A 143,252-nucleotide genomic window follows, 5' to 3' on the forward strand; every position below is an offset into this window, starting at 1 on the left:
AGGTTATACTTCAAACACTGCAACCACTGCTTCTGAAAAGGCTACGAAAATGGGTGGCGTGTGTTTCGCCAATAGTGTTGGCAAAACACATGTGGACAGGGAGCATTCGCCAATGCATCTTGCGGAACCAATGGTGGATGGTGGATGGCAAGATGTCAAGATGCATGCATGAGACATGCATGCCACGCATGGAGTGTGTTTCACCAGTGGTGATGGCAAAACACATATGGCACAATGATTTTTTTTTTGTTGACATGAATAGTGATGGGACGCTGATGGGAATGGCGGTATAACATGTGTTTCACCAACAGGAATGACGAAACCCTTTAGAAAATCCACCCCCCAAAGAATATGTTTGAAAAGGGACCCCTTTTAAGAATAAGTTTCTAAAACAAACCCCTTCACGTCATTTTGCCGAAAAAGGATATTCTCATATTCCTTGAGAAGGTCCTTCTGCAATAGGATCAAATGAATAAAATTAATATTCTCTAAAGCATGTTGAATGCCCTTGAGGCAAGCCTCAGTCTACTTCTTCTTGAATATATTTCCAAAGACATCCCTATTAAATACAATAGATTCCTCCTTGACACTTTCTAAAACTTTAACCACATCTCTCTCCTCCTTATGCCACACTTGTTGTATTATCCTAGGATATTCAGTATTAGTACACCAAGCTGCTTGAAATCAAAATAGCTTCTCAGTCCTAGTGGCAATAACATGCTTGCATTTGACCAACAATGGATTATGATCAGATTATCCACGAATAAGATGATCCACTGTAGCCTCCGAAAAGGCAAAATACCCTCAGTGCACCTCTCCTACCACGCGAGTTTGTCACCAATAAAATAAAGATCAAGTAAGTTATAACCATTAAAGGCCTTCCACAAAAGATGTAGCTCGTAACTGTGAAAACACTCCCCTTGTTGCTCTAATGGCAAGAGAATATCATTGAAATCTCTACCAACATCCAAGAAAGATCCAAATGATCCTTAATCCCCTCCAAGTGCCTCTATAAACTCTTACTAATTGCAAAGTTCGAGTTGGTGCATGGTTTCCCCAATGCTCACCACAAAAGTCACTTTCTTGTCCATGAGAACCCAAAGCCCCTAGCCTTGGGTCTCCTCCGCTGCCACCAACTTGTACCATTATTTCTCCCAAAATCTGCTCGAGTTATTGAAAGGCATATGAGTCTCCTAAGCGAAGACTAGAGTAGGATGATGCTTAGACAAAAGTTCTCACATGACTATGACTTTGTTTGTTTCCAAAATCTCTCACACTCCAAGAAAGAACATAAAATTCTTCAAAACCACCACCTAAAATACCCATAAATCTTCAAAACCATCAATTTTATATTGTCCCTCAATCATAAATCACTATGTCTACACTTCCTAACAAAAAAAAATACTCATCACCTTCTTTACTAACACCCCAATGTCGGAGAAGCTCTGCTATGCCTACTTCATCGTCATGTCTAAAGGTTACAACAACAAAATTCTCGTAACAATAATAACAACAACCTTTGTAAATAGCGTGCCTCGTGACATGGGCACATCTAAACACATGATTACCATCGAATTTTACCCTTTGAACATCGGAACCCCAATCACCATCCCTGATCACCACCAATGACTTCCTACCCCCAATTGTCATGTGTATCTAATGACCTCAACACAACAACTACAATAAACAAAAGAGAAAAGGAAATTCCAAGCCAAATGACAACAATAGGTCAAAGCCCAATGATCTGAATGCGGCCATCTTGGTGCTCCTTTCCAACTACAACAATGGTGCTCTCCTTCTTCCTTGAGTGACAAGAATGCCCCTACAAGTCTGAGGCCTCTCGATCTTGCAACAAAGAGCTCTAGTGGCTCGTGATGCTTCCTACGATGGTAAAGCAACGATGAACGTAACACCTCATTTTTTGTAAAAAAAAATAAAAATAATTTTTTATTTAAAAATAAATAGAGTTTTAGAAAAATGATGAAATTTTTATAATTAAATAAATAAAGAGAAAGAAATTTATTAATTAAAATAATGGTTTGAAGGAAAATAAAAAATATATTTTATTTATTAATTTGATAGGAAATAAAATAAAGTTCATTTTTATAAAATAAGAAAACAGAGTAAATAATAAGTTAAGAGTATCCTAGCTATAAATAAAGACATATTAGTTCATTTTTTCAAACTGACAATACGTTTCTACGCTTCCTCTTTTTCTCAAATTTTTTCCCTTCTCCTGCTCTCAAAACCCTCTCTTTTTCCCGCATAAATCCAAACTTGTCCCATTAAAATGATGATTCCAGACTTTTTAACCGTTGGATCATTATGAAATTTGAACATCAGGTTAGTAATTCATCTTGTCACATACCCACCGTTGAGATTTACAAAATATTGTCTATGATGAGGGGAATGTCCCTTGCACATAACTCTTTGTTTTTCCCGCATACACCCAAACCTTTCCTAGTAAAACTATGATCCCAAACTTGTTAACCATTGGATCATCGTCAAATTTGGACACCAAGTTTCGAATAAATTTTTGCACATCCACACCATTGGGATTTGTGAAATAATGTTACAACTAAGATAAATTTGGCTCGCACGGAGATATTGGAATGAAGGCTTCAATCCCTTCCCATTCTCTCTAACACTTGAAAATCCTAGCAAAACAATTAGAGAAAAAGCTTGAGAAATCTCAGGGAACCGCTAGATATGTCACTATCACTACCAGAATATACACGTGACCCCGCTTAGAGGTAAGTGATGAGTTTATCACAAAATGAACATGTGTAGGGATCCTTGGAGGATTAAATTGGAATTTATTTTTGGATGTTTATTGAATTATAGTTTTTTCTTTATGATTATAAATATGATATTGTTGTGTTTGACAAATCAATTGATGTCTTGATGTGAATTGGTTGATAAAATTGAGTGCTCTTGGTGTTTTCATGTTTTTGACCCATGATTTTGATTCATTGGATTTTATATAATTGTGTTAAATTGTTTGAGGGGTTTTACTCCCCATGTTGTGAGAAACATTTTTACATAAATTGTTTGTACTTTGGACAAGATTTGCTAGATTGACATGATAAATTGTTATATTAAGATTATGAAATGGTGATTCAAATTGTGAGTAAGTGACAAATTAAACTTGTGATGAATGGTGAGATACATATGTGTTGAAATGTTTTATGTATTGAGTTGTGAGTTATGAACTATGCAACCACACAATGGTAAGACCTTTTAAAGACGACGGGTTTTTGCGCGACGAGTTAAAATGATTTTGAAAACAATTGAGTAATTGTGTGTATTGCATAGTTCATAGATAAAGTGTATATGATTCATGAGATGAGATAACATGTTACTTTGGGATTATACCATTGTGATTGAGACTGAGTGTATATGATAAATTGAATATGTATTGACTTGTAATGTATATGTGCATTGAGATGTTGTGTGCATTGAGTTGTGAGCTATGAATCGTACTATCACACAACTATAAGACCCTTTAAGGGCGACGAGTTAATGCATGACAAGTATTGTGATGGGAACCATTGTGGGGACCATATGAGTTTAATCACGAGCGCGACGAGATAAAATTATTTTGAAAGCAATTGAGGAGTCGTGTGTTTTGTATAATTCATAGATAGAGTCTGTGTGCTAAAATACTTTTCTGGGTTGGACCTGAATCAAGAGGGAGAGACCCTGATGGACTTTTCAAAGACTAGGCCTTGGGGGTAAATACACCAGGTTTGAGTGCTTTTTTAAACATGTATCGATCCTACATGGTTGGAGCATTCTTTCAAAACAGTGTGGCCCTGACTGGTCTCTCTATGATTTTACCTAGTGAGAGTGACTTGACTTACCAGTGTGTGATTTGTCTTGTCATGTACTCTTAGGTGCCTGATGAGGTTTTTCACTAACATGATACCACATTGCATATACGATTGAGTCTTAGTATATCTGTTGCATAACACTTGTGTATTGATCGGTATTGATTGGTTGAGAGATATTTTGTTTGATCCTTGATTACGTGAATGATGTGAAAATGGATGAGACGTGTTGTGTTGAGATGTGATGTTATACAACAAGTGATGAAATGACATGAGTTGTGTTTAATTTATATTTCATTTATATGATATGTATATCTATGTTGTCACGTTTCTCTCTATTAGTTAGAAATGTGATAACTCACTCTATGTGTGCTATTTGTGTTTGGATCCAATAATTATCTCAAATTTTATGTTCGTAAGAGCAGAGACTTAGGTGGATGACTATGGAGAGTCTAATGTTAAAAGACGCCGAAACACAATGCTCTGATAGGATGTGATATTGGGACATATGTTTCTATATTAATTGCATGAAGTCTTGGATGACTTTGTTTTGAGCTAAGATGATTTCATTATTTATTTGAACAAATTCTATTATGATGTTAGAAAAGTGATTGTGAGCCTTTTACCATTTGAAATTCTTTTATTTAAATGTGTTTTTAAACTTTTAATTAATTTTGCATTCTTAGTACATATATGTGTGGGGTAGAGGGTTTCACAATGACATCACGCTCAAAGCAACTTCGACATGGGCTCAGAAATGACATTGATGGGGAAGACTTGTTCCGGTAGCGAAGCTTCACTAAATAATTTGAAGGGGCCAAAAAGTAGAAAGTAATATTTACATTTTTAAAATTCAAAATTATAATATGATGAGGTAAAAATGTTGAAATTATATTATTTTCATTATCATCAAGAATTTTTTTAATGAGAAACTTCTCATACCTCGATAGTTGTATATATGTATTATAATACTAATAGTCGTTGGTCATTACAAATTTTAATGAGAGACCATACGTTTGAAATATATACATGCATATATCTATTATCCAAAATAAATTGGGGGAACCCCCTGTCCTTTAAAAGATCTTTCATTGCTTGACCCTAGCACAAGATTTATAAGAGTTGTTTTGACCAAGGATTCATGATTTGGGGGAAGAGGTTTTGCAAGCTGGAGGAAAGGATGATTTTGCTTTTGGGGATGAAATTTTGGAAAGAAAGGACGATGTAAGTTGGAGGAAAGGAAAAGGCTTTTGGGGTGTCGAGATATCTACTTTAAGAATATCTATTTCAGAATATAAAAATCATATTCCAAAATAACTACCATGAAATAATGATAAGTGATCCAAAAACCTATTCCAAAATATATATAAAAAATATATTTCAAAATAATTATTCTAGAATATGATACTCTTCCATAATAAGTAATAACCATCATGGAATAGGAGATGCTTGGGTAGGGGGGTATTTTTGGTCTTATGGAGTCTTTTTGGAGATGCAAGAAGGAAAAGAAGAAGGTGGACAAAGTAAAATCCTAAAATCTCAACTAGTGAGCCCACACAGATACACACCAGCGTCCAAGTTCGAATGTGAGTAAATTTTTAAAAAAATGTGGAAGGGCCACGTACAAAAGAGAAATGGTAAATATCAGTAAACACGTGCCGTTTCATTTGATCATCACATGAAAATGGTGTCCAAAGGCATTCTCCTGGGCATTGGTAACCCTCTCCTCGACATCTCCGCCGTCGTCGACCAAGACTTCTTTAAAAAGTACCATCTGACTCACTCACTCTCTTTTCCATGCCGTTTTGCTCCACTCTCCTCGTCGTTTCGTTTAACCTTGCACACCGTTCCATAGGTTTACTGGATGGATCAACGACGTCGTAAATCGCTTTGTTCGCTTCTGAATGATTTTTTTACTTGTTTTTGTGTTTGATAGATATGATATCACCTCAAACAATGCGATTCTTGCGGAGGACAAGCACAAGCCTATGTAAGATTATATGTCTCTGTTCACTGTTACGCGTTAGTGTGTTGTGCTGATACTCAACGATGTCGTTTTCTATAGTTGAGATTGATTTGTAAACTTTATGAAGGTTTGTCGTTCGTCATTTGATCATTGAGTTTTAATTTCACTTCAAGCACTTCGGTTTTAATTCTTTTACACTTTCGAGCGTCATGTAATCTGGTTTTCTGCTATGTTCTTTAAGAAATGTATTGAGTTTCATAAACCTGCTAGTTTTGTTGTGCTTCTTTGGTTTCATGGGTTTATTTTTAGGGCAAAGCTTGGATACTGTTCTATAGGTGCTTTTGGTACAATTCTCCATTTAGAATTTGGAGTTTCAACTCGGTAACACGCATGGTAAAGGCCTGCATCAAAGATTTATGCTACTATAATTGAAGTACCTGTATAATTGTATCCAAGTTTTCTCCTTATTTTTATATTCACTTTTACTTTTATGCTCTGCACCAGTCCTAAATAGCAATATGTTAACTATTGAAGGAATTCTTAGGTTTTGGGTATGCCTTTCACTAGATACCTAGTGTCAGCATGTATATTTTGCATGCTTGTAAAGTAATGACTCATTGCAATAGTGAATGGGATATTCAGTCTCCTATTTTGATAAGATTTTAGATCTTTCTTCTCCACACTTTAGTTACGGGTTATTTTTATGGTTACTTGTTAAATAAGATATCTTTTTGTGAGTTCATTTGATGTGATCAGCGCAATATTTTAGGTTTGAAGAATTGGTTGAGAAATATAATGTGGAGTACATTGCTGGAGGTACTGCACTAAATTTGGAGTATTGGATTTCAGATAATTGCTTTAATATTTAATATCATAAACAAACTTAATAAAACCAGCAGTGGAAGTGCATGTTTCATAATGACAGCTTCTACATTTTTTTTATTGTGTGATGGCAGGTGCCACTCAGAATTCAATCAAGGTTGCTCAAGTATGCATCTACCTTGTTAGTAATACTCTGAATCTGTAGTAGCTTTGGTCAAAGCAATTTACCCTTTACTTTTGCTTCTTGTAGTGGATGCTCCAAGTTCCTGGTGCAACAAGTTACATGGGTGGCATAGGAAAGGATAAGTTTGGGGAAGAGATGAAGAAGAACTCAAGGCTTGCTGGTGTAAATGTAGGTTCAATGTTATGATTTATCTTCTCCTTTCATTGTCATGTGCTTCTGTGTACTGGCTGTTTTAGAAAATTAACTTATTTACTCATCCATCAGGTTCACTATTATGAAGATGAAACTACACCTACTGGAACTTGTGCTGTTTGTATAGTTGGTGATGATAGGTAAGATGATCAAATTTTTGCGTGTTTTTTTGTCTGCCTGTGTGTCTGTTTTTATGCTGTTTCCAAATGAAGTATATGCCCTCCAGCCTGATCTTTACTTGATTGTAAAACAATTTTTTGAAGTCTTACATTTGATTGCATCCAAATGCAGGTCTCTTGTGGCGAACTTAGCAGCTGCAAATTGCTACAAATCTGATCATTTGAAGAGACCAGAAAATTGGGCACTAGGTACCCTGTCATTGGTCTATGCAGGCTCTCTTTTATTTCTGTCTCCACTTCATAGCTGACTAATTCAGTGGACTGACATTTTTTATTGTGCAATTTTTTCTCACGCAGTTGAAAAGGCCAAGTATATTTATATTGCTGGGTTTTTCCTCACTGTATCACCAGATTCCATCCAGCTAGTTGCTGAGCATGCTGCTGCAAATAACAAGGTTAAATATGATTGGAAAATTGCTGCTTCCTATTAAATGCTGTTTCTGATACTTTATTTTATTCCTGTATGCAGATCTTCTCAATGAACCTTTCTGCCCCTTTTATCTGCGAGTTTTTCAGGGATGTACAGGAGAAAGCTCTACCGTAAGGATTCATCTTAAAACGAATGAAATTTTACATATTGGTTCTTAAGGATGCACATTATGTGATTTAGGTATACGGACTTTGTTTTCGGATATGAGACTGAAGCAAGAACATTTTCTAAAGTTCATGGCTGGGAGGTAAGCCTTGTATATCAAATTTTTAGGCTTGCAGTTTTGGTTTTGAATGTTAAATTGTTAACCCCCCCCCCCCCCCTCTTCTTTCTAGACCGATAATGTTGAGGAGATAGCTCTAAAGATTTCCCAGTGGCCAAAGGCATCAGGAACACACAAAAGGATAACTGTCATCACACAGGGTGTGGATCCTGTTTGTGTTGCTGAGGATGGGAAGGTGAAAAAGTTCCCTGTGCAACTTTTGCCTAAAGAGAAACTAGTTGATGCAAATGGAACAGGTACTGTGCTCTACTGCTTTTAGGAGTTAAAATGTGGAACATGCGTGTATAATTATTATGTATTTGCTCCTTAAAGTTATTTTGTACTGGTCTTTCATGGTGGTAAGGGGATACTTGATTGGGGTAAAGTGGATTAGTAGGAAGATAGCCCCTATAGTTAGATAGAGGCACAAAATCATTAGGAAGGACTTGGATAAATAGGTTTTGGTTGGGCCATTTTAAAAAGCCCTTTAGACCTAATAAAGTCAGCTTATTTGAATAAATATAATAATAATATTATTATGTAGGCACTTATTATAATTATTATAAAATTGAAACTTCAATGTAATATTTTGAGATTATATATACTTATTGTTGTATTTAAAGTCTATTTACCAGTGAGTTTTTTTATCTATTTAAAAGACTTCATTAAAAAGTAGACTTTTAAATAAACTTGAAGGCTAGACTATGCTTTTAAAATAGGCTAAATAGATAAGACGTTAGGCTTAAATTTGAGATTTTGTTCAAGCTTAGACCTTGTAAAGCCTAGTGTAGTCATCCTATTTTCATCCTTAGTTGTTGTTGTTGGTCTTCAATTGTGATATTTGCTCTAAAATACATGCTTGCTGGCTATAATTCTCTCATATTATTGTCACACGACATTGAAACCAACATGGAAAGTCCATGAAATTATTTATGATTACTGAGGCACAGCCAGGATTTCGTAAATAGACATTGGTAGTGACAAGCAAGATGCCAATTTTGTTTCATGATTCATTCCTTATTGTTTTATGTTTGTAGGAGATGCATTTGTCGGAGGATTTCTTTCTCAATTGGTTCAGGAGAAGCCCATTGAAGAGTGCGTGAGAGCTGGCTGTTATGCAGCAAACGTTATCATCCAAAGGTCTGGCTGTACGTACCCAGAGAAGCCTGATTTTCATTGAGTGTTTCTCTCGGTTCTGTTTCCATTATGAAGTTTTGATTGTTAGGAAATCTTTTGTTGTATTTTGATAGTTGCAGTATAACAGCTGCATTTGGATTTTTCAATCCCGACTGGGGAAAACGAGGAAAGAGTTTCAGTGAAAGGAAACAAATAATTGATCTGTTATATTCTAGTACTATTATTAGAGGCTTAGAGCATCGTTTCATATTTTTGCTGAGTTTGTTATTGAGTCTTTTTTATTCGATATTAAACCATGTTATTATGCTTAGACTGATGTTTAACTTGCCACTTCGAGTATAGTTAACGGACCTATTGATTAAGCAAGCTTAAAAGCATTATGATTTTTTCCGAAGATATTACTAGTTTATGAGAAAAATAATAAAAACTGTTTCTTATGGCGAAAAATTGTTCAGTTTGTAGTCACAGATGGATCCTTGGAGACAAATTTTTCCAGTGCTTTTATTAAGATTGCCAAAACTCAATTTACTGGCTTAGTAATTTTAGAAATTGATTAGTATGCACCTTCAGAATATTTTGGTTCAATTATTCATTTTATCGTTATAATTATACAAATATTATTTTGTAGTCTCTATTCTCTATAATTAAAATGTATCCCTTTTAGTCCTTGTACATGTAACACGTTATTTTTAATTGTTTTTTTAGTACTTATGATTTTAGAGGATAGGGATTTAAAAAAAAAAAGATAATATGTAAAGGGACTAAGTAATAAAAATGGTATGTATCGAAATTAAGATCAATGATTATTAAGTATGGAGATTAAAAAGGTTTATACAAATGATATACTAAATGAGCAGTTAAACCAATATTTTTTTAATATAAACAGAATTTTATTAGCTTGTTTAAGCTGGTTGGCTTGTTATTCATTTCTTAAGTGTTACTATCTCCTTCGTATGAATATATGTTTATAAGTCATATTTTTTTATTGGCTAATATTAATTATTAATTATTTAATTTATTAGTTTTTTTAATGAAAAAAATATCATCAAATTAATCTTATAAGATATGACCCTGCGTAAGCCACATTGGCATTGTAGTCTCAATGTTGTCAATCAATTTAAATTCAGTTTCCCAAGTTAAGAACACACCTTCTTCGAAGCTTTTTGTCATGTTTATCAGCAGTTATCCATTCAAGCTAGTTATATTCAATTGAAAATAATTGATATTTATAATTCAAAGCAACTAGTGAAGAGTGTAAATATTATAGTTTCAAATTTTTATTTTGTCTATTTGATGTCATGCTTTTTATATGGACCTCTATTTATCGGGCAATAGTCGGACAAAAGCTCGCGAAGTATTTGATTAACACGTAACAAGAGATTATGCCTTTGCTTAAGACCAAATTACCAATTGATTGGGGGATTTTCTTCCTACACTATTCATAATTTTTCTGCACCAACATTTTTTAAAAAATTTCAAAGTTACCCTTATTTACTTCTTCTTCTTCGTTTATTCGGTTTTTTTTTCATACACCATTCATTCCTGTTTTCGTTTGGTTGAACTCCTCCTTTCATGTTGTGACTAATTTGGTTGAAATACATTGTTACGGTAGTTCGTTTGCAATTCGTGATTGCCATCGTGATGGGTGTTGCGGGGATTGTCAATCCATATCAGTGACATAGATTATAACTTAATTTTTTATATATTTTTAATGTTTTTTTTTTATAAATTTAGTTATATTTTTTAATATTTTGTATAAATATTATTACATTAACTAGTTTATTAAAGTGTATAAAATATGAAAATTTATATCAACTTTAATGTAATATATTAGTATATACACTAAAAAAATAATAAAATTGTGTCATGGTATATGTTAAAAAACATCTAGTATAAAAAAATTTAATAAATTTCAACATGGAATTTTTTTAAAATAAGTAGGCTTATTTACAAATAATTAGAATTAATCATGAGTGATAAAAATTCAGTATTTTATTAAGAGATAAACTATTGTTATATGTATATAGAGATATAAATTATTATATGTCAATCCGTATAGGCTATATGTATGAAATTTCATTAGTTGTCATTAGTTTGTCATTTAATTTTTTTAATATTTTTTTAAGATGGACGAAGATCAACGAATATATGAGAACATAATGTTTGAAGAAGTCAATATGAATGAAAACAATGGAGATGAATATGGTGTGCTTGAAAATATTGATTGTTCTGATACCTTCAATTATAATTTTGTATTTTGTTAAAATAAGTAAATGAATGTCCTAAGAAGGCTGAACATGTATTATTTCTTTTGTAGATGTTTGTTACCTGTGAGGACGTGTTGCAATGGACTTGTATTGTTGTGTATGATATTGGTTTTGTGGCTGTGATAATGAGGTCAGACACATATACTCAAAAGAGAGAAATGACCTCATTTATTTTAATTGGATTTGAAACGAGTGAAAAATGTAGAGCATACAAGAAAGACTTAGTACGAGCGATGACGGGTAGTAAAAAATGTAAGTGTCCCTTTAAGTTGCGAGCAAAACCAATCTTGGGAGGTAATGAGTGGATGGTGAAGTTAATATGTGTGACTCATAATCATGTATTGGCTAAGTCATTCGTTGGACATCCATATGTTTGTCGACTATCTGAGGATGAAAAAAACATTATTGATGATATGACAAAGTCAATGATCAAACCAAAAAATATTCTTCTAACTTTGAAGGAGCACAATGCTAACAATTGTACAACAACAAAGCAAGTATGTTATAATTAAACTAATAACTACCTCTTGTGTCCAAACTCTGACTGCCACATGATCAATATATGATGTCAACACTTATGTATCTTAGGGCCCTCCAGGAAAATCCTCAGCCATATCAACACCTACATGATCCGTAAATGGCTTGTGTGACTCCTCATAAACCTCATCAGCAACATGATCCACATGGTCAATATCCTTACAGCAGTTGTAGCTGCTTGTTATCTACGTGCGGATACTGTCAGCCTTCGATGCTAAAGGACTTCTTCCTCATCACCAATAACCTATCTACTCAAGGCTCTTTCTAAAACTCAACCTAAAGCCTGATACAATTTTCTAGTTCTAAGCATAATCTACAAATTTGCACATTAATATTAATTAATGTCATCGTTCAAATAATAGTTGTCTTTCATATTTCATAACAAAAATTTAAATTAACATTAAATGATTAATCTAGCAAGCTAAAATATATCATCAAAATCAAACCATAATTTTTTAAAAATATTTTTATAAATTACTATTTAATAATTCATAAATAAGTATTTAATTATTTTATAAATAACTATTATTTTTACTTTTATATATTCATAAATCAATGTAGAAATTTCTTTTTTAAAATTTGTATACTTCAAATAACTATTCATAGAAAACAAAAATATATGATAAAAAATAAAGTATAAATTTATTTTTATATTTTTTATACATCAAATCACTATTTATATAAATATTTAATAGTATTAATGTAATAATATTTATACAACTATATTAATAAAAAAATTAACATTTTTCTTATACAATATATTACCTTTTTAAATAAATTTTAAAATATATACATTATAAAAATCTCTATTTTTTTAATTAACTATTTTATAAATAACTATTTTAAATCTAGGAAACTATTAAATTAGTTATTTATAAAATAATTAAATAACAATAAAATTTATACATTGATTTTTAAATAAACAAACTTATCAAATAAATTATCTATTAAATATTTTTTAAAAAAATTAACAAAAATATAGATTAGAAATCCGTATAATCCACATGAATTGACAATCCGTTTGGATTATACAAGATTGAGAATCCGTATGGATCATACGGATACGGATTGCAAATCTATATAGTTATACAAAATTCTTTTTCACATGTATCAATCCGTATGAGTTTAACACAATACAAAAACAATAAATAGAAAATACTCATAGCGGGGAGGCGAGATGGGATAAAAGATAAATGCAGGAAGAATAATGGAGGGGGAGGGATGTCTATCGCAGCACAACAATAGGAAGGGAAAGGAGCTATCAATGGTGTCACAATACTGTAGGAGGGAAGGATGAAGGAGGAAAGGAGCATGACTGAATGGTGTGTGTGGAGGGATGGGTGTATGAAATTTTTAACTGAAGGGCAATTTCATCTTTTCAATTCACTTGTTAGACTTGTTAGGTGTAGAAAAATTTGTATGGGTACAAGAAGAATAACCCATTAATTGGTTGTCTCGGACCAGCTAAGTGCTAACATAGCTGGCTTGGAACACGGACAGCTTTATGCAGCTGGATCGCTATTAGCCTATAACACCCTTTATTGAATTTTGATACAATTCAACGTTAATTTCCCTTTATCATTAGTTGGAAAATGTCACTATTCCATGCTAATCTTCCACTTTTCGCCGATTAAGTTTAATATCAAAATTATTTAATTAGTCATTAAACTGTTTTATCAAGGAACATAAATACTTGCACTTATTTTTACCATCATAAATAAATATTATCACAACTCTTAATGGATATTTCATATTTTTTTAAAGAATGCTAATAGAAACTTACATAAAGTACTAGATTTTCTTTTCATTAAATTTTGAAACCATTATGAAAGAATGGGACTGTTTGATTAAACTATTTATACATACTTTTCATAATTCGCGATCCTTTTCTTTTTCTAGCAATGCTTTGGTCGTTACTTTTTATGTAAAAAGGGTTGTTCAATTAATCACCACAACACTCCAAACAAAATAACCGTACTAAAACTATTAGAAACAAATTAATTTTGTTTAGTTTGGAAAGAAAGGACAGTTGAGGGCGCGAGTTACTATTTTATGACCATTATTTTTATGGGTGTCACCGTTAAATTTAATTTGAAATCTAAACCAAACATAAATAAAGGAATATACATTTTGATTTGATTTGATTTAATTTAAATATAATATTAAACTCAAATGAAACCAAACCAATTTTATGAAAATTTAGTTTAAATCAATTATTTGATTTTCCATTTTATTTTATTTTTATATGATTTTTAAAAGTCTAATAAACAAAAAATACCATTGAAAAAGCTCATCTTAATTGCAAACATCCTTTAGTCCTTCTTAGTTGGGTCTTTTTTGGAGTTATTTGATATGCAACCTAGGACAATGATTTAGTTTCATGTTAATAAGTGATATAGTTAAAATAATATGTATAAGTAAAATACAATATTTATCTCACAAGTTGATTTATAAGATTGAATTATACTCAAATTTACGTTCTAAAAATACACTATCAACTTCAACAATTAGATATTATTATTCATCTGATTTTTAAAATAATTATTAACAAAAAAACATTACACATAATTAGTTTATAATTAGACAATAATGTACATTTTTTTACACACTAATTAACAATTATATTATTTATTTTTTATAATTTCTTTAGTAAACAATTTAATAAAACAAATGGGTACAACACAAAATGTAACAATCACTTATTTTTCACCGGTCCTTAAAAAATGCCATTAATCATATGTAATAATTATTGAATCTCTACAATCGAATTCTTGACCCACATGCAAGGTCGAAGGAAATAATTAAATTTTATATGCAACAAGTAGCCAAGCACAATAATGAAAAAGAAAAAACAATAACATAACTACATTAAAATTGTGATTTAGTTTTAACAATAAAAACCAAATATAAAGAAGTAGTTTTTTGGTCAAAATTGCTCAATCTCCAGTTTTCTTATACAAGTTAAATAATTCAAAACAGTTTAAGATTTATTTAGCAAATGATAGTTTTATACTTTTATTTTATTTTTTCCTGGTAATAATAAAGTAAAAGCCTTGTGCACTGATCAATTGATCCTGAACAAAATCTCAAATTCGAGTTAATGAATCCAGAAAATGGATGGATATTATTAATAACATAATTAAAATGTAAAGCCTTGTGTCATGGAAGAAAGCCCAAATCCACGATCCTGATCGGCCACGACTTATCTATTCAATCTTCATTTTCATTTTTATTTTTTTTCATCTCATTGTCTCACCTAGAGCGTTGAATGCACGGCCCTACACTAGCGCGTGAAACAACCTCCCACTCCCATAGAGCCAGCCACCTTCTTTCTTACCCTGTTCAAACAAACAAAGAAAAAATCCGCAAAAACAAGAAGGAACGAAGAAAGAAACAACCCTGAAACTAACGAACCCTTGAATCCGCCATGAGCGACCACCATCCTCGGTTGCACCACCTTCGTTCAACCTCTCACCTCTTGAAAGAATCATTCTCCTCTTTCTCCTCCAATTTCCTCACATTTTTGTTCCTTTCTCTTTTAACTCTTTCTTTTCGCACCCTCGTCGAAACCGGCACCGCCCATGTCACCTCCTTCATCGACCGCGACCCTTCCCTCCGCGCCCTCCTCTCCCGCCTCGACCTCGCCGGAAACTCCCACAATCACCACAACAGCAACAACGGCCACCACGACCTTCCTTCTCCGAACAACCTCCGCCACCGCCGCCGCCCCTTCCTCCACCTCACCCGCGTCGGAACCCTAGACGACGATTTCTTCTCCGGCGACGACGACGACGCCCGCTCCCTCTTCGGCTCCATCCCCAAACCCTCCTCCAACGCCACCCTCCTCGCCCTCTCTCCCTTCAAAACCACCTCCGCCTTCTCCGATCTCCTCGCCGACGACGGAATTAGGGTTTCCCAAGTCATCCGCTCTGGCACCACCTTCAACACTCAAGGATTATCCTCCTTATCGTCGCACCACGACGACGACGACGACGACGACGACAGCGAGGAGAAGGAAGAACCGAAGAAAGAGAAGGTTGATTTGCAATTCTTCGTGAAGGGGATCGAGGTGGGCCGCCGCGACGCTGCGGCTCTCTTCTTTCTGGTGAGTTTCCTCTCCGCCGCGTACGGATGGGTGATCCTCGTTTTCCTCGTGACGTATTCGTGGGTGTTGGGCGTCGTTTTCGTTTCCGTCGTGAACGATCTGTTGGGTAGGTTTAGTTCCGTCACCGTTTTGGTTTGGGAAGGTTCGAGATTAGGTCTGAAGAGGCTTTCGGGGTTTATTCTGATGCGTTGGGCTGTGAGGGACGCGTTGACTCAGCTTCTAGGGTTGTGGTACTTTGGAGAAATTGAGGATCAGTACTCGTTTTTCAAGCTCTTTGTTAGGTTAAAGTTGATGCCTTTCTCGATTATGTCCCCTTGGGTTAGGGGGTTTGAGAGGGAGATTTCTGGGTTTTTGTTTACTTGGTTTTTGGTGGATACTTTTGTGGCTTTTATATTCTCTGTGGATGCTTGGGTTGCCATTGTGGACTCGAGGAAGAGTGGGAGGGAGATTGTGAAGGAAGGGTGTTATTTGATATCCACTATGTTGAATCAGGCTATTCAGGTTAAGTGCTTGGAGGCTATACTTTGTGGGTCCTTTGTGAGGTGGGGTTTGAGCCGGGTTTGCGGGAGGTCGTTCGCCAAGATGTTTCAGTCCACCATGGAGGTTTACTTCATGGTGACTTGGCTTTTGTTTTACTTTGCGGCGCGGTGTAAGGACGCCAATCTTCATGGTAGGAGGTTCGGGCAGAGGGAGTTGGAGGGCTTGGTTGAAGGTCACAGATGATGCTTGATAGTGGTTGGCTTTGGATGGATGTGGTTTTATTTATTTTTTAATTGTGATGCACAAGTAGCAGCAGCAAATAGCAATGTTTCACTGGTTCTTTGTGTCTCCCACTTTTTGCAGTCAATGTTGACTGCCATTCTATAGTTTTTGTCACCAACGATGATGTCTTGAATATGTACTTCACCAGAAGGCTGATATAATTCTCGTGTATATTCTGAATGAGGGTAGTTCTTATGTATATTATTCATGGAATTGTTGAATTAGTTCCTCAATATGTGTTGGTGATATGATAGTCACAATTACAAGGTTTGAGAAATGAAGAATGGTAACGATTTTTCTCCATGCAACATGGGGGGGTTTTGTTGTGATGACAAAAGTTAACTGCGTAGCACTTCTGTTTGTTTGGTGTTATACTCTATCCTTTACGGGCATTTGGTGGCTTGACTTGGACATCATCTACAAACAATGAAAAACACTTTAATATGCAGAAAGAACAGCGAAAATTATTAGTGAGTTATGTATTGTTTTCCTCCCCTTTTAGAAATTCTCCAAGAAGGATGTTCAGGCTATATTAACTTTTTGTTTGTTTTGTATGATTATCTACAACTTTTTTCCAAACGAGCCTTTACATATGCTGTATGTATAGAATCATCTTGTAGAAAGTTCATAAAACTTGTTTTGAATCATGGAGTTACTTTGGCCAAGTTTGAATGAGGAAAAATTTAGGCTGATAAGTGATAACAAAATTAGGGCTGTATGAGAGGGGCTTTCCAAGTGTTGAAATTAATTGTTGAAGAGCTTTGTGTTTAGTTCTACAAAACGGATGTTTGTATAGTCAAAGTAAATACTTGATGTTTTCTGTTTGGTGGTTGCTATGTTTATTTTATGTTCATTTGGCTTCCTGAATTTACAACCTCTTCCTCCTGGTTGTCTGTGACTTAATAGATTCTAGTTTTTTTAACAGATAGATATAACATTTTTGGGCAGTATTGGCCTTGAAATCAGTAGAGGATATAATAAAATTGGGGATGCATGAGTTTCTATGATTAACTTGTTAAACTGTCTTTTGAGGGTGGTTTCCCTAAGCATGTTGAGGATTGATTACTATTGTAAAACAGAAGTTCTCTGAAGGGTTCCCCTTTTCTCCTATTGCTATTAACAATCCCATTAGTTTCAATACAGGTTATTTTTCATGCATTTCTTCTTGAAAATCAAGTGCAAGGCTAGGATTTCTGTTTTTATATGGTTTCACTTAATCAGCTTATGAGCTCGTCTTGGTTTTCTGGTCGATAGTCTACTTCATCCAGCCAGTGAGCCAGGAGACAAGTTAAGTTGTTTTTGCATATTAGCCAGTTTTAATGGTAGTGACCTAAATGCACTTACTAGATCTCTCACCACCATTTTGTAATGCTGCAAGAAAACCAGAGAGGAGAGGATTTTTGTAATGCTGTAAGAAAACTAGAGACGAAGAACTTTTGAAATTTAAATTGATGTAAAAATGGAAGGAGATAAATTTTAAAATTTTGCTTTTAGAAGGCAACTTTTGCCTTTCTTTTCGTTATATCAAATTCTATAACTAAATAAATTAAAAAATGCATCCTTGTATTTTTTTTCCCCTCACTTTTGAACATAACATAATAAACGTGCGTGTGGTGGTAGAAATCCTAAGGGATTACAGTTTCCATACATTAACCGGAATCTAAGAACATGAAATCAGGCTAAGGCTAAGAACTAAGCAATTAAGCATCATATTTACATCACACCCTAATAAAATTACGTGTCAATATAACAATTAAGTGAAATTATTGTAAAATTAATTTTGACTACACGTGATTTTAAATATTACCATTAATTAAATTTGTTAAAGGGAAAATATTTAATACTTGGATATCTGGATAAAATTTAATTAATCTAATTTAACACATTTTTTTATCTTGCACATTAATGCATAATTTAAAGGAAATTAAATTCACAATCTTAAATATTTGAATTATTTACATTTTACAAAAAATAAATATTGAGCATTTTTCAATTATAATATTATATATATATATATATATATATATATATATATATATATATATATACACTTAACCCACCATACAGTTAATCTATAAGAAAAAAATTAATAATGAATGTTACCTATGGAAAAAGTTAAAATTACTTGAATTTCATTAATAATTGGAGTTTAAAAAAAGCAATCAATAATAATTTTATTTTCACATTATAAGGATATTTTTATCTTATGTTTCATTAATATATATATATATATATATATATATATATATATATATATATTTTTTTTATAATAATAGCAACCTTAGAACTCGACTGACCCGCATGTGGGAGAATGAACCTCAAGTATCGAGATCAATTATGGACCTCAGTAATTGAGTTAGGAGGATATAAGTACTCTTAACCTTTTTTTATTGTTACATTCTCTCTCTTTTCATAGTACATACGCTTAAGCTTATTCAACTTATTTTTAATGGTCCCCATCTTAATTTTAAAAGATACTTAGACAAGAAAAACATCTTCAAAAGGGAATACATTACCATCTTTAATTACTAATTAGGTAGACTTAGTAAAATATATTTAAGAATTTTTGAACATGAAAATAATAACTAAAATTAAACTCTATATTAGTAGTATATAATTTCGTATTTCTTCATTATGAAATATAGAAACTCATGAGAATTAGTTGAATGGCAGTACTACAATTGCCTGATGATATAGTTAACATCTGAAACCAAAAAGTGTTTGAAGTTTTTCTTGACAAAATGGTTTTGATGGCTCCTAAGGATTATTGTGGAGAATCTACTAGTCAATCTATATCCAAATATCTCTAGGCCCAATGGTTCTTTTTTTACCAAAGGCCCAATGACTCTGCTGCCTACAAACTCGATTTGTGTGAGCCGTCATATATATGCTGATAGTAAGACAGAATTTGTTGGACTAGAAAATAGTAAAATTTTTGTCCATGGGTTCGAGTGCGACATGGTGTCACTTAGCATCACAAGTGGTAACTCTTAAGATTCTCTAAGATTTGTTTATCTCACTTAAACTGCATTTACACCATTTCAATGAAAAAACACACTTTTAAGAGAGTTGCTAATAGAAGTTTTATAAGACCATTTTTAACGCAAGTTTTTTCCCAGTTGCATAATTTTTATTTTTTTAAAAAAAGGTACCAGTACAAGTTACAAGACTTGCTTATAGAAGCAACGCAAAAAAGTGAGATGCTGTTTTTTTTTTCTTCATATAATGTAGCAGAAAGAACAAATAAGCAACGTATCACCATTAAAAGTACTCTAATGAATACAATCAGGAGTATTTGGGTAAGCGATGATTATTGTTGGATTTTAATGAAATAAGGACTTAAGTAATCAATTCTTATAATTTGAAGTTGCTAAAAAGAGGCTTTTCTTTTTGAAATTATAAATATTAAACTGTTTGACATTAGATCCATAATCCATTGTATGTTCGTTGACATTTGTGTATTTCATGCCTTTTAAACATGTCTGTCAGTCGTACAAGTATTTAGCGGTTGATATTATAAAAAGACTTAAAAAACAGTTCAAAACCACAAAACTATTCTAAATAAAAGGTTCATTAAATTAGGAAGGAGTTCTACGTAATTTTATAATTTCGAACAAATTTTAACTTATAACAGAGAATATATTAAAAAGTGTGTTGATAATATTATTTCATATATGTGTAATTATAAACAAATTGTTTTCATAATTTAAAATGTAATTGAAGAATTAGTTCATAATATTATAAGTATTATAGCTAAATTTTATATATATAAGTATTCATCCACAGCTTAAAATTTCTGAATTATTACTGCGCACATTTGATTTTCTTATCTATAACTCTAAAAGTGAGTTACGGAGAGAGATCCCCATCCTTAGAACCACGGATCAAGTAGGTTTAATTACAGAGAGTAATGAACTTCTTATTGTAATTAATTTGCTCAATTACTAACTCTGCATGTTCCCTGATAAGAGCAAAAATACAGAACAGGAACCTCTCCACACTTACACGCCTCAATCTACAACATAACATGGCTACACACGCGCGCGGACACACACACATATATATATCATTGTACGTAGTTGTTAGAGCTTAATTAATAATAATAATTAATGACTCAGACACACAAACACTCATTCGTTGTGTGGAGTAGTAGTGCTTGCACGGCGTAGGACAGTGAGGAAAAGATGCTCAGTGCAAGGAATATAGAGCTTTGAATCTGCAATGAAATCATACTCATCCTTAGCTTGATCCAGCAAAGTCTTGAAGAGTGGATGGTTGAGTAAGGTAATCTTGATCACATATCTCTTATGGTGCTCTCCCACATACACAACCAAGTGACCCTTTGGCACATCATTGGGGATAGAGTCCCCTTCATCTTCATGCATGGATGACCACTGTTCCCATTCACAGCAGTAACTGTAGGCAGCACAATGGATGACTCTACTTCCCATTTTCTTCCACTTGTTAAGGCACCCTCTTAGGAACTTTCCCTTCATAGTGAGAGAGAGAATGAGAAAGGGAGAAAAAGTACATGGAGTACAAGGAAAATGAAAAGGTTTATATAATAACGGCATGAGAAGTACAAATAAATGCTCTGCAGCATCATGTGTTTGCTTACTCGTTTTGAAGCCTATGCTTATTTTTTAATGTATGAGTTACGTGATTGTTGCAAGACAATTTTGTTTCATGACTCAATCTCAAAGCAACTGACTAAGTTAAGTGGTGTCAATTAATTCGTGCATTAATTAGTTAAAATGATGATACTTGAACACTCATATTTGTTAAATATCTAATTAACATTCAATATTTTCTCTCTCTTCGTATCACATCATAATACCTACAATATTTTATATTTTTCTCACTTTTATATCTTTTTCACTAGATGTCATTTGACATATTGAATGTTCATGAATAATTCTATTTTCTTGATGATATTTAGACACTTATAAGTTACTAATACTTTATTAATACTTTTAATTTCTCTATATCTCTTTATTTTATTTTATTATAATATCAATCAAATCAATCATATATCTATCTTTTCTTCTTATATCTCTCCAAGTATAAGCATCCAAGCGTGTTAAGATACATTTTCATTACTAATAAGCCAATGCTTATGTCATGAGAGAAAACATATGAAAGATTTTTTTATTTTTTATTTTTGTTACATTCCGTTAGGTTCTATTTGAACTAAACACCAAAGATACAGTAAATGGTTGACATGATACATCGTAGCTTTTGCCTATACAATTATCGCGGAAACATCAGTATCCAATATATATTATTCTAAGTGTGTCAGATACTTGGATACATCAAAATCCAATATATATTATTCTAAAGCTTGTCAGATACAATTAGCTGACCTTGCTTGTTAGTAGCTTCTTTATATAGCATCACACCTTGCGAAATAATACCAGCATGCAACGCAAGTAGGTTAGAAAATAATAGACAGGAAGAGCTAATTTCAGTTATGCATATAGTCAAAATTAACTTGAATTATGTTTTTATTTTTTACAATCTCACTTGATATGTATGTCATATAATGTGGGTATTGTCTTGCTAACATGTGTTTGGTTAGTTATAAATTTAATTTTAGAGTGTTTTGGTTTGATAAATATAATTTAAGTAAAAGTGCATTGAAATTAAGTTAACATATTTGAAAACCTATATATAAAAAATGGTCTTGATGATAAAATAAATAACATTAGAATAATGTTATTCAAAATTACTTTTGAATTATAGTATAACCAAACCAGTATGTCAGGTAGGCGAGTAGTTAAAAAGAGAAATCAAGTTTATACAATATAAAAATTTATGCAACGTACAGAGAGAGAAATGGAAAAAGAAGAGAAAGAAATATGTGATAAAGTAATTGATATGATTAATAGAGAATGAGACAAAAGAAAAAGTAACATTGTAAAAATTAAAATTATTGTATAGACTTTACATATCAGTTAAAAAAGTTTTGACATAAACAAACAAAAATGTCTATTGCGACTTTCTTACGACTTTCTTACTTCCATCCAAATCTCACTTTGAGGAAAAGACTCAACGGTTATTTACTTATTTGCCACAAATGCAAACTTTGCCAATCCTTTGCCACCAATTATATGTTTAGAGTACGTCTCAAACGCACAATTGCAGTTATCAATGTTAATAGTGTATAGAGCTTATTATGAGCATTAAAACTTATTTAAAGATTTGCTAGCTAGAAAAAGCCACTTGACTGTAATTCAATGTTCTAATTAAATTAATATCTTTCCCAGGAAGTAAGGGTAGTGTCTTTCTCTGTAATTCTCAAGGCCGGTGCTTGATGATTGACCTTTCAAAGTTTTTAAAGTTCAGACCCCACAACTTGGGGAGGAAAAGATAAGATATGAATGAGGAATGGGATAAAGTTTCTTGGGTGAAGTGCGATCCCACTTATTTCTCCTGAATTTCGATTTGTTTTCATTTTCTATATTTGTTACAAGAGAGAAAAATACTACACATGAGAAGCCACAAACATGTAACTAATAATAAATTCTAGTATAATTATTCCTATGTCTTTTACCCTTGTATCACAGAAAAATAAACATGAGAAGCCACAATCATGTGTCTTAGACAGTGTGATACCCACATTTTTTCTCTCTCTATATTATACTTATATGTAGAACTGATCAACCACATTCTATGTAGAACATTGGTGTCTTTGTCAATTGGAGCTGCTTTTTTCTAAGCATGTATTGATATGAATTTATTATTCTTATTTGGACTGATTTCAGCTTAATACTTGTTGAATAGCCTTGAATTTGTCATGCCGGCCAAATCTTGCATTTTGCATGGAGTAAGGAGGGTACTATATATCCGTACGAAAAAGTTACTGATTCAGTCCTCTAGGAAAGTGGGTTTGTGATGAGTTTTATTGTCCCTACGTAGCTCTCACACATTAAGGAATGAAAAATTCTATTTCCCTCATGTTTTTCTATAATTAGAAAATTGATGATAAAATGAATAATGTAATGGAATTAAAAAAGAAAAAAAAGTTATGAAAATTGTTATTATATTATAAGGATAAAATATCTCTCTAAGAAATGGGCTTATACATTGTATAAGGAATGGAAGAAAACATGTACAGTTGCAGACAGCAGAATGAGTGGTACAGTTCTTCACCCTGAAATCTTTGACCATCGATAGATGTGAAATGTTTGACTTGATTCCCGCAATCCGGTTCCTCATACTAAATTCACTGATCTTTAGAATTTAGATATTTTAACTAGGATATTGATTTTCAATGGTTTCGGATTCTGTTTTCAGCCCTTTATTGATTTTAATCTTAGCATTATATCACATGTTTTTTGTTTTCTTGAAATGAAGGTTAACATAATACATAAAGTGTAACCAAAAGTATAGACTGAAAAAAAAAATCAAAGAACCATACAATTTGTACCACTACAGTTCATTTTGCCACTTTGTTTTGGTTGAGAGAGGTTTAGAAAATGATGGGGTAGATTTTTAAATCTTACTTTTCATTGTATAATTAGAAATTATTAGGGAGTTGGAAACACTATTTTCTATGAAGAATAACTTTTAGCACTTACACTGAAATAATTGTTGACGATGGATGGGGTTTGAGATCCCCTTTCTCCTGGTCTGTGATGCTCAGAGACTCAGTATATACTGACCCTTTAAGACAAAAGTGGGTCGTGCTTAGTTGTTTGAAAGGAATAGCTAGCATGTCCAATTTGACACAACCTGCAACAGTTTTCCAGATATGAGAGGGACCATAGTGGCCAAGTATATGTTTTTGAAAAGCCCTTCTGAGGATCTTGTGAAATTAATTTTGTAATGGAACAACTATTTATTCAATATCACATTACTAACTAAATACAAGAAGATTAATTGAAGAATAAACACAAATAATTATTTCCATAAAAAATTGTCATGTTAAATCACAAAAATTAACAAATCAGTGAAAAAAAGATGAAGAATCACGAATTGCCACAAAAGAAGGTCAAACTTCAATTGTAAGAAACTTTGATCACATTATAATTAATGCTTCATGATCTCTGATTTAACTCTAATTTACTCTCCTCTTCTAACGACTGTTAACTTCTTTAATTTCAGTAAGATGGTCTTTTTTGTATTGAGTTCTAGAGAACAATACTGTAATTATACTCACTGCATACATAGCTATAGATATTATTGGATCATGTCTGTGCTGACGAAACAACACTCTACATAGTACACATACCCGAATCCAATGGCTACTTGTGCAACATAATTACAATGATAAGAGAGAGTCTTCAAGGATAGTTGAAGCAGTTATTCAATTCAAATTGAAATTTGATGAGGTTCATTGTGCTCCATAAGGCTCGCGGATGATATATATATATATATATATATATGTTATTACACCTCAAGGCACTCAATACTCATATACTTATAATCCACCATCCATTTTATACATCGAAATTATTTGATTTGACTTGCTTTGCTCCTATTCCACCTGCAATTCTCTGTTCACATGAGCTGGTGCTACTGGCAACTTTATCATTTTTTGTTCCAACTTCTTCCTAAGTGCCCCCACACACATCCCTCTATTAATTCCTCTCCATGCTTCCTTTTAGGGAGCAATGCCTCTCTGTACTCTTAATGTGGGGGGTTTGATTTGGTCAGGATCGTGTGAAATTTAAAATTTAGTGTCGGTTGAGTACGTGGAAACCTTGGTTTAGACAATTTATTGACTGAATCGATATTTAGGCTACAAAATAATATCTACTATTTCTTTGGGAGAAAAAAGGTCTTAGTATTTTGATGCCATTCCACATATAAGAGTTTTAAATAATGTTTTAGAGCTTGATTTTGTCAGATCTAAGGTTTGCAGAATGTCCTAAAACGGAAGACAGAATTATAGGCAACAGCAGATAGTATCTCATTTTGGACTTCAAATTACATAAGTAGATGTCATTTTAAAATGCAATCTTTACACACACACAATTCCAAGTTAAATATGGTGAAAATGAGACTCACAATATATTATTTTTCTTATTTTTTATTTATTTATTTATGATAAGAGTGTCTGAAAAGTGTTTAGCCAAAGATATTAGGTTACTCTCTTCATTTATATTTGTCTGAGTTGAAAAAAACATTTTTAATATAAAAATATTTTTTAATTAAAGAGTGTCAAACACATTTTCAAAAGACATGTTTGACAAGTGTATGTCCGAAAAGTATTTAAGACACCATGTCATTCACATTCCATAGGAGTGTTCGTGCTTTCTAAACCTAAATATTCTATAATAATCTTTAATACAAATTTTTATTACATAGATTATTGAAATTAAACTTTAAATTCAATTGAAAAACAACATAAAGAAACACATAATGCACTGCATTTAGGTTTTGTTTTTTATTTCATTGGTAAAGTAAAACTGGGGACAAGTGTCCTTCATCTTTCCCGAGCCCTCTCATCTAATCATGTCTAGTATGAAAATGTATGGAACAAAGAAATGGGTACTTTATTGTTAAAATGTGATGTGATGTGATGTGTTTAGTCATTGATAATGTTCCATTGTTTTAAAATTGAACAGAATTGCAGTCGTTAGAATTAATTTTGAATTGTTAAATGTAATTAAGAAGTGGTTCTATGGAAAATAAACTTGTTTCATTTATAGGTTTCTTACATTAAAATGTGTGCACTTTGTAAAAAGTTGGTTCTTGATGGAAAATAAACGGATCTTCAATCTTTTTCTCGCCTTTTACAGTATGCCAGTATTTTTAAGCAGAAAGATAATTGTAAATGGTGTTATATATATATATTTTTCAAGATAAAAGAAAAAAAATAAAAAATAAATATTTTATTTTTCATTTGAAATCGGTACGTACTTTTATGCTTTAATTTAATTTTTTATTTTATTTTTATCATTTTAACTAAACGCATCCTAACTCTTACATTTCTTGGAGAGATGTCAGAGATACAATAAGAGAGAATGAAAAATGTAATGATGATGTGTTGCGAAACTAAAAAAGAAATAGAGAATTATAAGAAAATTAAAGTTGTATATAATTAATCATGCATTGGCATCTACATATTGCGGAGATTTGATTATTCTGTCATGATACGTTTTTGTCTAATATTTTTTTAAAATTTAAAATGAGCGCATTAACCAACTCTTACAATAGCAATTCAGATACTTTAAGAGCATATTATAAAATAACAAAAAGAATACTTATGCTTTTTACTGCCTTTTTAGTTTTTAGAACAGCAAACAAAGAAAAACATTAAAATAATTCCATAGAACCGCAGAGGATAAGTCATGAGTTGTCAGAAGGATTTCATTAGCTGATATGACCCTCGTAGGAAAAATTCACATCAATGATCAAACAAGAGACCTTGTATAAAAATTTCACTCGTTAAAAGCAGTATTATATATACCATTATCCTACTCCATGCATATCGTTTAACAAGATTTGCTTAGATTGTCATTGCATGAGATTGAAAAATAAAATTATAGTGAAATTGCGCGAAAGCCCACCTTATCTTGTCACATATTAACAAGCCCACAACAATCATATAAAATAATTGGCATCCGTGTGGTACATAAAGCCTTCATTTGCGTTTTTATAGATATTAAGTAAGGAAGCTAAAGTGCTTGAAGAATAAAGATTAAACTACTAGCTTTTTTTATAGCATTTATAGTGGTCACGTCTCTCTTGGGAGAATCGAAGGCCTCAGGAATAGGTGGGATATATGGCCAACAACAGAGAAATCGCGTTGGAAGGGGAAAAGTGATGGGAAAAAGGCCAATATCAATAACCCAAAAAGCAGTGTTGAAAGTGCAAACTACCACCATTCCAAGCTTAAAGGAAACTACAACGATGTGGTAGGAACTTCTCAAGAAGATGGTGGGAATAGAAATTTAGATGGCAAGTTCAAACATAGGGTAGTCCATGCATGAGAGCTACATGCATAGGTTGAGTATGATGATATTATATATGGTTGCTCTAATAAAGGGGCTCTTTATTTGTGCTGGCAAGTAACTAAGCTCGATTACTTTTTTATAATATAGTCCAAGGTTTATGTTGGGCATAAGATGTGAGAATTACTGGCATGTATAATGGGGCTAGCTCCTGGTTTCGTTTGCTAAGTTGTAGATTCCAGTGGTGTGTTGTTCTTATGTGTATGTGTAACTGTCTTGAGAACTAGCTTGCGTTGGCCGTTTCTAACTTTTTGCTCTGGTGTCCTCACTTGACCTTTTTTTTGCTACATAATAGGACTTGACCTTATTCTTTTGTTTCATTCAACATTCGCTTTTGCAAAACTGACTTGTAGTCTTAAAAATAGCCACCACTTTGTTTCTTAATTTAAATATTATATAGTCATTCAATCATAATTTATCATATATAAAAAATTTATTAATTTTTAAATTAATTTAAGCAGTAGTTTAGTTTATAATTAAATAACAATGTAAAACTATTTGTACACACTGTAATCTTCTGACTGAATTCTCTCAACTGAGTGAAGTGTGTTGTGAAATACACACTGCAAATTAACAACTTCTGACTAGAATTCTTATTGATTTTATTTTAGACTATGAAACTATCATATCCTGACGTCATCGGAGCCGTTAGAATTCAGTCTTCGAATTCCCTTTAAATTCCTCAAAATTATAACACCCTATTAGATAACCTAATTTTTTTTATAAAATAATAATTTAACTTATTTAATTTTGAATACCTCACCTTCGTGCTTCTTGTTAAGAATAAATGAATTACCATCTTTATTCTCTATTTCTTTAATCTCTTAAACATTTATTTTGCAATAGGAAATTACAACTTCATTCAATTCCTTGTTAACCAAAGGGGTGAAATGTTTTAAAAAAACTTCAAATAGTCCACTGTGGATTGAATTGAAAATCCCCGTTCAACTCACCACAAAGCATTAATAACTTCAACGTACTATATTTTCCATTTGGAACATTGGAAATACAGGGTTCTCAGTTCTCAAGATGTTTGAGTCAGCACCACATACTGGCAATTGTACTTCCGTACTCATGAATCTTGCTTTCATCAACCAGTAGAAATAGAATTCCAGTTACAGCTAACAGCAAGCTGAGCCTATCAAAGTTTTTAAGGTCCATAGTTGTTGAGAAGCTAGTAAAGCTCCATGTACTGAAGGTCTCGCTTTCAGTCCACAGGTATCACAACTTAAGCTTAAGATTGTCCTTCGATTCCAGGTCCATAGTTTTTAAGTTTCCGACTGACTCACCATTGGGTGTCAAACCCCGAATCTTAACATCATAGTAAACTTCTTCTAGTTTTCTTAAGTCATACTTCATGCCTGACAAGCCAATGGTGGAAAGATATCATCCAAAAAGATGGTATGAGTGAATACAACTCCATGTAAACTGCCGCAAATACCTTTGGTACACACAGCTTGTATTAATTATTATAGTTTAGTAGACCAATATTGTTTTAAGATGACAAATATTTGTGAGAACACTGAGAATACAATATCAGTACTCAGCACCATTATCTGATGAAGGTAATGCAATGACAACAGGAAAGAAAAGAAATTATGCATAGACAAGGTACAAGTAATAACGCATCAAACTTCTTTCGCAAAAAATCATTGCGAAAATTAAGCATGCGGAATGCAGCATGGAGATCTGTTAAGAACTTTAAGACCTTCCTTAGACAATCATAGTCCCCACCCCAGCAGTCACTTGATTCACCACATACCTCGGCTGCAAAGTCAAATGAATGGCAAAATAAGGTGTAATTGTCATGATGTATTTTCCTTAAACATACAGAAGTTTGATAATCTGTTGTGTATATGTAGGTTCAAATATACAAACATTCATCCATCTCTAGTCTATATTCTTCTTGACAATATGGTTAAAAACATGTAGTGAAATATCTACTCTATTTTATACAAGTTGATATGTAACAATTAAGAGGAAACAAGTTCTTACCAATTCATTAGACATAAAACAGACACCTGCATGGTATAAATGTATCAACATCAGTATAAACAGCAAAACTCTGAAATCATAATCAGCTATGCAATGTGATTGGTAAAAACTAGACCTATGACTCAAATCAAAAGATGGAGTTGTGGGTTGGATGATTTTGGTTGACTTCTTTAATCAGAGTAAAAAACTTAAGAATCATCTGTACTAATGAGGAATGACTAAATATAACATTATAACATTACACATTTGGTTATTGAGCTCCTTTGCCTTGGAAACCCTGCTGATTCTGACTGCCATACCCATGTTCTTCAAAATGAAAATCATATTTAAATTAGTCACCACTTCCTGAAGGAAGCCCGCCTAAGAAAACATGCAATAGAATCATATTCATCTCCATAAATGATCATTACACAGAAAAAATTAATGCATGTACATATTTAGAAGGCTCATGTATTAAGTAATCTTCAACATCTAGGCCAAATTCTGAACTATTATTCGCTGCAACATAACAATAAGCAAACAGAACTTATAAATCTCAGTGCTATGTGCGGAAAGTAGTTGACATTATGGCAAAAAAACAGGTAGGAAAAAAAACAAATACATTTTGTTTCCACTTATTCTGAGTCACAAAAGACAGGAATGGGCATGGTGCATATAGAAGAATAGAAGATAAACAAATAAATTGACATAAACAATCAACTAAGAACTATATGTTCAATAATATAATTTGATATAAAACTATAGAAGTTTATTACAATCATAAGTTCAATCACAATGGCTCTTATTATTTAGAATAGCATTGAAAAAGGTTGGAAAATTTAACTGTCCAAAATATGCTTAGCTATCCCAGTTAGATGTTAAAACTCGTGTTAATGGAAATTTACATGAGGCAAGACTCTTAAATGTAAAACAATGAACTCTAGGTATTTCAGTTTAAATAATCTTTGATTTTGGTACTTCTAATATGTAGGGCACGCATTAAATTTTAAAGTATTGAGTTGATACCCACCAATTGGACAATCAATGGTTCAGATTTTTACAGCTTACAAGTACCTATATAATAAATTATAAATTATATATGTAAGAACCCAGTCCCTTGATCTTACCATTCTACACCAGTGTAAAGTGCAACCTTCATTAGATTTAGAATATCTCAATGTAGAACAAATAACAATAGTTCAGCAGGACATTCGTTATGCCAAAAATAATGTTGGCTGTTTCTTCTATATAGCAACATGAATGATATGGAGTTCTTTAGAACAACTATGTGAAAGCTGTACAGCTAATTAATGCCAAATATTGGACACATAGTTCTGCCCTTATGCATGGCGTTCCTTTTATTTTCCCTTCTCCCTGTTTACGATTTAGATATCAATGTGGTAAACACCAAGTCCTTCAATACTTTGCCTAACCGTGAAACTCTTTCATGCATATGCTTATTTTACGAAAGACATCAGTTTGAAACTTACAATCCCCTGCTGCTTAAAAACTTAGGACTATATAATGCATTGAAGTAATATATAGTTATTAATAATGCGCAATGACATCAACATATGCATGCATACCTACCTACCTACCTAATGAATAAAACATTGATTGACATGGCAATAACTAACACGAGAGTATTAAGACATACACCCAAGTTTTTCCTCTGCCTCTTTGTGCTCGAGAAGGCTTCCTGTTTCAAGCCAGTGCATAAAAGTAAGCATCGAAACTACGGGCTGCGTCTCACTCTTCCAATCACCATGATACCTACAACACACAAAAAGATTACATACCCAAAAAGGAAGAAAAAAAACACTAAAAAGTTAGAAGATAAACAGTTCCTCCGAACTTAATCATCTATAGTATTGCCCAGGGTATCCTCCAACAACTTCAGCAAGTTGCTTATACTGCTTCTTTAACACATTAACCTGAGACTTGGCCTTCTCTAAAAGCTCTGTTGTTCAAACCCAAAAAACCAGATACAAGAGATAATGAGAAAACACTTTGCCTTGCCACATCATACACTTCACCCCCTCAACATTCATCGCAGGTATTCAATGGATAACAAAATCATCTAAACCTAAAAATGCGGAACACAAGTTTGGATTTTGATGCTTTCTACTTAACACTCAACCCTTAACAAACAAACCCATTTGCACACCACAAGTACACGATAGAGAAACCCAAAATCGGTCCAAAAAAAAAGTTAAAAAAAGGAAATTAGTGTGGTTAGGGTTAAGTGAAGAAGAGGGACACAGTGTGGTTGGTTGTACCGGGAGTGGGGCGAGACTGGTGAACGAGAAGAAGGGTGACATAGATGAGTCTAGTGGAGGACTCGATCTCCGAAACGACGCTTCGAATTCGTTCGCGCAAGGTTCCAGATTCTTCGAACTGAACCCTAAAGTCGTCGAATTGCTTCTCCAGCGAAGACGCCATTAAGGAGGAGAAGCACGAAATGGGTGGTGCGAGGCGAAACGTTTGGGGTCTTCCAAATGGGGAGACGAGGTGGAGAGGGTTAGAGTTTAAGGTTAAGGAGCGAGAAAAGGCGTGGCAGTAGAAAGCCGCGTTTCGAAACGCCGGTTTCATATATTGCATGGTATTGATTGTTTCCTTGGTGTAATTGCTATGCTTCGCATTCGCAAGCAAAGTGTTACCATCAACGACTACTTACGTGCTTGCCAAAGGGTGACTTCTATAAGAAATATCAAATGATAGCTAATGAAACGGAAAATCAATCATTACGTTATTTTTTTTAGGATTAAAAAAAAATAAGAATGTGAAGTGTAATAAAAGCACACCACATTTATAATCATTGTAATTTACTCTTTTTTTTTATCTCCTAAAGTAGGTTTCTTGTTTTTTTTTTTAATATATGAGTTGATATTGACATGTTATTGATTAACCGAAAATAAAGACTCAAAACAAATTTTTATATATTAAAGATTCAATACAATAAAAAATTATTAATATTAGTGATTTAAAACAAAAAAAAATGGCATTATCTAAAAATTATTTTTTAAAACTTATAACAAACATAAAAATACTATATTCTCGTATTTACATTCGTGAAAATAACTTTTAATATGTGAATTAAACACATTAAATACAATACAGTAAAAACTATATAAACAAAACATATACGTGGACAACAAAAGAGGATAACTAAGAGTCAACAAAGAAAAAGAAACAGGATGCAGTTGCAGGGCGGCAGAGCTGTGTAGTGAGAAAAGAAAGAAAATTGATAGAAGAAAGCAGCCGTAGAAGAGAAGAAAAAAATAGGATCAGATGAAGAAGAGAAAGAAGAAGGAAAAGGGGGTTCCAACTTGCAGAAGTGAAAGAGAGGAAGGAAAATAGGAGTGAGTCGCTCAAAAACAGATAATGCTCAAACCAAACACCAAAGTTGGTCGCTGAAAACATAGCATCGTTACATTATTATTTTTTACCCCTCTTTTGATTTGTAAAATGCTTTCAGGGAACTTTTAAATCACAAAATGTTGATGGCTACGATAAAACTTTTATTTTCATTAGTTTCACACACAATTGCATCATCGAGCATTAAAAAATATACCCACGAATTAATCCTTTAAGAGGAGACTTACTAAATAAAGCCCACAGAGAAACATTTTACAATACACAAATTAAGAAGAGAAGGAACATCTGCATCACTAGTAGTGCCTTCACTGTAAATAAATTTAAGCCTTGGAATTCAAAACAAGTAACCAAACAGAAGCATCACGGGAATGAACAAGGATGAAGATTTGATTGAATAAGTGCTTGCACTATTCTTCCCCTTATGATCCTTAACGTTATTTTGATTTCTGTGACACCTTTGTGTGTTGGACAACATGCAATCCTAGATTTGTTCTTTTTTGAGTGTTTGGTTTGCTTGATTCCATGATCACACCGTACATGGCTGCATGCATGCCCCAGAAAAAAATGCTTTTTGAATTTGATTTTTTTATATAAGAAATTAGACAAAGAGAAGTAGGATTGCATGCAAAAAAAATTGTTACTTTTGATTTCCTTTTGTTGCCTGGAAAGATCTTCAATTTTTGTAGTAAATGTGCTCCCAGTAGCTGAAAACATGAGGATGTTGATCAATAGAAAAACCCATAGAAGTAATGTTTTGGTCATATTTTCAAATTGTTTGGGAGAGTAAAGTTGCTTGAGGAGAGGCATTCGAAAAATTTCATTATTTATAAATTATAAGGATTTTTTTCTAATGAGTAAAGATGGTTCTAGTAAGTGAATAATGTTTGAGCGGTGCACATGCTTCATGCTTGGATTGATTATCTTACCTTGGCAAAAGTATATATCATCTTCTTTGAGCATAATCCAGCTAGCATGGCTTCCCTTAAATGGGAATATAACACGATGATAGAAAGTAAACGTACATAAACCTTGTCCAAAAAAAAAAAAAAAGAACATATTCCCGTAACCGAAATATATATATACGAAACTAACATTTTCTTCTGTTTTGTTTACCTCGAGTCAACCATGGAAAACACTTAGTTTGTTTGGTTCCACTTTAGTAGCCACCAAACTTTGAGTTTAGATCTAGTCAAACTTGATCATGACTTTACCAATATGTTTGACACTTCCATGTGATTTAGTTGAATAAATTTGAGTCTGTATTAATGTTATTTTGAGTAATTTTTGTGTTTGATAAAAAAATTTATATTAAACTTTTTCCTAATGTGATTTTATAATAAAAACATTCAAATATAAATTATAACACTTCAAAATCAATTTTAATTAAAATTAATTTCATTCAAAATTAATTTTACCAATACAACAACACTTATTAAAACACACACTCAAAATGTCATGCTTCTTCTATGTGCATGTCACTCCAAAAATAATTAAGTATGTATTTGGTTTGTTAGTGACACAAATTCTAAAATGAACAAAAAAATATTTTAAAAAATCTTTAAAAGACTAAAAATGAGTAAAATCAAAACTCTAATTTAATAATGAATAAAAACATATTTAAATCTAAACTGTATATCATATTATTTCACGTACTAGTACAATATAAAAAATATATAAATTTTTATGATATGAATTTCATTTGTTCCATAACAAGTATTGTTTAAATTTTTTTTACATAGAGCAAGAAAATTTTAAAAATGATAGCGACAATGTCTCTTAATATTTTTTAAAATACTTAAGATTAGTCAAAATTTATTAAAAACTACAATTTTTGATAGATTTCATTTCTCAACTAAGAAGAAATAGTCATTAAATGAAAAATTTCTCCCACAAAAATGGATGATTTTTAATAAGTTTTAATCAATAATAAAGATGTTAGAGAAAATATTGTTAAAGAACACTCCTTATTTATTGCATTCCACTTACTTCCTTCATCTTATAATAATCATTATGTAAGAAGAAAAAATTATTTTAAAATAATTATTATTTTAATTTTTTTAAAAATAATTATCATTTTAATTTTTTCATGTAATATTATTTATTTTTTTTCATTTATATATATTCTTTACAATATTAATAATATGAACTAAAAAATGAATTAATAATAATAAGGTTAATTTAATAAAATTATTGTAATATTATTATTCTCGTTCGCTTATTTATTTATTTCTTGATTTGTGTAAAATGATTTAGCATGACAGTTACACCGACACAGATGAAATGTAATTTTATAATCCAAATAAATTTTAATTAATTAAAAAATAATGTTAGAAAGAATAGAACTCCATTTGGTTTAACTTTTAAATACATGTACAAACTTGGGAGAGGGAATAAGAAATTAAAGTGTGATTTGGATTGTATCCATTCACCAACAAGGGACCTTGACTTTGATGACATTGTCCACTAACATTAACCATTTAACCTTAACACAAGCTGTTTGTTCCGTCTCATACGGCAGCAGTGCTCATTGGAGTCAAATCCTAAACACCCTTTTCACATTCCTTTTCCTCTCTTAATGACACATCAATGCAACGAAGGTTTGACTATTACTTACTTTATTAGGCTCTTAAACTCTGTTTGGTAAACTAAGGTGACCAAGCCAGAAGCTGCCGTGTGGAAAACTTCTCCTTCCGAGCCTGGACTGGACTCTGTCTTTCTCTTCTTCATTCTCAAAAAGTCTTCACTTTTCGAGGCAAATGAGTTATGTTGTTGTGAGGGTGGTCCTCTTCAGAATCTTGTCCTAAAGGGAACTTCCAGCATCTTAATCTTATTAGATCAAAAGTTTTCTTTTGAACCAGAGGTGAGTTTCAACCTCAAAATCTCTCCTTTTTCTTGTTTTTCTTTTCATTTAAATAAAGGGTTAGCAATTTATCCCATTTGACCCTGAACACGTTCAAACGATACTGGGCTTCTCCTCTTTCAGATTGCAGTATGCATGGCCAATTTGGACAATTCCTAAGTTTCTAGTCTTAATTTATTTCCTAGAAACAAAACTTTGTTTCTATTAGCAATTTTTAACTATGTGTAGTTCAACAAATTGACTTATTTTTTATGGATGGTTTCTATTAGTATGGAGGTTTACTATTTCCAAGACAAAAATTTGATTTGTTTAGTATTTCCCAAAAGCAAAACTTAGTTTCTATTAGTATTAGTATGGATGGCCAATTTGGGCACTTCCTAGATCAGAATTGGTTCTCTAAATGCTGTTGACTTGTTTAGCTTTGGTTGGGGGCAAAATATACATGCAAAAATTTTCATTGATTGAAAACATTTATGTTTGGGTTATCTGAAATTGGAGATGTTGATGACAGGGAGAATTAGGCTGATAAGGCTGCTTTGGAAGGTTTTTTTATATGTTTTTTTTATGCAAGTGGGTGATTTTTTTCTTTCTGAATTCAATTTAAGGACTCTTCAATCTTCACCATATATGACTTTATATGCTGTATTGCTTTTCAACTCTCAACTTTTATTTTCCCTTCTGAAAATGGAAATGCAGTCCGGTCAGCAGCGATGAAGTGTTTTCCATTCTCGTATGGAGAGAAAAAAGATGAACCGAAAGGCTTGCAGTTGCAGTCAACATCGGGTCGATCTGACAATTCCATGTGTGTTGAGGCTGAGGTTAGAAGATCCGGTTCTGAGTTAAATTCTCAGGATGTTTCAGACAATGGCAGCTCAGAATCCCAGAGGAGGAATGCAATTCCCAGTTTGTCCCAGAGACCCAGCAACCTCAGAGTGTTTACTGTATCTGAACTGAAATCAGCCACGAAGAATTTCAGTCGCTCTGTTATGATCGGAGAGGGTGGGTTTGGGTGTGTCTACCTGGGATTGATAAGAAGCGCAGAGGACTCCTCCAGAAGAATTGAAGTTGCAGTTAAACAACTTAGTAAAAGAGGAATGCAGGTAAGAGTTTGCCTTCTGTTTTTATCTTAGTGAAGGTATTGCCATGCACCAGTGTGTAGTTATTTTGCTCTATGATATATACATTTTGTGTTCTGATATCATAATTCAAGTTATAATGCATATATTATAAAACTTGAATGCTTTGAATTGTCACATTAGTTGCCTCATGTAGACATGGTTAGACACTTAAATAATCTAACTCTGTTCCGGTGTTCCCATATGTTAAATTTAACTGGTGCAAAAACTTTTAAATTGTCACATTTTGATTTTGTTAACCTTACTTGAGGCTAGAAGATTTCTGTTGTCAAGTAAGATGCTCTGGTTGGTACACAAGATAGGAATTATGTGTTAATCTTTTCTATGTATTTTTTCCTTCACTTTAAATTTGTTACTTTACTTTTGCCCTGTAGGGCCATAGGGAATGGGTGACAGAAGTGAATGTTCTGGGCATTGTTGAGCATCCCAATCTTGTGAAACTAGTGGGTTACTGTGCTGATGATGATGAAAGAGGAATCCAGCGGCTTCTAATTTATGAATACATGCCAAACAGAAGTGTGGAACACCATTTATCTCACCGATCAGAGACTCCTCTCCCATGGACTAGGAGATTAAAAATAGCTCGAGATGCAGCTCGTGGGTTAACATACCTGCATGAGGAAATGGATTTCCAGGTATAGGTTTATAGCCAAACTTTCATCAATTCCTATTCAATTTAATAAGCCTGGTCTAGAGTTTTTTTCTGCACATTTATATACATCACATCCCAAAAGGAAAAGGGTTAATTACTCTCTCCTTGCCTGAATAATGGTTATGTTATACTTTCCTCTCTAGTCTCGACTCTCGAGTCACCTCTTATTTTAAAACTTACACTCCCTCCCCTAAGAGATGAAATGTTTAGTAAAATTTAATGTACATGATCCTTTTTGTAATGAACAACTATGAATGAGCTTCCGAGGGACATTTTCCTCTGCATACAACTTTTAGTTTGGCTGGGCCTGGGGCAGCTAATTTTAAGCATACTATAATTGATTTTACATTGATTTTAGGACTTTAAATGAAAAAATGATTTTTAAACACCCCTTTTAATGCCTTTGGAACTTACAATCTTTATTTCATTTTCTAAAATTCCAAAGTCAATAGTGAAGGTTCAAAACTGGCTACATATTAAGCAGAGGGTCACAAAGATAGGAAAACTATTCGTAAGGTAAGAGGCCCATGCACATTAAAATGGACTAAAGCATAACATATATTAATCTTAGGGAAAGGGAGTGTAATTTTGTAAAATAGAGGAGAGGGCTGTGTAATTTAAGCTTTTAAGCATATAATATATTACTAGAGAGAAATGTAATTTACCCAAAAAAGAAGAATGGGATCTGGGAGGAATTAAATTTGAATACTTCGACCAATAAAAAACTAAAAAAACTTCGTACCCCATTGCCCAGAGGCTCTTCGCTATGCGAAGGTATGGGGGAGGGATATTGTACGCAGCCTTACCCTTGCATATGCAAAGAGGCTGTTTCCGGATTCGAACCCATGACCAACAAGTCACCAAGGCACAACTTTACCGCTGCACCAAGGCAATACTTCGACCAATGTCATGCTAAATTTATTTACCATTCAGATCTGTGGTGCAGTTGATTGATGCTAACTGTGAGTGCATTGTGTAGATAATTTTCAGAGATTTCAAATCTTCAAATATCCTATTGGATGAACAGTGGAATGCAAAGCTATCAGACTTTGGGTTAGCAAGGTTGGGACCATCAGATGGACTGACTCATGTCTCAACGGCGGTATGTCTAAGTGTATTAATCTACGATTTTGTAAATATATATTGTTTTGCCTTTAATCTTTTCTATTGATTATTTACATGAGGAAGTAGAGAAATTCAACATAAGACTAGGGGCCTGAACTTTAATTGTCTGTAAAGCTGTTGCTGGTCTAATAGGGCTGAATAAAATGATCATGTGAATTATTTGATATAATAGAATGATTGATAAAAAATATGACTGAAAATTGATAAAAAAAAAAAAAGAATCATAATTCAGTACAGAAAATCATAAGAAATGCTCTGGGTGTCTTTTGATAGCCATCTATGTCAAAACTTGGGTTCATTTCTTAAACATAGAACATTTACTCAATCTAAATTCACCTTTCATCTTATCACTGTTATTGTTATTTCAACATGGGCATATAGATAATAGATGGTTAAATCACCCCTTTGTTGCTACCTCTTTTATTGTTCAAGTCTGTAGCATATTATCCAAACAGAACTCAACCATAGATAAGTGTAATCCAGTGACTCTATATTACTTGTGTTCATATGGCTGTCTATGTTTGTTAGGTTGTAGGAACAATGGGATATGCCGCTCCTGAATATGTTCAAACCGGACGTCTAACTTCAAAGAATGATGTGTGGAGCTACGGTGTCTTCCTTTATGAACTCATCACTGGTAGGCGCCCTTTAGATCGAAATCGCCCCAGGCGTGAGCAGAAGTTGTTGGAATGGATAAGGCCATACCTATCAGATGGGAAGAAATTTCAACTAATATTAGATCCAAGACTTGATAAGAAACAAGTCTTCAAGTCAGCCCAGAGACTCGCTATGATTGCTAACCAATGCTTGGCAAAAAATCCAAAGAATCGCCCAAAGATGAGTGAGGTATTGGAAATGGTAAATGGAATGGTAGAATCATCATCCAGTTCTAGTCCACAGTTGCCCCTGAGGAGTGTGGTGACATTGGAAGCTTCCCAGGATACTGAAACAAATAACAAGAAACGAACCATGGATCAGAAGCTCGGAGAAAGTAATTGGTTTGTTAGGATGTGGAGACCAAAGCTTGTAAGAACATGCTGATTATTGTAGCTTTAAGCCTTCAAGCCTGTTACTTGGGAGCAAAGCTTCTTCACGATAAGGGAAGAGCTCCAGCATGTTTCTCAATGTCTGCAACTTCTTCATCTCTTCTAAGGATGTGTACAAATCTGCCATTACATGCTACTTACCAACTACCATAGTTTTTTCTTTCTTGTCAAACTACTTGAGGAAATTTTCAGGGATGATTTATGAATTTTAGGAGAGACAATAGGTTTCTGAGGATATCTGATGATTCTGTTTGTTTTGGTTCTCAGAGAAACCATAATGCTGGAAATTAATCACTCAACTGAAATGGTTGTAAAATAGTTTAGCTATAGTTTTAAATTAATCTTTAACAGCATCTTGTAATTTTACTACTTTTGTTAAGAGTTCCATAGAAGTTCTGCAGTGTCTTGAATCAAATGCACAAAATGCATGAATGATTCTTGCATGGTAATTGGTAAATGAAAGTTCAAAACCTAGAAAGGCAATTCCTGCGTGAAATCACACTATCCTCAAGTTTCTTTGGTTGAACTGATATAGTTCCATGGGAGGTTTAAAATGAGGTGAACTTTTGGTCTTAATTACAAATGCATGAATTATTATGATGAGTTTAATTTTGATATGTTGATATTTGTCTGTAAATTTTTCATATCATTATGTATTGACACTTGTTCCCAAGCCAGAACACAATTGTTATTGGATAATGTGATAATGGCTGATAATATGAGAAATTTAAACCTAGCGTGACTTAAATTAAAGTCAGAAAGGGTTTTATTTCTTCTCTATATACATGGGCACACACAGATGGTTAAGTGTGTTGCACCAAACAGCAACACCCAGTCATTAAGCCATTAGTAAGTCATAACATTTGGCTTAGCTGTAAAAAATAGAAAACATTTCAATAAAAATTATAAGTTTACATTGTGAATATATTATAATAAAAAATCATCAGCTGGTTGTAAGGACTCCTGAATATGTTAAAACTGGACGTTTCACGTCAATGTTGTATAGAGCTGTTTATGAACTCATTACTAGCAGAAGCTATAAGATGGGAAGAAATTAAATTTCAACTAATATTGGATCGAGGACTTGATAACAAACATATAATCAAATTAATAAGCCAGAGACTTGCTATGATTGGTAAGAGCTCATGCATACTTTCAAGTTTCAATGCCATGCTGTCACAAAAAATGTGCAACCTTTCTATCTCCTCTAGCGACGTGTATAAATCAGCCATGTGCCATCATATGCATACTTACCAATTACCATAGGTGCTTCTTCTGTCTGGCCAAGCCATCTGAGGAAATTGATGCTATAGATGAATGATTTATGAATTTCATGAGAGACGATAGGTTTCCATAGAATACACTATAGGCATATTGGCTGACCCCAGTGTGCATTTGTTTCAAAATTTTCCATTTTTTTTCTCATTTCATATTATTTAAAACATTTAACTGTTGATCAGACTTCACCCGACTCAATTATGATTTGTTGGATTGGGTCTGATTCAATCAAACAAGTCAACCCAGTTCAACTAATTTTTTTATTCACCCCTATTTTTGATCCATGCACTCCTGTAACGCCAACGTCATTGCAGATGTCATTCTTTTGTATCTGTAGCTTCATTGTTAAGATGTCTTACAAGTGCTCCTTTGAATTAGATTAAACACCATCTTTGACGTTAAGAATTCAACCATTTCCTCGTCTTTAATATTCACATTCAACAATGCATGCACAAAGTTTTCGCTTTGAATAATATGGTTGAAAAAAAGAACAACAATGAAGAAGCAAAGGAGATCGACGGCAACCAAAGGTTGGTACAAATAATAGTAACTTATATTCAGATTCAAATTCTAATTAATCCTTCAATGTGAAATATTTAAAAGGATAATTAAAAAACTAGGAAATTGGATATGTAAACCATTATTTATTTAAAAACAATAATTAGAAAATTTGATAAATATAAAAAAGAAAAAAATGAAAGAAAGTATAAAAAATTAAAAATTAATATTTTAAAAAATGTTAATTCGAGTAGCATTTTTTTAACCTTAAAATTATTTTTAAAAAAACTAATTTACCTGCAACAAATTTTTCTACTAGTAAACAAAAATTAGAAGATATGTAAAATTCCTTTTCTTACCTAGCCAGAACAAACTCGCCTGATTCCTGTCAACATCATTTTCTATTTTTTTTTTAAGTTAATAGCTATCAAATAAAACGTGAGTACGTCATCTTACAAGTGCTCCTTTGAATTACAATCAAAATTTTATAAATATATAAAATTTAAAATAATTCATTAATATAAATTAAATTAATTATTTTTCTTAAGTTTAATAAATTATGTAATTAAATCTTATAAATAAGAATAAAAATAGTACAAAGTTTCCACAAGATCCTCGACAGACGAAGAGCATCACCTTTTGAAGATTTTCAGGATTGAGAATTATGTTATGCCTGTGATTAAAACAAAATATCCACAATGTAACAAAAGAAACAAAATACTCAATATGTTAAGAGTTAAATTTTTTATTACGTGAATAGAATAATACATGTAAGAGTTTCTCATTAACTTATATTTTATTTTCATGACTTTTCACTATAGAATATGGACCTTTTGCTGATAAAAAGAAACACAAAATAAACAGAGCTTAGGAAAAATTGTAGTAAAAGCTTTTCTCACATAGTACAATTAATACAACCTAAGAAAAAAACCAAGGTGTTCGAACTTTAACGTCGTAATAAACCGTATATAAGCGCGTGAATTGAAGTGCGTTTTTTATTTAATTTTTCTCCATTCGTATCATAAATACTCATTCAATTCAATGCATCCATCGTCGTCATCTATTGCGATTGTACCTTCCCTATGTGAACAGTGATTTTTCCTCAACAACCCTCTTTTTTTCCTTGTTCAACTGTGCTGCACTTTCTCAATTCAGTTGGTGCTGAATCGAAGGTGGGAAAGTTCTCAACTCTGTTCAATTTGATTGTGCTGTTCAATCTCTATTTTATTTTTTCAGTGTTTCATTTTCTGCATGTTATTGGAACACACTCAGTTTGTTTTAGATGGATGTAAGCGGTAATCACGAGGTGTAGTGTAATAGTTGCTTGATCTCAAAATATTGAATGAAGATGGTAGAAAGTTTCTACTTTTGTGTTGTATTTTTTTTTTTTACGCATAAGATCCTTGGAGGAGGCACATTTTAATTCGTTCTTCTGAAAAGGAGAGCAATGTGGACGTTTCCATTGATCATACAATAATATTTGATGGTGTTGAAAGTTGAAAGCGATTATCAAATACTTTTATAAATTCCAATTTGTTAAATCCTTATTGACCAATATCTGGGAAGCTGGTCTAGCGGGATTATATATTACTATTGGAGTTGAACGTGGAGAAAGCTTTCAATTGGGTTTTTTTTTATAAGGGGAATATGCTACACTATGCCTACTTGGTTATTGCATTGGTTAGTTTAACTTTTTGTTCACTACGTGTATGAAAGGTAGTCTCTTCTACCTATCATGCTAGAACATGTAGATTGTGTTTGTGAATGTTAAGGAGATTTTCAACCGGTCCAATTAACGTGGATTAAAATCTTGAATTTCAATTTTCAAACATGAAAAGCTGGAAACAAAAGAAGTCTATATTATCATGTTTGATGTACCAAATATAGGACATGATGAGTGTTTATTCGATAAAATGTAAAGGTTCAAAATTGTTATTATTTGCATCTACACGTTCATTTTAGGTCCTTAATGTTAAACTTTGAAGAATTGTACCTGCTCTGATAACTGTATTATGATTTCTTCCTAACTAGCTCTCTGTCATTTTCTTTGTTACATCTCATGATCCAATCTCTTAATCTACAAATTACTTGTACAGGTGTATTCTTTCTGGTTTGCGAATCATTTCAACTTTCTCAGAAGAAGATTCATATTCCTTTTCAAGATTAGTGTTTAGAGATGGCTTTATATGAGCATTCAGATGTTTTTCAGTGGGGTCTCAATCTTCTTGACGGTGACCCTGCTTATAGTCCTGGATACAATAGCAACATAATTCAAAAGGATGATAATGAATGTAACAATGAAGAGACTGATGGGATGATTACCCGTAAACTTCAAGAAGAGTTTTCACAGCTAGAGATTGCCGAATATTCAGGATATTTACAGGGAGGTGAACAACAGTTCCATGTTCCTGATACTCAGCCTGCATATGATTGGAATAGCTCTTCAATGGTGAACTATTGTTCAGAAGGTATCATTAAAGATGTAAACTGTTTTTTCTTGGTTATATTTGATTGGGGTTTATTTATTTTAGTGGGTATTGATTTATTCAATCAAATATTTTACACATGCAGGTTATGATTATGCCCAAGAAGGAATTGGTAATGGAGAACCCTCTAGTTCATGTTCTAGTCCTTGTGAAACAGAGGAATATTCGTTAGAGCTAACTGACAATTACCCACTTGATGATGAAGTAGGAAGGAGATTGAGTCAAATGATACCAATTCATGTATGTTAAGCCTCATTTGCTTCTGTATATTCCTTTTTGGCTCATCTATTGAAACGATAAATAGATATACTTGTGACCTTTTAATGCTCATTTAGGTACTAAGCAGATAATTCACTGTGTTATACTTTTGTCAACTTCTAGTATTTTTTTTTTTTCAGGATTACATTTTCATTTTATTAAGTTAATTGGTACTGATAGTAATATTTCTTTTCATAATTTTAAATTATTGGTTTCTGAAAGTCTGAAACATTTAGTCCTACAGCTTATTATTTTTCATGTTTATTGATGAGTGAAGCAACTTCCAGGTTAAGTCATCTACCGTGCAGTGGTCGTTTTTTTGGGCAGTATAACAAAATATATACTGAATTTATCCAGTTTTCTTACAATGTGGTTTCACTAGCACCCAGTTTTAAATGTTTGTCTGTTGTTATTTTTTCTTTTTTAATGATGAATTTTATCCCTTTATTGTCAACCTACTGCCTTTCACTTAGTATGATTTTTAGAATGTTCATTTTTTTTTATCCGTCATAAGACTTGTGTATTCGAAAGTGATGCTTAAAATGCCTTAATTTTCTTGTTTAGCATGTTCCAAAAATTAATGGTGAAATTCCTTCAATTGATGAAGAAACTTCAGATCATCAAAGGCTTCTGGATAGGTATTAGTCACAAATGATTTTCTTTCTGAGTAATTGATATAATTGCTAAAATGTGAATCATTTTTCTCCAGTAACTGAATATTCACTATTTTCTTTGTTTTTTGTTGTCACTATTAAAGCTTAAGCTATTGTGAGAGATGGGCTTCATCTTGAAATGTTTGTTGTTTTTGAGTTTATAAATAAATTATTGGTTGAAAAATTATTTGTTGTGTAGATTTTGTATCTTCGACATGCCAAACTAAACTGGGCAAAATTTTAAACAGATTGCAGTTACACGACTTCGTGGAGCACAAAGTACAAGGTGATGGGAATTGTCAGGTGTGTTGCATCAAATGTTCATTCATTTCCAATTTTCTCAAAATCCAGGGCCAGAGTAGATATCATTTGCTTTAGACTGCAATTTTTGAGTAATATCAATTATTATTATGTGATTAGGATTTTGCTCTAAATATAACATTTTGATCTATAGGCAGGAGGGTGGCTAGCACAAGGCCAATAAGGCAACAGCGGTTGGCCTTATTGAATTTTTATATATTTTTTAAAAATATTTTAAAATTGTTAGATAATAAATTTTATTATATTATTTGTATTTAATTTTTTATTAAAGATTTAGTAAAATTTCTTCTCTCTAAATATAAAATAGAATAACTGTATTAAATGAGAATTTTTTAAGAATTATTGTTTAATTAGAACACTTTTTAAAAAATCTTTAACAAAAATATTTTTGGATTTTTTTTGTTAATTTTTTCTTTTTTCAACCTATCTTTTCCATCTTTAAAGTTAAATTCAAATATTTTTTAAAGAAATTATTAATAAGTAAAAAATAAATTTATATAACAATATAAATAACTTATCATAGTATTAAAATATAATTATATCTTCAAAATATTTTTTGATAAAATTTTTAATTATAATATAATACTCCATATATAATAATTTTTTATTATATAAAATAAACATTTATCTTGTGTATGAAGCGTGCTAATATATTATAAAAATTAGCAATATTTAATTACATATGTGCACGAGTGTGTATGTGTGTTTGTATGTGTAAATTTAAGTTCTAGGTAGCATCAATTTGATATTAGCAGTGTATACATTTTTTTTTTAAATTAAAGTTAGTAAAAGGAATTACTGGCCTAATAAAAGTATGAAACTATGTTAGAAAAATCTTTTTTAGGGCATGTAATGTTCATAGAATATTATTATTACTTCTTGTAATTATTGTGAATGATTGTTGATTTTTTTTAAGATTACGGTAACTGACTATGGTAACTGCTTCCTCAACCTAACCTGGAAAATTTTCTTAATCACATAATAGTAATTTATATTTTTCAAAAGTAATTATGTTTAGAGTAGTTTTCATAGAATAATTCTTTTATTTTCATTCCTCCCTAGTTCCGTGCACTATCTGATCAATTGTATCATGCACCTGATCAGCACGTGTTTGTGAGACGACAAGTTGTCAATCAGGTTTGTTGCTTATTGTATTATCTTTTTTATGCGTGTTTTGTTTATACAATATCTGCTATGATTTTGTTCAATTATTCTTGGATTCTTACTGTTGAATTGTGTTTTTAATCAGCTTAAATCTAACCCAGAGATTTATGACGGATATGTTCCCATGGAATATGATGACTATTTGATCAAGATGTCTAAGTAATAATCTCTCTTTGAGTGAGTGCACACACACATGCATGCATATGAGTAATTTGTTTTTGGTTAACTAACTGTCCCTTTTCTTTCATCATAAAATGAAATTAGGAGTGGCGAATGGGGTGATCATGTCACTCTCCAAGCAGCTGCAGATTCGGTATGACTGTTACAACTTAATTACTCTTCCATATATCCTTTTTTATAGTACTTGTATTCAATTTGCTGTGCAACGAAAAATGTTTCGTCAAACATCTAGAAATAATTAAATGATAGTGTGACCATTTAGTTTCCCAATTTGTTGCTTAGCTGTTTCAAGTTTGGTTGTTGGCTTTATGCTCGGCCATTATTTTGTTATAGTCATCATATTTAATTTTTCTGGAAAGAAGATGATTGAATTTGGCTATGGACTACTACCTGTTGTATCTCCTTATAAAATGGATCATTTGTTGGATGTTGTAGTAGTTTTGACTATCATACCCTTCAAATTACAAGGTGTTTAGTAAATAAAGTCTATCAATGCAGGTTTGTAATATTTAAAAATTAAATAATGAATTATCAACTTTGAGGTATTGTCTGATAAAGTTTGTTAACCTTGTGTGTTTGGAGACAATGTCATTACAAAGTTTAAAATAGTATTTGGAACTTGCTATGAAATGATATGCCTTTTTACTTCATATTAATATATTTGATTTTCTTTTTTCTTTTTCCTCCAGTATGGTGTGAGAATATTTGTGATAACTTCTTTCAAGGACACCTGTTGCATAGAGATACTTCCTCATTTTGAGAAGCCAAAAGAAGGTTGGTTTTCTTTATGATGGGTCTGGAAAAATGATTCATCTTATCACTAAGCCCTGCCCTATTTTTCTACTTGAGTTGAGACCAAGTGGGGCTGGTTTTTTCCTCTACCAAGACTTTTCATTTTTTTTTTCATCTTCTAAATTTTCATTTTTTGCTCTCCTGTTATTCTTTTTCATTTCCTTCCTATATTTTGTTCACGTTGCCTTGATGATAATTTAACTTTATCCTTTTTTTTTCCTTTCCAAGGAATGCTGTCATGCTTATAAGAAGATGCAATAGTTCTATCTGTTTTATTGTGGTGGAAATTTTAAAGATAATTGTTGAAATAGTTTTTTCATACTTATGAATTGTGTTCATTATTTTTTGTTGTATAAATAAATTTTTTTCTTTTGTAATTTTTTGTATGTCTAACTTATAATATGTAATATTTTAAAAAAATATTCATTATTTTTACACATAAAATTGAAACTACTTTTATTTTAAATGATATAATTTTGATGGGTATCATAATAACAACAAACACACAACTAATTTTATATAATTTTATACTAGTTATCATCATAATCATTGTTATAATAACAACAAACAAAACTAATTTTGCATAATTTTACACTATCTAACCTTAACCATCATTATTTTATATCAAATAAAATTAATTTTACATAATTTTACACTACCCAACTTTAAAAATATATATACACATATACAAGAAATACCAAGAGGGGGGCTAGCATCCCTTCCTCAGAATGGGATTCTAGCCCCCTCTACATCCATCACGGAATTTTGACAATATTTTGCTTTCGGTATTAACTATTTTAAGATAATTATTTTAGTTTCATCATATAATCAACTTGGCTAATATGTCTCTTTTGTTGCAGTGATTTTTCTGAGTTTCTGGGCAGAGGTGCATTACAACTCCATTTATCCCCAAGGAGGTATCAAGACTCTATCTACAAGTTTTGAGGTTTTAGGTAAGTTTTTTATTTGAGTTAGACTTTAATATAACTCTTCAATTTTTATTTATTCTTCTAACATTGTGAATTATATTTATTAATTAAATTTTAGTAATGAATATTTTTTACATTTTATTTTTAATAACTTATTTAATCACTGTCTTATAACATAGTTTGTCTTAAATTAAATCTTAAGAAAATGTAATCTTTAAAAATTATTTTCAACAATTATTCACAATAATTACAAGAAGTAATAATAATATTCTACTGACATTACATGCACTAAACAGTTTTTTTTAACATAGTTCAATACTTTTATTAGGAGATTAATTTATTTTGATAGTAATTCTTTTACTAAATTTAATTTTTTTAAAAAAGTCTAAACTACTAATACCAAATTGATGTTCACTAAAATTTAAATTTACACACGCACGCATATGTGCACACATATATAATTAAAAATTATTAATTTTTATAATATATTAGCTTGCACCATGCATAAGATAAATGCTTATTTTATATAAAAAAATATTTATATTATATTATAATTCAAATTCTTATAAAAAATATTTTGAACTTATAATTATATTTTAATATTATGATAAGTTATTCATATTTTTACATGAAATTACTTTTACTTATTAATAATTTATTTAAAAAATATTTGAATTCAACTTAAAAACAAAGATGAAGATGGATTTTGCAACAAATATTATTAATTATTATTTTTTGTTAATTTTTTTTAATTTATTTTTTCATTGTGCATCAATGAAAAAGATAGATTGAAAGAGAAAAAAATTAACCAAAAAATTCTAAATATATTTTTGTTAAAGATTTTTTCTTAAAATGTTCTTATTAAACAATAATTCTTAAAATTATTCTTATTAGATATAGTTATTCTATTTTATATTTAGATAAAGAAGAAATTTTAATAATTTTTCCATAACAAATTAAATACAAATAATATATTAAAATTTATTATCTAATAATTTTAAAATCTTTTTAAAATATATAAAAATTCAATAAGTTAAAAGAGGCCTAAGGTGGTTGTCTTATTGACCTCTTGTGCTAGCCACAGTCCTGTAGGTATTTTTTTTCTTCAAATTTTGCATTTCAAAAACAAGTTCCGAAATTATTTCAACACTAATGATATATTTATTTGTCAAAAATATTGGATATTAGTTGGTTAATCATGTGTATATTTTGTCCTATTGATCCAGATATACCATCAAGTGGATCTAGAAAGAAGAAAAGGTGGTGGAGTTTTGGCAGTAAGCATTAGAGTCTTAGCTGGCCTAGTAGGCACACACCCATTTTGAAGTATAATTTTCCTTCTTCAAGATAGAATTTATGTCCCCATGATAATTTAGCTGGCCTTTTTTTATAATTAATTTTATTTATCTTTTTTATATTAATAATTATAATGATAAAATCTGGGTCTGCTCTGATGACACTTACATCCGCAGACATTTTGGATGCCTTGTAGAAGATACCAAATTTTATACATAAATAAAGTATTAAACATTAAAGTAGATAGATAGATAAGACTAATGATATTGCTAAGGTTCTATAGATAGTGTGTTCCCTTCTGGATTAATTGGAAGTCATAATGTGTTGTTGGCAGGTTATCGATAGAGTTTTAACTTTTTTAGTTATTAGTCAAACAACTTTAGTGATACAATAAACACATCATTATATGGAAGTATACAAATAAAACATTGAATTACAGATTTACAGTACTCCTCTGTTCCATATTGTGTAAAGAAAAAAAGTCTTAGAATAATTGTTATTTTTGTTATTTCTATTTTTACTTATATTTTTTATTATATTAATGATGAAAAATAAAATTATAAATTTTATAAGATTAATTTTAAAAAATTATCACTCTTTCATTAATTTGTTTATGTAAAAAAAATTAAGACTATAAATATTATGAGAGGGAGACCACTCATGGATGGTAACATAAAAAAACTTCTTTAAAATAAATATTTTTCATATAAGTATTTTTTGAGAAGCGAATAAGACTTTTTTCTTAAAATAAGCATTAAATTATTTTTATAAGCAGAAATAGTTTAAAAAACATACTAAAAATTTAAAAATTACTTATTTTATTAAAATAAATATTTATTTCAATAAGTGTAAACAAACTCACTCATTCATTTATCTTTCAAATATTATGTCACTCTTCAATGCTACGGCTAATCTTGTGCTTGGATGAATTTATGGTTAATCCTTTTTGCGCAATTTTAAAAGTGTATTCTCTACCATCATGACATAAACATACATATATTTTGCAAGAATTAAAATTAATTATACATGCCAAAAATGATTAGTTATTATCAATTATACTCTTTATTTATATCAATTTTAAAAATTAAAAACAAATAGTAATTCATAATGTTTGAAACAAAATAAAATTCATCAGTTTTTAAAATAAAATGAAAATAGCATCATAAATAATTTTCTTTTATAAATTTCACTTTTGGTTCATTATATTTTAGTATTTTTTTATTTTGGTGAATTAAGTTTTAAAAGTTTCATTTTAATCTTTATTTTTGAGAGTTTTATTTGATTATGTTAAATTTTAAAAGTTTCATTTTAGTTTTTTATTTTTGGCTTAAATACATTTTTTGTTCATACAATTTAGTATTCTTTTTTCATTTTCATCCTTACAATTTTTTTAATCATTGCAAAATGTTATTATTTGGTTTATTGTTCTTAAAGTGTTTTAAATAATATTTTTTTACTATTCAAAGTGTTATCTAAAATACTTTAAGAATAAAAAACAAAACAAACACATTTTTTAAGGACTAAATGAAAAAAATGTTAAATTACATGGATAAAAAATATATTTAAATCTTTATTTTTTAAAGTTCCATTTTTTTATCATTTCTTTTATTTTTTGTTAAAAACATTACTGATATGTGAATGTTTTAAAATTTGACAGAGCACTATAAGTAAAATAATTAATTTTAAAAAGATGATAGTTAAATTTAATTAATTATTTCAACACTTAAATTCACATAGCTCTAATTAAGTTTAATATTTTTCTTTATTCCTATAGTATTAGGGAGTTTATAACACTCACCCACCTATTTAGTCATGAGTTAGACTTCCTTGATAATTAAGTTTAACCTAACTTAAATATAACATAAACTAAATTATAAGCTCTTCATTTTTATTAGAGGAGTTTAACTCAGTTGGTTGATCAAGATGTGTTGATTAAGGTAAATCTATTAATATTTTTCTTTGATTCTTATGAATAAAAAAATATAAAAATTTATTATTCACTATATTAGTTCTCTTGTTAGTTATAAATTTTGTGTTTTTCTGTATTTATCCCTTAAATTATATAAGATGATTTTGTATTTTTTTAATCTATGAGAATAGAGAGTAATGGCAAGGAATTTACATACATTAACTCACGCACCCTCTTTAATGAATGAGCATACCTCCTCCACAAAGATGATTATGCATGAATCGTTGTAAAATGAAATAATCCAAAGTTGAAAAATGAAAACTGCTAAGGAGATTCAATTTAACGGCCGATAAGGCTGGTGTCTACCGAATGAGTTGTTGGGCCAGTTTGAATTGGGCTTGATGGTGAACCAGCGAGTATATTTTTTAAATTTTTTTTATATATAAAAAAAGAAAATCTTTTTGGTTAGGCGATTGCCCCAAACCGAAAAACTTGAGGTGTGGAATATTAGGGTAATGCAACAGAACTAGAGAAGGAAAGAAAAGAAATCCTTCACTCTCCGATATTTTTAATGTCTACATTATCTTTTGGAAACGCAATTCCTCCTTAGAAACTGGAAATTGGACACGTAGTCCTACACACACAGAACATAACACTGCTTCTAATACCATGTTTTCTTCGTCTCCACCGTTTCCTTCTTCTTCTTCGCCTTCAGGTAACCTTATCACAACTACTATTTTTTCTTTCTTTCTTTTATTATTGTTATTCTCATTATTAATTGAGTGATTTTGTCTCCCTTAAATATCCAATTGACAAATGCCTGTGTTTTTCAATTTCATTTCCCCGATTTTTAAAAATTACATGGTATATAGCATACTGTTGTGTTTAGATGGTTTAAATTAAGGGTTTTAGAGGTATTATGCATGCTAAGTTAATTTAATTGAGTTGAAAACTGTGTGCAGTTACGATGCTTCATGAACAAGCTGCTCCTGCAGTTGCATCCTGGTCTTCTAGTTCTGCAGCTCAGCATTTTCCTACCTCAGTTCTTTTACAAGAGCAGCGTGATGAGTATAAGCCCTTACTGCACGTGCATAATAAGGAGGTTCAATTTTTGTTTATATATCAGCTCCTTCATTGTTGGGCTTGTTTAAATGCCAATAATAAGGGTCTATTTGGATAAACGTCTTCAGAAGCACTTATAGGAGAAGAAAATGAGATGGAAAAACGAAAAAAAAAAAAAAAACCTTCTCCATAAGCTAAAAAATAAGCTTTTGGAGAAGCTTACATGATCGAGCTTCTATAATTAGCTTATGCATAAGCTAATTTTAGCTTGTGAAGAAGATTTTATTTTATTTTTTTGCTTATTTTTCCTTCTTATTTTATTTTCCTATAGGTGTTTATGGAGAAATTTATCCAAACAGGCCCTAAGAGTCTTTATTATCAAGCACGACTGCTTTCATTTGCTTCATGTATCCTTACATGATACATATCTGATATTGATACTCTTGATACTTCACCATATGTGTTTGTGAAATATCCCGTTCTTTAAAAAAAGTTATGAAATCCTAATATAGCTACATCTGAGACGTAGAAGTGTGTATGTGTATAAGATAGAAAATATAGAAGGCATAGTCCCTTGATGAACCAAAAATAGAAAAAGTTCTCTTTATGGATGATCTCAAGAAAGGAATGTTAATGATAGTATGATACTATTTCTAGTTGTAGACAATAAGAAGTGATTTGTTATGACAATGGTTTTTAATTTTTATTTTGTTTTTAGTAATATACAAAAGGTATGTTCTTAATTTGGATTTGCAGAATTGCAATTATGTGTTTATTATGCTTTATGAATTTTATACATATTGCATATCTTACTCATATTGTGTCCTATATATTTTTAGAATAAACATATTCCCATACCCATAACAGATACATATTATATTTGTCACAGAAATTGTATCTATGCATGATAGAGTCTTTATATTTTTTCTTAGAGCGGCTTTTAGTTTTGTCAGATGTAGTGGTCCCATTTTTTGTGTATGTTATCAATTGATTCACCTTTCCTTTGTTTTTATTAAAGACAACACTAAATACAAGGCAGATGGATATGACCTCAGTTCATGAAAAAGGTAACATGAGCAATGGTGATCAGTTAGTGCATGACTTTGTGCAGCAGTTGCATCTCCGGTCTCATTTACAGAACTTGTAAGATAATTGCAATCTCATTTTAATTTCATTTGTTGTAATTGCTAAATTTTTTATCCAAAGTTGTCTCCTTATAGGGTGTAAGGGTGCATGTACGGTGGTTTATTGCAGATTGACTTGTTCTCCGACAAGGGGAATTGCTGCTTCTTCGATTCTGCAACCTGTTGATATTGATTCTGAGTGGCCTGCAGATGGTCTGCCAGGGAATGCCATTTCTCTTGCACAGCAAGCTTTGTCTGCCTCAAAGCAAGCAGTTTCAACAACTGGAGAGATGAAATTGATTGAAATCGATGATGATGATCCACTTCCTTTTGGGTTAGTTCTATCCTTTTGGTTGATTCTGACATTCACAATTATTTTATTCTGTTTTTAGGATAATTAGCTTTTGACTTTTGAGAATAATTCCTAAAATATGCCATTCAGTCTGGCCTCCACAAGTTTGGCTAACTCTTCACTAAAAAAGAATAAAGTTGTGAGGTCGACACGGATTATAGAAAGAAGGTCTAAACAGAGAAAATCATCGAAGTCAAAAATTATTGACGAAGAAAGTTACCTTGAAAGAAAGTCTGATGTACAGAGAAGGTTACGTTTAGAGAAGAAGTTAAAAGAAGGGTATGATCAAAATGACCCCCTGCGCTTGTTCCTGTCGGGTCCTGAATCAAGGCAACTTTTGACCCGTGAAGAAGAGTCACTATTGATTACTCAGTTACAGGTGCTTCTTGGAATTCCATATTTCTTTAAATGCATGCTATGCTCTATGAAGGATCTTTTTCCGTAATGTGGAATATGTAACAGGATTTATCAAGATTCGAAGAAGTAAAGATCAGGCTTCAATCTCAGTTAAGGCGGGAACCAACTTTGGCTGAATGGGCTGATGCTGTGGGCCTTAGTTGTTATACCCTGCAGACACAGCTTCATTGTGCTAACAGAAGCAAAGAAAAGCTGTTTCATGCCAATTTACGCATGGTAGTTCACATTGCTAAACATTATCAGGGACGTGGTCTCAGCCTTCAGGACTTATTTCAGGTAGTCTCTGAGAAATTAATATTCGCCATTCCCTGCTACCAAAGTCTATTTATAGTTCCTGACTCTTGCATAGTTATTGTTAATACTTAGTTTGCGATATAGTATGTCTTAACATTATTTTGAACAAAGAAAAACTATAGAATACATATTTGGCTAAAGTTGGAGCTGCAATTGGGTAAAAAAAGATTCAACTAAAGGATCTCTCTGTTATTCCTTTTGAGAATTGTTGCAATCATTACCTTAATACATAATTAGCAGTTACATCTTTACATTCCTTTTCTTGTGATATCATAGGAGGGAAGTACTGGTCTTATGAAGAGCATCCAAAAGTTTAAACCTGAAGCTGGTTGCCGGTTTGGTACTTATGCATACTGGTGGATAAGGCATGCAATAAGGAAGGCTATATTTCTACATTCCAGGACAATCCGTTTGCCGGTAAGAACAATTTTTATATTTCTTTATAATATAGTTAGCCAAACTTAACCTTCCTTCTTCTGAAGTGTCAATATTCATGAAACTGTTACATGTTGACAGAACAAAATGATACTTTTGCATTAATTTTTATAGTATGTTATCTGTATAGCAATTAGCAAACACCAATTCTATTTCTGTAACATGGAATGATTGTATTATCTCCAGGAGAATTTATATACCCTTTTGGGCAAGCTCATAGAAGCAAAGAAATCATACATTCAGGAAGGAAATCTTCACCCCACCAAAGAAGAATTAGCAAGAAGGGTAGGAATTACAGTAGAAAAGTTGGACAATTTGCTATTTGCTTCAAGAAATCCAATTTCGATGCAGCAAACTTTGTGGGTGGACCAAGATACAACTTTCCAGGTATGGCCTTCAAGTAAATTTGTTTTTCTCCTGCCATGATATTATTTATCAGATCTATGATTTGAAAACAGGGAAAAGGAAGGCTCTGTATTGATATAATGATTTTTTAGAACAGCTGATGCTTACTAAGCTTCCCATTTTAAATTGGCGAGTTCCTGTATCAAGTCTTTTGCTTGTGCTGATAATTGTATAAACAAATTGGTACAAATCAAATTGCAAAGAAAACCAAAATGAAAATGTAATTGACTGCATGAATCATCTCAAATTCACATAGTTATTGCATTCTGTTGTGCGTGATGATAATGAATCAGCAGCAGCTAAAAGGTTTTTTATGATGTGAAGGAGGTCTTAGATCTCATTCCTACAATGTAATTGACTGCATGGATCATCTTTTACATATGTTTCTCATATAATGTCATATATGTGTATTATAGACTTGTTAGTTTATTTGTAGGATTTGAAACACCAATGAATTATGGATTGTGAACTGTGAAATTTGGTTTGGTTTGAGGTTGATCCGCAGACTGAACTAAACATTCTAGACTAGACCTTGATCACCCCTAACTAAATATGTCAGAAGTAGTGATTGGACTCAAGTCACTAAACTCTACTTGGTTCCGAATTGAAGTTGGATTATTTAGATCTCCTCCATATACTGTTGATTTATAGAGACCACTGACAGTCTAAAATTCTCTTGTATTGATTAAAGTGTTTATTCATTTTGGCCTTGGTTGGGAATATTACAAAATCTTATTCATGTTTCTTTATTTGTTTTGAGCTTGTGTGCTAGTATCCTTGCAATGCGCTTCCACATTGAATTAAGTTATTGTCATATTGCTTTGGTGTAAATTTCTGTTAAGCTGGTCTCCTAAGTCCTAATGTTGGAGAATGTTGGGTGCGTCAGAATAGACCCTCTGCCTTTGTGGAGCAACATCATATTATGAATGTCCCAAATTGATCACAATTTTATTACAATTGCAGGAGATTACTGCAGACTCAGCAATTGAGATCCCAGGTGTGACTGTCTCAAAACAGCTAATGAGGAGGCACGTGCACAACCTCCTAAATATCTTAAGCCCAAAAGAAAAGGGCATAATCAGGCTAAGATTTGGTATTGAGGATGGCAAGGAGAAAACATTGTCAGATATTGGCAAGGTGTTTGGTTTGACCAAGGAGAGAGTCCGACAGTTGGAGTGCCGAGCATTGTCGAAGCTCAAGCAGTGTCTCGAAAGTCAAGGACTTGATGCATACATAGACTTGCTTGTATAGATGAGTAGACACCAAGAAGTTCGTCTTACTTGGCTGTGACTTTTTTTCTAGCCAAGTGCAAAAGCGACCAAGCTTTTGATGAGAAAGCTGACACTCAGCCGTGGTAATTGAGGATGAACCGGGGTAGCTATTTGGGGATAAGAAAATTCAATAACCAAAAACGCTTATTTATAAGATTTGTCCAGCACCTGGCATGTGTTGTTGCTGGGTGCTGGACAGTAGAAAACCATTTTTTTTTCATTTCTTTTTTTTAAAAGCTTCCATTGATTTTTTTTTTTAAATCCGTGCTGATAGCACGGGCCACACCTAGTTTGTAAAAATTGAGAAGCCAAATTATCAAAAACCATATTTTGATTTAAACTGCTGTAATATGTTGATTTATTTGCTTACAAACAAAGAGGCATCTATCTGTTGCAGTCAAACAGGTAAGCTGTAACTATAACTTCTTGCATAGGGGAGGGAGCTCATACTGACCAACATAAATGTAGCACTAAACCAAATAAAAAGATATAGCATATAGAACATTTCAATAGAAATTATGAAAAAAAGAAGATCTAAGACAATAGAAATATCTCTTTCCATAAATGCATATCGATTAGTCAATAAATTTATGTTAATTGTACTAAAGTAATACTTTATTTTGGTCAATAGGAGCAACTAAAAGAAATAACTTGATACGAATTTTATAAATATAAAAATTAATTGGTACACAAATTAAGGCGTTAATTATGAACTAAAGACATTTTCAGGAAATAAATTCATTATTTGCTTTAAAAAAATCAAGTGCTGTAGAGGCCTAAGCCACTTTTGGGACTAGTTGAATTTGTTTTTGCAAATTAATGTGAAGAGATATATTTCTATTTGAAGATATTAAGTGCCTCTTCGATTTCAAGTTTCATAAAAATTGGCTGAGCCATTTCATTGACATATGTACTTGAATTAATTAGAACCACATACTTGCGTTAGAAAGTGTACTTTTCATTGAAAGTTGAGATTTTTTATGATTTTAAAACAAACGGATTAATTTGATATAAGATATACCACATGTAAGAGACACTTAAACGACAAAATGATGCATGTGCAAGGAAATGTACAAGTGGTTTGCAAATAGCACTACTTGTTTATTTTCTTGTATCTTTTACTAGAACTAGTACTTATCTTACATCCTCAAAACGGAAAATTATAAATCTTTTTCAAACGATGACGGTGATCATAAAGTTTAATTGAGTTAGATCGTGGCAAATGAAGATCCCTTATAGGAAAAAGGTATCTTCAGACCCAAAAAAGATGACCCAAGATAGGTCCCGTGAAGAGGACCTCTGCTTAATTAAATGTTAACATCACGAAATACAACCAAAGCTCAACTTGTATATCTAACTTTATTGTCGACTTCCACGCTCCCATAATCTCTAGCAAAAAATAGTAAATTGGATGCTAAGTTCTTAATCTATAGCTACGAAGCTGTCAACATTCACCAATCCCCTCAAATTTTGCTTTATGATATCATCTTAGGGGGTACAATGCAGGCACGAAAAGGAACACGGTGACCCAAATGAAGCCATAATTAAGTTCATCAAACTTTTGCATCCTTTTTCGCTTTATGTTGTATTGAAATTAGTAGAAGAAAAAGGAAGGAATCTGGAAATGCCAAAATATATGAATAGTTGTGCACATGTTAGACATGATGTAGCAAGTGTGAGCAATGACCCGGACATTACATATGTATCCTTCTTCATCGAGGAAATTTCATGTCACGATTTCCGCAAACATTGAAACAAGAAGAAAAGGTAACCTCTATTATGCTTACACCCACAAGATTTTAAGAACAAAAAACAATCCTTTAGGGGCCTTATAGCCACTATAGATGTGTAGTTTCCGCTAGCTCTGTCTGTCTTATTGCATATATGAGGCATACACATAGGCTGGGCCAGTAGTTGTATCCTTCCCAGTAGGCAAATGCGTTAGTACTTCGTACTGAATAAAACACTAGCTTTTAATCCGAGAAATCTCACTCACTCGTCAAATAAGGGATATATTATTTTCCAATTTAACATGACATTCTTGTCTTGCATCATATATTTAGAAAACATACCAATAGGTTGGGCTAATGAAAGATATTAGTCTTTCACAACGTGATTAATCAAGGTTGAAATCTCTCTTGAAACAAATGTCCTCATTTAATATATGATTGTGTCTTAAATAAGATTGTTTTCGAAGTAGAAAACATGTAAGAAACAAAAAAAATCTAGAAAAAAGAGAAATCAAAATACTTCAAAACTTAAATGAAAATTATTTTTTTTCTCTTTTTTATAGATAACGTGTATCTTCTATTAGAGGAGATTCAACTTTAACGGGATAAAATTGCTATGGACAACAAAGTCTTGAAATATTTAACATAGTTGTACATTTAAGACTTGAGACTACTGATTAAGCAGGGAACAATCTTGTGCCAATTAATTTATGTGTTTGGTTATATTAATTTCTCCTCCTTTTAACGTTACATCCTCTAGGTCCCTCCCAAAAAATAAATTAAAAAAAAGCATTGACATTGGAGGAATTAGTACCCAGGAGGGTAAAATATATAGCAACCTTGGCCCATTCTATTTTCATATGCTTCTGACAACTGGTGGTTTTGTAATAGTAACAGTCCATACTTGATCTAGAAGACCCAGAATTACTAGCTTCCTATCCTCTGCCCAAATAGATGTCTACACTGCTATATAAATACCTAGTGGAAGCCGTAGCTACCATGTTTTCCACCACTATATTTACTGCTTTATGGTGCCAAATCAGGGTCAGTACACAACTTGCCAGAAAATCATTCATGGCAGTGAAGGAAAGCAACACAAGCCAAAATATTCAGCAGCAGCAACAACAACAACAACAACAAGAAGCTTGTGATCCTTGCAAGTCCTTTGGCCAAAAGTGCAGTCACATTGTCAAGAAGCAGCGTGCAAAATTCTACATTCTTCGCCGTTGCATCGCCATGCTCTTGTGTTGGCATGAGCGTGGTGACACATAATAAGGCCTGCCACAACAGTATCATCCTTTTCTCTGTCATTGTAACATAAAGAGGGTACTACTACTATGTCACACTGCAAAATTGTCACTTTTTCTCTAATAGGATTATTGCATTGTGTGTAATCACGTGCAGCTACTAACATGTGAAAGAGATTAGATCTGTTTCAACTTTCAGAACTATTATTATTGAGTAGATCTTCTTTTTCATGTGTCAAGACCCTCCTCTCAAACTTGCATATATGTTATTATATTTGAGGTCTAGTTCATTGGAGAGCTTAATGAAACTTATATCATCACCATATGCAACAGCATCTTTCTGCTTCATATCTTGAGAGTAGCTTGTTTTATTTGTTCCAAATGAGAAAAAAAATTGTTGAAATGGTCGATGCGATTTGCATTCAACAATCTATTTAATGTCGGTTTCTTTGTTTGTACAGAACCATATCTTTTTTATTTCATCTAACCGAATTATGGTGTATAAATTAACTTTACCATTTATACTCAGAGAGATCTCAGGAGGTAGGTCAGTATCAATGTAATTAATTATTACTCCTAACTTTTGCTTCTTTTATGCATAGTTCTCACGGACGATAAATTAAAGTAGTAACTAACTGGAAACTAACTTGATATAATGTTTGTCTCAACTTTAACTTCTGGTGACACAATTGCATGTGTCTGCAGAAATATAATTATTGACTTCATTTTTTTTTATATAAAAAAAATAGGAAGACATCATTAACCATGTGGCTAGCTACCCAAATTTTCCTTCACCTGTCTCTGCCAAGCTTTCAATTAAAAATGTTCATTATTGCAGGACTCAGCAGAGAGCTTCAAAATTCAACACAAGAAGTGTTTAAAAAATAGTAGTAGCAACATATATGAGTTCTTTATGCATCAATTATCATGCAACCCACACCTTCAAAAATCCAATATGATTAGTCAATTTTCAGACAATGGTCCTCGTGCTAAGGAAACATCAGACAAGATCAAGCCTCAATTTTTTTTTTCTTGGGTCCATCGCCATTCCCTTTTATAACTTTCCACTTTTTCAATAATATTTTGTGTCCTAAAAAATCACACACCGTCGTCTATTGGTTAAAGGTTGCGATCGTAGCAACAAATAAAAACTCAACATATGCATCTAAGTCCAAACTAATTAATGAATTTTTCATTTACATAATAGTAGTATTATTGTATTTGCACAAGCACTTTGCTCACAAAAAACAAGAGCTTGTGAAGTTACGGCAATAAAGTTAGGTTTGATTCGATTTTACGTGGGTGAAATTCAGTTAATTAATCTAGAAGCACTCTGGTTAGGTTGAGGAATTTGGGGAGAAATAGGAAAGAATGACTCAGCACGAAACAAACTTTACGTGTGGTTGCTTTCTCAAATCATTAGCATAGCTGTTTTTTATTTATTTATTTTTATCGAAAAGAAAGAAATCATATTCATCCCCGCGTATTGATAGCGAAACTGTTTTTTTTTTTTTTTTTTTCACTCTCTCGCTCGCCATGAAATTTCAACGAAATTTCCTTACGAACATCTGCCAAACTAATTTTCAAGCCATGAAATTCACACACTCATATTCTAGGGTATAAATTGCACGATAGTGGAAAAGTGACCAACTATATAATATACCCTTCATACGCGGCAAGTATCTAGCTAGGTTTATTGCTGAGCCCCTACTCCACTTACTCTGAGGCTAGTGAAGGAATATGTTTAACCTTACCTAGGACCAACTCAAACATGTATATATCAAAAACCTGTGAGAACACCAAGTTGGGGCCCCAGCTCCAACCACGAATTACCATCCTCTCGTCGATCTCATGTTAGTTTTTATCTCATAAAAGAAAAGATACAAACACAATCGTTAGTTTTTTTACCATATAAAATATCATGGCTTTAGAAAAAAAGATTTTTTTTTCTGAAGAAGGTTTACATAGATACTTATCAATTACCTATTAACAAAGTATTTGTATCGGTGGTGGAAATCAAATCCATATTTTTTTCGATATATATTCGTTCTTTATCAAATAAACCAACCTTTATTTTAGTGGTGAAAGTGAAATTTTGAACTAAATAAATAAGGTTAAATTATAAATTTTATTCCTCTAGTTTTTTAAGTCCATAATTTTAGTCCTCTTAATTTTTAATTATAACATTTAATTTCTGAACTTTATAAATTGGAAATTTTGGTTCCCCTAATAGATTATTAAATAATAACTGTGATGATCAAAGATATTAAATTAATTATAAATTAAATAAAAATTATTAATCATTAAAAAACTTTAATAAAAAACTATTAATCATAATTTGGAGTTGCATGTGCCAGTAAAGGTGAAAGAAGTGTTTGCGGATAAGGGAAAAAGCATAATATAGTGGAGAATTGGTATTATTAATATTGTTTATTAAATTTGTTAATAAGTAATAATATTACTTAATTTATAATTAACTTAATAACTCAATTAATCAAAATTATTTGTTAATAATTTATCTGAATGATCAAAATTACTCATTTATAAAATGAAAAATTAAATGTTAGAATTAAAATTTAAGGAATGAAAAGTATAGATTTAAGAAATTAAAATGAACAAAATTATGATTTACCAATAAATAAATATCTGTACGTACCGGCATGCTGAGTGTTGACGTGTGGATATAATAGATGTGGTTTAATTAGGGCAGGAATTAATAATGTGATTAAAGTATAGTTGAGATTAAAAGTAGCTAGGTGGGGAAAATAAGAAGAGGATGAAAGTGTTGTTGTTATAGAGGGTGGGTCCATTAGAGGAGACAGCAAGAATCGTAATGAGAAGAAAAGATGAGTTGTGGGTACGACCCGGTGCTGTGCCAAGCTGCTCCCCTGACCCTGACCCTCGTGCGGCCCTCTCTGCACCGTGGGCTCACTCCTTTCCTAACCCTTAGGTCCCACTCACCCACCCACTCTCACGCGCTTATCTCATATATACTATTACCCTAACTCTTTCATTCATTATGCTTACGTCATTTTCTCACTAATCATTCCTTTCACCTAATAAATAATTCAACTAGTTTTTTCTTTTCCTTTTGAGTGTGTTAATGTGTTAAGGATACTGCGGCCCGAGACCCAAAGATTAATCTTTCAAAGTATGTATATCTATTTCAGGAATTTATAATATTTTTTTTTATATAAATAGACATGAAGATTGAAATGCTAATCACGTATTTAAAAGACATGGTTAATATAACAGATTGCGTTGGTAATAATTATTTACTTATTTTCAACTACGATTTTCGACAAATAAGATGAGAAGTGCTCAAGGTTTTTAAACGCCATTTGCGATCTTGTTTTCAGTCGTAATGTTGAGGTTTATAGAGTGCAATATTGTAGCCGCATTTGTCTGCAACTTTCTACTATATAAGAAAAAAAAAAAGCAATGAAATTGTGAGACCTCAATCATTTTTTAAAACCTTGGATGTGCTTATGTTTATTGTCAAAGAATTGTCTTTGAAAAAAATATTTGTAAGAACAAAAAAAATGGTTTGTGACCTGGGGCTAATTTATATTAAGAAACCAAAATAAAGATGAGATGAAATAAAGTTATAACAGGTTAATAATGTTACTCAAATTTTTCAAATGAAATAAAGTTTGTTCATCTCCACACTGTCTTGCTTCAGACATCTTTTTCTTCCCCTCCAAATGAACGTGCGTGTAATTAATGAAATCGTGTAAAGTCTATTGACATAATTATTGAATGACAATTCATCATTGACCTTAAAGAAAGTGAAAGAACGACTCTGTAGTATCTTAGGAAATTATGTAATAGGGTGTTGATATAACTATAAAATGACGACAACTTCATCATTAAACCTAAAACAAAAGTCAAAGAATGATTCTATAGCATCTTATTCCATCATTTAAACAAGGAAACGTTATATCATTCTTATAGTAGATCATGGAATTTTATAAACTATTTCAGTCCTTTTTTTTTCCTTCCTTTCCTTTGAAAAAGTTGTAACTTTATTTATCATACAGAAAACTTTGTTTATAAATAACATTATGTACTGCACAGTTAGCAATTCGGGTATATTAGTATAAAAAAAAGATTTCCAGATATATTATTTATAAATAAAATTCAGTGTAGGATTTGGGACGTACATAACTATAATCCAACGTGTTGTTTGATGTTTTCCCCCTCGCCGACCCTTATCGAATTCATTGTCTATTCTACTCGGTGCATCTTTTGGATAACACCTTTTTATAAAGAAAAATAGATTCCATATTCAAACTTCAACAACTCTTTTTGTATTTGTTGAAAATAGTTCTGGGTCAAAATGATTTAAAAGTGTTCAAACATACTAGTGCACTCAAAGTAGTTACCTCAATGAATCCGATCCGGCCTATTGAAAATAAATTATAAGAGCAGGTTCTGTGTTTACTATCTTGACGATTTCAAATACATTCAATGATTCTGGGTCAAAATGATTGTACATGCTGCGCGAGTATGTAAAATTTACTGCTGACCTGAAAGTTTTAAAAGTAAAATAAAATAAAAGAAAAGAAGGAATCTTTTCTCCCATACACCTCACACACATATAGCCTATATGACTAGTACTGTTAAAATTACATTGGAGGTCAATGGAATCTATCCCTATATAAAAGGGTAATTCTTAATAGATTTTTAAATGTAATTTCTGGATGGGTAGATTAATTGCGTGTCACGAACTTCATCTACGATGTAGATCATCACATTCTCTCTACGTTTGAGAGGAAAAGGAAATGGAAGGAGCCAAAATAGGTAGTTGTGAAATGAAGAAAAGAAAAATATCATTATATTCTTACATGTGTAATTGTTATTTGTCGACTTGTACGCTATTCACTTATATAATCGATTATGTGCAAGCATATATTGGGACATGTCACCTCCGGAAATTGATTATATGTGAAACCGTAGACCAGATAAAAAAACAAAAAACAAATAAAAGAGAGGTTAATTTTGTTAAACAAGAATAAAGAATGTCATTTCTACGCCTTTTTCAAAAAAAAATATTTCTTCTTTATTTTCCAGCCACCAAAGAAGAAACTTAGCTCAATTTTTCACTATTTCATCTGCGCCTTTCACTTTTTTGGTATCTCGCTACTACCAAACATATCAAACATTAATGTTTGAGGAAGCGGTGCATTGCACCAAAATCTTATACCACCTCACATTGAAACCAAAAATAATATTTTTTTTTTATTTTTTTAATGATATCACCATGATTTTATAAGTTTAAATTAATTCTTAATATTATTCAAACATAATATTTATAGTGTCTTACACAATGATGAAAAATAGTATTTATTATATAGTTTGAATCTGTAATTAAAATTTTAAAAATAAATAATATATACATTAATAATGTAAAAAAATCATATTATTATGTAATCATAAACTACTATGTATATAATCATTTTTTTTTTACTTTTATAATATGAATATTAAACAAATAGATGTTATTCAGCTAAAGAAGAGACAAACAATCGAAGAAAAAAAAAAAGAGGCTTTTTTCGGGTACCAATCCCTTTTACACAAGATAGAATACCTATCCACAGTAAAAGCTTTTGCAGGCAAAATCACATTACATCTAAAGTTCTAAACTAATATGCTTATACGGTTATCCCCAAAATAAACCTCCCTGCACCTACTACTATCGGGTTTAATCTAATAAAGGGTCACCAATATACAAACCTACGCACTTCCAAGCATATATTGTCATGCATACAATTCGGCTTCACATATATATCAGCATAACCCCATTCATCAATTTCAGTCACTGCTGCAATCAAGCTCTTAAAGGAACCAGGCCAGGACATTACAATATCAATATGATTTCGTAATAGGTTGGTGAGTCCGAATATCTAAATATAATTTAATTAAAAAAATTGAAAATTAGATTGACCAATAAGAAAAGATAAAAGAAAAAACGCATGCCTGTTAATAAACTCAATCTATAACTATGAATACTATTAAAACAAAATTGTGAATTGGATGGCTTGATGTCTCCACTCTCCAGAACGTAAACTATATATATCGATCGGTGTTTTCCTTCTCTCTTTTTTCTTCCCTTAGTTTTCTTTGATATACTTCGGGAGAATACTAACAATTAAACTTAAAATCTTGGACGAGACGAATTAAGTGTTAGTGGGGTAAATTGGTTTAGTATTGTCTCCTTCAATGGAGTTTGCACACTTTGGTAGGCTCAAATTGAAACACGTTCCAACTTCCAAGGCAAGTGATCCTGAAGCGAAAATTTTATACCGTGAGAAAACGGAGTTCCCAACTTGCAAACAAACATACCTTGACTCATCAATGACAACAATTTAAATGTAGAGCATGCATGATGCATCCTGAGCCGTAATTCTTCTAAGTCCTACCAATTTATGAATGTGTTCGGAGAGGGTAGCACGGTGTCACAGGATGTTTTGGAATGGATTGTACGGTGCCAGATGATTTTTTCACCGTTAGATTTTTTATTTTTTAAATTGACGGTCACAATTTTTTCTTTTTCCTTTTTCTTCCTTTAAACGGCGTCCGAGAGAAAGATGGAAGGGGAGGGAACAAAGGAAGATGGAGGGGTAAATTAGGAAAGAGAAAAAGAAAAAGAATAAATTGAAAAAAATATCAACCATGGATTAAAATTTTAAAACACCTAACACTTTTAAATAAGTTTCGCACCGTGGCTACCTCGCAAAACATTTCCCCCGCACCACCGTGCGTACCAGAAAGGAGGAACGCACGCAAGCCTTGGCCCCACCTTACACTACTCTGTTTTGTTTATAACGTTGATAAGTACTAATGTTGTTCTAAACTCGCTCTATCTGATTTTTATAATTTATTTTAAAAATAAAAAGAAAAGTATATTTAATTGAGAACGCTTGTCATAAATATTTTTAATTTCTATAAATATAATTAATTTTTTTCGAAATAATTTATTTTATTATTTAATGATGACATAATATATATTTAATCATATGTTAGCAATTATTCTAATATGATATATATGCCAAACTCAAATTATTAGTGAGTGGTGATAAGAATTATTTTAAAAAATATGAGAATTAACAAATATTTGGATTGTTCCTATTTATAAGATTTAAAATTAAAATAATGGATTTTCTTTTTTATGAGATAAGTTATAATATTTCTTATATTAATTATTATTAGATTAAAATTACATCTATTTAAATTAAGAGGGAAAATATCCTGATAAATAATTAGAAGATGAAGAAATATTAATAACAAAAATAATTTTAAAAAAAATTATAAATTTAAGATAAATTTATTATTATTAATTAATTAAGTAATGGAGTCTTATAAGGGAGGGAGTATGTTAAAATGTGTGCTAGAGAAACAAAAGTCAAAGAATCCAACTGCATGCAATGCATGACTTGACTATTGGGGATTGTAGATTGCTTGGTGCTTGCACTAGTATCTATGGAGAGGGGGGAACCTAGAAGCAAACACGTGCAATCCTGACAAGGTTGAAATGTAGGGTGTTACCCAAAAGCAATTTAGAGTGCCCATCTCTTGTGTTTTTCTGTACCACCCACTCACAACTTCCCACGTGGGGACGCACGTGTGGGTGTTCATAAAAGTACTGCATACAACACAACCATGATTAAATACTTTATTTATTCATACCTATTTTTAGGTTATCTTCTCCAACCACTTGTCAGTGCGCCATAATTTCCGATTCCAATTTGTTTTGTAAATGCCATGGCACTATTAAAGTGTGAAACAAGGACTTGGGTTGTAGTATGTACTGTAGTGCGTGGATTCTTTTTTTCTCCAACAATAATACATCCAATCAAATTCACCATGAATAGAGGGAAAAAATAGGAAGAGTAAAACACCAATGGACTTTCTACTTTCCGTGTCCACGATTCTGCTAATTTACAAACTAATTAAGAGAAAGTAGAGGGGAAACTCTTAAAGCCAGAAAAATGATAGCTACAATCTAATCGAGTTGTTTATGAAGATATAGAATTAAAATTGTTTTTTTTAGGATCTTTGTTTGGTTTTATTAATCACTGTCGATATTAGTAATAATGATAACGATCAACTGAAAAAAACAATCTCAATATTTTATACATTTTAATTATATCAAATAATGTTAATTATTTTATTTAATGTAAAAAATACCTTTAAATTGACTAAACTCGATGGTTTTAATTTTTTATAAGCAAATTTATCGTTTTGGTTCATTTAGTTATTTGTATATGCATACAATAAAGAGTAAAAATAATTATTAGATTAAATTATAATAATATATTCTTTCCGCAAAATTATGTTAATGTATTCAAAAATATTTAAAGGTATTCTATTTTTTTAATTTATAATGTAGGTAAAAACTAAAACTAATATGTTAAATAAATGTATGTATAATACATATTATTAGCATTGAAGTTCTAACCAATTGAACTAATAGACCAAATTATATTTAAAGATAATTAATTTATATATATATATATATATATATATATAATAATTTATAATATATATTTAATACATATATACATTTACATAATTAATTTTGATTTAATGATGTATTTTTAACATATACAAATTTTAAAGAAAAGTAGTACGATTAATAAAAAAATATTATATCAATTAAAATTTTAAATATACTTATATTTAATAAATATAATATTTACTCATATTATTAATGTTAATAAAATATTAATAAACTCAATAATCATACTATATAACAAAAAATATGCTTATTTATAATTTTATGTAAACAATATAATAATATTAAATATTATATAATACTTACACTCTTTTTTAAAAAAATTGATTACTTTAAAATACATTTCAACAATATTTCTATAGATTCAGTTGACAGCCATGGTCTACGTCCAATCTTCAAGTTACACCTGAAAAAATTTCACTATTTATTTAGATGTTACAAACTTAGAATGCAATAAGCGTAGTACACTTAAACGCAATCAATCATGACAACTCCAATTGGGATACTCATCACTTCACTTTCTAATCACCTTAAGGATCACATACCCTAGGGTTCTACAGGGAACCCACCCTGCAAACTTAAGAAAAACTTACTCTTAGAATCTAACAAAAACCTTTTCCTAGAACAATAAAGAAAAACCTATTATTGATCTTAATACAAGCAAGCCAAAAGTTATTAACCACTCTCAAGGTAGACAGTTGTCACAAATTGAACGTCTAATGACTTACAACCCTCACTAAGCATTGACTCAAGAGAAACATACTTACTCCTATTTACTTTTTTCTTTTGTCTTTTGTTTAATGAAAAGTAATATTTATATAGGATTTAAAAGATCAAAACACTTTAATTTTGAAATTTTCAAAGATAAGATTTAATAAGAAAAATATTAATATAAATTAATATGTGTAGAATTATTTTAGTTTAACTAATGACTCAAGTTCGAATGTTGATTATGTCTTTGTGATAAATATTTGAAAGAAAAATTTTGTCATTCATAATTATTTTATCTTATTTGAGTGAGATTGTCTTTTATCAAAGATACATGCGAATATTAATGTATCGATAAAATTGAAAAATCAAATAATTATTTTAAAAAAATATATCAATTAGATGCTTTTGCTTTTCAATATTACATTAACTGTGAGGTTAATTATGGTTTAGTTTACATTTGCAAGGGTCTTTGGTTTATCAGACATATAGGAAAATGTACCGAAAATGGCAAGTTATTGTTTAGCAATAATCTTTAACAAGTTACTGTTTATCTCCCTTAATTAGTTGTGTATCCTTCAATTGAACTCATGAAAAATAGGCAAAACGAAAAAGGGGGAAGAAAAAGTGAGAGTTGTGAGAAAATTGAAGGAGGGTACAAGGCACCCCCTCTTTCCTCTGCTGCATAATTGTTATCTACGTGTATGATATGATGGTGCTCTCTCCATTATTATTTCAAGGTATATGATATGATTTGATGTGTTTCTCTCCAATTATTGTGCCACTAAAAATGCATTAGAAGATTGGCAACCAAGTCACAAAAACGACGCTGTCTCCGGTTCACAATATAATTGAAATGGTACTTTTGTGTGACTTATATTTGTAAGAGTACTAACATATGATCTCAGAACAAATCTCTTATATGAAGTTTCCTAATCTAAATAAATGTATATAATATCTCAGTGGCTAGAGGCCAAGCTTCGAATAGGTAAAAGAACAAGACGCATTAATAATTATAGGGACAGTACAAAATTACTAACTCTTGTCAATATTTACTACGATTTCTCCCTAGACTTTGAACCTATATGCTTAATGAACCTAATTTTATTAAACAAATCCGTGTCTTAGTTGTATATTTGCGGCTTACTCTAGCCATAATTTTGTAGATAATTACGTAAGTTTACATTCTTCTAGATTCTAGACATATCTTTCATAAACATCTATAAGTATATTTGAAGAAAAAAGGCAGTGTGACTAGACTTTGCCGCACAAAAGTTTATAAATGAAATGGTGTGACATGATAGAGAAACGCAAAGAACATCCAATTACCTTATCATAGGTCTAAAAAGTGAATGAGGATTCATTATTAGGACTTGAGTTTCCACATAAGACTGCCCCTCAAAAAGTCATTCACTCAAATCAGTGCACAACTAATATCTTCGACTCAAATCATGTCTTTACCCAAAATAATATTGGACATAGAGAAAAAAGAATTGTTTTTTCTAATTCGTGTACACCACACCAACCCTAAGCCTACAAACTCGTGGCTTGTTTTCCATTGAGGAACATGAACCCTGTTTCTCCCGCAAACCTTGACTTGGGCCATTGTGCAAGTCCCATCGTTAAGCATGTGACCCGGTTAATTTTTCTCAAACAAATATTCCAATCACTAACCCACTTGGAATGTGATGCGAATACGACATTTTTGTGTCTTTATTTTCCTAAACTTTTAATGATAAGTGCACAGGGCTTGCGGATAAAGGGGAAGACAACAGGAACCAAATAGTCAAAGAAAATAAAATAAGAGAAAAAGAGAGAAAAGGTTACAAAAGCTTGTACAATTTTGTTTTTTTTTATTATTATGTATTATTGCATCATTTGTTTGTTCAGAAAGAAAATGTTTATTTTTTCTTGTACACCCAACATTTTGTTATTTTTAAAATTATCCCTGACAAATTTATGAATTCGTAATTCATATGGATCCATACAAATTAATTTAAAATTAATAACCCATGCAAGATTCGAACATATGACTTTCAAGTTAGTATCATAATCCTCTAACCAACTCGGTTAATAAGCTAATTAAACATATTAGAACAAAATTAATTATCAAAAAATTTATTTTGTAAATTTACATGTGCATTAAATATACATTAAAATTTTTAGTGTTATATATAACGACATTAATTATTTTATAACATAATTAACCTATTAGATCAATTGGTTATAGTGTCATGTAAATAAGGTGAAAGCCACGGGTTTGAGTCCTGCATAGGCCATTAATTTGTAAAACATATGGATTACAAATTCGCAAGTTTAGAATCTAAAAGTTTTCCAGGGGTAATTTTGGAAAAAATGAAAAAGTGTTGGGTGCACAAGCAATTTTTTGGGTGCGCAAAGTAATTCACATTAAACCAAGAGGAAAAGCTAGGAATTACTAGTTAAACGGAATTACTTTCGGGCCATGAATAAAGCCCAGGGCCCATTGGAGACGGTAAATCTAATGTCCGAGGATTTTCATTTTCTTAAGCCCAAAGATATTAAAACTATGATTTGCCGACCATAAATATGTACGAATAGATACTTGCCTGTCCTTGGGTTTTTCTAATGTCCGAGGTTTTTCTTTTTATTGTGTCTTGGATTCTTTAGCACTCAGCAATAAAGCAAGCTGGGTTTGGATGTTTATTTATGGTTGGTTTTATTGTATTACTGGGAGGGTTTCTCTTGGGCCCTTGTTTTTGTTAGTGGCCCATCTTAGTTCATGCTGTGTTGAAGCTGTTCTCATCGGACAACAAAAAATCAGATTTGCCGGATCACAATAAGCACCATATGCACTTGGTAATTTGAAAAAATTGTTGACTAAACTATATCTTTTTGTCGAGTAAACTTGTTGAACAATTAATTTAAAGAAATTTTTCTTTAAGAAAAAATAGTTGTTTTAGCATTTTTAGTTCATTAGGTATTGTAATTATTTGATTTAGGTCGCACGAGTTTTTTCTCATTTACAATTAACCTTCTTCATCATGCTTTCATTCAATATATAATAAACTTAATTGACGTGATAAACTAAGCATGGCATGATAATGAGTAAGTACATTGTACAAGCTATATTAACTTAAAAAGTTATATTGACTTAATTATCGTGTTTTGATGATACTTGTAAGTAAATTATTTTTTTATGACAACAATGATAAGTAAGAGGAATGTCTTATCCTTCTAAGTAAAATTAATAACATAAATATTAGATGAAATTAGGATAAAGGGATTTGTTTGAAAATGAGAGAAAACCCGAGGATTCAATTAGCACGATTTGAACCTAAAAGACCAAAATAGCATAATTGCGATATTTAAAATCTAAAAACGGAATTAAGCCCATTTCATTTGCAAATGTTTACTCAAAATTAGTTGTGTACAAATGAATGTGGTGTGTTTGGAAATTTGTGTAGATTTATTGGTGTTTGACTTAACGTTACCTAAATATAATCAGTGTTACTTGAAACAGAATTAACTTTTGCATCTTTCTCATCTATACCATATGATTTTTTTTATTAACAAATATTAATTATTAAATTTTGTTTACCAAAAAAATCGAATCCATAATTTTTCCATCATTTCTTTCTTTCTTAACCATTCAATTAATCTTATATTTCCACGATATAAAATTATTGACACACATGATTTAAAATTTCAATACAAAAGAACACCATTACAGTGAATAAAAGTGTAAAACTGCAATTTGAAATTTTATTTGTATCGAAAGTAATTTTTTATTGACGGGTGTTATTTAGCGTGAGTGGAATTTACTAGAATAAAAAGTTAAATACCTGTTTTTTGTTAAAAAATATCTATCTTGTTTTTAAATGCTGGGGAAAAAAAGAAAATAAAAAAATAGTAAAAACAAAAGAGTTAAGCTCTTATAACAAAGACTTCATTGCATCATAGTAAAAGAGGGGATGCAATGCGGAGACAAATAAGTAAATTACCTCCAAAATAGCACTTTTCCTAAAAGAACGTTTGAAGTGGGAAAAAAGAAAAACACAAAAACAAAATGAGAAATGCACGGTAACATACTAACATGATCTTTACAAGTTGCGATGAATGTGTGCTTATCTCGGACATGTCGATCTTTGCAAATCCGAGCAGACAAGCATTTATTAAACTAATTAGTGTTTTTGCCTGGAATATGGTATATCAACTATGAGAAAAGATAAATACTACGAAAATAATAAGTTATGAAATAGCACAAATTAATGTGCAAAAATTTCATTAGAAACCAACGTTTATTGGCAAAAAAATAAAAAAATAAAATCAACCGTTTATTTTATCGTATTCTTTATGATTTTTGGTACTTGGTCCATTTTGCTAAACATTATTTTACTCTCAAAATTGGTTTAAAAGGTAGTATTTTTTTGGTACATTCAAAAAACTAGTTTCGAGTTCTGGAAAACACACCTATCCCTCAAAAAGATGCAGAATGTCAACCCAAATTCTGCTTAAATGATTCTTTCATGCATATTCAACAATCTCATATAATTGGGTTTGCATCGAATATATATATGATTTGGTGCTTCATTCCGAGACAAACCAAAGCAAGAACCGGAAGTCCGGAACAATTTTTTTCCTTTGCTTTGAAACTAACCCTCAAGCTAATTATCAATGACAATAAGTATTTAAACAACTAACATTACGGATATATTTTACCTGATTAATAAACTAATAGCCGTTGGGTAAATGCAAATTGAAATAAAACTCGCCATATACAGAAATAATTTATTGGGCTAAAAATATTCAAAACAGATCAAGAATGCATTTGGTGCTAAAAAAGGGGCAAGATTCCTATCTGACAAAATTTCCTACTTCTCAAAAAACAAACAGCTAAACACTAATTTATTAAACTGTAAAAAAAACGTTCTATATTGTTTTCATGTAATTTTCTTCATCTATAAACAAGAAATCATTATAATATCATTTTTATTTAAAGATCAGATGCTTATTAAAAGATTAAAGGATAAGCTTTATTAAATAAATGGCATAGATTTTAAAAGAGTAAAGGGAAATTTTCTAAAATAAAATAATGGAATATAACCTATAAGTTCATGCTCTACAGCGAATAACATGGTAAAACACTAAAACGCTATGTAAAGAAAATCATTTCAGACCATCCATAGTGCTACGAGTAAAGAACACAGACAAAAAGCTACCAACAAATTTCCTATACAATATAATTTGCATGGGAAAATTTGGGTATCCGTTAAAATCTCATGGCACAAAAATAGCATAAATTTGTGTGTAAAATTATGTCCATATAAAGTGTTATACACTTGGAAATTGAGCAGCAAAGCTACAAAAGCTGTCAAGTAATACAATAAAACTGAAATAAATTTTTGTCAACTTTCGAAGAGGCTCGAACCTAATGCTCTGGCCATATGAACAAATGCCGTTTGCAAAAACAATAGACAATAATAATCCAAAGGAAGCGTTTACAGACCTCATTTGCATACACGAAATGAGAAGTAGATAATTAAGATAGCACGGCATATACGAACAAATAACAGGCATACAAGTTTATCTAATTGTAAAGATCATCCTCGTCAGCTCCACCAGCAGAGGAAAATGGGTCAGATGCAGCAGCTGTACCACCGGCGGAGGTGGAATCTGCAAACCTGAACTCACTTCCAAATCCTCTAGACTGCTGTAATGTTTGGGCGAATGCCTGGTACTTGCGAATGTCAGCATCGCTAACACTCCTTCGAGCATATTTCATTGATTCCTCAAAATGAGCAGCCTTGATTTCTGCTATTTCATCTTCAACATCATCCTCTTCCATTGCTTCAGGGTTATCTCTTTTCCTCCTTTCTCTCTCAATGTCCTGGCAAGAGTCATTGTTAAAGAACAAAATCTTTATTAATTCAACTTTTACAACAAATTTTATAGTTGTTAAATGTCCTTAGTAAAGGAATACAGAGAAAAAGGTGTCCAGAACAGTACCTTCTCAATGTTCTCTCTAATGGCATACTTGCACGCACGCTGGCAAATCTCCGTGATATCAGCACCACTGAAACCCTGAGTGTACTTTGCAAGTGCTCTAAGATCAACATCTTTCGACACGGGGGATTTCCTCAAGCAGGCTTTAAATATCTGATGACGGGAATCCTCATCTGGTAGGGGGATATAAATCAACTGGTCGAGACGACCAGGACGCAGAAGAGCTGGGTCAATAATATCTGGTCGATTAGTGGCCCCAATGATGAACACAGTTTTCTTTGCCGACATTCCGTCCATTTCTGTAAGCAGTTGGTTCAAAACCCTGTCAGCAGCACCACCAGCATCTCCGACACTACTACCCCTCTGCAAGACAAACCAAGGCAAATAGTTGAAGACTGATAACTATAAAAAGACAATAATAGTTGTCTAGACATAAATATTTTGAAACCAATGAATTTTGCCCAAAGTCCTAGCTTGGTAACCTTGAGTGGTACAAACCTGAGTTGCAATAGAGTCAAGTTCATCAAAGAATAGGACACATGGAGCAGAACCACGAGCCTTGTCAAAAATTTCCCTCACATTAGCCTCACTTTCTCCAAACCACATTGTTAGTAGCTCAGGACCTTTGACACTAATGAAGTTTGCTTGACATTCATTGGCAATAGCTTTTGCCAAAAGCGTTTTACCACAACCAGGAGGTCCATAAAAGAGGACTCCCTTCGAAGGTGACATTCCAAACTTCTCAAATTTTTCAGGGTGTTCCACTGGATATTGAACAGTCTGCAAAATAGAACAGTATAAAAATCCAGAAGCAGAAGAAAGAAAACAAGTGCATCAATGTAAGAGCATTGATATCTTCCCAGCTTCAAATGCTCAAATTACCTCTTGGAGTTCCCTCTTAACATTTTCAAGACCACCAATATCTTCCCAGCTGACATTGGGCACTTCAACAACCTGGTACAAGAAGCAAAGTTAAAATTAGAGAAACAATAAACTTAGGAAGATGCAGTCACAAAAGGTAGCAAATAGAGTCAGAACAAGAGAATAGATGCTTAATGGTTAAAACTTTCATAAAAGAAACATTTAAAATTGCTGACAAAACTTACCGTTTCACGTAGAGCAGAAGGATTGCTTGATCCAAGAGCAGTCTGGAAATGCTCATTTGTCACTGCCATGGAGTTCAATATTTCAGCATCAATTGTCTCATCTTCCAAGTCAATCACATCCATTTTCTCTCTGATGCATTGAAGTGCAGCTTCAGTACACAAAGCAGCTAGATCAGCACCAACATAACCATGAGTATCCTTGGCTATTTTTTCCAAATCAACCTGCAAATGACAAAATGGCCAAATATCTTTCAGGATTCAGAAGATTTAAATCAAGCCAAAACATAAGGGAAAAGGAATTTCAATATTACATCTTCAGCAAGTTTCATGTTCTTTGTATGAATCCGAAGAACCTCAAGACGCCCAACTTCATCAGGAACTCCAATATCTATCTCCCGGTCAAATCTTCCAAACCTCCTAAGAGCAGGGTCAATGCTGTTGGGGCGATTAGTAGCTCCAATAACAATTACATGAGCACGTGATTTAAGACCATCCATGAGGGTCAAGAGCTGGGAAACAATCCTCCGCTCCACTTCACCATGAGTCTTCTCCCTCTTTGGAGCTATCGAATCTATCTCATCGATGAAGATGATGGATGGCGCATTTTTCTCTGCTTCCTCAAATGCCTTCCTCAGATTGCTTTCACTTTCACCAGCCAGCTTTGACATGATCTCAGGTCCATTGATGCAGAAAAAGAAGGCACCAGTTTCATTTGCAACTGCCCGAGCAATTAAAGTCTTACCAGACCCTGGGGGTCCATACAACAGAATTCCTTTTGGTGGCTTAACACCAATAGACTTGAATAACTGTGGGTGCCTCAGTGGCAGTTCCACTAATTCCCGAATCTGTGCCATTTGCTTTCTTACACCACCAACATCATCATATCCAACCTCGTCTAATCTATTCTCATCTTCCCTTTTAACAGGCTCTCCTTCACAGAAGATCTCTGTGTCTGGAGCGACAACACAGTACTCAGAAGGGTCAGTTTCAATAACCTTGAATTCAACACTTCTCATCCCCCCTCTCACAAGGAAGAGGTCACCCTTCCTCACTGGTCGATATGCCTCTAGGAAATAAGCTACAAAAGCAAAACTGAAGTTAGCATTCAAAATAAATTAGAATGAAACAAGTTTAAATGTCGATGAGTGGGGTAGATGCCAATGAAAATAACAGAGCAAAAGATTCAACAATGTCCTGTTGTCATTTTAACATTAATACTTACTAGAGAATTTTTTGAGTAACCAATGTTTAGTATGACGATAAAATTTAATCCTAGATATTTTCATAAGCATGGAGACTGTGCAACAACTCAAGATGTAGAATCACCTATCATGTATATAAAAAACACATTCTTGGTCAACTCATTATATTGAACATCCCATAACACAAGGAAGCCACTATATGAGGATTGTGAATTGTTGGTGATTGGGATAATGATAATTCCTTCCCAGCGATCAATTATTTGTTAGTTTTCTCTTGAAATGCAATCAAGTTATTACTGTTGAAGACAATCATTGCATCAAGTTCAAAACAAAATTTATCACCAAATAGGATCAAGTGTTATTACTAAATATCATAAGATGAACTACTATTTAATTTCAAGCCTTTCCTAATCAAAGAAGAAAGTTGCACAGAAAATATACAATCCATAAGCAAAAGAGAAAACCTTTACAGGGTCCAGCAAAACACAATGGTGTAGTAACTCACGTTTTAAGTAGGCATCAAAGAGGTTTCCTGTTACTCCTTCAATAGTATCATCCACAGGAAGAATGTGGACTCGCTTTCCATATTTGACATCAGGACACTGATGCACTGAAACAACATCTCCAAGCCTAACCCTAAGGTTGTTTCTTACAACCTTGTTCATTCTTATTTTTGGTTCCTCGCATGTCTCATCAGCAAGTGCGATACATATTGTATCCTTTCTTTTTTTCCCCTAAAGGATCAAACATAGAAAAGAAACATAATGATTATATAGGGAACAAGTTATCCTGAAGGAAAAAATGAAACAGCTCAATTATGTGTAGTGTGTGTTCATTACGAAACACGCAATGGGACAAAACTAACGATATAGAACGTCCCCTTTTCAAGTCAAATTAAGCAAAAAGAAATTACCAGAGGTATTTACATACAAATTAGTTACAACTATAAGTGAAGGCATTCAGCACAGAATGTTAACAATCTGTTTCAAGCCACAATAATCAGCACTGTTCTCTCTCAGTCCCACCCCTCTCTAGATACAAAACAAACAAACAAACACAGCCTCTCATACCAAGCAAACAAGCATGAAAAGCAGTTACTTTCTCTTGTGCCCAAACCCTAATAACCATCATCCTTAGAAGTAAAGGGAACACTATGTTAGCTAACAAACACTAATACGCAATAAAGAATTCAAAATACAAAAAACGTATTTTTATCCCCAAATAAACAAATACTTCCATCCTTAAATCAATAATCACAATCTACAAAACCTAATTCTCTCACAACCACCAAACACAGTGTAAAACACCATATTGCAGCACAAAACCAGAAATACCTTGATCAAGATGGTGTCACCACGAAAAAGTTGAAGTTTCTCCATGGTATCAGGATGAAGCGCGACAACAGAGTTGTCGTCGTTGACAGCTTCATCAACCACGAGCCGATTCGGAGCCTTCTTACGCTCTAATATGGCGGTGCTAAAATCCCTTTTTGTGCCCTTTCTGAGAAACAATTCAAACACAACCAGGCAACAAACATCGCACAATCAGATTCATCGAAATCGAAAACAAAAATAAGCAGTTAACGAAGAATTATCACGAAAAGAAAAGAAAAAAGTAAAAGCCGTACGCGTCAGATGATTCAGGTTGACTGGCCATGGCTGAAGAAACAAGTGTTGGTTGGTTTTTTGCTCTGCAGAAGAAAAGGATGAATCCGCAGAGACGTGTAGATCTGAGCGAGTTTGGTTTGATATTTATTGGTGGGTTTTGCTCCGTTTCTTGTTAAGAAAGAAATACCAGTGACTTTTTCTTTTTTCTTTTTTTTTTCCTGTTTACTTCGGGTTAAGTTATCGAATCAAAATTATATTTTCATCAACTATATTATATCTTGCAAAGATTTGAAATTATGGTCGTTGAATTTGGTGAGCTTCCTCTATCTAAATTTATCGTATAAAGTATTATTAAACTTTATTTTGTTTTTAGATGCTAAAAGATAATTGATTTGTTTGAAGACAGTCAAAGATAGATTTTGCTTTCATACATATTTATTAAAATGATAAAATACATTAAATTTCTCTCATGTTTATTTAAAGATTGTATATTTTCATAAAGGATAGATGGGATGAAGAAAATATTTGGTGTTAGAGTAATGAAGGATAGCCGTTTGCATAAAGATTATGAGGTGAATAAAATATTTTTCACTTTGTTCTTTGGGATCTCTTTTTTATTACAAGTACATTGGGTTTGTTCGAGTAACTAGTAGAGGGTATTTTTTAAATTACGAGAAGAATACGTCTCGCAATCGATAAAAAAATTATGATATAAGATTTTTAAATTTTCATCACGTTAATAACTTTTCTTTATTAAAATATTGATTAGGTTTTATAGATTTTAAGCATGTTAATGTTAATTTAGTGATACAAATTTCATGTCTTGAAACAATCAATTCACCTAAAAAACAATTAATTCAAAAATCTATCACAAAATAAAAGTGATCATTATTTTAGTAGAACTAAATTGACTCAAACCTAAAAAAATACCAAAATCATTTTTTTATTAGATAAAAGAACAAAAATGAATATTAAAAATAAGATAAAAGACTAACGGTATAATTTAGCCCAATTAATTCAACGAATTTAATGATTTTTCAATGTATTTGTCTAATTTTCTTTTTGCTTTTTAAGAAACAAATCTCACATGTTTCTTAAAAAACAACTTTTTAAAAAAGTTTAAACAAACTTGCTCTTATTAATTCTTTTAATAAAGCAAGTAGTTTTTATTTTTTTATATATTTGTATAAAGTTTTTTTTTTTTAAAAAAAATACTGATTCGTTTAAGAAGCAAATATTGCACCAATAATGTTTTGACTTAAAAAATGATTTCAAAAAATCTTTTTTAAAGTAAATTTTTAAAAAGGTGATAGACAAAGACACTATTGTTTTTTTTATAACTGCTTATTTTGTTAAAAATATTACAGTTTAGACAATTTTTTATAGAAAAAACCAATTCAAACAAATTTATTAAAAATGTGTTCCCTATAAATAAATAAAAAAACTGAAACAAACGGATCCTCCACCTTATTGTTAAAAAAATCACTTTCTAATTTTTTTTTTAATTACTTCTTTTAAACCTATACAAACTGCTCAAAATCATGCTCCAAGACAAGAAAAAAATTCGATGAAGTTGAAAGAATTTTATTTATTTGTTTTGCATGTTTTATAAGCATTGGTAGAAGAATCTCAGTGACAACTTTAGTAGATTTTTTTTCCTAATTATAAATTTGTTATTATAAGATAGAACTCGAGATTTTATTATAGAAAATTGAGTTGAGTATTATTCCGATCCACTACCTGGGTTATATTTGTTTTGCATTTTGAATTTTCATTTACATTTTTTTACATAAACATATATACGCGCGGGTAATGGGTGAAGCTGGAATTGAAATCCTTGTGTAGTTGTTGCAGTGAAAGACAAAGAAGATCAAATAAATGGGTCTAGCTTTAACCGTCGGATTCCTCGGCCTTCTCATTCTATTTCACGCCGCTTATTCAACTATTCAGTGTATCCTAAAACTGATTATCAAACTAGTTTTGCTTTTTGAGTGTTGGGGATCTTGGATCTCAAATTTGGGTCTGATTTTTGTTGCAGACAGGGGCGTGTTGAAGATTACTGAAGAAGAGTTTTCAGGGCTTCCAATCGAGGTTATTTAATTTACATTTCAACCTAGGGTTTTGATTTCATGTAATCTATCTAATGTTTTTGGGAATGATGATTGATGCAGGTGGTGATTGAGCTGTTTCTTGGATTGCTGCTCTGTTTTTGGACTGCGCTCACTGCCCCGGGGAAGTTTCTATCCATACACCCTCACTCTGAGGAGAACAGGTAACTAACTTAATGCTAGGATGTTGTAACTTGTAAGTAACTGTAATGAGATGAATATGAACTGAGGAAACTGATTGTGAATTAGCATCTCTTCATTCTGTGTAGTGTACTTGTTTGGTGTAGAGGTGGTGAATGGTATTCTAGGGGAATTAATTTTGGAATTATCAGTTTTGGAAGATTGAGCTTTATTACGTTAGGAAATATAGCTGACTAACTTAAGTTGCTCGAATTAAGTATTGTTTTGTTTGTGGGTAACTTTGGTCTTGAACATGGGGAGGATTGAGGCTATACAGAAATCAAAATAGAGAAGGTGCTTAAGTTAAGAGGAAATTAAAGAGTTTCACTGAAAACCTTATGCATTATTAAGCAATAAATATTCAAAATCAACTTTGTGACACCTTACATGCTAGTAGTTTGGAAACAGATGGATGTAATATTTCTAGGGAAGATGCAAGAATAAACTAACAAATATTTATTTTGTTAGGGATAAAATGAACATATAGAATCTTATGCTTGGTAAATAAGATTGCATTATTGAGCAATTTGGGCTTTGTCCTGTCTTACCTAACTATATATGACTGTAATTTTATTTAATTAGTTCTGCATTTTTTATGAGGGCGAGCCCTGGTGCAGCGGTAAAGTTGTGCCTTTGTGACTTGTTGGTCATGGGTTCGAATCTGGAAACAGCCTCTTTGCATATGCAAGGGTAAGGCTGCGTACAACATCCCTCCCCCATACCTTCGCATAGCGAAGAGCCTCTGGGCAATGAGGTACGAAGTTTTTTTAGTTCTGCATTTTTTCATCTCAAACTATATGCATAATTTGTCAGGATTGTGCTTTGTCCTGTCTTACCTGTACCTATCAAATCCATGGGTTTCTATCATGCTATATGAAGCTGATGCCTTACTTGATGGTTTAGAATGAAGATTCTGGGAGGGATGGTCTGGGTGGATGAACCCAATAATTGTTAATATATCTTTATTGATTTGGCAAGGTATCAGGACCTCATGTAAGTCTGCTTAATAGACAGTTAGGAGGCACATGGGCCAATAAAAATAAAAGGGGAGAGGAAAGTCAGGACAGTTGGGGGTTGAGGGTTGATTGAAAGAGTTAGTTGGAGGAGAGCTCATGTTTCTTGAGTATCTGGAACAAGGGGGCTATTGCATCTGCACTTTGTAGTTTGTATCTTCATTCTAGCCTCCGATCTTGGATTTCTGTCAATGAACCCTATTTTTTCTTTCTATATTCTGATCCAGTTCTATAACCAGGGTCCATCAATTTGCTATGGGCCATTTTAAGTTACTCCTGTTAGGTTCTTGATTCATATAGAGGCAGCTGGGTTTGATTTGACTAATATACTCATCAACATTATTCATAAAAAACGAGAATGAAAAAGGGGAATTTTATACTTCAACAAGAATGTGTATTCATGCTTTAATGAGAATATATTTTATAGTAACATGGGACCATGCTTTAAGAGTAGTGTGCTAAACAAAAAAAGTGGTGTTCAAAATGTTGGTCATGCATCATTAGTATATGGTTAATTAATCCATAGGTTCCTATACTTAATTTGGAAACTTTTCAAATATGTCCTTATAGATTCAAAATTTTCTTAATGGAGTCCTTGAATCAAGCCTACCTACTGTTAGAGCTCTATAGAGACCCAATTAATTCATTTACAAATTTTAATTTAGAGGGACCTACTTGAAAATTCATAAACATATAGTGATCTATGTATTTATATAAAGGGACTTATTTGAACATTTCTTCTTGGAAAATATTGTAATTTCTGTCTTTGGTTGTATTGTTCCCATAGTTTAGGGATATGCCTTCATAAGGTTTGTCTCTGCTATAATTTAGAGGGACCTACTTGAAAATTCCTAAACATATAGTGATCTACGTATTTATATAGTGATCTACGCAGCCATTTGCTCTGACTCTGCTGGCAAATATCACATGTTATGGAACTATTTGGATCCCAATAACCAGAGTTTGTCTCCTTGGATGCAGAATTGTCTCTTTACCTGCCAACCCAGACTTCATGATCTTCAACCACCGAGGCAAGGTCTTTCCTGTGGAAATGGATTTGAAGCTGAGACAATGAGAACTATTGGATCAAGTGTCTTTATCTCTCACATGAGGAGGAAAATGTTTACACTGAAAAATTAAAGAATTGGGATGTAGATTTTGACCGTTGGTTGATTTATGGGTTTTGCAGTTTCTTTTTGTAGCTTGGTCACTTGCCCTGGTAATTTTGGCAGGATGTTGTTACTTGAGTCAATTGATTTGGCGAAGCCTCGGGTTAGCTTGTTATAGGAGTTATATAATTAGACTAGAATGAAGTGAAGAGCCATGCTTAGCTAAGCAATCAGCTGACATATTCCCTAATTCAGTGTATGTAATTACGATGTGAGATGTAAACTAACTTATGTAATGAACAAACAAACTGAACTACTAAAAAAAGGCATCAAGAGTGATTGTGCCATTAAGTCACAAAATCCTACCCAAAAGATAGCAAGCCCTCAAACTAATTGGCAGTCTACAAACAATTATATACCCAAACTTTTGCTTCTAGTTCTAGCCATTCATCCTTCCTTCTTGACAAAGATGCCCTTTGCAAATTGTAAAATATTCTTCTCCCGATGTCTGATATCAAAAGACTCGAATAAGATTCTTCGCCGTTCCTGGCTTAAAATAAATAATAGAAGGAACCACTTTCGCTTCTTGCACCAGAGGCCTGAGACAAATCACTCTCGAATGCCTCTAACACACATATCATCCATGTTAAAAGCTTTATCATAAAAAATAAAAATAAAAAAACTTAGAGGGCAAGCCAATTGGAGAAGCATATTCATTCCCCCGTGACTCAGTTTTCTGTAGTATAACATTGTTTTTCAACTCCTCCTTGATCTTGTGCGGCACTACTACTTGTCACAATTGATGAAGGTTTTACCGCTGAACCTCCTTCATCTTGTGCAACCATTGCTGCAAACTCAACAAACACCTTTCAACCTTACTATGCTGCCTTGCCTGTTCACTTCCCTTAGCCTTTCACGAGCTTTTGTGTATGTCATAAACAATTATGCAACTTTTTTTCTTGATTTCTTTCTACACGATGCTAGTGGATTATCACTTATTCGCGTGTACTTTTGGACTTCAAAATCATTCAAAATACAGACACCCTGAAAACAAAAGTAATGAGTGATACAGTTGCTTCGTTTTGTTAATTGGAATATGACCATTGGCTAAGTTGATTGAGATTTTATCTTAGAACAATGCTAAATTTAGCAGGATCTGAATCATGTTGATCGTTCACCTAGAAAACACGGAGAGGTGGAAATATCACTTGGCTAAATGCCTCAACAGAAATGCTTGCAATACAAACGCACTCTTTCCAACGTATATGTTCTTTAATATTGAGTAAATTTAATGTGGTGGAACACATAACGAGGTGGACTCAGATGAATTATTGGAATATATAAAATTCACTCAATAATAAAGAGTATATTCAAAATTGTAGATGTTGGCATTCCTCAAATGCTTAAATGCAAATACAACCTGATGGGAACAATATGTACGGGAATTGGCAGAACACAAGTGATTTGCATAACCGAGAACACAAATATCCATTTTGATGAGGCATCTTTTCTAGTTTGCCATGTAACAGAAAGACTAATTTGGTTTAATAGAAATATTTTAAGGAACTAAAATGAAAACCTTTTAAACTTAGAAGATCAAACTAAAACAAATAAGATGAAATATTGAAAGTGTATTTCAGTCTTAAATTTAATACAAATACTTGTTTTGGAATTATTTTTGAGGTAAACTTATTTTTTTAATAAAAATCAGAAAGAAACTTAAAAGAAATTATTTGTACTTAAAAATATGTTTTTCACCGTATAAAGAAAGTGAATTAATTAGGAGTCGGAATTTGCTTACCTCGTTGTATTTTTTATAACTTATTTTGTATAACATATGTGCGTAAATAGTTGGCACAGGAACATAAATAAAGAGAAAAAAAATATCATATTGTATCCTTTGATACCTTTTGTGGCTTAGTACAAAATATGATACCATTTTGTTAACTTTGTTTCTTTCTGAAAATATGCTTATTACACTCCTTATTTTTCATGTTATCCTTGCTTGGATTCCAGATTTTATTATATATCTAAATATATATTATAAATAATAAAACCAATATGCAGAGTGGGGATGTAGCTCAGATGGTAGAGCGCTCGCTTAGCATGCGAGAGGTACGGGGATCGATACCCCGCATCTCCATTTTAGTAATGTATTAATAATGCTAATTTATCTTTTTCATTAAACTCGACAATTTCTAGAATGTCTTGTATTGTTTGTGAAATTGCCCATGTGAATGTTTTGACTTTTTGGAGTGGCAGTTACTCAACTTAAGATTACAGTTTGCTTCTTTGACTTCCAAGAAATGAGGAAAGAACCAAAGTAAACACAATATTCAGTAACAAACCTCCTCGTGAGATCTAAACATCAAGTCCGGTCAGAATTTTTAGAGGGCCAAATTAAAGACTTACACTTTAATTTTACATATTACACTTGCACTAATAAAAGAATTTTTAGGGAATAAATTTGGTGATCAAATTTTTTGAAAGAATATTGTGTTAATACTATATTAAGTTTAATGTAATAAAATGTGTTATTTTTAATAAAATTATATTTCATTTATTTTATGTAGCATCTATTTATATTTTTTTAATAGTTAAATATAAAAGTGTCTTATCTACTTCTCCTTGAGCCAATAAAATCTCACCATGTTAATTCTACACTATTTATAAAAAAGAATTCATCAAAAAAGATAGTCTATTAATTTTATGATCTTTATTTGCTGTCCGCTAAAAGAAAATATCTTTAGAGCATATAAAAAAAATCAGGTTTGGTTTCCGTACGTTCTTTGATTCAATTGCAACTGTAAAGGGATAATGGTATATATATTTCTAATGAAAACATTCATATACATATACATTCCTAGTCACACGATAAACATTGAAGATTTTGGCCTAGGTGTTCTAAATATATTTTTGAGCTATTTGAAACGGGACAACTTGCAATCAAAAGTGCCATCGTTTTCACCAAAAAGATGCATAAACATTAATTATGGTCTTTCAGCTTTTTATACATTAACGATGTTTGGAGCCAATGCCACACTATCATTGCATGAAGTTACATTCGGAAATAATAATACTAAAATTTTATATATGCATGCAGATATATCAGAAAAGATAAGCGAAACAGATGAACGAGGTAAATATGAATATGATAATCGAAGAAAAAAATGAATTCTCTGAAAGAAATTATCAAAGAGCAGTAAACTTGTGAAAAGCACTGTATATATTTTTTACAATCTTGAGAAACTTTCTGAAAGCTATTATTAACTAATTAGCCTGGCTAATTTTTTAAATATTCAGTTACAAACCGGTTATCAATCAGATGACACGTGTGATACCTCTACAAGTTGAGGGTTGAAAAAAATGTTAACCATATATATACTTAGTATGGAGATGGAATAATTGAAGATTTTTGCAGAGAGGGCTTTGTTGAACAGGATCAGCAAGTAATTTCATGAGACTCGAGTTGCATCTTTCTCTAGCAACATGACAATCAATGTCTAAGTTTTTGGTTTTTTCATACAAGATAAGGTTGGTCGCTATTTGAAGGGTACTCTTGTTGTCACAGTACAAAACAACAGCCATAATTGGTAGGTGCAATATGAAGATCAATAAGGAGCATTGAGGAATCTTATTAGCCACTACATTCATAAGATGCGGAAGCTAAAACTCTATTTCCTGGATCACTAGCAGATAGGTATAGTAGTCAAATAAAACAAGCACAAATGAGATATAAGATTGGCCTAATGATAAAGGGAGAAAAAAAGAAGAGACAAGTCATGGGTGTAAATCTCTTACTAACTATAAAACTAACAAACTAACAACTAGTATTTGTCAATCAAAAAATAAAAATAAAGCAAGTGTGTCCTATTAACTTGTGATATACCTGACAGCATCATAATAGGGGATTGCATCATCTTGGTAAAGATGGTGTCTGGTTCCGAAGTATCCCTTCATAGGCTTGATGCCAAGGTACCGGAGTCAGATAACTAATAAGTCGTGACAGTATTGTCCTTGACATAATAAGGAGATGCCTTCAGATCGAAGAGTGTGCAGCTTTCCAGCCCAAGAAAGAACTTTAAAAGGCCAAAATCTTGAATGCCAAAAGTTGTGTTCAAAGTGCTTTTAACTTCAGAAAATTCAGAAAGTGAATTTTTCGCCAAGACTAGGTTATGTTGTCCACAAGAAAAAAAAAGGACTTAGTAGAATAGTAGTGTTGGTAAAGAGAGAATGGTCAGAGGTAGCTTGGACAAAACTACATTTGAGGAGCAAGGCATGTGAGTTTTCACCATCAATAACAGTAAATGTTAATTTATAACTTAGACACATGTATAGTTTTATATAAATATTAGCTAGCAATGTATAGTTTTCTGTAAATTATAATGTATATATATTGTTGTGAAATATATGGTGATGCTCAATATGTGAAAATGTAGTTTTATGATTTATAAGATACAAGCAAATATATCTATTTCAATGCGTTTTTTTTTTTTATAAAAAAAAGCCAAACTTTCTACCTTGGTGGTATCATCGATGTAAAAAATTACTAAATCGATTAAGAACTATATATAGAAAATTAACTTTCTAAATTGTTTTTCATTTCAACCGATCTAGAAATTAAGTTTGGAACTTTCTCCATCAATTCCTAAACTGATATAGAAAATAATCATTTTCTACGTGAGCCAATCCCACGAACCTTGAAGCTAATTTAGAAAGTAAAATAACTATTAGTCCATAAAAAAGCCTCTTTTTACCAGAAATTATTGATTTTATGATGTAAGTATAATTAATAAGCTTATTTAAAAAGAATGAATGTTGGTCATGTACACGCCCTAGTTAACTATAAATTGAGCACATAACATACATCTTTTTCTCATAGGTGTTAGTTTAATTAGCGCCATGTCAATCTCTTTCTTGCTAACTTAATATTTAATAAATTAAGGCAGAAGTTAATTGAATAATCCAGACACTAACTTGTCAGAGGAAATCCATAAAAAAGAAGAGAAATGCTCAATATATAGTATGAATTTGTTTCACGAAATGAAGAAAAATGTATATTTAGAAACGCATGCAGGATTTCTATCAAATCCATTATTATTTTACAATTTTGGAAGATTATTATTTGGAAATTGCTTCTTGATACGAAACTATATGCAGTTATGCACAAATCACGAATTGCAGTTACCGTGATTTTTAGTTCATTTTTTTTTAATTTATTACTTCTATCCAATAAAATTCAAATGCATATGTCCGTTTGTGCGTTTCGTGTAAAATCATTTCGTACTAAATAACAACACTCTTCTCGTGACAATGATGCCTACAAGGAAAATCTCTTATTTATACTAAAACTATAGAGTGATTCTCTCTAGCTTTCATCACACATAAGATGCATTATACAGTCTTAATTACATAATGTCTTTTTTTAGGAATTAAATACGAAGTGCTTAGATACATATTAATTGGACAAGGGAGTTTATTTCATAATGTCATACGTACAACCATTGCATACACGACTCTTCTTCCATTTTTTTCTCTCTTCATTATTATACCCTCTACAATAAACAAAAACATATATTACGAATCGTCCTTGAAGGAACGTTCTTCATTTGTTTTGTTTATTATTTTTTTGACAAATATATGATCTTTTTAATATAAAGTCTGATGTTTATAAAGCTCATAATGCCATGAAGAAACTTGCTTCTGCTGAGGGGCCTTAATACATTTGGAAGGTGAAACATGTCGCTCCCATCCACAAAAGACCTAAAGCAAGGAAAACATTTCAGTTTCTTTTCAGATTTATGAAGTGCAAGAAATTAATAGTACCTCTAGTCCTTAACACAGTTTAAAAAGAATTGATGATTTTTTTTATAAAATATTTTAGAACTTCTATAAAGTATTATTTAATTAATCTTTTTTCATTAGTTTTCATTCTTTACATATTCTAAGTATTTGTATTTATTATTGACAGTGGTACACTGAATAATAGTCTTGAATTTTAATATTTTCACATTATTTTTATAACAAGTTAATGATTATTAATAAAAACATAATTAGTATATTAATAACATTTTTCAAAAAATTCAAGAAGTCAAATGAATTAATTATTTTTATTGACTTGTGTGATTATGTGTAAAGTATCTTATAATAAAGATGAGAGATTATAAATAATTAACTAAAGAACATAATAATAAAGGGGTTAGAAATTAATTAAAACTTCATGAGCAGTAGCAAAACAATCAAGTGAAAATGATTAATATAAAGTTAGTACTTAGTGTTTTACCTTTCAGCTTTGGCTCTTGGACCATCAAGAACGTTTTGTAACTCTTGAGGCCTGCAAGGGACTGCAAGTGCTCCCTTTTGCTTGAAACCATACTCCTCTCGAGCCTGGTTCAGTAGTTCCATGAACATAGGATCAGCCAAGTAGTCCAACTTAACAACAAACCTTCTTGTTTCTTCACCCTTGATGGCAAGAACAGCAAAATGTCCCTCCATAACATCTTCTGGCACCAATGTTGCTGCAGCTTCCAGTTGATCTTCGTTGGAGTGAACAAAGAGTAGTGAGACACTCTTTTGCAACTTCTTAACACAAGACCCAAGCATGTTGAAAATTTTATATATCACTCTAAAGTCTTATTTCTATAATGGGATATACAGTGAGCTTCTTGGAATATGATATGATATGGTCTATATATCAGAGTTGGGACACATGAAGTCAAATACACATATAGATATAGGTATACATGGCATTCAATGCTAATATTTGATGGGTCATTGTCTTCCTTCACATAATAGGTAAGGGCCTAGAACTTGCCTTGTCTTACAGTGTACATATGGCTAGCTTGACTATAACATAACCCCAATCCTTTCCCGTGCTTTTTGTCTTCAAAGTTATAGCTAGGTTCCTATCAGCAAGATATTTTTCGCCATGATATATAGGCATTACAATATCCAAACCAATTTCATTTTCAAATCATTCAACCTATAGAACTTAGGAAACATATCCTCTTAATTAGCTAGATGCACAATTTTGATTGATTTGAATGTTTTGAAAAGGTTAATTAACAACTTTTAAATAAAGTGCAAAGTCCCTGGTGATTGCTACATTTGTTAGGGTGTGCATAGAACATCATTACAGACTCCTTGCCCTCTGTAAGGGAGTCTACAGAGGATAGATTGACCTATGTTACTGTGTCGGCAAGTTTCCATGTAGTATCAGTTTAACTGTTCCTAGCCGTTCGCAGTTTTAGATTTGGTTGTGTTTTATTATTCTCCATACCCTCAAATTAAATTTATTGTTTTTGTTGTCGTCTAAAAATGGTGAAATAACTAGTGTGTTTAGTGTTTGAGCTAGCAGGTGATCGAGTGTCCGCAAAATTTATTTTAGATAAAGTTATATTGATGTTCAAGTGTTATGATTCATATTTGAGTGTTTAGTTTTAATTTTAAAAAGCAAATTAATAATGCAACTTATTATAAAAAATTGTTCAATGAAAAAGTTATTTAAATTTTCCAACTTGCATTGCCACTGTTTCCGTTAAAATGGTGTTATTACTACACTCCTATATTTCACTCCTTCTATTAAGTGATTTTCTTGAATTTCTTGAAGTAAAAATGATATATAGAACTTACCGTTATTCTGAAACGTGTTGTTATCTGTCTCCGATTGTTCGTATAAGTTTAGTAATTGGTGAAACTTTATTTCCTTATTGAGCTTCTAGTCATTAACTATTTGAGGTGTTGGTTCTTTTTGTCTATTCCTTGTTTTAGAAAACTATATATCAATCTAGCCAGGAAGAACTTGTGTGCTGTATATATAAGGTTTTCACATGCAAAACAAATTACATTATTATTACACGTAGTATACAAATAAGTGGGACAGTTGAGTTTCTGAGAGCATGCCGTATGGTCAACATCCCATTGTTGAGCTTAAAAGAAAAGGAAAGCAAAACCATGTGATGCTTAATGAGTTGTAAGTATCACTGTTTGCTCTTTTCTGCTCGAGTGTCATTGCTACATGTACATTGTTACTTGTTAATTGCAATTTTCTGAAATGTGAATATGGGGTCTACCGTCCCGTAAAACGCTTTTATCATACTGTATGGGGCCAGGCTTGGGGTGTGGGGCCTAGCATGTGACTACATAGTACAAATATGAATAAAACCATCTATATATCAATAGAAGAATATAAGTCACACACATATTGAGTCAATGAGTCTTCCCATAGAACAGAAAAAACAAAAGGTGGCAAGTAGCTCGACATGCAACCCCACCCACTTATAACCAAAAATAAATAAATTAAAATGATGTGATAAACCAGCACAAGTGCTCACCCTAATTATGTTCATTGGTTAGATAGGTATGAACCAACTATTTAGTGCATATTTGAAATTCCAGTGTAAAATAATTTTGTTAAAGGATCAGGATCCTTGTTTTTGTCTTTATTTTGCTTTTGGCTATTAGATCTACATTAAAATGTAGTATGTTGTAACAATTTTAATTGCAAATCAGCACATGTATTTTCAACACATGTATTTTATTGGTTTGAGTTTTGATTTGACTCAGGTTATTGAATTATGATAAAAAAATATTATATTTTTTTAAATAAAATTTTGATTTTATATTATTGCAAGGTAAAACTATTTATTATTTTATTTGATATTAATTATTTCTATAGTTATTAATTTATGTATGGCATTAATTTCTTTAATAAAAATATGATAAAAAGGTTAAATAAAAATACTAACCAAATTAAAACACTTGATAACACTAGACGTGATTATATGAAGATCAAAATGAATAAAGAAGACAAAAATTGACGGAAAATATATGCACCAAAGTCTAAAGTTTATTCATCTAAAGTTGAAAAATAATTGATAGGATTTAGTATGATTTATATTTAAAGTGAAGGAATAATCCAAACTAATTTAATTAATTTGATTTAAACTTGTGCTGCTTGACATGAGTGAATGGCTCTAAAATAAGATGAGGGGATGCGTGACCAGGAGTGGGCTCTTAGTTGGACTAGTGATCTGTGTGGATTTAGACCCAATTAGTGAATATCACATAGTTTGCTCCCAATTGCGATTGGGTCAACCCATATCAATCGACTTATCAAAGCAGATGACACCGATTGCATTTTAATTTCTTCAATTTTACTTGTTAAATGCATGAGCTAGTTTCTGTCCAGTGTTACCCAATGATAGATACTTTTCTTTTAATAGGCATTTCAGTATTTTCTTGTGGGTAAAACAACTCGTGATCGATTTGTTCACATTTATGTTCATATACAATGTCGTTTGTATCAAGTAAGTCTAATTTGATTGGTTGAATGATATGAGTAAATTGTTATAAATTTTTTATATTTATTTTACTTAATTTATTAATTAATTTATTTTCTGCTCTTTACATATGCTTAGTAAGAAATTTATCTTAGTCTGCTCTAGTTTCGATCCGTATCTTTATGTATCAGTATGTGTGAACGAATCCTCTCTAATAATATATTTTTTTTATAAAAAAAAAAAAAAGCAAACTTGACATGATCAATTATAATTAATGTCTCACACTATCACTGTTTATTTTTTAAATTCTGAATTTAAAAATAAAATGAAAATATATTGAATTTATAGATTTTTTGGAGTGTTAGAATCTCATAGTAAGGTTACTGTAAAAGATCTATTGTCATCTAGCTAGGTACCCATTGAAATCTAATTGATTTCTTCGATCTTCTTGATAAGATGGGAACGGAGAGTTAGTTAGCATGATAGCTTCAATTGTTTCGAGCTTGCAGTTTTTTCATGATTTTAACGTGGATACTTTATATATAAAAGAAAAATAGCATGAGAATTGAGATGTATAATAAAACTATGAATTTCTTCAGAGGCGGTGTCTTTGCCTGTTGGCTTAGAAACATGCCATTTAATGCAATACGTTGATTGTTTGTATACTCTTTACGCAGTACTTCGTACGGACTATATATGGAGCAAGTTTTTCTTATCTCCATTCTTTTTTTTTTTTTTTGGTATCCAAGCTCTTTCGTCTTATCCACTCTGATCTATAATTTGCTTATACCAAGAACTAAAAACATCCAATTTTGATTTTTCTTTCTGTTTGAATATTGAAATTTGACCACAGATGTTCAATTATTGATAATCTTTAGCTATATCATGCATTTTCATTACCTTGAAAAGCACACGAGAGTTTTCCTTTCTGGCCAAGCTAGCAAGGATATTTAATTTCAGTCTCGTAAAGATTTAAAATATAAATTCCACAATTCTTTTTGTGTTTGACTTTTCCTCTCACAATAAAAGAAATTATCTGCGTATAACTAATTAATATTGGAACTAGCTAGGACAATTTTGATATATTTATTTTTATTCTATTTCATCTATTTATATATTCATCATGCCTATTGGCTATTGTTATAGGTTTAGGGATAAAAATAGACAGACAAAGCATTAGAATATCACTTTTCATGTTCGTTTAAACTTGCTTGCTGGATAATCTGTACAAGAAAAAAATTTTAAACTTGCTTGGATAATGTCCACATACTTAATTGTATTCAGTAGGTACCTATATATCTCAGGATCATTACCTTTGTCTAATTGTCTCAGTTAAAAGAGATACGTGCATGTATCTTCTCTTTCTATTATTGTGTTTTTTCTTTAACTAATTTGTAAATTAAGAATGTTATTGACCTACAAAAAAATTAATAATGTTATTTCAATACTAAAATTAACATTAAAAAAAATAATAAAACAAAAATTTATTAATTAAAGTGGAACATCTAAACTCAATGCAAAAAATTAAAAATCTTTTAAATCCTAGTAAAAATATATGATATATATATATATATATATATATATATATATATATATATTATAATTTTTCGTTACAGTATTTTTATAATTTGATATAACTTAAAACATAATTACTTTTCTAAATCAAATTAATTAAAAAATATGTTGTAAGTAGTAAGACTTAAACTACTCACAACAGGTCATAACATTCAATATATAAGCAATTTTCCACAAAAATAAACATTTTTCTAAAATGAATTTATCTCTAAAAAATAAATACAGATATTTTAAAAAATTAATAAATTAAAATATTTAAAAATAAAAATTATGTTACTTCTTATTCATTTAATACAAATACTCCTACACTCTACAAATATATCAAGTTCAAACTCCTCTTAAATAAATAAATAAATAAAAATATAAATCAAGTTCAAATTATAGCATAGTAAAAAAAAAGTAAAAATATTACAATAAAACAATAGATTAGCTTTCCGTAGTTTGAGGTTGCACAAATCATTGATATGGTTACATTTAAAACCAGCTCCTCCACATTTCAAGAATTTGAGATTTCTGCTTTCCACTTAAAATCAATGTCACACGAAAAAAGGTTAATTAAGCTCAACTATGTCGACCTTTCTTTTTTAGACAACATAAATTTTTTTCTGGTAGAAATCTGAAGTATTTTCATAATTTTTTATTCTTAGTGTTAGTTAATTTTCGATTCAAGATTTAATTATATTTTTAAAATATTTAATTATATATTCTATAAGAATCAAACTTAATTTTTTTTTCATAAATTCATTGTAAAGTGTGTTGTCAGAACTATATCAATATCTATGTTCTCTTTGTTATTAATAAAAGTTGAAGGTTAAAAAATTGATGGGGTGTGCGCTTGTGGTTAGTGAAACACAGCTGCAATGAGTTATTTTGTGGTGAGTCCACGTGTAGAAACTTCCATCTCAAGCTGAAAAAAGACACAAGAAATTGTTGATTTTTTTGGGTCGAAATTATCCCTCTTATTTTATTCCTGCGTCTCTCACGGTTTTTAAAAAAGCACGACCGATTATGTTGTTGTATGAGTTTTTGTTTTTTTTTTTTCATTTTTAGTTGGAAGGGCTTTTTATTTTTACAAAGATAGTTGATTGTGTTGTTAGCATAATGATTACATGTTTAATTAAAAAAAAACTTTATTTTTTGTCTTGACTCTTGAGACACTGGAAATGAAATTTTTTTTGCCTAAAATGGAAAATCAGTTAATTATTAAAAAAATCTTATTTAATTACTATAATTTAAATATTTTATATGTTTTTTATCTCAATCAATCATATTTACTTGTTACTCTCTTTAAGACTAGTTCATTTGAAGAGAAAGAAGATTAAAAAAATATATAAAATTTATACCTTTATACTATATTTTAATTTAAAACTTTCTACTCAGTTGATTTTATTTCCATTCTATTGAACGGATGCTAAATTCTTCTTCATTCCTTCATTAAATATAGGTTTAAACATGATTATGTGATAAGAAAAATAGAAGTAGAATGGTACAAAAAGATAATGTCTGAGCCAATGACAAGGCTAAGATGACAACTGGACCTGGATTGATTGACTTTGTAATGATTGAATCATGCATTCTAGTCTTCGAGGTGATCGTCTCTCTGCCGGTGTCAGAGAGGGCCGAAATTTATCACAATTTTATTTATTTTCTTCTTAGCATATTTACAATTATGGAAAATTCTTAGAACTTTCATAGTTTCATGACAATTTGTTACTGTAGCTTAAATTAAATATACGATAGTGGACCCAAAAAAATAAAGAGTACGTACGGGGCTACGGGCAACAGGTGAGATATGAGATAGTATATAGTTTGTTCACGCGTAAGAGGAAACCGTTGCATGTGCGATTCAATGGAAAGTCATTCTCAATTATACATTATATGCGATTCAATGGTCACTCTCAATATTCTACCATCTTTTTCGGCCCTATTTATCACGCACAAATATTAATTTTTACTACATATTTTACAAAATCTATTGCTATATATGAATGGGACTTACGCATAATTTAAATTTCTATTAATATAATGATATATATATATATAATATAAAAAGATTATGTGTAAAAAAAACATTTATCAGGCCGCGGTATCTCAACTAAGGGCTCACTGAAAACAATATTATAATTTAAAATTTATAACTAAAATGTATTTAAAAATACCAATTTGGGTACATTGTTGGTGTTCTGAGTATATTATGTTGCTCACTTACTCTAGATCGCATTATAGTAGTATATCACTTGAGCTAACACCATATTTTATTTTCTTACAGAATTTAATTAAGTTTTTGTCACGTAAAATTCTGATAGTTGAACACCTAAATAATATAAGAATTTAATGGTTATATATTGACAGTATAAAATAGTTTTATATAGTTAATTGTTATTTAAATTATTTTAAAAGTTAATAAATTTATCTTATATCATAAATTATGATTGAATGATTCTGTAATTTTTATTTTTTATTTTTTAGTATATAACTTTTTCTCATAATATAAACACTTAATTGATATGCCTCACTTTTTTTAATATATCACATAATAATTTTATTAATATATATTGTCAACGTCTAAAGAGTATCCACCAATCTTTTTCCTCACATATATAATAATATTTGGGGAGATGCACATGTCTTTGTACTTCACGTAAAGCTGTGTAATTAGTACGTGATAACCATACGCCCTTGAAAAATATGACTTAAATATCATTGTATTTTCATATTTTCTGTTATTTTCATGAATAAGCTTAATTAATTATTTGGAATGTATAAAAGTTATTATATTTTTTTTTAACGAGATAATTAATTTTAACACTTATTCACATTGTTTCTGAACGTCCTTGCCAGAATGATGAATGCCATATGCATACTAGCCGGCAAGTTCATCATTTCATTGTAACATGAATAATGCACTGATATATGCATTAAATGAGTTAACATTATCATGTTCACCCATTTTCCATATATAATAAGCAACAAATTAATATCTATATGAATCTCAAAAAATTAGTAACACGAGGGATCTCACAAGACCAATTGTATTCCTTTCTGTAATATTTCTGGAATATAGTTGTCACACAAACAATGTCATATGTTCAAGCTAGATTTTAAATATAAAAAAATGGTATACGCAATAGGTAGAGCCATCCCTATTAATTAGATGCATAACCTTTGCAAAAACTGTAAAATGATTACCAAAAAAAGTGAAAAGAAAAAGAAAAAAGTATCAATTGATCTATGTAATAGCTTAACGTGTATAAACAGAAGAAGTGTGTTAATTACGCAGTGGTCGATTCTCTATAATCTTCTGAAGTTCTTCGGGGGTGCAGGGAACTGCAAGTGCACCCTTCTGTTGAAAGCCATACTCTTCCCTTGCTTGCTCCAGCAGCTTCAAGAAAGCAGGATCGGTTAAATAATCTAACTCAACAACGAACCTTTTTGTTTCTTCACCATGCATTGCTATAACCGCAAAGTGTCCTTCTTTAACATCTTCTGGCACCTTTGTTGCATGTTCATTTTCCTCATCAATGTCACTCATATAACAAACCCTTCTCGTACTACGTACTCCATTTGGTGCCAAGAATAATGGAAGACCCTTTATCACCTTTTTGATCAAAGACTTGAGCATCATCTTCTTCTTTCCAACCTCCATAGCTATATCAATGTTCTTGATTAATATTTGACAATAGCAATAGTAACAACAATATACTGTGGTTCAGTTAGTGTTGAAACTTTAGAAAACTAGCTTCTAATTTGGATCTTTCAGTACTAGTGTCCATTGTGTGCATATATATATGTATATATGTGTTTGTGGAATTTTATAAAGCTTACTCTAATGGGAATATTAGCCGTATAGGAACCACACACGAAGTTTCTCTTGTTGCATGTGGAGCCATGTCTATTTTTCCGCGTGCTGCAGTTAGCTACATGTCATTTAATGCAAAATTTTACGCGTCGGTTTGTTCCTTGGCTAATTTTATTTTCTTAATGCGTAGCCCAAATTAAAGTACACATTATTTTAGGCCTAATGTGCTGTTTGTATGACTGTACCATAATTGAGAATTGTCTTGCAGCCAAATAGTACTCGATATATCCTACTAGGCCTAATTTGCGCTGTCTCTATGGCTATCACATATTTTAATATGTAACTACTAACAAACGTACACAACGAAAGTGTGAAACCAATTTTCTCTTCGTTGTGTCGAATAAAAGTAATGTCAAGTTAAAAGTCATGGATTACGCACATCCTAAGGGGACATCCGCGGCCATACAACAAATCAAGGTTTTCTTGACGGTGTTCGTACATCCTGCTTATGTCGGCGCAAAGATTTTTCCACGTATATGTGTTCATACATCATTACATCAATAACATTTTATATTCTTTCTCTGGCGATAAACATTCCTCGCTCTACGATCCAAAGTCCAAACATGAGGTCTCTAATTTACTTTCAAATAAAAAAATATGGGGTTACGCAAGAGTATAGTAGATTACGAGTATAATTTTTTAAGTATTTAAAAATGATTGGTATAGTTTTTTTAATTGCATCAATAATTTACGATGCTCCACTTTATTTTATTTGAGATAAATTAAAGAATGCCAATATTAATTTTTCAGCAAATTCTCAAATTAGAGGCATGCAAAAGTGGCTCAAGCTATGTAGATGGGAGGATAACCATTATGCATTTATGAAAGGCCGAATATATGGGCAGCAATCAAAGTTAAAAGCTACTGCGACGGGGTGAATATAGAAAAATTATCAAACACCCTAAAAGGGGTGTGTGGGAGGAACAAGCGGTTGAGTCTTTTTATTGGCCAATAACCAAATCAAATAACTTGAAATTTTTTTATAAAAAAGTAAACCCAAGTTAGCCATGTCTATTGGTGCAGTAGTTTTTGTCATTACTTTCATACTAAGTAGCATTTTCATAAAATTTAATGCTTAAATAATCTAGATTAAAACTTTTTTAAAAAAATTATGAGCTTTTAAACAATTTTTTTTTTGAGAGAGCTTTTAAACAATTGTATTTTTTTAAGTAATTATGTAACTTAAAAAAATTGTTCTGCAGTGACATTAGCCTTTTAAGGTTCCAATGAAAGTGGTTGCTTTCTGCACTTCTCAACTGCTTCTTGCACTCCTTTTCTGACTTTTGGAATCTTCAATTCCAAATGTAAAATTACATTTTGAAATGTAACTCTTTTTTAGGTTCAGAAACAACCAACCCAAAAGGCAAAAAAACACATTCTGAAAAGGATGCAAGAAGAAACTTGGAGGTGCAGAAAGCAACAACCTCCAAGGAATTCAAATAATTTGGCCCAATAGAAACCCAATTTATTTGGAGACCTCAACTTGGTTATGATGCAAGCCAGTAGCCATGTCTGTCATTTGTTAATGAGATTACAAATAAGGTTGGTCTTGACATTTTATGTGTTGAGTGAAATGATAAATAAAAGCTCAGGTCAACTATTGAGGTATATGGTTGTTTCAGTTTTACCAGAGTTATACCCTTAAACATTAGAGAGCATTACCAACAAACTGTTTCTTAAGTAAGAAAGCTAAATAATTAGGGAGTTTTATCATGGCTAACGCTTGTTTGATATCTTCGGCTGATACAGAGTGGGTACAATTCGACCTTAAATTAAAAACTATGTTGGGTCTATACAAATAATAAGATCGTGGCTTTAGTTAATTTTCCTAACATTTGAAAAGCTCTTCTTAATTTTGTTGGTGTATAAGCCCTCTTGATCTCGTATTAAGCAATGTGTTGGTTGATTAACAATCTTTAAAAGTTAATTGTATATATACATTGGTTGCGAATGACCCACATATTGATCAACATGGGGACATAACTCAATTGCAATTTTTTTTTCTGATACTATTATAGTATTGAATTATCATTTAAGTCTCCTTACATTTAGCACTTTTTTTAGTAACAAGAAAACTGAAAGAAAGGCAACAAAGAAGACCCTACAAGCGAAGATGGGCTACTAGACTCATGGCATCATCAACTAGACCATTGGTAACAATGATAGAGTCAAAAATATAAGATGAACTGGATGATTAAAGAAAAAAAATTATGAGTTTGATTTTCTTTGTTAACAAAAATTAATATTTATCAATAAAAAAAAGTAATAATGATACAACTCAAGGAAATGAGTAAAGTTGTACCAACATGTAATATGTCTGCACTCCGCACAAATTAACGTTCCCTCTCTTAAAGTATGTTCAATAGAGACCATGCATCCAATTACAAGCAACCAGGGCCACAAGGAGAATATCACTAAGATTAAATTAGTGTCTCAATTATTTAATTTATTTTTTAGATTTAATTTGATCTTTTAATTTTTTTTTCATATTTAATTTGATCTAATTTTTTAAATCGATTTAATTTAATCTTGCAGTTTAAGTTATAAGAAATTATCCTTTATGATAGTTTAAAATTGTCATTAAAAGATTTTAAATTGTTACAAAATATATATTTTTCAAAAGGATGAATCAATTTTAAAAATTAAAGAATTAAACTGAATCAAAAAAATAAAAAAATCAACATGAATCAATTTTAAAAATTGAACCCAAAAAATTAAAATATCAAATTAAATCAATTTTAAAAATAAAAAAGGATGAAATTACATTCTAAAAAATTAAAGAATCAAATTAAACTTAAATAACAAATTAGAAGGAAAAAAAACTAATTTAGTCTATATATTTGTGAAACTCGATCGGACCCATCCTAGTAACTTGCACATATTCAGATTCAGAGCTGCATCAAACCCTTCTGAATCTCTCGTTCCAAGCAGTCAACAAGCCGAAATAAATGACTAACAGTTATGCATATATGTTGTTACCTACGTATATGTTTCCATGAAAACTGAATATTCAAGCACATCATTGTGTTTAAAAAAACGTGATTTAATTCTCCAATTTATTGGTTGTTTTTTAAAAAAAATAAGTAAAATAACAGATAATTCAGATTTCAAAAATTGAAAAGAAGAGAGAGAGAAATGAGAATGGATAAAATTAAGATATGAGGTGTTTAACAAGAATGGATGTAATCAAGAATAATCTGTTGAGTTGTGTAGTCAGGGAGCATATTTAATGACTTGGAATGGTTGGTTATCACCTATTTATGAAATTAAGGTCACAAATACTACATAACCAACGTATTCTGGTTTTTTATTTGTGGCTGTATATGCTTCCCATGTTGAACATTAACATTGTGGCGGGAGAGGATCACTTGTAATACTTTTATGGTACTACCACTGGTACCGCTCATCTATATGTATTTATCCTTAGCTGATAAAAAGAAAAATCAAGAAGAAACTGTTTATGTCATCAGAAACTTCAAGAGGACAGGAATTTGGTGAGTATTATCTTAAAAAATTCAAATAGAGTTAAGACATAAAGGTTTTACAGTTGGGTCAATAAAAGGAGACTATATGCATGCCATATAGGACCTAGTTTTAAATTGTTGTCGCAGTTATAGCTTTATTACGATTTTTGTTGTCGCAAGAAATTGCGGGTATATATGATTAATATGGTTGCAATTGCGATCCCAATCACTCCAAAAACCTTGCTTTAAGAGGGTAGCAAAACCAAAGTATCGAACCCAAGAATATAGATATATAGGGAGAAGAGATTGTTTCACTCAAAAAATATTAGAGAGCAATACAGGAGAATTGTTTTGAGAAAGTCGAGTAATTAAGAAGAAAAAAATAGCTTATAAAAGATGACTAGACACCTATAAAGACATTTCAGTACTGCTCAAGTCATCAATAATTTTGATAGAGTAACTGTAACCAATAAATGCATACCAATATAAACATTTGTAGACATGTTGTGTCAATATATGTGAGTTCTCCTGTATACCAAGATGCATTATAGTTTTTCTTTATCAGCACCAAGATGCATTATAGCAGTCTTGTACGTGAGTATTAATGTAGTGTTGACTTCGATAACCACTTAACAATTTAGGTTAATTAATGACGGTTGGTTCAACTTAATTTGTTTGAATTATTGGACTTTAAGCCTACTCCAGAACAATATTAATTTATATATATATATAAGGTAAATCCCACTCTCTTCTCCTTTTTTTTTATCACCAAATATATATATAAATCAGGTCAAGGGTACAAGGATACCCAATTACCGTACCCTTCCAAGTTACAACTTAGGCTATATGAAATTACCACCCAGTTATAATTAATTAAAATACTATATATCCTCTCCCCCCTGGTGACATATAAACTGAAAAAGCTATGTATCCTACTGTTGATGAACAAGAAAAAGATTCCTATGTTTACACAATATTGTTTTCCCCCAAAATATAGACACTATACTACTGTTGATGTTGTATATATATATATCCCTCACAGTATATTGCTACACCAAAAAAATCAAACTAGCATTGTGTATTGTCTCTGCTAATATTTTCGAGCACCGCACCTCACTCTCTTTTAATTTGATGTTACTGGCAAATGGCAATAGTACTTTCTTATAATGATTTACTGGTAATTTAAGTTTAAAAATGGTTGAATTAAGTTCCTTCTATTGAAATTTTAGTTGTTTGTGGAAAATAAGAAATTCAGAAAACATATTTATGATAATAAACATACTAAGGATCTACTTCAGTTGCTGAGTAACTGTTATAAATTTTATTTTTTTGATATTATGTTTAATTCCTACGAATAAAAAAAATATAATAAACTTGATTAATTCAACCACAACAGAACCACTGAACGTGCGAGCGTCACAGAGACAGGTACATAGAGGTTGAAGGTGTCGTCGTACAACGAAAGGAGGAGATTCGTTCTCATAATATGTATGCTAGTAGTATCTAATATAACCTGGGATGAGTATTGCTTGATGAGTAATTGAATTTCTGATATTAACATCTTTTATCAATTCTTTTAAAAATTTAAGCCACTATCAGTTGAGCTACCACAAAGTCCTTATCGCCTAAAGTAGGTTTCAACCACTCCCATTATAAGATCAACCGATTAGAAACGAACTACTTTTTTTATTTAATTCGTTAACACGCTTGTTTTCTGAATAAATTTTTGTTAATTATTAAAATTACAAGCATATACTATGTTACATCATCAATCTCAGAAAACAAAAAATTGACCTAGTACATGTAAAAACACAATTATGACAAGGAACAAATTTATGTACTGTGCCTCCATTTTCCAAAGGGTCCCTATATATATATATATATATATATATATATATATATATATATATATATATCTAATAACAAAATAGGATTCATGTCGGTTGTCCCATATACTCGAATTGGAAGCAGCAGTACTTTATGTCCAAATCATATGTATAATTACTGTTCCCATGTTCTTCCCGATCCTGGGGATAGAGACTGGAATCTAAGCTGAAAGCAATTTTCCATGGCACCTATCATTGATCAAGTCCTATTCACATGGGCTATATAACACTGTCACTGTGTGCATGAATGAATAAGACAAAAAAGGTATATGTGAAAACATTTATAATTTCTCCAGGGTCCTTGTCTTACACACCGGCCTATTACCAAGCACGTATTAATCCGATTACCTTAGATTGGATAGACAACACGTGACTCATTCGTGGATCCAATCAACTGGTCTAAGGTACCATGCTTACAAAAACATTTAATTAGGGCATACTCTCAATATCCATAACCAATTCCAATTTTTCCGCCATCATATTCTTCTTCATACATCATAACTTGTTAGTATAGTATTAGTTACAATATATATTTTCTCATCTTTTATATAAATCTCATCGATCTTCGACAGCAGTAATAACTAATTAATTACGGAATTGAACATTTTCATTAACAGGGAGATATATACAAAACCTATGACTTCTCTTTCACTTTTTTTCTTTCGCTAATCTTATATCTCCAAAGTCACATTTTCATCATTCACAACTCTACATAGCTGTTCCCTCTTTCGATCAGCGTGAAGGTGTTCATGCTCCATTTTGATGTTATAATATACGGGTGGAGCTACATGAGGTGCAGTGGAGCTCAACGTGGCCCTATCAAGCTGGTGTAACATTTTTAGGTCTGAAATAAATTTAGATGTGGAACTTTTTTAAAGTTAATAATATTTTATGAAAATTATCAGAGTTTTATTTAAAGTGAAAATCAATTGAATAAAAATTCATATTAGTGTTCAAAATGACCAACTAGGAGGATCCACATTCCACAGTCAATTAAGAAGGGTTAAAAATGAATAGTGTTTGGTTTTGGTCGGTTGAGTCCTTTAAATCCGATTTCGACCACATCGAACCAGTGATTAGCCATGAAATTGACGAACAGGGAGTACCCCAAATCTTGAGCTGTAAGATGTGACGACTAATGAAATTTTGTTATATTTCTCAATTGTTGGAATATATATATACCTTTTGAGACATGATGTTATACTATTTGTGAATTAACTACGGTAATTTTCATGATAAATGCTACTACTCAACCATTTCAATTTTAGAGTTGACTTATGGTATGGAACCTAATGGTTGTACTTGTACGTACAGAAATCATACTACTTTAATCTGCATTCCAAATTATGATGAAGAAATAGAAATTATCAAAATTAAAAGTTATTTATAGATTAAGGGTAGATTTAAAAATGTTTCAATGATTTATTAAGAATGGTGTGGCTAGATCCATTATCTTGTTCATCCTTTTGTTTGCATATCATGTTAGTAGGCTAAAATGTCATATTCTTTTGTGAAGATTGATTAATGTCCTTGTATCTCATAGGAATTATTTGTCAAAATATTTATGTAATTGGTTAGGAGTACCCTTGTACTTTATTATATATGTTGAAGTAAAGTGTGTGAGATAAAATTTAATATTTATATAAGAATAAGAAAGTTGAATATCATATAATTGAAAATAAAATCATAAATTTAAGTTTTAATGTTTTAATTAAAATGTGATGTAAAATTATAACATAGGTGGATATGATCACCCGAAACATGCTACTTCTTACAAAGAAATTAAGTAACTAATTAAGACAACATTAAAAAACATGCATGGCAAGGTCTCAAGCAACTCTTATCCCTTTAACCCAACAGGAAATAGCAATACCCTTGTTCCTATTCTTTTTCCTTGCAATAATTCTCTTGAGGTCATCTGGTTCGCAAGGAATTGCAAGGGCTCCCACCTGAGAGAACCCGAACTCTTCTTCAGCTTGCTTTAACAACTTGACAAAGTCTGGGTGATCCAAAAACTCCAACTCAATAGAGAACCTCTCTGGCTTCCACCCTTGTGTTGCAATCACCACAAAATGACCCTGCTTGATAACCCCTTTTGGACGTGAGAAAGTGCTTTGTAGTTTCCTCATCATAGGCTCCACTACTACTCCAAACCCTCCCATCCACAATCCCCAAGAACAGCGACTACTATTACTACTAAATGTTTTACCCATGCTTCAGAGAAACAAATAGTAACCTGAACAAGTTTCTTTTAGAAATTCTTACATGCCGATGCTGGAATATATATAGTGGCATGCATGCATATGTGTGACTAAAAGATAAATGTCAGATATATGGCTTTGGAATTGAAATTCAAGTTGATAATTGTGTATTTGTAGGGACAATCGCATGTGAGCTAATTCATTAAAGGTTGATGTCACTGTTCCCTCTCTCATTTTGGAGATGCAAAGAGAAGAAAACATATATATATATACAAGGAGGACTAGATAAAGGGTACTATACTTCAGTCATTTCAATTTGCCTTCATTCAATAGGGCCCCTCTCAGTTAACACATGAACGATATGATGATTCATTTAGTAAGGATACTGTTTATGTCTCATAAGGACAAGAGTTGGAAATTTGAAATTCCATGGTCAATATAAGAACATATATTTGGATATTAATTATAGAATTCGTTATTTTTAAGAATAATATATAACCGGTACCATACAGAACAACTATACAACTTGAATTTATAATTTGTTTTCAAAATTATAAGACTTAAAATTCAACGTTGACCACTTATGGGAGGAAGCACCTTTAATTTTCGTTGCATGTTGGAATCATGTGAGCATTTAATATCAATGAATATAAAGAAACACGTAGTTTTTTCGTTGCGATACGCATATATGTACTTTATTCTTTTCCCTTGGCCAAGAGTGTCATCGACAATTGATAGCACCTTCTGCTTTGACAATAGTGGATATAGGAAGTCGCAAAAGTAGGAAATTATCGCGATCATGATAGCGACACGTAGCTAGAGTGTTTAGACGAAGGATCAAACTGCATATATAGTAAATTATTAGCGAACATTTATGATCTATAAATAATTACACCACCAAATTTATCTTTTGCTTTTATACGAACGTTTTTTTCTTCTTCTTAGAATGATGTTAAGAGAACAATTGTTTTTTCGGTATAAAGTGAATGTATACAAATGATTTCCTAGAGTAAAGTTGCTAAATTTGACTGAGTTCCAGTAAAAAAAAACATCAATAAAGTTATATGTAAATTTGAAAATAATTATAATTGTAAGAATTAATTTCTTGATGAAAAAAATTGTGCTTGTTTCACGTTGGATAAAGCTTCTTCAGAGCATCTCCATCTCAGCATCTCTCTCTTTCTTTTTTTAACTTTTTACACATCTTAATTAAATCTCACCATTATAAATACTTATTTTTTACCTTTTACAGCTTAGAAACTATTCTCTATAACTAGAAACTTAAAAAAAGTTACTATATAACTCTTAAATAATCACACATTCTTACATCTTACTTACAAAATATTTTCATAATTTAATATGGTTAGTTACTACTATTTTCATATTTTCATAATTTAATATGGTTAAGTACCAATCATGGATATGCTGCAACAACATAAAAGCTTTGAAGAAATCAGCAGAAAAGAAAATTTCCAATAAAATTATGAAGTGAATAGCTTTGTCCCACCATGCTCGGCATATGCAGTCCTCCCAGAATCCCGGGTCAATCATTTGCGGCTAATGGACATTGTGAAAGGCTTTAATATTAATTGATAAGAGTTTTGGGAGAATCGCACCTCAAAAAACTAGTTGTTTTAGAGGGTCCAAAAACTAATAAATCAATCTCAGTGTAGCTTATAATTCTTCAATTCATCAGCTATTTTTATAGAGAGAAAAAAGTTGTAGATTCTAATTCGTTCTCAAGTCATATACTTTGCAATTAGATCCTAAGTTCCTAACCGTTTTATCAACCAAGGAAAATCCCCATGAACAGCTTATACCCTGAGATTCCTTATAAAAACATTAAATGGAAGGAGAGCAAATAATTTTTAGGCAATTGAAGAACATACATTGGTTATTTCAATACATAAAAGAGTTGATCTCTCTATCCAGAAAGATGGTATGTAAAACAAAAACTTAACCAGTGAAAATATTTCTACTCCAAGCCCAAATTTTAGGAGACACAAAACAGAGACGGTTAAAACCTTAGATTCCAGAAATTAAAGTGAGCAGCACGTGGTTGATAAATAAATTTGCTTCTTCTCAACTCAACTAACACCTGCGTGATAGTAACCTACAGAAACCAATCGAAGTTGAAAAAGTGGTAACATCAATAATTGCAGTACAAATTCAGAATCAATACAACAAGCATGCAAATTAAAGTGATAGGGAAGAGACAGTTCACGTGGTCAATCACGATCTCAATAGATATTCGTATAGTGCACACACGATCGAGAAGAGCAAGGAAACCAGTAGATTAGATTGCAGTTGCAGGTAGTAATTCTTCACAGCATGCATCAGTAGATTAGATTAGAAACCCGATTAATTAATTAGGTTTACATACAAATCAATTACTTTTGGTTTTCTTATAAAAATAGAATGATGAAAACGGACAGTACACAAGGTAATTAACCCTCGCATCCATGTCCTGCACATGCCTGCTCTGCAGTTCCACTCGTAAAATAAATAAATGAGAGGTTAATTAAATTAGTAAATAAGGAATGATTGATTAAAGGATTTTGCTGCTGATGCTATTGCTATACTTCCCCAATTATTTCATTTCATGGTGCAATTTGCAGTGCGATTCAAACCTATACTACTAGTGGTTGGAACAAATGAAGCTAGATAGCTACCTTCTTCGGTTAGTTCTTTCTTACCAATACCCTCCACGTTTGCATCGCACGTCCTGTCACGTCATTTTCTGCAAGGGAAAATAATGCATTTACAATCCCCCTTTGTTTTAGCAACTCAACAATCACAAATATTACATTTTTCATAATTGATAAATCATCTTATATGCTATAGCCGGTTGATAATTAGGTTTTAAGTATGTGATTAAGAATTTCATATGATATCTGCATGTATAGAAGTGTTATAAAATGTCAATCTTTTAAACACATCTTATTATTCTAAGTGAACACTTGATAATTAATTATTACATAATTCTGAAACACCATGATTTCAATTAATTTTTATATAATGTGTAATTAATTTTTGTTGACTCTTGCGCAGATTAAAAAAATATGATTGTGATACAAAGAGAATAATTGGGATCATATAGGCACAGAATAGGGGTGGAAATAGGCCAGGTCAAGCTATAACTTATCAAAGACTTTTATTTTGGTTCGGCCTGACCTGATAGCCTTTTTAAAAATCTTCTTCACATTTTAATATTTTATAAAGTAGGAACGTAATAAGAAAGTTAAAAAAAAAAAAGGAAAGTCAATCAAAATAATGAGGAATATAAAAGGGCATATGACTCACACCTAAATTGTAATTAAAGTCCTTGATTATATGGAGCAGTAATGTGTAATCAAAGTCTGATAGTTTAAAAAAAATTAATTATATCCAAAAAATAATATTATATATTGATACCCAAAAAATAATATATATATATATATAGGCCGATCTATCATGCTTATAAGGCATTTTAATAAGCCTAAGTCTAACCTTTTAATTAAATAGGTTAGTTCAGACCAGACTTTATGTAGGATAGGTCATAGGCTCCTATGGGTCGGTCTGACCTATTCTCACCCCAGTACGGAATGATTAGGCCATGTAATAATATCTCTTCATTAATTTTCATTGTTTCTGTTTATCTCTTTTTCTCACATAATACATGTTTGGTTGTAAAGTGTTGGATATCAAACCAAACACCCTAATATTATACCACCTATCATTTTCTGTTTCCTTTCTCTTAATTAACTTGGGTTATTTTGGAGTTACCATGGGTGTAAACTTTTGGCAAAATTCCTACTTTTTAATTTCGGAAACGGATATTTTTGGGGGAAAATAACAATTTTTTAAAATTCCAAAACTGGGCCATGGCCGCTGGCAATTGAGCCTTACCACTATATTGACATAGTACAAATAGTCAACAATGCCTATTGTGTGGCCCGGTAGTATAAAGGAGAAACAGTAAAAATCAAAGCCATATAAAGCCTACAAGCCCACAAAAAATATTGGCGTTGGAGTTGGACTGAGCTTTATGTATGTATGATACAATACAAGACTACAACGTCAAAATAGGGTGTAATTTTATTTTCTGCACCTATCATTGCATTCGGTAATATTCATTCCAGAATCTAAATTTATATTTTAGAATAATTTATTTCAGAATATAATATGAGGTGTAGAATACAATAGTAAAAGTGCATGATAATTGATACAATAGTCCCACAAGGAAAGACACCATATGAATGATGCTCCGCAGGTCCCTCTTCAACATTTATATTTGATTAAGAGATAGAGATGATTTGGTCTTATTTTTAACCCATTTATACTCTAAAACACCTTTCATTCTTTTTCTTCTATCTTTTGGAAGTTGGAAATGGAAGGTTTGTCCATTCTTCCATTCTTCTACATAATTGACATCTTCACATAGTCACCCATCATCATGCACCTACTCTGCAAGGTTGCGTACAATTCGTGCGTCCTCAAAATAGTTGAAAATTCATACGGTGGGAAATGGAAAACAGAAGAATTGAGATTTTAATTCCTATTCATATCCTTACTGCCTCTAAAAGTCAAATATTGAAACAATGTATTGCCCATTTTTTCACCTCAAATTTTAGGGTTAAGTCAAATCAAGTTGTGTCCATAAAGTCGGGCATATTTTATTGTCTAACGAATGGAGATTGAATTGCGACGTAAGTTAGATTGAATTATTTTGAGCTCACTGCACGTGTATTTAGAACGAGAACAGTTCGGGCCTTTTAAGAATTGTAAATTACACCCTCTGACTTTTGGGTATTGTAGATTTTCAGCACAATGGAAAAAGAAGGCGTTGCGTTAGGAAAATAAAATAAAGTCACTGTTATTAAATTTTTAATCAACCGTAATATATAGCATACAATAGCCAAATTCTTGAAAAACCATGGCATAACTGCATAAGTTTAATTCTTCATTTGAAAAACAAATGGTAAATGAATCTAGGGAATGGACCTTAGATAAGAGACGTGTCAAAGAGGAAAGCCCCACTCATAACGTGCAAATTCAAACTCCAACACTGCGCCACGTGTCGATGACTAGGAATGGACCTACCGAATCTTAATCTTGTCTCATAATGGCTAGGCTTAACTCAATTTATACAAGTAAAATTAAATAATTAATTAAAATATTCACTCCACCTTCTGCTACCACTTCTCAAACTCCTTGACTTCTTCATCCAGAACATTCCAAACCCGAAATAAACCCTTTTCAGACTCGTGCCTTATCAATTATTAATATTCCAATTTGTGACACTAGTGTATCCATGGCGACACATATGAATTATGATACATGATGTATGTCCATGCCTAGAAAAATTATGGCCATGGATGTTTATGCATCAATAACATGATATCATCGTACACACAAATGGGCCATGAAATAATCTAGAGGAATAGAAGAAGCCAACATTTCCCTAGGTGTCACAATCAAGGATGAGTCACAATGGGGACCTCACTCATGACTCACCTTCCTCTTGATTCTCAAGTCTCAACAACAGAACATGGTCTCATTTCGTATCTTGTATTTTCACCAAAATGTTGTTGGCAAAATCTTCTTTGAATAGTAACCATCATTGTCTTCAGTTATTGTAAACTAGCTCGTCCCCAAAATCAGACATGCTGCAGAAATCCACGTGGCAACAGTTGGGGCAGAAGCTTGCCTCGTAGTACAATACAATGAATATCCATAATGTGTTTTGATCACCTAACCCACGATCCTTCGTACCAAAACAGTTCTTTTTTTAAAATGTTAACGATATAAGTTAGGAATTCGAATTAATGGAAACCCATTGTGAGCGAATTGAAGATCCTTAATTGAACTTATGACCATTTTTAAAAAAAACAAATTTGCATTCAATTATATCCTAACTATATTATGAAATGGAGATTTTCTTTTCAAGTAGAGAAGAGGCAATGAAAAAGGGAGCAAACATAGTTCCTGCGGCGTCAACAGAAAAAATTACATCGTAATTACAAATTAGGCCTCAACCAATACAAGCTGGCTGGATACGTGTAGTGGTTTATAATGGTCCGGGAAAAGAAAAAAAAAACTTGGATTCAGTTCGAGAGTTTCTAAAATGAAATTCAAGTCCTATTTTTTCAAGACTTTGCAGGCTTAAGTCTGAATTAAACTACAATTAAATCGGTCTAAATAGGCTCATGTTTAATTCAAACTTAAAATTGAAAGTCTTAACCTTACGTTTGATGGAATACGTTTGGACCAATTTGGCTACTTGGTTGATCCCAAATCATGATTCAATCTTTTTTCCTTGATGAGAACCACGTACATGTTGACATTAAATCTGCACATTTTATCAGCAGAACATATTTCAAGTAAATATGATATTTGTCGGACTATATGTTTGTTTGCCTGTTGCAAAAATTAATGAAAACATTCATGTTACACTAAAATAGCTAGATATATGTTTTTTCTTTCTTTCTGTAACAAGTAGCAAAATGTTCTGGACCAAATAATTAAGAACGGTTAAATTCAGGTTGATACACCATTAATCATGGCGTACGAGTTTGCTCGTGATTAACTATCAACACGACAAATACCCCACACCTATGTTAGTTTCCAAGAGGAATTAAGGGGACGGCAATGATCATAACTGTTTTTTTTATAAAAAAATCAGCAAAAACATGTATTAAAATGGGTACAAGGGTATCACAAACCTATAAACATTAAGTATCAGAAGCATATCCCTGCACAATTGATCATAACTGTGTACTGTAGTACGTAACATTCAATTGCCAAAACTTAAACCCTCCGTGCTAATTAGATGCTGGTGGGGTCTGTGAAAAATATGGGCAATAAATACTCCTAAATTATATATTTGTATATTGTAAAAATATTAACCTTTGCAATTACAATCACAGTCCTCATACATATATAATTATATAAAACGGTAGTGCAAACGCTATTATTCTTTATGGGGTGGATAATAAGATAAAGTAATTTATTCATAGCAGGCTGGGAATAAAAATAAATTATAAACTAAAAAGACGGAACGAGGCATTAAAATACAACAGCGTTGAAAAAATACAATAACATTCGTATGTACGTACATATCCTACATATCCCAGGATTTGTATGGTTAATCTTACGCTATTCTGAAATTTTCAAATTCTGCATTATTTAGTAGTTTACCATCTTAAGATTCTTTTTTTCAATTATCATTTGAGTAGTATATATATTGTGTTTCAAATATGCTCACCGTCTCCCAACAGAGCTGATCACAAGATTTAAAAAGTTAACATCATGAGACGAATTATTTATTGTGGACCTGGATTAATTTTTTTGAGTGATTTTTAAAAATATAATTTCTTAAAAGAGTTACTTAAAGTAAGATAAAATAAACTGTTTCTCTTATGTTTTAGATCGATGAATTGTTTTATCTTGTGTCATGATAGTTTAAGAAGACAATAAATTACCTATGCTTCAACGCACATATCTTTTAACTTGAATACCAGTACAATTTATTTATGCATTATGGATATTTTTAAAGTTACATTTCTTATGAAAAAATATAATTAAACATTACTTAATAGGAAAATATATTTAAAATTGCAAATAAATATACACAATTAAATTAACTAACTAGAATCTATGAAATACAATTTTTAAAAAATTATCAATTAAAAAAAGAATTTTATAAAAACGTCTGCAATCCTTTCAAAGATTAATTAAAAGAGATTTAATAACTTCTAAAGAGATATTTTGTAATTTAAGATATAAAGGTTGAATAATACGCAGAAGATTTAGATAAATTAACTTTATTCTTTTTCATATTTTGAAGTAGCCAACAAGCAAGGTTATGTTTGGCAAAAACATATTTGACAAATTATAAAAAAAAATGAAAAATTAGGTGAGAGTTTAAAAAAAAAATAGCTGAACTAAAAATTATTAAGCTAGCTTCAATTAAACAACGTTATAAGTTAGTCTGACAAACTTTAAATAAACTAAAATAACTTGCCGAATAAACTTGAAATAGTGTGTGGACAATTAAGTCAAAGATAAATTTTAAAATAGGTAGGTGTGATGATACCGAAAATGGCAGTTATTGTGATGTTGCAAAAAGAAAGTCATTTTGGATTCTAGCTAACACCCTTGTTCATAACTTCATTCTCCATAAATGTCTTATATGCAATTATATTCACCTAATTGATTAGGTCATGGCGAACAGTATCCACCTGATACTCTTAGGAGGTCATATATGTGGCTTAATTGTGTTCATAAACATGATTAATCAACCCATAGTCTTAGATCATTTTTCCACTTAAAAAAATGAAAATCATTCAAACGTACGTCTTGTCTTGTTATGAAATTAAGAAGAAGAAAAAAACAATGGGTTGAGCTGTGTGGGCTTGTAGTTTCTAGGCCCACTCCATGCATTCCTTTGCAAGCCATGACATAGAAGCTAACTCGGAACGCAAACGCATCATTGGTTACTACTTGGCATGACTCAGCTAGCCACCGTCGGGGGAATTGGAACGTTTTCAATTCTAATTTTAATTCATTTTAATTTGGAAACGTGAAAGCTGAAGCTTCAAGCTTACGTACTGTACGGTGAGCGATTATGTATGGTGGCGGTGACAACATGCAACTTCGTGGAACTTTCATACTACTAACCACCACTTTGCCAGAGAGAATGTCTCTTTTCTCTTATCAGACAAATGGACAAAATTCTACCTAGTCTTGGAATAATGGTTGTGAAAATGTCTCGTGGATTCTTTTTAACGTGGTACGTCGATGATAGTTGGTGGTGCTTTACGGAGTTAAGGTAGAATATGTCAAGTGCGCGTTCCGGATTACGGAGGGTTATCTGCCTATTGTGATTAACCAACAAAACTTGTACCTAATGCGACAGTTTCAGTGACTTATTTGTGTACTTGATTTGAGAATATAGATTATTAGAGTGCTTCTTCTTTTTTATGTAAACAAAATAGTCTATATAAATGAAGGATAATTTTTAAACACACAAGTTAGTTATATAAAATTGAGTTAAGCTCAAATTTAAATTTTAAGTTAGTATTAGATTTTATCCTTATAGTTGATTGTTGTTGTTGAGTCTATCAAGTTACTCATCTTGATGATGTTGTTTTATGAGTTAAGTTTAAATTTAGATTTTAAAAGTTTTAAATTAAACAAATTAAATAGTTATTATATGATTATATTCAAGTTTAACATTAGAACAAAATATGCTTTCGATCTTTTTAAATTTGATTCTATCCCCCAAAAAATTGTTCTATTTTTGTCCTGTAATTTAGAAATACTTCCATTCTAGTCATTAAAGTGATTACAACTATTAACTTTTAGTAACGATTATAACCACGTATTTAAGATCAAATAAACCAAAGAGCAAGAATAGATTAAGAAGCTAGATGTGAGATTCATAATAAACCAAAGGTGAATATGTTGTTATTTATCAAACGACATGGAATATAAAAGAGTTAATTATTTGATTTGAAGACTAATTTCCTAACTTTTAAGAAATAAATTTGAGGTTAAATCATTATTTAGTCTTCAAATTTATTTTATAGATTTAATTTGGTGGTTTAAGTAATTTTTTGGTTTAATTTAACTGTTAATTTTTTAAATCAATTCAATTTGATCCTTAAAGTCAAAATTATAAGAAATTATATTTTAGATTCAAAATTATTATTAAATGATTTTAAATTGATACAAAATGTACATTTTTTAATAAATAAATAAATTTTAAAAATTAGAGGATCAAATTGAATAAAAATATTAGAAAATTAAATTGAATTATTTTTAAAAAATCAAAGAACAAAGTTGAACCTAAAAAAAATTAAAAAATAAAATTGAACCTAAATAATAAATTTTAAAAAAACTAATTTAACCATCTGTGCAATCTTTTACTATAAGTTAACTTGTCATTCAATACTTACAAAGACATTAACGTGACAAAGAAATACTAACAGGAGTAGTACATGTCAATTCTCTATATCAATTCCACCAATACCATATATGTTATCATATTTGTTAAGTAATGAATGACAAGTTAATGTCTAAATCAAAATTACACAATTTTTAAAAATAGGAACAGAAATAGCAAATTGATAGAAAAGGTGTAATTAAACTTAAATATAGTTCTTTAGTCTTTATTATTCAATATTTTTATGTTAATTAATTTTAAACTCTCAATATGAAAATTAATATTATTATGCTAGACAAATCAAAATCTTCTTTCTTGTTCTCCTTCCCCATTTCCGGTTTCCTAATTAGAAATTATCACATCAATCAATGAGTATTTCTCATTTGAATCAACAGCTATCGGAATTATGCCACTGGCGACCAAAAAAGGGGGTGAGAAATGTTCCTCTACTGATTAATTCTTATTTGGCTCGAGGTTTACAAAATTGGGATCAACTGTTTGATAAAGACATTCAAAAAATAATCATGAAAATATATGATAGTGTATATATCATTGGAGGTTGTGAGTGATAGGTAACACAATGGAAGAAACGAATTGAACGTGGGTTGCCATTGCAAAGGAGAACAAGAAACAAACATGGAATGGAGAATGCTCCTCTCACAGTTAATTCTCTGTTAAATAAAACTACTACTCCCTCCTTCGTTACAAAATATAAGTTGCTTAAAATTATTAATTAAGAAAAATAATTAATTTGTTGAATTTTATAAATAATATTGATGATTTTTCTAATGTATCTTTTTATTTATTAATTAAATAATACTCTTATTCATTTACTTTCACTACACATAATTTTTGTTAATAATAACAATTTTTTATAAAATACATCAATAAATCTAGAAACTTAGGAAAAATAATTCACCAGAATTAAAAAGACTATTATATTAATACTGAAATATTGATGGAGTGTAATTAAAAAAATATTTAATATAACATTTTTTTCTCTAAAATAACTTATATTTTGAAATAATTTTTTTCCTCTGAAATAACTTATATTTTTGGAACAGAGGGAGTAATAAACTAGTGACATAGACTCAGTAATTGATGCATCGATTTCTATTAGGAAAGATTGGAACTAAAATAAGAACGGAAATTCAAGACAAAAAAAACGAGTTGCTAAAGGAAACACAAAAACGTAGAACATTCCTCTCACAAAGGTAATTGAATAGCGGCAGTAACTCATTAATCGATGTGGCAGTAATTTCTAATTGGAAAGATTGAGAATGAAATAAAGAAATCAGATGCATGATTTGGATTCGATCTTAGACTTGGTAATCATAATTTGACAGAATTAACAACTAACACAGGCATGACCAAATAGGAGCCAAACCATAGGCTCAATAATCTCTATTAAAAAAAAAAAAAAACCCTACTTTAACAAGATCTGCGAATTTTTTTACGATAACTTTAAAAGTTACTGGAAATAATTTGTACGTTAGTTTTCAGAAAGGAAGCAGAACAACCAAAAAGAGCTGCAAAGGCTACAACTCCATTTTTTAAAAAGTTACCTGAACCGGATTTGTCCAAGCCGGCCGGCCGTACCGCTCTCTATGTCATTAAGCATGCTTTAATAGCAAAAGTTGTACTACATTTTTCTAATTAGTACTAATAGTATTATACAGAACTCTTTTCAAATCTATATAAAATCTGTTATTTACAGCCTGCATATGGCTATACATCAAAATCAATAATAGAATATTGAGAAACAAGACGTTGCCTCACATCACGGAACACGCATTCGGATTCTCATCGCTGAACATCTGTGGAGGAGGATGGTGAGGGTTCAAGTAGAACGGGGGTGGTGGTTGTGCCATTGCCATGTAATTATCATTATACCCATGCTGGTAAGGGTAATTCACGTAATTACCATCATAACCTTGATTCGAATACGAATACCCTGATTGAACCTCTACCTCATAGCTGTTGTTGCTGCTGCTGCTACTACTACTACTTTCACCAGGTGCGTATCCACCGTGACCGTGCCAGTACATATGGGGAGCTGGGTACGCGTACCCGTAGTGCTCCATTTTGTTCACCTCCACCTTCGCTGCACCTTCAGCACCACCACCACCACCACCTTCCTTCTTGTTGTTCTCTTTCTTATCACCACCCTCTTTTTTGGGTGGGACCACTTCAACGTTTCGCTTCAGCTTCTCGTTCAAATACGGTACTATTTCTTTCACGTCCATCGTCCCCTTTACGCTCACCAAATCCTTTCCTCCTTCAATGTTCACCGACTCAACTCCTGCAAATCAAACACGCCACGTTAATTAATAATAATTAACTGTTTTATAGTGCCGCTTAATTAAATAAATAACATAACATACGAATTTAAATTTTATATAGAGGAGTATATACTAGTGGGCTCCGGTATCATCATCCAATTATACTATAACTTGATAATATTTTAGTTGAAATACTTGGCATAACGATTAAAAATGTAGGCCAAAATACGCGCACGCATAACCTTTGGTTTTGAGGATAATCTTTCGAATCTTCTGAATGCAACCTTCACAGTGCAGTCTGATCTTCAACACCACCGTGCTCTGAATTGAACCAACAACAAGTTAATTAATACGAGAATTTAACAAGTCACGCTAATTAATCAAATCAACTCGATCAACACGGTAAAATTACAATGAAATTAATTAGCTTCCTTGCTTAGTCAGTGCTAACCGTATTGACGAAGGTGAGAAAATTTGAAACTACGCACCTCTTTCGGAGTTTTTTCTTCTGCCTTTTTATCTTCCGGTTTCTTCTCTTCGGATTTTTTCTCTTCCGGCGGTTTATCCCCGGCGGAATCCTTCTTAGGCTGAGGAGAAATGAGTTCGACCTTCTTCTTAGTTTTCTCCGCTAGTTTATCTCGCACTTTGGCAGGGTCGACTTTTCCAATAACCGTTAGTTTCTTACTTGATAGATCGGTCTTAACGTCTTCCACACCTGCATCCACAATCGACTAGGATTTAGGAATATTCTAATCTCATTTTCAAATATCTCTACGCATTAACAAAAATTTAAGGAAAAACTCGTAATCGTGTAATCGAGATATGAATAATGATCGTAGTACCGTCGAAATGGCGAACGGCGCGTTTGATCTTCTTGACACATCCCTCGCAATGCATGTCGAGTTTCAAAACGACAGGTAGGCGTCCGTCGTTTTGCTTTGCTCCTGATTCAGGCTTCTTATCGCCCTCATTCTTCGCCGCTTCTTTTTTCTGCCACGCACGATAATATTAAAAAAGGAAAAATAAAAATAAAATCAGCGATATCGGAAGTGAATGGGATTCGCGAAATACTGAAGAGCGGAATTAGAACTAACCTCTCCCATGTTATGGTGTTTGTGTTTTGAGGAACAAGAGTTATTTTGAAGAGTGGAATTTGCTGGAAGGAGAAAATGGAAGGAACGCTTATAAAGAGTCAAGGGAGTGAGAATGAGTCACACTCATGTACATGTGGTATGTATGTATGTATGTGAACAATGATATCGACATGACATGGCATGATTTTTCATTATTTTTGTTTATTTGGTGTTTGGAGGAATATGAGAATATGCTTTTATGTGAAAACCTTTTATTTCCGGTGTTGGCGCGTGGTAGGACTTGTAGTTGTCGAGAAAATTATAAATTTGACCGGACCCTGACTTGACAGGGAAGTGACTGATTTGCCCTTGGCTTTGCGGTGTAACGGGAATAAAGTTAGTAACCTTTTGCGGACGCAGATCTTGAGAAAAGGAGTAGCTGGTGCAGTACCCAATTAATAAAGGTCAATCCCGTTGGCTTTCCCTAAGGAAAGGATCACGGTTTCTCCAGTTTCTTCATACTAGTTAAGAATGAATGTTCTTAACACCTAATTATTCATTAGTTATTCGAGTTTGGCTTCTTAATCTATCAATCTCGTTTCTTTCTTTATTTATTTAAATAAATAAAATTAATATTCAGCTTGATTAATTTAATGGTTAAATTAATTATTCTAATCACTATTATGAGATTTTTTTTTTTAAGAATCTAAATTATAATATCATGTCATCATTAAATCTCGACAAAATTCATCTAATCAAATCAAATCTTTAAAAAAAAATCTCAATTGTTACATCTTAAGATATACAAGATGTATTTTCATGGCATACTCACCACAGAATAACAGGATCTATTTTCATTCATTCAAATACGCTACAAACGAATAGAGAAAATTATGTACCCAGATGTAAAGAAACAACAAAATTTCTTCAATTAGGCGAAGTCTTTATGCGTATTTAAAGTGAGACTAATTTTTTCTATCAAATCTTTGATAAATGTAACTATAAAAGAACTCACTTTCTCCTTTTAGGGTTAGACAATACACTTTTATTAAGTTTTTTTAGTATAAAATGTACTTTACTCAGAAATTTCAATTTATAGTGTTAAATATATATAAATTGGGACTTTTTAAAAGAAAGATTTGATTTAAAATAAATCCATATTTCTTTGTTTAAGGAACTTCTTGATTTAAGATAAATATATTTTTTAAATAATTATATAATTAATTATGATAGCTAATTATATGATTTAATCATATTATGTAACAATAGAATTATGTGTGAAAAAATAAGTATCTTTTTTAGTTAAAGAACATGAGTGTCTTCCAATTAACTCATAGGTAAGAGATTCATCTGCTCATACTATATGATTATCAATGACCTATAAAATCTTGCACATAAAAAAAATTCAATACGAGTTATTTTATAAAATAAATTCTTTCTATTGCGTCAGTTCTATGAATTAGGTGAAAAATTATTTAACTATGAATGAGAATGTAATGAATAGATGAATTATCGTTATCATTACATTTATAAATATTTTGATTGATATTTAATTTTAAATTAAAATATTTTAAAAAAATTGTATAATTTTGAAAAAAAAAATATATGTATCACTTTAATTTATAGCCAAACACGAGCATAATTGAATATTCATCTATTGGTATTTTTTTATTGGACAAGCAAGAAACTAATAAATGTCATGTGATAAAAATAATATATATTATTTTTAATATCATACACCGTTTATTTTATTTGTGATTAAAATACTACACTTATTCCAATAACAATATTGCTAATAAACTATAATAATTATTGAGTGAATTTTAAAAATATATAAAATCTCTTAATGAAATCTTAAAATATTATTCTATTAAGGATATCCACATATAAGTCTTATGTCACAATATATGTTGTTATTATTTAATTGAATTTGAAAACACACATGAAATACTCATAACTTCTTTGTTCTTCTTTCTTTGAAAAAGAAATAGCAATCTTAAGTACCTAATTGCTCTTAAAAAATATTTTCTGTTTTCTTTTTTGAAAAAAAAACTATATTCATTTTTCAATCTATTTTTTTTCCGATACAAATTTTTCAATCTATTTGAAAACATGTTTATTTGGTTGTTTTAATTTTCCAACGTACTCTTATCTTCCATCATCACTAATTGGTGGTCATCAAACCTTTAGAGAAGAAAAATTAGCGTATGAAAACAGGAAGATGATCTAACAAATATTTTTTTCTTGAGAGAATGATGTAACAAATATAGGATGCGTTTCTTCAAAGTAAAATATAATTTATCAGAAAACTTAAAATTCTTTAATTTAAAATTTATTATTGGAATGTTTTTATAAGAAGAATTATAAATTTGAGAATTTTAAAATATAATTTTAAACCATTAAAAATATGAAATTTTAATTTACTTTTTTTAAATGTGATAAATTAAAAATTTCTTTTCTTCCATAAACATTTCCTACTGCACCACAACCTTTTGTTCGTAACTTCACACTCGCATTCTTATTTTCACACTTATATCCCCTTGAGGCTTACTTGTACTCACAACTTCTCTTTGAGGTTCCTCTCTCACAACTTTGATATTTTTGGTGCCTTTCTCTCCCTAAAGTTTGATTAGGGTCTTTTCATAGGGTTTGATTTGGATTGAAAATTGAAATCGTGAATTAAACCTTTGAATTTAGTGATCTAATACAAATTTATAGGGAAGAGCAAACAGAAAAGGGGGGGTGTTATTGCAATTTATAAAGTCAAGTCATTTTTGTGTTCTTCGGGTTGTGCATGTGGCTGTAGCTGGTTTATACTTTCTTTTTGTTCTTACATTCTATGTGTTTGTGTTAATGCTCAAGTCGTTGGCTTTCAGACTTATCTATGTCGCGTAGACAACAAAACTTAAAATGAAAGAATTTAATTTCGTAATTTAAATATAAAATTAAAAAAAAGTCAATGGAATCATTTGAAATTTTTTAAATAAATTACGTCATCCAAACATGTTAGATAATTTTACATTTTCAAAAATACTCTCTTATCGTCAGAGACGTATTGGTAACTGGTAAACAATTCTTCAAGTGTATTTATGGACTCAGAGCATTGGTCATCCGCAACATAATAAGAATCGCTCTAGACTCCTGAACTCTAAACAAGTGTAAATATCTAACACCTGCAACCATTTTTCCTTCAACAACTTAATTTATGTGACGTGGACACCTTGAATTGCTGAAATTTTTAATTGCACGAGCTAAAACTATAAGGAGCAAGGACCAATTAACTATTCTCCAATTGAGATCAACAATTTTTGGGACAAACTCATCCAATATTAGATACGGTATAAGTTTTTTCGCCTACGACGTTGAAATTATGAGGCAGATACTAATGGGAATCGATGGATCAATTACTGAAGAAGTCACGTCACACTCTAAACACAAAACGCGGAGTGTCAACTTCAGCGATTGGGCCATTGCGTTTATGATATATATCAAGACAATTACAAGTTTACAACCAACTGATATCATGTCATATCCATATTCTAGGATGGCCATCCCAATAAGCTTCAATTATAGAAAGTTGACATGGACACTAAAAGAAATACGTGTTTTTTTTTTTTCTAGTGCATCCTTGAACAGAAACTTCGTTTAATAAGCCTCGTAATTGTAGTAGGAAAAGCAATGTTCACATGCAAGAACGAGGCTTTGAACTTTGATTTCACTTTATCACATTGATCATACATAGAAATTTTCGTATATTTTATTAGTTCATCGATCTATTTGTATAGTTATGTAAACTTAAAATAAACACTAAAAATAAATGAAAAAGTGATAGTAAAACAATAACACTGAAAAAAATTGAATTTTCAACGTGAGTAAGAAAAAATTAGGACATTTGCTGGTTCAGAAAAATAATCCTCACCATTGAAAGTAAGATTACATATAGGATTTTTTTTTTTGAAAATGGTTGCATTGAGGTTTGAACCTAGGACCTCAATGCATATTACTCCAAATCTAGTTCCCACCACTAGATCAATCCTAATGATTTTTATATATGATCTTTTTTAATATAAGAGGTCTCATAGGATATGTTCGACAAGGAGAAAAACATAAAATAGAAGTAAGTGAGAAATAAAGTGATAATTAAAGTTATTTAATTGAAGAAAAATAAATAAGAGATAGAAAAAAGAATAAAAATGTGTGAGAAATTTTATAATGGGTGTCATCAATTTTAGAAGTTATCTTCCTCTTTAATATCTTATATCAAATACTAATACTAAGTCCTATCTATTGTAAATTGTTTCCATAAAAATAAACACGACCTCTATCTCACCAAGTACAATATAAGAATAATTCTCCCTTCCTCTCAAAGAAGAATAAAAATATTCTCACTTTCATATTAATTCAAGTGAAACTAAGTTTAAATATATTAAATAAAGTATTGGATTTGAGTATTGCAAATGAAAATAATGTGATTTGAGATGGAAACATTATTAAAGGTGATTAGTGAGATTCTTCAATAGATTAGTTTTGCTAGTTGGCACTTCACACAAATAACATGTAAAAATCTTGAAAAATACAGAATTATCCTTGGGCTGCTTGTGAGGAGTGGATGCTGCAGTGTCGAGTGTTGCTAGGTGCACTCAGCAGAATTGCTGGTGCACCCAACATTTTATAATATTGCCAATTTTACCCCTTCATCTTACGGAAAAAGTTATTCTGTAACTTCTTCCGTAAGTTTCTTACGGAAGAAGTTCTTCCTTTTCCGTAAGAGTTTTTCCTTCATCTTTCGTAAGAGTTTTTTTTTTAAAATTTTTTTAAAACCATTTATAACGAATTAATTTAAAATTAATGGCCCAAGCAAGACTCGAACCTATGACTTCCATGTTATTAGCTCAACGCTCTAACTAACTGAGCTAATGAGCCAATTACATTGTAAAATAAATAATGTTGCTATACATAATATTAAAATTTATGATGTATATTTAATGTGCATTTAAATTTAAATAATAAATTTTGTAACAATTAATTTTGATATAAATCATACGGATTATTTAATTCGTATATTTTTTTTTAAAAATAAAAAATATTTACTATTACAAAATTTAATATATATTAAATTATATATATTAAATTTAATATTTATTTTTGTAATTATTAATATGTTAAATTACTCATTTGTGCATTAATTTTTTTTACTATTAAAAAATTTAATATATATTAAATTTTATAATAGTAAATATTTTTTTTTTAAAAAAATATACGGATTAAATAATCCATATGATTTATATCAAAATTAATTGTCACAAAATTTATTATTTAAATTTACATGCGCATTAAATATACATCAGAAATTTTATTGTTATGTATAACAACATTTATTTTACAACGTAATTGACTCATTAGCTCAGTTGGTTAGAGTGTTGAGCTAATAACCTGAAAGTCATATGTTTGAGTTTTGCTTGAGCCATTAATTTTAAATTAATTTGTTACAAATGTTTTTCAAAAAAAAATTTTAAAAAACTCTTATGGAAGAACTTTTTCTGTAAGAGTTTACGGAAGAAGTTTTTCCGTAAGATTGTGTAAGGGGCAAAATTGGAAAGATGATAAAATACTGGGTGCACCAGCAATTCTGCTGGGTGCACCTAGCAACACCCTGCAGTGTTTGAAGCCCAACTTAACAGGTCCAGTAATATCATATCCGAACGATTCTGTTCATCTTTCTTGCTTGCATTTCCATCCAGCCAAGTAAGCTACACCAGTGAGGAACAGAAAACCTGAGCAAAAAACAAAACAAAACAGTAAGCTAAGCTTCACTGCCATGCCTGCAACGCCATTCTCGTGTTCGTTCCTCACTCTTCAACCGCGCTTCAACTCCTACGTTAACCCCATCTTCCGTTCACTCACCTTCCAACTCTCTTCTTCGCCGCTCCCATTCAATGCCAACTTCTCCAGCGTCAGACTCCACTCTTCGCTCTCGCGAGCGGCGGAGACCGATTCTCCGACCGGCGGAAGGTCCGGCGCGCTAACTCCCGGTCCCGCCGTCGCCGGTGAAGTTCAAAAGATCGACGTGAATCCTCCCAAGGGGACGCGCGACTTCCCGCCCGAGGACATGCGCTTGCGCAACTGGCTCTTCAATCATTTCAAAGAGGTGTGTATGGTTTTGGACTCAAATTGCTCAATTCCGTTTCGTGCCTATGCATGCTTCAGCTCGGTTATTGTGTTTTTTATGCTTTAGTCTTTGATTTTTTTGTTCGTTAACTGTGAGGATTAGGTTTCGCGGTTGTATGGATTTGAAGAGGTTGATTACCCGGTGCTTGAGTCGGAGGCATTGTTCACTAGGAAAGCAGGAGAAGAAATTAAGGATCAGGTAATTCTCTCGCTTTATCTTTTTTGTTTATACCTTGACATGCTGATTTGGTATATTTACATATACATAATAATTCATTTATAGGTTATTATAGCCTGCTGAATATTTTAGAAGGATTATTGCGTTTAAAAGAATTGTTCATACTTCATACAGGCATCTCGTTGTTAAACTCTGAACAGAGCAAAAAATGCTCTGAAACTACTAATTCTCTGTTTTTATTGGTGTGACTGTGACATAAATCCATTGGCGAGTTTGCAAAGGTAATGCCAGTGGACAATGGGTGTGATGGTTGTACTCCGTTTGTTGGTTTAGTGTTTCTAGTATTGAACTCTAGTTGTGTAATTTGTACCTTCTAGTAACTAGTGTGGATTACTTTATCTGAAAGTTTTCTTCACTTCATAATTGTAATGTGTTTGATTGCAAGCCCTGGCGCAGCAGTAAAGTTGCGCTTTGGGGACTAGTTGGTCATGAGTTTGAATCCCGAAACAACCTCTTTGCATATGCAAGGGTAAGGTTGTGTACACTGATCCTTTGAAGGTTATTACCAGGACTCTTAGATAGATGTGCTTCCTCCTTCCTTGTCTTGTTGTTTTAGTTGTTGTCTTGTAGATAAACTTTCATAAATTCAAACGGAGAAATTCATTTATGTATGATTTTATTTATTTGTTTATTTAAGTTACCTTGATGTTTCCCTGTTTCTGCAGTTGAGGCTTCTCTGTTATTTTGCATACTACTTATGGACAATTAATACAGTGAAAATTAGATAATATACTATGTATAGTGAGTCTTGTTGGAGTCATTCTACCCTTTGACTTCATTAGGAATTGCTAGAATAGAGCCATGATCTGACTTTAAGGTGTTTAGAGGCTATCAATTTAATTTTCCTAAACCTAATACAGCAACCATAATTAGTTATGTGAGGCCAATGCATGTATGTATGATTGAGTGTGTGAGACAGCAATAGTTTTCATGCAGTGCCAGTAATTAGATAGCAATTGTGTCACATAAAGAACATGCTTGTGATGTGCTTAAAAAATCAACATTGTAATAAAGTATTTTTTTTAATGAAAAGAAATTTTATTAAAAAAGCAGATAATGCATAGCCAAATACATTATTGAATTTTGATAAAATATAAAATATTGAAATATATACATTTCAATTGCAGCTTTATTGTTTTGAAGATCGAGGCAATCGCCGTGTTGCATTGAGGCCTGAACTTACTCCTTCTTTGGCAAGGCTGGTGATCCAGAAAGGGTAAAATTCATTTTTATGCATATTTTAGATTTTCCTATATTTACAGTTTTGATGTAAAGTCTATGTCTAATAGTTAAACTTTAATCTACATAAGATAATTCTTTTGTATGTGAATGCCAAATTCTCATTTTCATGTCTGTTCTTTAATTTTTAGGAAGTCCGTGTCATTACCAATAAAGTGGTTCACTGTTGGACAATGTTGGCGGTACGAGAGAATGACAAGGGGGCGTCGTCGTGAGCACTACCAATGGAACATGGATATTATTGGTGTTCCCGGGGTTATGGTATGTGCTGCACTGCTGCCTGATATACACACTTTTTGAAGTTATGGATTGTCCTCTTTCTGGTCTGATGTTTCATGATTGATATCTGATCCAAAAAGCTTGGAATTAGGGTGTCATCAGTTAGTAGTTGTGCCATTATAATTATGTTTGTGTAGCAGTTATGGTAAGATATCCTTTTATTAGTGATTATTAGCCTCTTTTCATTCATTCTCCCTTCTCTTATAACCATAGACAAACCTGTTTCTTCTATTTGTAGTTGAGTCAGAAAGTAATGAAATCAACGTTCCTTGTAATTAAGTCACGAGATTTTTTTTATAATTTATATTTATATTATGTCTTTGACATGCTTTTGGGTAAATTTTTATGGTTGGTTCGCATTATGTACCTTATTTTAAAATTTTGAATGATAGTACTTGTAATATTGTTGAATGCATTGGACTGTAATCTTTACATGCATTTTTTCACCATGCTTCTTTTTTATGTTGTAGGCTGAAGCAGAGCTTATAGCTTCTATCGTCACTTTGTTTAAGCGAATAGGAATTACAGAATCAGATGTCGGATTTAAGGTTTCCAGTCGAAAGGTGGAGATTTCATTTTCATTGTATGTTAGATAGCATATTTAATATATGTTGAATATGTAAATAACTGTTACTAGAAATTAGGGATTCAATTATCACAAATTTACCGGTTTAGTTTATTCTTATGTATTTATGATTGATGATTGATTTTGTTGTAACCCTAATTATGTGATTATAAATAAGACTCATGTAGACATATAATAGATAACATTCAAATATATTTCTTCTTCTATATGGTATCGATAGTTTAGGTTTCTTTTTTGCTAGATCTCTCTGCTATAGTAAGCCTTTTTTTCTCGGTTAAACAATACCCATGCCACTATGAGCCATTTCCCTTTGCCATTGAGATGCTATTATATGTATTCTTCGATACATAAAAGATGCACTAGGATGAGGACAAGGATATGAAGATGAAGGAAATTCCAAAATCACTTCTTACTCGAATGTTGACTGGGCAAGATCATTGTTAGATAGATGATCCACTTCTGGATATTGTGTTCTCACAGGAGGAAAATTTATTTCATGGAGGAGCAAGAAGCAATACATAGTTTAAAGATCTAGTGTGTAAGTTGAATATCGTGCTATGGCAGCAACTGTGTGTGAGCTTATATGGCTTAGGGAACTACTCCAGTAGCTAAAATTAAGAGACATTTATGGAACATATATGAGAGACCGTGACAATCAAGCTGGCACTTCATATGGCATCAAATCCGGTCTTCCATGAACGAACCAAACACAGAGGTAGCTTGTTACTTTGTTAGAGGGAAGTTTTTTTTTTGGGAAAATCACAAGTGATTTTATCAACTCTAGTGATCTATTGGCTGACATGTTCACTAAGTCCTTTTATTCTTATGTATTTATGATTGATTTTGTTTGTACCTGTCAGAATGTGAGTTTTGAGCCTAACTCAACCCTACAAAACCAGTTTGTAAGGTGAGGATTGCTTTCTACTTATATAGTTTATCTCGACACCATCTTTAACCGATGTGGGACTTCAACATGTCCCCTTTTGCCCACGGCTACCCATCATGTAGAACTTTCAACACACTCTTCTATTTAGAGGTGACCACAATTTAGGTGGCTTTTCCTACATCCCCCTCAAGCTCAAGGCTACTTTCCTAGAGCGTGACAGACACATGGACTCATCTAGGATAGGCTCTGATATCATGTCAGAATGTGGGTTTTGAGCCTAACTTAATCCTTCAAAATCGGGTTGTAAGGTGAGGATTGTTCCCCACTTATATAGTTTATCTCAACACTATCTTTAGTTGATATGGGACTTCAACATGCCCCTTTTTGTCCACGGCTACCTGCCATGTAGAACTTTCAACAAACCCTTCTATTTAGGGGTGACCACAATTTAGGTGGCTTTTTCAACAGTACCCTAATATGTGATATAAATAAGACCTGTGCAAACATACATCACCCAACATTCAAATATATTTTGTCTTCTATGGGATGATGAATGATAGACCTCATTGTATTAGTCAAACATGTAACTTGTAGTGAATATAAGGATTTAATTGGTCAAGATGTATAATAGATTGAATTTATCAATTTTTTTAGCTATATACTCTGGATTTGTGGTTGAGAAGTCACTGAAATGTAGGTTTAATGGATGTTATGGGCAAGAAAAGAGGTTGGAGGTTCATTTTTAACATCACATGTTAAATCTTTGTTAAATTGACTTGGCTTGGTTTAGTGTTTAGTAGTAGTAGTACTCAAGAGTACAATAGATATTGTTGGAAAGCTACCTTAACTGTGGTCACCTCTAGCCCACCTTAGTTTTGGCCTCTTTGAGGCCTACCTTAATTGCAGTTTCAAGGGTGGTGGTTTAATCCTACATTGACTATAGATATGGGTTAAGCTTAAATAGAGCTTATAAAACTTGGATTACAAGCCGGTTTTGTGAGGTTGAGTTAGGCCCTAAGCCCAAATTCTAAGATAATATCAAAGCCTATCTTAGATCCATCGTCAGGTCACTTGCATTTGCCATGCTTTAGGCCAGTAGCCTTGGGCTTTGGGGGTGGAATGTTGCCGTAATTGCGGTCACCCTAGCCCACCTTGGTTGCAACCTCTTTGGGGGTGCCTCAATTACAAGTTTACAACCTCAAGGGTGGTGGTTTAGTCCCACATCGACTATAAATATAGCTTAAATAGAGTTTATAAAGCTTGGACTGTCCTTACCTTACAAGCCGGTTTTGTGAGTTTGAGTTATGCCCTAAACCCAAATTCTAAGAAATGTATACCCTATACTTCTTTACGATATTACAATTTAAGTCCTTGCTATGTTTGTTATGAAGGATTCTTTCGGCAGCATGCTTGTTTTGCATGATTGTGTTATCTTCATGTAATGTTGCAATTAATTTATAATATTTTGTGAAGTGCTATCATTGGGTTAATGCATTTAGTTTGTTTCAACTTTGTTGGTATAGTGTCTGCAGACCGTGTTTAGTTCTTACATTTAATTTATTCATGTGGCTCTCTGTATTGCTTTGGTTTATGATAGCCTTTCACTCTGTTGTATATCTCCTTGCTTTACAGGTTCTGCAAGAAGTATTAAATTGTTATTCAGTACCAGAAAATTTATTTGGCAAGGTCTGCGTCATTATTGATAAAGTGAGTGATGCATATTGTTGCTCTTTTAGTTTATTTTTCTAATTGTTGATGGTGCTCTAGCATTCTTGATCCTTATTTGTTCACCAGAAACAAATATGATAAGGGATTATGGTGGCTTTGATTTGTTCTTGTTTGTTAATGATAAACAAACAACATAGAGTGATATTAATTGGAATGATCTATATACATGGTCCACCCTTTTCTATGGCTGCTTCTAAAGGTCAAGAATATGATCTAATATCTGCTATTCATAGATTACAAGTGCATAGGTTCATGTAGAAGTAGAACCAAAAGGCTAAAGCTAACATCAAATGCCATTAAATTTTCTATGGACTATAGCTACCTTGCGTATATTGATAAAGGATATTTCACATCACTCAACATTATTGCTGATGTGGCATAAGCCAATCAGCTCACGGAGTATTGGGCCTGCAATCACTTCCACTAGCTCCATTATTGCCACAATCATCATTGTTGTTGATGCCACCTGCTGCAACCTTAGTTACCATTTCCATTACCACCACAACAACCAGGGCATTTTCACAGCCACGGCTAGCTTTTTTTTTTTTTTTTAATCGGCAAAACTAATAATATATTATATTTAAAACAGTACAAGATATACTGGTAAGTATACAGTGAAGGCCAAAATGAGCAGAAATGTGGTGCCCTAATACAAGCTGATTACAAAATCTGTATAACATGACTTAGGAAACCAAAAATCTGACGGTATTTTTGGCCCAGTACTACCTCTACTTATATATTCATCCCTCCCTGATTACAAAATGCCTCCCTAAGGTTACAGCCACAGCTAGCTCGTGTAGCTGACTTTTTATCATTATTGTTGGCTCTAAAAAGATGACATATATTGAAATATTTTTTCAGGAGCTCTATTAACCCATCAAACATGGTCATTTTATTTCCCTATGTATGTAGCCTTTCTAGTTTACGTAAGATTCTCAAGAAGTTATCTTCAGTAGAATGTCTTTGACATGACCTTATATAAGTTATATTCAATATGCAAGATACGTCTAACATTCACATAGGCCAAAGCAAATAAGCAGTATTATAAACCTTTATTCACATAGGGCAAATCTCGATTTTTTTTTTCATGTGTGGACTTCTAAATCATTATTTCTTTTTGTCATAAGCTGTCATATGGTGTGGGTATCCGTTTTTCTGTTTCTTTTGGATCAATACGAATTTGCGCTATTTTTAATTCATGTCTATGTTTTTAATGATTGAAATTTCATATTCTGGTTCTTTTCCTTGTCTACTGTTGATAAAGGTGTGATCATAATATCAAAGCGAATTGTTTTTTTATAAAAAAATGTTATTGTTAATTTTGTGCAGATTGAGAAAATTCCAGCTGACGAGATAAAGAAAGAGTTGAAAGCTGTTGGTCTATCTCAAGAGGCTGTCCAGGAGCTATTGCAAGTCCTTTCTGTGAAGTCATTGACCGAGTTAGAAGGTTAACCCTTTTCAATTTCCTGAAAATCTTATATTTTGTTGTGAATGCTAGAAAAACTCTATAAAATATCCAATTGTAGCTTTATGCTTGAGAGTAGGTTTATGAATTTAAGAATATAGGTGGAAGCCTTTGATGCCAGTGGTATGATTTCATATGTTATGGCTTGTAAATAATGAAAGTTGCGTTCCTTTTTCCTGGCCAATGCCTTACTTAGTTTCTCGTTTTGATTGAAGCTTCATGTTCCCACTTCCCAGAATATTGTGAATGGGATTTTTGAAACTTGGTTAGCTTGATAGTCTCATAATATTTGACCCATTTCTTATTGGCATGATACTTGACATCATTTATTTTCACAAGTTTGTCCTTAATTTTCTATCAATTATTTCCCAATTTATGTCTTGATTTGATGTTTTAATAAATCTGTTCAGAATCAGATTTGAATAAAATTGGCTATTTATTGCTTCCTGATTTTTTTCCCTGATTGCGGCAAATTGGTTTCCTCTTTGGGACTAATTCTGTCTATATGGCAGTAGCTGTGTTGTTAAAAAATAATTAGAGAAATAAAATATTTCCTTCTTTGTTCTGATATTTATGCTTCTTCATACTTGAAGGCTGCCAATGGCACCATGGAATTTATGTACTATGTATTAGTTTGTAAAAATCAAGTCATACAACTTACAAGAAATATAAATTTGGTTGTATTCAGAGAGACTTGGGAGCAGTGGGGAAGCAGTTGCTGATCTGAAACAGCTATTCTCCCTTGCTGAAAAAATTGGTTACTCTAAATGGCTTCAATTTGATGCATCAGTTGTTCGAGGTCTTGCTTACTACACTGGCATTGTATTTGAGGTTAGAATTTCCTGGTTAAAACTAAATAAATGTTATAGTTTACATGAATATAAATAGTTTATGGGTTAGATTAGTAGCGGAAGCCATGAAAATCCTAGGAATTGAAACGAGCTCTATGATACCATAATCAAATCTGTAAGAACTATAGGAACTAAACTTGAGGTGAAAAAGATGATTGTATTCAACCCAAGAAGAAACTGATTACACTTCAGCTTATATAACAGTTACAGTTGAGTAACTGTCAGCTAACCTGAGTTAGTTAGTGACAGCTGTCAACCAGCCGTCCTAACAGTTAAACTAACTAACTAACTATAGACTAACCACTAACTGTAGTTTAGTCTTTACAGATTAGCTAAAGAAAAGAAAAGCTACACCACTGAGTAAGTATACTCCTATAGGTTAGGATCCTCTTGGACTAAAATCTTGCTTATGGATTACCTGTTATATAATTCAATACTTTTCTCATTGGACTGATTCAATGACAAGTGTGTAAAAGGTTCATTCATTGGGGCTTGTGTTTTCAAATTGATACTCTTTATGCTTAATGGCACTGAACCATAGTTGAGATTAATGGCTTGTGTAGAAACATTTGTGACAATTGAGTTTGGCAAATAATGGCTGAAGTGCATGATGAAAACCATAATCTTGGTTTAATGCAGCTTTCATAGGCTTGATGATATTAAAATAGGCTAAAATATGTTTTTCGTCTTCATAAATATCGAAATGTTCAGAATCCGTCCTTGCAAAATTTTTGGTCTGTTTTTAGTCCTCGCAAAATTGAAAAGTGTTACTTTTGGGCCAGGATGTAGGTTCAGGTAAATCTGAACCTATGTGCCACTGACTGTACACATAACTTACACATGTTATGTTTTGTTTTGCTACAATGGGGGCGCACAGTACTTAGGCAACCACCCTTTCTCCAGCCCCTTCACCTTCACGAACCCCAACAACCACCCTCCTTCCTTAGCCTCTTCGTCACTTTGTTCCCTTGCCGCCACCGTCATCGCAACCTCTTCCTCCCCTCTCTACCCATTTGATGTGTGTGTGTGTGTGAGAGAGAGAGAGAAAGAGAGATAGAGCGGATCTGAGCGAGAGAGAGCGGATCTGGGTTTTCCATTGCCATTTGGAGCAATTTGATTTGGCGAACCCAGATCCTAACAACATAGAGAAAGAAAATGCACACAAAGACAGACTTAGAGGTAACAAGCCTCATCATGTCTTCCCCCACGCGCTCCCCTCCATGCCGTCCTCTCTACTACGTCCAGTCTCCCTGGCAAGATTCCCTTGACGGCGAGAAAACCAGAATGAAAAGTGTTGGTTCTCTTTTCATTATTCTCACTTATCCTTTGGGGGGCTAGAAGACCCATGAAGCCCAAGATCAACATGGTACGTATTTTTCTTTTTATCTTCAGTTCTATGTTTTTGGTTTTGATCCTTGGTTTGAGTTTTTCAGGGTGGAAAGTGTGGTGGGGCTTGATCAAGTTTGAATTTTCAGGGTGAATTCTAAGATGGGTCGTGTTTAAGTTTTCATTTTTAGAATGAAATATGAACTGGGTTTTTGTGTTTTTAGGATGAAGTGTAAACTGGGATCTTGATCGATTTTTCGTTTTTAGAATGAAATATGAAGCTGGTCTTGATCAATTTCCAATTTTTAGGATGAATTTTGAACTGTGTTGTAACGTTTTAGTTTTCCAATGAAAAGATGTGAGCTGGGTTTTGATAGTTCTTAATTAATTTCAGATTGAAATATGAATTGAGTCTTAGATCCATTTCGTGTTTTTGAAATGAAATCTGAAATTTTGTTGAATGTTTTTGTCACTTTTGGACCTATTGATTTGTCATTTTTGGAATGAAATATGAACTAGTTCTTGATTAATCTCGTGTCTTTAAGATGAAATTTGAAGTGGGTCTACATGATGAGTGATTTTGATTTTTTGGGGCATTTTGCAGAACATAAAGTTTGATCATGTAAGGGTCCAAGCTGGTTTGGATGCAACAGGGGTAGCCGCTGATATGATCACTTTGAAATTCACATACCGCAATACAGGCACATTGAGTTGCTGTTGATGGGTCTTTGATTCCAGGTTTGAGAAATGGCTGTTGATGTTCTCTGGCAGCGGCATTGGAAATGAAGGAATTGTTGCATCATGAATAATAAAGTTTTCTACATTGGCTATAATAATAACTGATGTAAAAAGTTGACACATAAGCTCAGAAGTAGGTTCAGATTATCTGAACCTACGTTCGGGCTAAAAAGTAACACATTTCAATTTTGCGAGGACGAAAAACAGACCAAAAATTTTGCAAGAACGAATTCCGAACATTTCCATATGTATGAGGACGAAAAACATATTTTAACCTATTAAAATAATGCTTTGTAGTTCTTCATAAGATACTGTGAAGTCTTTACATACCTATGTAACATGGAGGCAAAGAGTGTGATGCATTCAAATTCATTGCGCTGGAGGTTGTGAATATGTCAGACCCTCGATGATAAATGATCTGCAAGAGGATAAAATGCATACATGGAATCCTATCTTCCCACTCTATTTTTTGCTCTTAATGAATCCTTTTATACAAAAAAAAGAAGGAAGAGTATATACTATACATGGAACAAAACTATCATGTTGCCAATGCTTAATAGAGAAAGAATATACCAGTCTTTTACTGGCTATGTTTTACTGCAACCAAGTTACATTCTTTGTGATGCTTTCCATTGCTGTTAATATGTTGCAATTGTATATGTTGGCTGTTGTATTTCTTTCCTTCAAATGATTAAATTCTTCAGTAGGGTTTTGACCGAGAAGGAAAGCTGCGAGCTATCTGTGGTGGTGGTCGATATGATCATTTGTTCTCAACTTTTGGTGCTGATGACATTTCTGCATGTGGTTTTGGATTTGGTGATGCAGTCATAGTGGAAGTAAGTCTATAACTTGAGTAGCAAGAGATATTGGAAGCCACAATGTTATGCATATTAAACCATCTTGTGCATTTTTATAAGTTCCTTTTGCCTTAATCTATGACATCTCTTCAAGTTTAGGACTAGGTAGTAGGTATAGTGAAGCAGAATTAGAAAAATTGTTACCTGCTGGGTCAATGGATTCATGACAGTCTTGAGGATTATTTGGCTCTATTATTTGAGGTTTTTTCTTTCCAGAGTAGACAAGATCAAAGGGATCTACACCCTTATCACCCATTATAATTGCATCATTTTGTTCAGTTTCAATAATTTCAGAACATGGCACAGTTTGTAAATCTGCAACTTAAGTTTCTGAAGCAGGTTATGAAATTTAAATAGTTTCTGGAATGCTATCTTTATTTTGCTGACTTGGTTCACCCATGTTTTGAGATTCTGAACTTCAAATCTAAAATTGATAAATTTGAGCTTTTTAATGTTTGTAAAACTGAAAAGTCTGATGTTTGAAAATATTGGACAACATCTTCGTCTTTTGTCCCTCCTGAAAATGATTTTGAAAAAAAAAGGTCTTTTCGAAAAAATTAACATCCCTCAAGAGAAGGGTCTTGGAAATGATATCAAAGCATTTTTTATACTCTTTGGTTTGGAGCATAGCTAATTCTTAGAATGTGGGACTTGGATTTTTCTTAATACACCTCATGTCCAACACTTTTGGGTTTGATGTATGGATAATATGGTGGGTGATCCTTTTAATGGATCTAAAATAGGCTCTGATACCAACTTAGAATGTGGGTTTGGACCTAATTCAACCCCAAAAGCTAGCTCAAAGGGTGAAGGTTGCCCCCCACTTATATACTCTATCTTGACCTTATCTTTAGTCAATGTGAGACTTGTGTTTTTTCCAATACCAATAAACACACTTTTTTGCTCTAGGTTCAAGTTTACTTTGGTTTGGTTCATAAGTGTGAACAAAAACAATGCACCCAAATTTTCTTAGAGGTAAAGTGCATGACAAATCTGTTATTTGGAAAATAAGTTGTGAAACCATCGAAAGGAGTTTTGAAGTTCAAAACTTTGCTAGGCATCCTATTGATACAACATGTTCCTATTAAGATTGCTTCACCCCGAAGATATTTTGGTGCATTAATTTGAAACATGACCTGAGCAACTTCTAGTATATGTTTATTTTTCCTTTAACCCACAACATTTTGTTGTGGAGTGTCAACCTAAGAGCTTTTATGAATGATGCCATTTTCAAGGAAAAAATTATTTAGGTGTGTGTTAAAATACTCCATTCCATTATCACTATGGAATACTTTTGATTTTTTTTTTCCTGAAATTGAATGTGTATCATATGAATTTTTTTTAAATGTTCTCAACATCAAATTTTGTTTTCATCAAGTAAACCCATATCATATCTTAGAATTTGAGCTTAGGGCCTAACTCAACCAACAAAACCGACTTATAAGGTGATGATTGCTCAAGCTTCATAAACTTTATTTAAGCCATGTCTCTAGTCGATGTGAGACTAAACCACCACTCTTGTGGTTGCAATTAAGGCAGCCCCCAAAGTGAATGCATCTAAGGTGGGCTAGGGGTGGCTGCAACTAAGGCGGCTTTCCAACACTCCCCTTCACGCCCAAGACTACCAGCCTGGAGCATGGAAAATGCTGGTCGCCCAACAATGGATCTATGATAGGTTTGTATACCATTTTAGAATGAGTTTAGGGCCTAAGTCAACCCTACAAAGTGAGGATGCTTTATAAACTTTATTTAAGCCATATCTCTAGTTGATATGGGACTAAACCACCACCCTTGAGGCTACAATTAAAGCAGTCCTTGAAAAGGCCAGAGCTAAGGTGGGCTAGGAGTGACAGCAATTAAGGCAGCTTTCCAACAATCTTATATGAAGTTATATTTTGATTCTGTCTGCCAGCCATGCTTCTTCCATATGCTGCAATACCACCATCTGTCATATTTATAAGGTGGATTTTTGGCTGGCTTCCATAATCCGCCATTGGTAATACTGTACAAATTGATTGTAGAAATACATCTCTATTAATTATGATAATTATGCGCCACAACACTTTCTTAGACTCGTGTTTCTTTTCCTTTGTCAATTGTGCTTGATGTCTGTTTTTTTGGCAACAGTTGCTCAAAGAGAAGGGTCTGTTACCGGAGCTTAACTTGCAAATAGATGACATTGTGTGTGCCTTGGACGAAGATCTTCAAGGATGTGCTGCTATGGTCGCTAACATTCTCAGAGAAAAAGGGCAGATTGTTGAGTTGGTTTTGGAAAGCAAACCACTTAAATGGTATAATTTTTTTTTCATTATTTTTGTTCCTTTTCTTAAAGCATACTTGAATATTTTACAAGTCTTCTGATATGATATTCTCCTCTAGGGTTTTTAAACGTGCAGCCCGATTAAATGCTGAGCGGCTTGTGTTAGTGGGGAATTCTGAATGGCAAAGGGGTGTGGTTGGTGTCAAAATTCTCTCTACTGCTGAACAGTATGAGGTTAAACTGGATGATCTGAAGTAAATCAGAATTTGAATTTTTTGTGGTTATGTATTCTGTCTTTACTATTGGTATTAATTTCACCTTGATTTTTTTTACATAGTCCTTTGAGACTCAAGTACTTGTTTTGTATGTGTACATACTCACCTGTGTATGCATATGTGATTATCCATATACCAAAACTTCCGCTTCTGTTTACATTATTTATCCATTTAAGTTCTTCACCCACATTGTCTGCTCCCCTCCCTCATTTCTAATCTGTGTGTGCAAGGACAAGATCATGTTGTAGATAGATCAATTTGGAATTTTCACTTGAAATGTTGAATTATTATAGAGTATTATAAGGAGCTGCAGTTATTCAACTGCTGACTCAGTTAGTCAGTGTTAGTTATCGAACAACTGTCAACAGCTGTTAGTATAGTTAGTGGCAGTAGATAACTAACACTGACTAACTGAGTCTGCAGTTGAATAACTGCAGCTCCTTATAATACTCTAATATAAATTGATCTATTTGTTTGATAGAAGATCCTTTACCCTACAATTGAAAGCTTTTCTCCTTATTTTTACCATACTAAAGATGCTTACACTTATAGGTTTATAGTTGGTGAAATCAATTTTCTTTTTAGCTTTTAGACTGCTGCAATCAATATTGATGATCCATTTGATAATATTTGCAATTTATCATTACTTTGGACATTTAATCAAACTTTTGTAAAGTTGATCTTATCTCTTTCAAAATTTTGAAATGCATTCTGCGTAAAACCATGCTTGCCACACACACACACACACACACACACTCTCTCTCTCTCTCTCTGTACGAAAAACTGAAAAATATGCCTGCATGATGTTTTATTTGTAGAAGTTGAAATTCAATGCTAATGAAAGAGTGTTAACAGACTGTTAACAGGAGAATATATATAGAAAATATAGAATACAAGAGGCTTCTCATAGAAACTACTAAGTCACTATCAAACTAACAGACTGCTAACAGTCTTAATGCTAATGAAAGAGTGTTGTTCTAGAATATTACAGACAAGAGTACAACTATACACTGTTAAAGCTAGATATGGTGAATGCTACTGCATGCTTCACTGTGAAGAGGATAATTGTGTAAAGGTTATGTTTGTTACAAGTTACAACCACACAACTTTGTGACCTTTCAGCAGGAAAAGTTTCAGCAGTGTTAGTGTGTTACTGACATTTGATGTGGTATAATTTCTTTAGAGGTTACCAATTTACTGACAATGTTGCTGTTAAAATAGGAGAAAACAGAGGTATAATGGACAGAAAACCATGTCAGAGTACACAATGGATGCTCTATTATATAGTGGTCATTACAATAAATACTAATAATGACAGGATATTTTGTTTCCTCAAAATCAGATTCTACTTTCCTACTAATAATAAATTTAATTATTTTATCCTGATTTTCAACAGTTGCAATGTACATTTAGGGGAAGCTGCATTCCTTTATGCTCCTTCTAAATGCGTCGCTGTCATATAGTACGGTACTTTTCTTAATCTGTTTATACTTGACCTTGAGAGGATTAAAGATTCATTTACCCTGATCTTCATTCCCTTCCTTCATGTGGCATAAAATTCATTTTCATTTACTCTTGTGAGAAGTCAGAGAAATAGCGAGAGGGCGATAACTTGGGATTTGCCTCTCTTAGGCAGTGGGGAAACTTGATTGTCCAAAAATTTGATAAATATTTTCATAATTTCGTTACCTTTTTATTTTAATATTGTCATATGGTATCAGAGCTTAGGTTATAAAGAAAGTCGTTCTCCATCGGGGACCTACTGTCCCTGGGGGTCATCTCTGCTAGTTGTCCTAGTTCCGGCGACCTATCTACACAATTACAGAAAGCCATTCTCAGATATTTAGGGTTTTTCTTTTTTTTCCCTTTCCACCGCAGTGTTCCTTCGTGTGAACAGATGGTATCAAAGCTTAGGTTATAATGAAAGTCGTTCTCCACCGGGGACCTACTGGTGGTCGTCTCTGCTGTGTAATATTGTGTGTCAATGTAGACCACACTTCATGTTATTTATAATATGGAAAAGGCAATCAGTATTGATTACAAATATTTTGTTGTATTTAACACATGCCTTTATCCTTTGTTGATCCTGGAACAACTAGCTGGTTTTAGAAAAGATAGAAGCCTCATAAGGTATTCCCCTGTATTTGTTCATGAATATAATACTTATAAAGTTGAAATGCGGAGCAGACAATAGATAAATTTAAGCTGCATATTATGGACATATATACACACACTTCGATTCTGCTTGTTATGCACGAGCAAAAAGAAGTCCTGATACATGTGGATTGGTTCTACTAAGTAGGTGGTTGCAGCTACTCTTACCACCAGTTCTATACTTATGGATAGCACAAGTCAACTAGTTTTGTAAACACAAACCGAGCAACATACGAAATTACTAATAGTTTGATCATTGCTTTAAGCTTTAGTAGGGTACAATTGTTCCCACTTGCCCAAATCCCATTGTAAAGAAAGCTCCTGCCTGCAACAACAGATAGATAAAGAAATGATCGTGTCCGAATAGCAGGTCATAGATTGCGCAGTGCAGCATATACATCCCCACTATGATCTCCAATGGGTGGATCCTGAAGATTTATGAAAAGGGTTAATATATGCATTGGATGAATTAATAGGGATTAATAGTCAAATATTGTAACCACTTTCTTTACCTTGCAGTTTAATGTAATCTAAATTTCACTAAGTCTAAAATTTATAAAAGAGTAATTAAAATATTGTAATTGTGTTCCCTTTGCTCTTTTTTCTTCTCCCACAGGCATAAGTTTATTTTTCAATGGTTGTATTGTGTTTCCTGTATGTAATTCTAGAGCAATTCAATGACAATTTGTCCTGTTGGTTGAATTAATTACTTTATTTAGACAGACTAGCAGTAAAGCAGATGGTACCTGTCTATAATTCGGAACCATGAAGTTCTTGATGGCTTAGCATTCTTTCTCTGTTTCATGGCATTTCCAAGCTTTTCAGTCACAACCCATTCATTGACACGATTTGCTTCCAAGAGTCCAATAATTGCTGCTTTAGTTCGATGGAGGGACATAACATTCTCAAAGAGTATCCAGAGTACTAGTAGATGCATGGATCTGTCCCATGTATAAGTGGATGTAGAATAATTAGGGTAGCTTAGGGAAAGTGATTTGATTGAGCATAAATAGATACATTCAGAGAGAAACTGGATAAATTTTACACTGTTGTTGTAGTCAGGACCGGTTACCTTGGGGTGGAGACTGCATTTAGAATTGTAATGGTTGCTGGGATGTATATGGCAATCTGCTTTTTGAGACTGACTTCAGGAACTATCACACAAGCTGGTATAACTATGCAGTAAAAGAAGAAAGTGACCCAATGTGCAACTATTTTCCTCACAAAGAAGAAAGCATAGACAAGATGAAGTCTCTTGAGAAGCGGTACCCTCTGGATTATACATACAGGTTTAATCAATATAAGATTTTGTAAATCTTGGTTGAATTTGTAAGCTGTTTATGAGAAAATTAAGAGGTTACATACATGGCAATAGAGGATTTCCATGGTCATTTTCTTAAAGAGATTAGCTGGACCACATGACCATCTGTGCTGCTGATATCGGTATGCTTTAAATGTACTTGGCAGTTCATTTTTTACCTAGCAAGCATCAAAATTGCCCCACATGGGTATGGGTTAGTTTACTGGTTATTCAAACTTGCAAGATTTAATATCAAAAGAATTAGATAAGTATGGATAACTCACTTTTATGTCACCCACGAAAACAAATTCCCAACCTTGCAGGCTTGCCCTTACTGCAAGGTCCATATCTTCTACTGTGGTTCGGTCTTTCCATCCTCCAGCATCTTTTATTGCTTGAATCCGCCAAATTCCTGCTGTCCCTGTATTTAATAGAGGAAATTTGAGTAAGCCTGTATGCAAAGGTGCTTGTCTGAATTTAATAAATGAGCTTTAACTGACCATTGAAACCAAAGAATGAGTATGTTGAAGAGCCCACTTCCTGTTCAACACTAAAGTGATAATCGAGTGACATCTCTTGAAGCTTTGTCATCATGCATTCCTTGGAATTCACTGTTTCGACATGAAAAAACAATTTTTAAAGAACTTTGATTTGCTGGACTCATTAATAAGGCATGCTGTCACATTGATGTGGTTGGAACAATTTAACAAGGTGTTATTGGAAGTTACTTACCAAATTTCCATCTTGCTTGAACCAAACCCAATTTTGGGTTCTCAAGCAGATAAGGGATTGTATTCCATAGAAAATCTGCATCTGGCTGGAAATCTGCATCAAATATTGCTACATACTCGCAATCCTCGACATATTCCTTCTCCAAACCCTCCTTCATGGCACCTGCCTTGTAACCATTGCGATTTGTCCTTGTTTCATATTTGACATTCACACCTTTTTGTATCCATCTTTGACACTCCATTTGGACACATTCCTGCATGTTTGAAAACACTTAATTACTGTAAATTTGCACCCAACAGATGCATATGGAATCTGCAATGAAGCTTTACTGGATTAATTGGATACCCTTAAGGATTGATTTGTTGAGTCATCAAGAACCTGAACTATAAATCTGTCAGCTGGCCATGACAGCCCACATACTGCTCCAATTGAAAGCTTGTAGACCTGGAAGCAGAAATTGAAATTTTTTTTATGAGGTAATTTATCTTTGTTCTTTTATAGTTATGAACATTACTGTTGCCATTTTATTCCACATTCCTAGTTTGGACAAACACAACCGATTTGTGTGTTCCTTTACTTTGTCAGTTTGCTGAGATTTATTATGAGTATGATTGTTCAGAATTTATAACATGTTAAAATAATGACAATCTGAAAGGACAACCTCTAATGGATCTTTAAAAGATGCTAGATTTTTTGTTAAACTAAATAATGCAAAACAAACCCCCTGAAAAAAAGAATGAATAAAAATAAAAAGTAGGATTGAGGGAATTAAATAATGAAATGTTTGAGAACAGAGAATCTAGTTGATTTTTTCCCATTTAAAGCTGGTATTAATTTTTTACTATTCGCAAATGATTAAAGAATATGGTCGGAGTTGGTGTGGTCATTCAGAATTGTAAAACACTAGCACATGATTGGGAAACTTAAATGACATTTTAGAATAGAATATCATAATTTAAATGGTAACTATGTAGAAACATCATGTAACACTAATTTCAGTCTGTGCAAAACTTACTAATTAAAAAGCAAGTTACCTCTTTCTCATTATACATAGGTATTTGGATCAACACCATGGGGAATCTTTTGTTTCTCTCAAGCTTCTGTTTCATGGCTTCCAAGTTGTACTTGGTGTATCTTTTCTTCCCCAGCACTTTGACAACTAAAATTACAATTGCCATT

General features: G+C 32.0%; 16 protein-coding genes and 1 non-coding gene across 24 annotated transcripts in view; 9 read left to right on the forward strand and 8 right to left on the reverse strand.

Annotated features, from left to right (window-relative positions):
• Positions 1–5,456: 5,456 nt before the first annotated feature.
• LOC114407090 (adenosine kinase 2-like) lies at positions 5,457–9,288 on the forward strand. Its single transcript, XM_028370060.1, has 12 exons — positions 5,457–5,597; positions 5,767–5,820; positions 6,566–6,612; positions 6,753–6,784; positions 6,869–6,970; positions 7,067–7,134; positions 7,286–7,362; positions 7,471–7,568; positions 7,643–7,713; positions 7,784–7,850; positions 7,939–8,122; positions 8,903–9,288. The coding sequence occupies exons 1-12, from the start codon at positions 5,509–5,511 to the stop codon at positions 9,043–9,045; spliced, it is 1,032 nt and encodes a 343-aa protein (XP_028225861.1). The 5' UTR covers positions 5,457–5,508; the 3' UTR covers positions 9,046–9,288.
• Positions 9,289–14,999: 5,711 nt separating this feature from the next.
• On the forward strand, positions 15,000–17,493 carry LOC114407091. Its single transcript, XM_028370061.1, has one exon. The coding sequence runs from the start codon at positions 15,234–15,236 to the stop codon at positions 16,632–16,634; it is 1,401 nt and encodes a 466-aa protein (XP_028225862.1). The 5' UTR covers positions 15,000–15,233; the 3' UTR covers positions 16,635–17,493.
• A 3,064-nt stretch (positions 17,494–20,557) lies between these two features.
• LOC114405540 (auxin-responsive protein SAUR50-like) lies at positions 20,558–21,178 on the reverse strand. The gene has a single exon (XM_028368019.1). The coding sequence runs from the start codon at positions 21,167–21,169 to the stop codon at positions 20,804–20,806; it is 366 nt and encodes a 121-aa protein (XP_028223820.1). The 5' UTR covers positions 21,170–21,178; the 3' UTR covers positions 20,558–20,803.
• A 7,870-nt stretch (positions 21,179–29,048) lies between these two features.
• On the reverse strand, positions 29,049–32,306 carry LOC114407092. Of its 5 annotated transcripts, XR_003665594.1 has the most exons (5): positions 31,888–32,306; positions 31,266–31,381; positions 29,872–29,935; positions 29,630–29,655; positions 29,049–29,401 (listed from the first exon to the last, which is right to left on the reverse strand). XR_003665594.1 is itself a non-coding variant. In XM_028370062.1 (3 exons), the coding sequence occupies exons 1-2, from the start codon at positions 32,207–32,209 to the stop codon at positions 31,468–31,470; spliced, it is 423 nt and encodes a 140-aa protein (XP_028225863.1). In that variant the 5' UTR covers positions 32,210–32,306; the 3' UTR covers positions 29,049–29,401; positions 29,630–31,467. The 5 variants fall into 5 exon arrangements, 1 of the variants encoding a protein (XP_028225863.1); XR_003665595.1 differs by having other exon boundaries at positions 29,630–29,989; XR_003665593.1 differs by having other exon boundaries at positions 31,266–32,306.
• A 3,229-nt stretch (positions 32,307–35,535) lies between these two features.
• Positions 35,536–40,296, forward strand: LOC114407093 (serine/threonine-protein kinase PCRK1-like). Its single transcript, XM_028370063.1, has 5 exons — positions 35,536–35,846; positions 36,543–36,946; positions 37,357–37,617; positions 38,614–38,736; positions 39,288–40,296. Exons 2-5 carry the CDS (start codon positions 36,557–36,559, stop codon positions 39,798–39,800), a joined length of 1,287 nt encoding a protein of 428 aa, XP_028225864.1. The 5' UTR covers positions 35,536–35,846; positions 36,543–36,556; the 3' UTR covers positions 39,801–40,296.
• Positions 40,297–42,607: 2,311 nt separating this feature from the next.
• On the forward strand, positions 42,608–49,779 carry LOC114407095. The gene is made up of 11 exons (XM_028370064.1): positions 42,608–42,753; positions 43,678–44,049; positions 44,153–44,307; positions 44,890–44,963; positions 45,227–45,281; positions 46,362–46,436; positions 46,549–46,622; positions 46,728–46,776; positions 47,333–47,417; positions 48,296–48,388; positions 49,591–49,779. The coding sequence occupies exons 2-11, from the start codon at positions 43,758–43,760 to the stop codon at positions 49,650–49,652; spliced, it is 1,014 nt and encodes a 337-aa protein (XP_028225865.1). The 5' UTR covers positions 42,608–42,753; positions 43,678–43,757; the 3' UTR covers positions 49,653–49,779.
• A 2,262-nt stretch (positions 49,780–52,041) lies between these two features.
• Positions 52,042–57,331, forward strand: LOC114407096 (RNA polymerase sigma factor sigF, chloroplastic-like). 2 transcript variants are annotated; one of them, XM_028370065.1, is made up of 9 exons: positions 52,042–52,284; positions 52,532–52,671; positions 53,650–53,774; positions 53,886–54,089; positions 54,198–54,486; positions 54,570–54,800; positions 55,095–55,235; positions 55,440–55,640; positions 56,622–57,331. In XM_028370065.1, exons 1-9 carry the CDS (start codon positions 52,239–52,241, stop codon positions 56,907–56,909), a joined length of 1,665 nt encoding a protein of 554 aa, XP_028225866.1. In that variant the 5' UTR covers positions 52,042–52,238; the 3' UTR covers positions 56,910–57,331. The 2 variants fall into 2 exon arrangements, with proteins under 2 accessions (XP_028225866.1, XP_028225867.1); XM_028370066.1 differs by lacking the exon at positions 52,042–52,284 and having other exon boundaries at positions 52,537–52,671; positions 53,852–54,089.
• Positions 57,332–59,421: 2,090 nt separating this feature from the next.
• Positions 59,422–60,229, forward strand: LOC114405542. The gene has a single exon (XM_028368020.1). It carries the CDS (start codon positions 59,614–59,616, stop codon positions 59,929–59,931), a length of 318 nt encoding a protein of 105 aa, XP_028223821.1. The 5' UTR covers positions 59,422–59,613; the 3' UTR covers positions 59,932–60,229.
• Positions 60,230–74,391: 14,162 nt separating this feature from the next.
• Positions 74,392–79,214, reverse strand: LOC114407097 (cell division cycle protein 48 homolog). Its single transcript, XM_028370067.1, has 9 exons — positions 79,053–79,214; positions 78,760–78,925; positions 77,931–78,159; positions 76,535–77,301; positions 76,224–76,445; positions 76,000–76,071; positions 75,616–75,897; positions 75,121–75,480; positions 74,392–75,001 (listed from the first exon to the last, which is right to left on the reverse strand). The coding sequence occupies exons 1-9, from the start codon at positions 79,079–79,081 to the stop codon at positions 74,702–74,704; spliced, it is 2,427 nt and encodes an 808-aa protein (XP_028225868.1). The 5' UTR covers positions 79,082–79,214; the 3' UTR covers positions 74,392–74,701.
• A 1,513-nt stretch (positions 79,215–80,727) lies between these two features.
• On the forward strand, positions 80,728–83,793 carry LOC114407098 (membrane magnesium transporter-like). Its single transcript, XM_028370069.1, has 4 exons — positions 80,728–80,983; positions 81,071–81,123; positions 81,204–81,304; positions 83,315–83,793. The coding sequence occupies exons 1-4, from the start codon at positions 80,911–80,913 to the stop codon at positions 83,406–83,408; spliced, it is 321 nt and encodes a 106-aa protein (XP_028225870.1). The 5' UTR covers positions 80,728–80,910; the 3' UTR covers positions 83,409–83,793.
• A 1,719-nt stretch (positions 83,794–85,512) lies between these two features.
• TRNAA-AGC lies at positions 85,513–85,585 on the forward strand. Its single transcript has one exon. It is a non-coding gene; the product is annotated as a tRNA-Ala (tRNA).
• A 3,309-nt stretch (positions 85,586–88,894) lies between these two features.
• LOC114405543 (auxin-responsive protein SAUR32-like) lies at positions 88,895–90,299 on the reverse strand. Its single transcript, XM_028368021.1, has 2 exons — positions 89,726–90,299; positions 88,895–89,205 (listed from the first exon to the last, which is right to left on the reverse strand). The coding sequence occupies exons 1-2, from the start codon at positions 90,043–90,045 to the stop codon at positions 89,064–89,066; spliced, it is 462 nt and encodes a 153-aa protein (XP_028223822.1). The 5' UTR covers positions 90,046–90,299; the 3' UTR covers positions 88,895–89,063.
• A 7,015-nt stretch (positions 90,300–97,314) lies between these two features.
• Positions 97,315–98,050, reverse strand: LOC114405544 (indole-3-acetic acid-induced protein ARG7-like). The gene has a single exon (XM_028368022.1). It carries the CDS (start codon positions 97,942–97,944, stop codon positions 97,567–97,569), a length of 378 nt encoding a protein of 125 aa, XP_028223823.1. The 5' UTR covers positions 97,945–98,050; the 3' UTR covers positions 97,315–97,566.
• A 7,199-nt stretch (positions 98,051–105,249) lies between these two features.
• On the reverse strand, positions 105,250–105,740 carry LOC114405545 (auxin-responsive protein SAUR71-like). The gene has a single exon (XM_028368024.1). The coding sequence runs from the start codon at positions 105,718–105,720 to the stop codon at positions 105,337–105,339; it is 384 nt and encodes a 127-aa protein (XP_028223825.1). The 5' UTR covers positions 105,721–105,740; the 3' UTR covers positions 105,250–105,336.
• An 11,405-nt stretch (positions 105,741–117,145) lies between these two features.
• Positions 117,146–119,142, reverse strand: LOC114407099 (heavy metal-associated isoprenylated plant protein 6-like). Its single transcript, XM_028370070.1, has 5 exons — positions 119,013–119,142; positions 118,761–118,908; positions 118,407–118,633; positions 118,161–118,239; positions 117,146–117,938 (listed from the first exon to the last, which is right to left on the reverse strand). The coding sequence occupies exons 1-5, from the start codon at positions 119,019–119,021 to the stop codon at positions 117,412–117,414; spliced, it is 990 nt and encodes a 329-aa protein (XP_028225871.1). The 5' UTR covers positions 119,022–119,142; the 3' UTR covers positions 117,146–117,411.
• A 5,571-nt stretch (positions 119,143–124,713) lies between these two features.
• Positions 124,714–138,070, forward strand: LOC114407100 (histidine--tRNA ligase, chloroplastic/mitochondrial). Of its 3 annotated transcripts, XM_028370071.1 has the most exons (11): positions 124,714–125,139; positions 125,263–125,358; positions 126,525–126,613; positions 126,768–126,897; positions 127,386–127,478; positions 130,020–130,094; positions 131,445–131,562; positions 132,269–132,411; positions 135,203–135,331; positions 137,480–137,643; positions 137,732–138,070. In XM_028370071.1, exons 1-11 carry the CDS (start codon positions 124,810–124,812, stop codon positions 137,868–137,870), a joined length of 1,506 nt encoding a protein of 501 aa, XP_028225872.1. In that variant the 5' UTR covers positions 124,714–124,809; the 3' UTR covers positions 137,871–138,070. The 3 variants fall into 3 exon arrangements, with proteins under 3 accessions (XP_028225872.1, XP_028225873.1, XP_028225874.1); XM_028370072.1 differs by lacking the exon at positions 135,203–135,331; XM_028370073.1 differs by lacking the exons at positions 135,203–135,331; positions 137,480–137,643; positions 137,732–138,070 and adding an exon at positions 134,362–134,495.
• A 2,008-nt stretch (positions 138,071–140,078) lies between these two features.
• The window catches only part of LOC114407101 (glucomannan 4-beta-mannosyltransferase 1), a 3,494-nt gene continuing 320 nt past the window's right edge, over positions 140,079–143,252 (reverse strand). Inside the window, exons 1-9 of the mRNA XM_028370074.1 lie at positions 143,108–143,252; positions 142,419–142,517; positions 142,074–142,326; positions 141,842–141,952; positions 141,626–141,762; positions 141,407–141,520; positions 141,114–141,313; positions 140,788–140,982; positions 140,079–140,469 (exon numbers count right to left, since the gene is read on the reverse strand). The exon at positions 143,108–143,252 is cut by the window's right edge and continues 320 nt beyond it. Of these exons, the coding sequence (XP_028225875.1) occupies positions 140,310–140,469; positions 140,788–140,982; positions 141,114–141,313; positions 141,407–141,520; positions 141,626–141,762; positions 141,842–141,952; positions 142,074–142,326; positions 142,419–142,517; positions 143,108–143,252 (1,414 nt within the window). The 3' untranslated portion in view covers positions 140,079–140,309. The remainder of the gene's footprint in view (positions 140,470–140,787; positions 140,983–141,113; positions 141,314–141,406; positions 141,521–141,625; positions 141,763–141,841; positions 141,953–142,073; positions 142,327–142,418; positions 142,518–143,107) is intronic.

This window comes from Glycine soja, chromosome 3 (assembly GCF_004193775.1).
Source record: "Glycine soja cultivar W05 chromosome 3, ASM419377v2, whole genome shotgun sequence".
In the NCBI taxonomy this organism is placed as follows: domain Eukaryota; kingdom Viridiplantae; phylum Streptophyta; class Magnoliopsida; order Fabales; family Fabaceae; genus Glycine; species Glycine soja.

Bases quoted from the DNA above. Each gene is read 5' to 3' on its own strand.
- LOC114407090 (XM_028370060.1), top strand. From the start codon at position 5,509: ATGAAAATGGTGTCCAAAGGCATTCTCCTGGGCATTGGTAACCCTCTC. The intron at 6,971-7,066 runs GTAGGTTCAATG...CTCATCCATCAG, and splicing joins CAAGGCTTGCTGGTGTAAAT to GTTCACTATTATGAAGATGA. The intron at 7,851-7,938 runs GTAAGCCTTGTA...TCTTCTTTCTAG, and splicing joins CTAAAGTTCATGGCTGGGAG to ACCGATAATGTTGAGGAGAT.
- LOC114407091 (XM_028370061.1), top strand. From the start codon at position 15,234: ATGAGCGACCACCATCCTCGGTTGCACCACCTTCGTTCAACCTCTCAC.
- LOC114405540 (XM_028368019.1), bottom strand. From the start codon at position 21,169: ATGAAGGGAAAGTTCCTAAGAGGGTGCCTTAACAAGTGGAAGAAAATG.
- LOC114407092 (XM_028370062.1), bottom strand. From the start codon at position 32,209: ATGCAATATATGAAACCGGCGTTTCGAAACGCGGCTTTCTACTGCCAC. The intron at 31,569-31,887 runs GTACAACCAACC...TTTGAACAACAG, and splicing joins CCAGTCTCGCCCCACTCCCG to AGCTTTTAGAGAAGGCCAAG.
- LOC114407093 (XM_028370063.1), top strand. From the start codon at position 36,557: ATGAAGTGTTTTCCATTCTCGTATGGAGAGAAAAAAGATGAACCGAAA. The intron at 36,947-37,356 runs GTAAGAGTTTGC...TTTGCCCTGTAG, and splicing joins TTAGTAAAAGAGGAATGCAG to GGCCATAGGGAATGGGTGAC. The intron at 37,618-38,613 runs GTATAGGTTTAT...TGCATTGTGTAG, and splicing joins ATGAGGAAATGGATTTCCAG to ATAATTTTCAGAGATTTCAA.
- LOC114407095 (XM_028370064.1), top strand. From the start codon at position 43,758: ATGGCTTTATATGAGCATTCAGATGTTTTTCAGTGGGGTCTCAATCTT. The intron at 44,050-44,152 runs GTATCATTAAAG...TTACACATGCAG, and splicing joins GGTGAACTATTGTTCAGAAG to GTTATGATTATGCCCAAGAA. The intron at 47,418-48,295 runs GTTGGTTTTCTT...CTTTTGTTGCAG, and splicing joins TTTTGAGAAGCCAAAAGAAG to TGATTTTTCTGAGTTTCTGG.
- LOC114407096 (XM_028370065.1), top strand. From the start codon at position 52,239: ATGTTTTCTTCGTCTCCACCGTTTCCTTCTTCTTCTTCGCCTTCAG. The intron at 53,775-53,885 runs GTAAGATAATTG...GGTTTATTGCAG, and splicing joins CGGTCTCATTTACAGAACTT to ATTGACTTGTTCTCCGACAA. The intron at 55,236-55,439 runs GTAAGAACAATT...TATTATCTCCAG, and splicing joins CCAGGACAATCCGTTTGCCG to GAGAATTTATATACCCTTTT.
- LOC114405542 (XM_028368020.1), top strand. From the start codon at position 59,614: ATGTCTACACTGCTATATAAATACCTAGTGGAAGCCGTAGCTACCATG.
- LOC114407097 (XM_028370067.1), bottom strand. From the start codon at position 79,081: ATGGCCAGTCAACCTGAATCATCTGACGC. The intron at 78,926-79,052 runs GTACGGCTTTTA...ATTGTTTCTCAG, and splicing joins CAACCTGAATCATCTGACGC to AAAGGGCACAAAAAGGGATT. The intron at 76,072-76,223 runs GTAAGTTTTGTC...TTCTTGTACCAG, and splicing joins CTTCTGCTCTACGTGAAACG to GTTGTTGAAGTGCCCAATGT.
- LOC114407098 (XM_028370069.1), top strand. From the start codon at position 80,911: ATGGGTCTAGCTTTAACCGTCGGATTCCTCGGCCTTCTCATTCTATTT. The intron at 80,984-81,070 runs GTATCCTAAAAC...TTTTTGTTGCAG, and splicing joins CGCTTATTCAACTATTCAGT to ACAGGGGCGTGTTGAAGATT. The intron at 81,124-81,203 runs GTTATTTAATTT...TGATTGATGCAG, and splicing joins TTTCAGGGCTTCCAATCGAG to GTGGTGATTGAGCTGTTTCT.
- LOC114405543 (XM_028368021.1), bottom strand. From the start codon at position 90,045: ATGCTTGGGTCTTGTGTTAAGAAGTTGCAAAAGAGTGTCTCACTACTC. The intron at 89,206-89,725 runs GTAAAACACTAA...TCCTTGCTTTAG, and splicing joins CCAAGAGCCAAAGCTGAAAG to GTCTTTTGTGGATGGGAGCG.
- LOC114405544 (XM_028368022.1), bottom strand. From the start codon at position 97,944: ATGGAGGTTGGAAAGAAGAAGATGATGCTCAAGTCTTTGATCAAAAAG.
- LOC114405545 (XM_028368024.1), bottom strand. From the start codon at position 105,720: ATGGGTAAAACATTTAGTAGTAATAGTAGTCGCTGTTCTTGGGGATTG.
- LOC114407099 (XM_028370070.1), bottom strand. The intron at 118,634-118,760 runs GTACTACGATCA...TTGTGGATGCAG, and splicing joins CGCCGTTCGCCATTTCGACG to GTGTGGAAGACGTTAAGACC. The intron at 117,939-118,160 runs GTTATGCGTGCG...TTTGATTTGCAG, and splicing joins GATTATCCTCAAAACCAAAG to GAGTTGAGTCGGTGAACATT.
- LOC114407100 (XM_028370071.1), top strand. From the start codon at position 124,810: ATGCCTGCAACGCCATTCTCGTGTTCGTTCCTCACTCTTCAACCGCGC. The intron at 125,359-126,524 runs GTAATTCTCTCG...TTTCAATTGCAG, and splicing joins GAGAAGAAATTAAGGATCAG to CTTTATTGTTTTGAAGATCG. The intron at 132,412-135,202 runs GTTAGAATTTCC...ATTCTTCAGTAG, and splicing joins ACACTGGCATTGTATTTGAG to GGTTTTGACCGAGAAGGAAA.